This window comes from Diadema antillarum, unplaced genomic scaffold, assembly GCF_040938485.1.
Source record: "Diadema antillarum isolate AM-2024a unplaced genomic scaffold, OU_Dant_1.0 scf00000224, whole genome shotgun sequence".
Taxonomy (NCBI): Eukaryota; Metazoa; Echinodermata; class Echinoidea; order Diadematoida; family Diadematidae; genus Diadema; species Diadema antillarum.
The window spans coordinates 1-115,609 of record NW_027271113.1 but is presented as its reverse complement, the minus strand read 5'-3'; the positions used below and the strand labels follow the sequence as shown (position 1 = coordinate 115,609).

The following is a 115,609-nucleotide window of genomic DNA, read 5'->3' as shown; positions in this document are numbered from 1 at the left end:
ATGATTAACACTTTAAAGGGATCGTATAGTTTTGGTTGAGATCTAATTTCAGGTTTCTAACATTTTTGGTGAGATAATGAGAAACCTCTCTTGTAATATGAAAGAGCATGTAATTCCCTGAGGAATTCAACGTTTATTTCATGAAAATAAAATTGGTTTTGAAATGGCTGAGATATCCAAAACAGAGCGATTCTAATAAAGTGTGGGACCTACCTTTTATTACGATTGCTTTGTTTTACTTTGTTTTTGGATGTTTTAGTCATTCCAAATCCGATTTTCATCAAATAAATTTTGAATTCCCCTTAAAATGGTATGCTCTGTACTTTTTCATAAGTGTTGGTATCTCGCAAAAAGTTAAAAGCCCAAATCTCATCTCCACCAATACTGTACCATCCCTTTAACATTGGTTGCTTCTATCCCTAACTCACATTTTAGAATTATTTTGAAGCACTAAAGCTGTGTTGTTGTTGTTGTTTTGTTGTTTCATCTGCAAATGGTAAATTCTGCCTTTAACGAGCCTTCGGAATAACAAACTGTATTCCATTTTCTGATTCACGCAATTTGGGAGTGACGCCACATAAGCCAATTATTGTTCGGATTAACGAAACCTATTTCACCAACCACCAAGAAATGATAGTAAAAGTAAAATATGCATATACTCTCACAATAGGATAGCGAGAAATGCAACTTTAAAAAGTAGAAGGAAAGAAAGCAACAAATAAAATTGCATGATTTCTAAACTACACGGACTCACAGAAGAACAGCTAGTGGCTGAACTGAGTGGCTTGTGGTGAAATGAAATAAATTCAAACTCAAAGTATATCTTTGGTTCGTGAATTTCGTAGGTACTGGTCAAATTAATTGGAAATCACTTAAAATACACAGGTATTATCTTGCTCATCCGTGGCAATCACTCAGAATTAAACAGCTCAACCATACACGACGCCAACGTGTGTGTGTGGGGGGTTCAACTAATCAAGGTTATCATATTTGTATGATTTTTTAATGTGTATGTGTGTGTGTGTGTGTGTGTGTGGGTGTGTGTGTGTGTGCGTGTGTGTGCATGTGTGTATTTGCTTACATTTGAAATCGAAAAAGATCCCGTTCAAACCCCTTGACGCGTGCCTGAACCCCCCCCCCCCCCCAAAAAAAAAAAAAAAAAAAAAATACGAGCCTGAATAATTATTTTTCATGGGCTACTTCCAAAATACAAACAGTCTAATATCGTCAGGAGGCAAGTCATTGTCGTCAGTATTTCGACATCAATTAGTAACTAAGTTTACGATGATTGATGATTATAGCTATGACGATGGTGATAAAAATTGTGAAAGTATGAAAAATAATGTTATAGGCAACCGTATTAGTAGTAGTAGTATAAAAAAAGTAGTAGTGCTAATGGAGCTACTGTAAATTAGCTCCATGGCAGTAGAAGTAGCAATAGTAGTTATAGTAGCAATACAAAATGTACTAGAAGTGATAGTGCAATGATAATAAAACATAACATACTAAAACATAATAAAACATAATGGTGATTAGTAGTATAAAAAAATAATATCAGTAGATAACCGCAGTGGTGGAAGTGGGAGTATAATAGAGGTATTACCAGTAGTTGGTAGAAGTGATAGCGGAATTATTGCTGGTATCTTTATGATAACGATATAAGCATACAACATAATGTAGTTTAAAAACAATAATATTAGTAGGCAACCGCAGTAGAAGTAGTACAATGCAGTAGTAAAAGAATAGAGGGTAATAGCATGGTGCTACTATATGCATTAGTTCCAAAGAAGCGACAGCGGAATGATTTCGGGTATGATTATGATCCTTATAATATAAGGAAGAATCGATCACGATTCTTATCACCATATTATGCACTATATTATAGTGCATAATATGGTGATAAGAATCGTGATCGTAATAGGAGTTGATAAAATAGAAGTGGTAGTACGAGAATGCTAGCAGAATGATCATCATCAAAGTTATAATTATGATTATGATTATGATTATGATTATGAAAGTACTTAACGATGGTGATGAAAATAGTGGTAGTACAGGGAGTAGATATAGTGGTGGTAGAGTAGTAGACCCTCGTATGACCTAAACTTTATTACATGTATAGGGAGCCTACTAGAAGTGAGAGCAGGTTGATTATGATTAAAGTTATTATAATAATAAGTACAATTCTCATCATCGTAGCTTATTGCCACAAAATCTCATGTGAAAGAGTCCAAGGTAATTCAATGCATATTGATTTCAGTTGCTCCTAGGAAAGGAAACCTGATCGTGGATTTCGAGCCATTAATATGGCGATGTATGTAGGAACAGGGACATTTTCAATTATTCATTATCGAGTTCTCAGAAATTTTGAATAATCATGATTTTGAATCTTATCATTATTTCTTTCCTTTTTGCAAACGGTATATCAAATAAAGGCTCACACCATTCAATATTTTATGAAGATAAACATATACATCTCCAAGACAAAAAAAGCTTTCCCGATTTACTCAGGTGAGTGGAAATACATGCAATATCCATTGCATGTAAAGTACACAATTTGATAATTCAAATTACTTTGTAAGTACTTTGTAGCTTTGCTTCGAGGCTTCGATTGTCTTCCTGATAAATGGTGCTTGCCAGCACATCCATCTGACAACAAGCCTGGTATTTGGCAGTTTAAATAGAAAAAAAAAAGTTTGTTAACACACTCAATGCAAACTAATGGAATGGATTCTTCCCAAGAGTTAAAATGCCCTTGTGACCATCTGAATATGCACGTCCATTCTTTGTTTGAACATGATTGATAAATTCCATAATTGTTATACCGGCCAATCAGCTTACGCGTTACTTATGTCACGTGCAAAACAAGTAAAATGTCTATAACCAAATGAGAGATCGAAAAAAGAAGGTCATTATTTTGTACCAATGTGCACATGAGGTCACTCCGAATTTGCTTAATTTAGTATTCTGAGGGGAAGTTTGTCAGCTTTGGGAAGGGGTCTGGAGTCTTTCTGTTTGTCTGTCTGTTCTGTCTGTCTCTCCCTGTCCCACCCCCTTCTCTCTCTCTCTCTCTCGTCTAATGCACAAACGTACACACACACACACACACACACACACACATACTCTCTCTCTCTCTATCAATCAATGTAATTTTTTTTCTATTTTCCTATAAAGACCATTCATCATTCTATCCGTCCATTCGTATACGTGCCCTTGAATTTATAACTCTTGTTCACGTCAAAACTCTACATTGTTGTCCGAAAACGTAGGTTTAAAAGAAAATAGGGCTCCAATATTGACTTTGTCGTAAATAAACATTCTGTATTAAGAAGAAACAACTTCATAACGCAACGTTCGTCTTAAATACATTTTATTAGAAACTACCAACAAACACTTTTTTATTGCACTCGAGTCATAACCGTTGTTATATATATTTACAATCAAATAGAGTAAAAAATTGTATAGACACCATATACACAAATTGTTTGGTATTGATTAGTGATGGAATAAATCCACATTCTTTTTAGTCCATGTTGTACTTATATGGCATGTTATGATAACAAAAGTTACACTTGATATAAAAAGCAAAAAATCACTACAAAGACAAAACAAAATAAAATAAACCATGGGTTTCAACGCTTACATCTGTCCTTATTACATTAGAAGTACCCAAGAGAGTTTCGTTAGAGGACCACTCTTTTGCAGATCTATTCTTGCATGTATGTAGGTTATCATTATTCGGCGCAGCTTAAAGAATGCATATTTCAAAAACTGGTATATTAGTAACAATATTAATAGTAGTAGATTAAATCAAGATAGTATTTATTAGAGTAATGGCATCTTGATAGAAGAAATTAGTGTTAACTGTAACATCAAGCTAACGTCACCATGGAATCTTTTTTTTTTCTTTTTTTTTTGGTTAGTCTGCAGTCCTTGATATTTTCTTAACTTGAAGAAGTCGCGATCTTTATAGTTCGGTCTGAAATGATTGTCTTTGATTCTGAAAATTACCGATTTATGATTGGCAAGACTCATTTCCATTCATAACCTTTATTTTCAACATTTGCAGACATTTACATTGCTTATATTGTTTCCTGTCATTTGAAAATCCTGCGCGTTAAATAAAGTCAGTTACGTTACATAAGATGAAAAAATAAAAAAATGTATAGGCCTATTTCGTTTCTCTTTTTTTTTTAAAGTTTGCAATAGCTGTGCAAAATGTAAAGATCTTGCAATGTAATTCGCAAATTCTTCGAAGACTTAAGACGAATATGACAAAGGAGGGAAAATGATTATAACACTACAAAAAAAGTCGAGAATGTCAAACATGTAAACGCACCCAATTTGTTTTTTTTTTCATTGTTATCACTACAACTTACAAAATGATGACGAGATATTAGGAGCCAGATAAACATGAAACACGCGGGTGTTTTTTCCCTATCACATCCATGCTTGTTTGCATGCAGTAAAAAGGGCAGGAACGATGCATGTACACAGGAACTGTTATTCAAGTACTCTACACGAAAGAAGACAAGACGTTTATATCCACTGTGCAACAGTAATGAGGGCATTCCCACTTGTCTATCACTATGTATAATCAAAGTAGAGTGACCACTTTTGCTTTCGAGGCAAGTTCACTCCTAAGAAAATGAATGTATGACACGATGGATTTCTTTAAGCAAGTGGTCAGGATATTTACCGTTAAGCCTATCCAAAAGAAAACACATATTCATCAAGTAAAATTCATCAAAAACAGAGGTATCAGTGTGGAGATCGATATTCATATTTCAGCTTCCTTATTGGACACAAATGGTTCGTAGAAATCCTTTCCGTTATAGACAAACTTATCTACATTAGATTTGGCGTCTGCGCATCAACTCGAGAGCACCATCTATGGCAGTATCGTTGTGGAAGACTGAGTCATATCTACTTTCGAATAGTAATTACGATTGTTTTCCCATTTTCAAAAAGAAGGACGACGATTCGACTATTCGTGCAATTATTTTTGCAATCGGCCCTTCAGTTTGGTTTCGTAACTCAGAAGCAGTTGGCACGGTGGTTCTCTTTCTTTATCTACCAAGAGACATAACAAACTTTTAGATTGTAACCATGGTTACGGAGGAGAGAATTGTGGAATACACGAATTAATCACGAGACATACGAATACAGGTAAAGGGCTCAGTGGTCAGAAGCGTGCAATGACCATTATAGGTTATATGCGATCATACCTGCTTTAGTATTAAATTCGTCATGCAGGAAATATACATATATATATATATATATATATATATATGCTTAGTACTTCATAAAACGAAAATTAATTCGTTCTTACTGTGAGACCACCCCGACTTGTTGATAAAACTGGGTGATGTTTGTTTTGGTGATTTTCGAAATCCAGCCAAAACAATACCATCTTTTACATTCACATCACTTCTTCATGTCACGACAGCGCTATCTGAGGATCTAAAGTTGATGTTCATGTTCATTCCCTCTGCCTTTTGCCGTTCTCTTACAAGAGACAACATGCATGCCAATGGTTTGATAAAGAGGAACTTTTCATGATTCGCTCTCAATTTGCCACGACACTTCGTTTGAAAGAACGCCACAGCAAGCGTGATACAGACATTGCCACGTATTATAGCACGTGTAATAGCATGTGAATGAATGGGGCAACATTGCGTCAAAGCTCTTCCAGTATCATTCTTGCTGATTCATCCCCCGCATCATTTTGGTGGAACCGTCCGGCATCTTTGCTTGCTGGAATCGTATTTGTCAGAGCCCGAAGTGTCGGACCGTGCCATCTTCCTCCTCTGCTCGGGGGTGATCTTCTTTCGCTTGAAGAATCCAATCTAACGGACAAGAGAGATGCGAGGTGGCAAAGAGAGAAGACACCACACAGAAAATGGCGGGTTACTCGAGGAGACAAGGATGTGCCATGCATTTAAATCAACCCATCAAGTCTCAGGGTAATTTTTGTTGCACAATTCACAATTATCTCATTTTCATATCATTGTCTGCTCTAAATTATAGTTGAGATAGAAATATTTTGAACTGGGCCCTGTTTGCATAAAAGTTGCCATCAAACATAAGTCAGAAAATCAAACATACGTCTGTGAATGCTCAATTTTGATTGGCTGATACCTGACTTATGTTTGATTTTCTGACTTATGTTTGATTGCATCTTTCTTATGCAACAGAGCCCTGGTGAAATTGTCGGAATGTCTACTAAATCAGACAGAAATTCACACAAAGTCACCAATATGAGACTGAAGCAAAAAAAAGTTTGAATGAACAAAGCAGGCTCAAAGGAGTGTTTTGCATTTTTACTCTAACTTATAAAACAAACAATGAATAGTAATAATCATCATCATACAAAAATATAGAGTACCAAACCTTATTTTTGTGTTTGTAAGACTTGATAGGTTAATCATGTCTGCGACAAAATCGTGCCTGTCACAAGTGACCCACGTTACTGGTGCACATTGCGGGGAATGATAATTCTACATCACATCTACTACCATCCTTCTACACCAATACAGTAACTACCTATCTAATCGCTGCATTCCAGGTCGGCACTAGGTAGTGAGAACATGCACACACACACATACACGAACACTTTACAATGGAGGGAGGGTCGTTGTACAGAATCAAAATTTTGAGTCATCAGGTCGACAACAACAACAATAAATACAGCAACAAATCGTGTGCAATACATTGAGAAGACAATGCAGATGGATGACTTTCATCGACTCACTCATGACCCTAAAATCACAGACCACATGTTCTCTCTTCGTCAATTTGACGAAGCGTCTACTCCATTCACCCATTCTAAAACCTATGTAGAGTTGGCAGGAAAAAATAAACTAAACAATGTCTGCTGGTCATTTCAATGAAAATGATAGAATGAGCGACAACGCTTTCTCGCATGATTTCATTTCTGTACCCGAGGACGCGGTCTCTTTCTCACCTTCCACAAAATCAGAATCAACATAATGACTATGAACAGGCCGACGCATGCCGCGACGATGTAGATCCAGAACGGAATCGTGATCGAGATCTCCACGTCGTCGGTTGCCAAGAAAACGTTCGTCGTCACCTGCGCAACACAATCACACAATGTGTCAAGAGAGATTCTCAGAAAGCCTTGGTGATGTTCTCTATCGCATCAACTTTGATCAACTTTTTATTCATACACCGATGATGATTACAGAATCACATAAGATATAAGGTGAAGTGATATTCATACTGTACCATGCACAATACGACTTTTGGCGGGCTCTAGGTTCAATTCATGAGAGACAAAGTGGCTATGGCATTCTTTCGGCTATTTAGCTCTTACAAATGATCAATAGAATAAGAGTTGATTGGGAACCTGCATGACGGAGGCAATTATTGTCTGTCTTGGAAGTCTAGGAGATTTGTATCATAATATTCATTTTTCTTTATTTTTCTCTGTTCGACACACTCAAATTAAACAAAGATGATTAAGCCAATAAAATTTACTGAGAGTGGAAGAAAAATGAAACATGGAGTCTGGGAATCTAAGAATTTAGTTTTCATCGGCTCCTATCCAATTTTTCCTGATGTTGCAGAGCGTTTCATTAGAATTCATATACAGGCCATTATAAATCCTCGGCAGTTTTTTTTTTCTATCGTGATACCAAAATTTCGTTATAGCCCAACAAATAATACATATGAAGATACAGTAGCCGATAATTGTGGTACCTGAATTTTGCTTCGTTGCACTCGAAATTTCGTTATAACTGTGTTCGCTATAACAAGAGTGCACTGTATTCGGATTTTCGCATGACCCGTTTGTTGCACATGACCCGTTTGTTGCACGAGGCCGATTGATTTGTATCGTCATTGAAAGCACTGTTCATACGCCTAATGTATAGTTGTCAGGCCTTACCGATCCCTCTGCCGAAGGTGTCTGGCGGTATGGAATGTCATAGTAAGACCCCTTGGTCGTGGCAGAGGCATGAGAAGAAATCGTCACGTCGGAGTAGTTCCCCTGTGAATGTTTGGTGCGAAAATGGTGAGAAAGACATTAGTGAAATTATAGGGAATTAAGAAGATTGTATTATTTTCTATTAACCTGAGGTTTTTTAAAATTTACTTACAGGGGATATGATTAATTCTATGAACACCTTAACATTATGAGAACAAATTGCGTGCGTGCCTGCCTGCTAATCATTAGTTACTTCTATTATGGCTGACTTATTCATTTTCCCGAAGGATTGAGGTGATGTTCAGGATCTCTGTGATTAAACCTCATTCACCGTAATTTATTTCATGATGAAGAGAAAAAAGCGATAAATGCCAACAAAATTTTCTGGTATTTATTTCTGACGTTCAGGTAGATAGGGTGAACGTCAGACGCGAATTGCTTAAAAGGTTAAAATGAACGAACGAACGTACGAATGAATTAATGAATAAATGAATGTATGTATGAAAGAATGAATGAATGACTGAATAAATGAATGAATGAATAAATGTATGAATAAATGCAGTGTATGAGGTCAGAGTGCATAGAGGGTAAAGGATGAGTTTGAGATCGGAAATTCAAAACGGACCTCGTGAAGTGTGTTGATTAATAACCTCGATCTGATGCTGATCACGAGGTCGGCTTTCGCTGAGCTCGCCGCCAGCAGACTGTCCAGGCGACAAGTGATGGTGACGCAGTTTTGCAGGGAGCAGCATTCTAGTCGGCGCGGAGGTAAGAATCCATCTTGGTTCAGCGGAGGTACGGTGAGGACACCACCTGTTGTATTGGGACAGTGGGAGCGGTCCCGCTCCTGGTACGTCTCCTCAAAAACCACTCTTGATTCCAGCTAGAGGAAGTGGAAGAGAATGCGAGAGACAATGATAAATACACTTGAAGAGTTCGCGCCTTGTTTTGCGATAACATTCAATCTAATTCCATTCAATTCAGTTCCATTCCATTCAATTACGTTCAGTTCAATTCAGTTACGTTCAGTTAAATTCAATTACGTTCAGTTAAATTCACTTCACTTCAATTCAATTCCATTCAATTCAATTCAATTCAAATCAAATCAATTCAATTTAATTCAATTCAATTGTTTTCATTCCCTTTTCCCAACACAATAAAAAAATAATAAATCAGGAATTGTATGGGCATATATCCATTCGACTGTGCAGAAGAGTATAGGCACTTTTACGTACCTCATTCGGGGGTAAACTTCATTCTCGGTTCATTGCATTTGGTTAGTTCAATATCTATTTTGTGTGTTTTATTTCTTTTATTGGACCACTGAAAAGCAGGCCATAGGGAAAAGAAACATTTACCTATAGGGACAAAACTGCTGTAGCTGCCAGCGAACCAAAAGATTTCGTGCAGGAGAGTACCTGATCGTATGAACTGGGCCGAGACTTCTCCTTATTTTGTAAATTTGTGATCCTCCCTCCCTCAGAAAAAAAGAAAATAATTCAGGCTTTCCTTGCCACAACTCTCTGTAAGCAGCAATTATCTTACGATGTCTGCAAACGATGGACCTCGACTTCTTCACTATTTACTACTTTGAAAAAAAGTACTTGGAAAAACTAATCATTGTACGAACTTCGCGAGGGACCAAAAAACAACAACAACAACTGCTGATATTTTCATGTCAACAATACTCTCAATTAACTCGCAATGACTACCCAAGTTCCCTATTGCATTCCTTGAACTACGCCCTCACCGGTAAATCGACCGGGTAGACGAACGCATTCACTGTGCACGCCTTGCCGTTGTTCATGGAAGCTCTGGTAAGAAGTAATAGGACATTATCATCGTGCGTGAACAGCGGCCAGTCGATGTTTACTACCGTCGGTCCAACATGGGAAGGACCTTTGTTGATAAGCTGTATTGGAAAGGGCAAATGTCCAGAAAAGAATAAGCATAATATAATATGTTACTCTGACAATGAAAGAAATCATTCTTCATTCTCGTCATCCTTTTCGTCGTATTCCTCCTCCTCCTCCTCCTCCTTTTCATTTTCAATAATTTCATTTCATTTATTGTGTCTGCAAGGATAACATGAACAAATCACTTAAACAAAAGCATACACATTAGTTCATCATCTACCATGGCTAAGATTTAGTTGTTAATTTTATTTCATTCATTGTTTCTGCATGGATAAAATTAACAAATCACTTAAAAAACATAAACATTAGTTCATCATCTATCATATCTAACTTTTCAAGCTACTCCCTTCCATCCTCCTCTTTCTCCTCATCTTCCTCTTTCTTCGTCATCATCTTTTACTCTTCAGTCTCCCCCCTCCTTCAGTTTCTTTCATATCAGTTCATCATAATTAATCCTATCCATATATAGGATATACTGCAATTAGTTATCACAAGACACCAGAAGAAAGAAATATGCAGACGAATACAACAACCCTATAACACTGAAAACGCCTCTTTAATCTTGAGATGCGAAATACTTTTGAAATACTAAATACGATTGAAACAGATGATGCGCTAGGAGGGAGTGACTCAATATCGATCGCCGTTGCCTACCTGTAGAGTGCACCCCCAATCCATACTCCAGACCAGTATATAACGCTACCTTAATAAACAAGTACACATTTGATCGAGTCACTAATGTTCAGTGTTCCTACCGAATAATAATGCCTAATTTCTGGCCCGATGTCGTCCTCTGATTCGATCTCCCTGTCACGTGGATATTCCTCGGGGTCAAAAATTACTCTCTCAGGAGTTGACAGGCTGGCGGGAAAATAGATAGATAAAAATAGCTCAAAAATAAACATACGTGTAGATCTCACACAACCATCATCTGCCTCGGTTTACAGTGGTTTATCAGTATAAGCGCATGTATTATAATGTCACTTGACCAGAAATGTCAATAACGTAGTTATGGCATCACAATGTGTGTACTCTCACATCCATTTCAATACTATCAGTTCCTAGTCGTTCACTTCTCCACTTCTCAAAACGAGCAAAGCTATCAGGCAATCGGAAGAAAATGTTCTGGAAATCGCAGGAAATCTAGATAGGAACAAACAAACAGATCACTTGACAGTAAAAAACAAAAGAAATACGATCAATACAGACTCTTCCAATGTGTAGTCATATCAGAAATAATATACCGATTGTCGAATTCTTTGAGCGCTTTGGTTACAAGAACTATGGAAATTATTGAGTAACTATCGTTACCAACACATTTTGACCCTATCTGGAACGTAACATAGTGACAATAATGGTTCGGACGTGTCCTTGTGTAAGGTCAAAGCAATTATAAAAGACGTACACTCTGAATATGTTCTTAGTCCGACGCATTGGAGTGCATGATATCATGCCACACTTTTGTAGGCATGATGAGGGAATAAAATGGTTTTTGAGGGGTGACATACCCAACGAGGTTGATGGAGGCCATGACTTCGACAGGGATGCTGATCTCGACCCGATTGTCCTTTCGTTTGTGTTGGAGCTCCGCCTCAATACTGTAAAAGAAAAGAAACAAAGGAAGGAGATTTAAGAACGTGGCAGTAAGTTACATTGTAAAAGAGAGACTGGAGGGTGTGTGTGTGTGGGGGGGGGGGGTGAGGAACTTATACTCAAAGTCAAACCTTAACACATGAACAGATTTTGGCATTCAGTGTTCACTTTCTTTAGATGTGGCTAACTGGTAAACTATCATGTATCCAACAGTTCAAAAAGTTCAGAACGCACTTATCTATTTCATGATATACTTTTGCCTTTTTTTATATCTCTATGACCTTGGGAGCCTTGTGAAGTACAGAAGAGCTCAGGAAAAAATGGTTAATTCTTTTCTACGATTGAACTTTCTATTCTCATTATATTCATGATAATTTTCGTTACTTTTGTTCCAAAGATTCCCTTCTGCAAATAGAATAAGACAAAGAGATATTAAGATGGATGACTGACAACAGCGGAAACATAAAATAACAAGAGTCATTAAAGGCAAATCAGACAACAAAGTACTTTCATATAACAGTCTGCCTCTTTGCAGAAATGTTGAAGGTGACCGTATATAAACAAGTTTTGATACGAATAAATGCAAAGATATAGGAATGCAAAGATTTATTTGACAGGGATAATTCGATAGCTATAAAGTTTTTATTAAAGCTGTGAATTTTAGAGTTGAAGGTTATAGCCAGTAGCTTTAAATATTCAAAGTTAAATAAATCGAAAGCATCGTCTCACAGTGACTTTAAAGGTACGTATATGGCAATGAGCTTTCGAGATTATACTTCCCATACACAAAATATTGTTTGAAGTCTTGAAGGAATTAAAGTGTCTTTGATTAGTTTGATTATGTATTTATCTGGCAAAGGTGCTAGTATATTCTTGCATGTATTCAAGATTTAGAGTCGATCAGTTCGAGTTATTTATTTCATGTGATATATCTCTCTTTTTTTATTTCATGTAACCTTGGGTGTCTTATATACAACGGATGAGTTAAAGGAAAATTGATTGGAGCTAATGCACAATTAAGCTTTCAACTTTTCAAATTATCTTCATCATGATTGTGAATCGAAATGTGAGCTTTTCACCTTTTGATTACGTATACAGATTCCCTTTCGAGATTAACATTATACGAGAAGGTATCAAAATGAATGATCAAGAACAGTGGCGCAGAAAATAATGAAAGTCACAAAAGAATATCAAGCATCAAAGGTATACGTAGATATATGTTTCCTTCTTGTTGAAGGTGACCGTATACAAACAAGGTTGAGACAAATAAATGCAAAGATAAAATACAAAGATTCATAATAAAAGTTTGCCTCTTTGCGGAAATGTTGAAGGTGACCGTATACAAACAAGGTTAGATACGAATAAATGCAAAATATAGAAATACACAGATTCATTTGACAGGGTAGCAACAAAGTATTAAAAGCTGTCTCTTTTAGAGTTGAAGGTTGTTACTAGTAGCGTTACGAGACTGCCATTTATTATGAATAACCACTCCCATGGATAATAAACATTATGTGTGTAGACAATGCGAAAGTAAGAGAAATTATAGATTTAGGAGATATCCAAATAATATCAGATTTACCTGCTGACTTCCAGGGTAAAAGTAATTGCGTCAGCCTGCCCAGACAAGTTAACGTTCTCAAACTCAACGCGGAGCTTAATCTGGGGAATAGGAGATTTAAAAGCAGAAGAAGAAGAAGGTGAAGAAGAAACGATCAATTCTAAAGATGCAAATGATGATAATCACTCGTAATCCAGGCAATAGGTAAACTGCAAAGCAACACAATAGGACATTAGGACAATTGATGACGACACAATTGACAAGAACAATAATGAGAAGGTGAATGGTTCTGAGTGATCTTTCACAGCTCACTAAATGCATTACGGCCTTACATCACACTCGCGCGCACACACACATCTTACGGTCAAATTAGTCAACAAAATTGCAGATAATTCAAGCTTCAGCTTAAGTTGACGGTCTCCTGCATTTTGTTTGTATTAATTTGATTGAAATAACTAACCTATACAATGTTTCATTATTGGTACAAACTGTTTATTACGTTGTATGTACTTTGTTAAAAATGCAGAAATTAAAGCAAATCAAATCAAATCAAATCAAATCAGATGCTTTACAAGTTACATTGTATATAAAAAAGAATTACAAGTTCTACCTTTCCTCCGGAGGGAAGAGGATTCCCGACATTACAAGTGACGACGGACAGTTGTACGTCATTGGTGCAGGTGGAGGGAAAATCCTGTGAAGGTGAGCAGAAACCATGGATACAAGGGACAATCTTTTTTTTAACACCATATTTGCAGGATGTGAACATACATTACACGTTTGATAAAAGGAACATTGATCTTCAATTTGCCAACCTAGTATATTAGGAAAATACTTAGTCAGCAATAATAACTCGCTGAAAAGATTCATATGATAGGAATGTCAACTGGATAAAAGTTCATTTTTGTCACAATCAATTGCAAATTACCTGTTTGATTAGGCTTTCGCCTACTGGATCAGTAATCAATAATAGCTTGTTATGAACTAGGTAACTATGACCTTTCCGATTCTCTACCGTTTCCTCCTGTAATAACTTGCCATATCATAATCATCCATTAAACGCAGAAACCCATGCTGACATAATGACGATGTTATTTAATACCAAGGATTCAGTTATTGAAACACTTGGATGACTTCGCTGACAAATTCCTTTGGTACAGAAGTTAACAATTGCTACCGACACCCCGACGAAGACGAGATTACTGACCTATTACCTTCATTCAAACCAATTCAGTTGGTCTACTTTCACTATGGGAACTTTCTCTTTACTCATCTTCAGACGTAGATCATTGTACTGATGTAGCCAAAAACTTCGCTCCTCCATAGGCACTGGTCATAATAAGAGTTTGGCCAACTTACATGGTGTGCAACAGGGCGAACATTTCTTTGCTAAATTCTTGCCTAACAAACTACTATAGTGCCACCCAATGGAGCAAAGTTGACTAGACTCTATGTAAAGATGACACTGACATTAGGCACTGAGAAATGATTTTCATGACATTATGCCTATGTGCACTGAATTCTCAGGGAACAGTCCCACGTGCGAAACTCACCTGGTGGAGTTGTTCGGCTTTCTTGAACAGGAACTCTGGAGGCGACTGTATTCGGAGACGAGACTGGTAAGCATCCTCCCCACGGTTTGTTATCACCGCTACCATAACAACGTTCTTTCTGTCACCAACGTACAACACTTCCACGTTCCTAGAATAGATATTGTTAGATGTACATAACCGAAATATTGTATGTATGCTACACCACTCATTGGCAACATAATCTCGATTTAATTAATTTTGCATAGTGAAAAAAGCAACTTCAACACTGTTCAACCTGTGATAAAATCAAATTTTGATAAACACAGAAAGTAAGATGATCAACCTTTGTGGGATTTAAAGTTTCGATTTTTGGTAAAAGCACACATATGTCGTTTAAAGACTAGATTCCGTCGCCTCACACTTCCATCATTAAGTTGTGATTTCTATTAAAAGTGAATATAAAAAGAAGGAAATACATAGTAGGTTTCAAATGTACTGATTCCGCAATAATTACCCTTAGAAGGTGATGATATTAGTACAAAGATTTGTTCTCATGCTTAATTCCCTCAGAAGCACAATAAGCCCTACTGACCAAGTGGAAAATCAAACAATGAAACACTTACTTTGTCACGGCAAGATTAAGGTCCGGCACACAGATCTCGTTTTCGCAGTTCCGTAGTATAGGGACCTGTAGTCATTAGTAGAAAGCAATTGGCATAGGTGAGTTCACAGTTGTATATTCAGGCAACGGGAGGGAGGGGGGGGGGGGGAGGGAATCAACAACAATAGTGACAATGACGAAATAGTTTGTTCCGCTTCCCTAACTGATGCCTTTTGCTCGTAAAATGAGATTTAACATAGGTGGAAGTAACCTGTTTGATTCATACTGCTTAGAACACCTGTATGTTTTTGCAATCAGGTTGAATTTACATTTTTTTTTACCCGACAGAGACAACGAAATTGGAGTTGAGGGTTAAGACTTTCATTTCAAGCAAAGCTAAACAAAACAAAACAAAGGTAAAACCAAAATGGCAAGCCGGAAGAATACTTATGCAACCAACAGATAATAATCAGTTGGATTAAATCTTCTTCGCATGCAGTTTGTTCTTCAATCAATATTATTATTTGAATTTGCTTTAAACCAAACAGAGATAAACGAATCAACCCGAAGGGCTAGTGGACATTCCTTTGGTTTACCATCAAGCAACGAACATACCGTAAGAGCCGCTGAGGCAGGGACTCTGTCGTTGAGAATCGGTTCGATCGTTGAAGATCGAGTCCGAGTGCTGTTCAGTCGCTCGTCGGAGAGTCGTATGTCTGCGCGGAAGGATACGGGCGTCACTTTGTCCACGATCGATGGCTGTAACAGAAATGGGAGAGGTATTTTAGATTCAGTTTGTTTTGTTTCCTCATTTGTACTAAAAGAAAATCATTATGACAAAGTCGGCAATCTGTTCACATTGTTTTCATTATCATAATTCATTAACAAGAGTACTCAAAAGAAATAGATAAGGGCCTATGAGTATAATTTACGTAGGCCTACATAAATTTCATCGTATGTTAAGGTAAACATAAGGAGAAGACTATTTGCGATAAGTAATTTTGCTTGATTGCCTTGACTAGTATACCGGCACTGAAGTCGAAGCCAGTGAAACACGCCCAAACTAGAGTCACGTCGCTTCTTTTTTTTTAATGATCGTTACTTTTTCTTTCATTAATGGGGTCTCTTGGTTGCCACTCAATGTATTGCGTTCAATATTCGATTCACGTGACTCTCAAATATTTCTACTTCTATTTCTGCGGTGCTTCTCATCAAAGCATGTTCAGCAACTGGATTAAAGGATCTGTGGTGTGGTGCTTCTGACCATGGATGCAATTTATGTTTTGTGCTCTTTCGGGTGTGTATGTGTATTATAATTATTATTTTCAGTTTGTGTCATGTCATGATGTCAAAATGTCGAAGAAAAGCAATCGAAATTCTTGAAGTTTTATGTGCAAATACTCATAGAGCAATAACTCCTATCCATAGAACAATAACTCCTAATAAAACAATAGCAAATCACTGCAAATATTTGAACGCACGTCACTCAAAAGAAAAGTTTTGAGGCAATGACGTCATGAAATTACCACGAACTTCACTATTTCGTGAAGACATGCTTTTATTCAGAATTTACACATTGTTAAATGTATTACATTGTATGTACTCTGATGAAAAAGATCAACCTGCTCAATGAGGTGTAAAGCTTCATTCTCAAACCAAGATAATTATCTTTACCGTCATGTAAGCAACGTGTGTGAGGCAGAGTTCTGTATCCTCGTCGAGGAAGACTTGGTTCCTGATCGTGTCCACGTTGACTTGGTCGATGAGCTCGAAGTAGCATCTCTGCGTGACAGCGAGGGCAGCGTCGGCAACCAAGTCGTAGTCGAGGACTGAAATGAAGAAGGATTCCAGGATTAATCGAAGATGGTAAGTGCAAGAGCAGAAGCCGATATTTCCATATAGGAGATATGTGATGATTGCAAATACAATGTAATTCAATAAGGCTCTTCTCAGATCATACTATGTTTTCAGTTCTCTGGCGTTTTCAGAAAACCCAATGTTCGCAAAACATGACGATGTTCAACATTATGTCATGTATACGATAGAATCACAAAAGCGGTGTAATGTACATCCATCACAGGTGCTGCCAAAGAAGCTAAGAGTTTTATGTAGTTTTAATTGAACAACCTTGCTAAGACAGTACGTAGACGCTGAATACAGAATGATTATCATACCAGTTAAAGCAAAGAGATAATTCTACTCGGCGAAATGTCACCATAGCAAGAATACGTATTTATTGGAGGAGATGCGTATTGTCTATATACGGGGAAAAGACATTCACTTGCTCAATCGCTGATGTAACTTGAGAACACACACCAAACAACAATGACAATAAAAGGGGCGGATCCATGATTGTGTACTCACCTATACTGGCAGGCGTATATCGCCCACTGTATGACAAACACAGCGTCACGTTAAAACTGCAAAGATGATTAAAATGAATGAAAAGGATTATGATAATAAATGGTGACGAAAGTATGAAAGTTTGTTTGTTTGTTTGTTTTTTGCGCCCCTCTATTCTAATAGCCACAATTGTATTAATGCAATAATGCATTCATTTCGGCATGGTTGCTGAATGTCACACACAATGACAAAAACGCAAAAGCCAGGCTCGTCCCAATTTTCGCTGTACTATATCACGTGATTGCATCAAAGGGGAAAATTTTCAAAACACATGAAAACATAGTTCGTTATTCTAAGGGGTTTGTTAATCCGAAAATACAGTAACATTCATTATTATCCCAGTCTTTAATGTTTCGTTACTCTGAAAATGAAGAAAGGTTCGTTATTCCGAGCGTTCGTTAATCCGAAAACGAAATGAGGTTTGTAAGTACGCACCTTTTTAGTACTTTCTGATCAACGAACCTTATTACACATTCGGACTGAACGAACCTTTGGAATAACGAACATCACCCGTAAATCCATCGAGTGCCGACAGATTAGTTAAGCACTAACTGCCATTTAGGGAGGATTGAGAGGAGTTATAAATTTGTAGCTATTCTGAGGATTCCATGTAACGCGCCCTCTGAATGAGGACTAGATATCACAGTGGGGCAATGTATAGATAGAAATAATACAGGAAAATTCCCAAATCGAAAGAGGATGATATTTCCATGACCTGTTATCGAGATGTCTTTATGCTACCATTATTTTTCCATATCTTTTATAGGAGGTGGGTCAAGAGTTTCGCTCATGTCCTCAAAAAAAACCCCCAACACTTTATTCACGGGCGGTAAGTAAAATGATCCATACCCGAAGACCGGCAAGCCGCTGCCGCTCAGTCGGTAGCTGGGTTCGGTCAGCGTGATGCCGGTAATGTCTGCTGAAAGCCCGGCGTGGATATCAATAACAGGACGCGAGCTGTACACAATAAAAGGAGTGGATTCTTCGATAAGAATATTATGCAGATGACCACAATAATATCAATATTGAAAGTAGTGGTGATGCTAACGTTGCTAGCGATGATGATGATGATTATAACGATGATTGTTTTAGTAATGATAGTAATACTTATAATAATGGCAATGTTTATAATAAAAACACTAATAAATGATAATAATAATAATAATTATGATTGTGTTGATAACAATAATTACGATGATAACAATGCAAAACTTATGTTATTAATTATCAATGAAGGGGTGATTATCATTACATACTAGTGACTAACATGACCGTGAATTAACAAATACAAGTGGCTTTAAAATTAATGCTCAAAGACTTTGCGCTTGACAACGTATTCAAGTTGTTATCTAAATAGACTCCTATAGATCCGTAACACCCTTAAGAATGGTTAGTTTCAATCCAATATCACAAGCATTCGGCCACATTGTATTTTCGAACTGCATCCTCCTGTGAACGCATGAACAGGAAGTGTTCATGCTTTATAGAGTTGTAGCTAGACGTGCGTGATGTTGTAACAAATCCAGTTATCATGCCAGCAGAAATGATATGTGCACATCGTGGTGTCATACCGGCGACACGACATTTGCTCGTCTCCAAGGACTTAGATTTAGGGTTCGTGTTGTGATTCGGCTTTAAACTTAGCTTGAGGTGATGATCATGATTAGGTTTAGGGTTATGTTTGTTGCTAGAATTCATCTTTAGTTTTAATGTGAAGATATTTTATGGGAGCAATAGTCGCAGGAGCATTAATGTCATGGAAGCATTATACCACGTCTGTCCCTTTTAGGTGTTTGTACTTTTTCCTCTCTTTATTATTTTTAATAGCTGCTTCCCCCTCATATTATTTATGTTCTATTTGCTAGACAATGTGAAGGATGCTACCAGCGACAATGCGTTGTTTACTAAATTGTTGACTGTCGCACAGCCTTGGTAATTATACGTGGAATGGAGGGCTGAGTGTAGTACCCGCAATATATGAAATGTGACACGACTGGCCAGACCTTGTGTCTATGCATGCACAGTCTTCCTCTTTTGACAGTTGAACCACAGCACTGATTTCCACGTGGGTCCTACTTTCTTTCTTCTTCTTTTTTTGTCTAACATTTGAACAGCATTATTATCTAGCAATGTCTCCCCAGGACAATGCCTTGGCTGCGATATAGCGATATATGATCTAAAAATTAAAACAAGAACATATTCGACGAATAGAACGATTTCACTCTGTATTCATATCCCATCATTTGTTTTTAGATACTATTTCCTCCTATGGATATAGGGACTATAACGAATGACCAATAGATACTCCACAGGCCAATGAAATCCAAATTTACATGCGTTTCTGCATGCTGCTATGTCTGGCAAGCCTCAGAAACTCTCTGGTTAGCAGAAACATTTTCTTTTTCTTTTTTCAGGTTGTTCATTTACTTTTTGTGTGTCATCTATTACCTTTTTATTATCATTTCTATTGTCATTATTCTATTTTTTTTTGCATTTATCTTGGGTGATCTTATAGCTAATTTCCGGGGGGGGGGGGGCTGCTTACTGACATACGTACACGAAACTTGATGTATGTAGAAATGTAGGTACATGAAATGTCACGTATTGTTATACATGTATATGATATAACTGATAATCATGTAGTGGTTTGAAAATTTCCCCCTTCAATCATCTCTAAGATGAGTAAGATGGTACAGTAAGGATAAGGGGAAGGGGCAAGGGGAGGGGTGACGTCATACAAAATAAAATCTTACTGGAATAACGCGACTGCCGAGGCCTTGTACATTCCGACAACGAGATCTGAAAAGAAATGAATGCCGAAAAGGCGACAAGATAAATAAGTAATATCAATTACATCAAACAATCTGCCATTCGTCAAATGAAACACATTAATTGCTTTTGAAATTGAATAATATACACAACAAGAAGGCACCTCTTCAGACACAATTCATGCGCTACCATGTCAACACAATGAATAAAATGATCAATGAATTACGCGGTTGTATGTGAAGATACCTGGATATCCGTTCCCATCCATGTCCAGCCCTCCGGACATGGAGAACCCGAATGTTGGCCAGTTGTGTCCGAGAGACGCTGGATCTAGGACCTGGAGAAAGAAACAAAAAAAAAGTTTGGAGGATATAATATAGCACATGGATCAGATGATTTGACACGCGACATGCTCTTCACGTTTTAGCGTCTGTTTTTTGGTTGTTTTGTGCTCGTTTTCTCTTTGATTGATATCATTTCTATATCGGCAGAAGAGAATTCCAAGGAGAGTCATTATGGTAATTAACAGGTGCTTGAATTGGTAATGGATTGGTAACTGATCCAGGGAAGCTCGTCTTCCATGGGGTCCAGTTGGATGTGAGGCTTGATCACTTCACCGGGTTAAACATCCTGCTCTTTGCGACGAATGAATGAAGCGGGATCTTTTACGTGCATGAGTTGTGACTCTCTCTCTCACACGGGACCTTCATTATCATATGTCCTATCCGAGGAACAGAGTGTTTACTGTTTTGCCTCTATTGCCAGAGGGGACGGTATGATTACACACAACATTGCTCAGTCCAAACTCGGGTTTGAACCCGGGTCCTTACGATCGTGAGGCAGACGCGCTACCGACTGAGCCAACTCACCGCCCATTGATGCAACATTCAATGCGTTTGTGCTATTGGCTTACCGCCGATAGCGATGTTAATAGTCTATTGGCTATAATCACCATTTTCGTGCCACAATGATTGTCGACACAAAAAAATTTTCTCCACTTTCATGGAATTAATAGCTTTGTGTTAGCGTTTGTTATCACCTATTCATGTATTTTTCTTATTGCTTTATGTTTGTTTCTCACGAAAAGATGACTCTTAATCGATGATTTTTTGTTGCATTTCCTTTCGAAGAAAGGTACAAAGGTATGTTTATCAGGAGCCGTCATATTGGCAAATTAAAAATGTTACTGTCAACAACAAACTCATTCTTCGTCCATTTGGAATGCCTCCTCTTTATGGCTGATAAAAACGAGTTCACCATAAATTCAAGGCTCAGTACTTACTATTACACAAACACACTCAAAACACGCACACACACACACCCTCACACACACACACGCACACACATTATACACAAGACTTCACATGGAGGGCCATAGATTAACACGGAAGAGGTCATGGTGAGATGCGAGTCATCATTGTTTATCACGTCGACATATCCTTGACGAAACCTTCATATACCATGATAACGTGTTTTTGATTTTGGACGTGGTAATGTTATCATCTGACGTGTGTATCTATACAATCTGACAGCCCCACCCCCATGATACGCAATGTCAAGGGTAGTTAACGCGTGATAATCGCACTGCAAAGTTTTAATGTTACTTTACCTCTTAAAAAGGTATAGCTAGTTTTTCTGAGCGATGATTCAGCCAGTATCCTGAACTATCATTAACTCTTCCTCAATCTCCATCCCCCACCTGCCAATCGAGTTTGGGATAAGCATGGGACTCCATACCCAAACAACACATTGAAAAGTGGAAGAGATACAGTCAAACCTGTCTATAGCGACCACCCAAGGGATACGAAAGCAGTGGCCATTGCAGACAGGTTGCCGCAAAAGACAGAGGATTAACATAGCATTTCTCTTGGAGTGAAGTGTGTTTAGTGGTCTTATACGACAGGTTGTCGCTATAGACGGTGGTCGCTATAGACAGGTTTGACTGATGCCGTGCTATTCTAAACGTGTCTGGACCCCCGCGGATCGGTTCCCGTGGCCTCACTCCGGACCCCGTTCAGGTATTTAATACCGGAATCACATCAGCCCTAACACAGCATTCGCGCACCCCGCATCTCATTATTCTCAACCACGGCTTTTAACATGTTGTATTAATATTGTTATACCTGAGATGGTGATTCAGGTAACCCCTGTCCACCGGAGCTGTGGTAGATGTAAACGCGGCCCATTCCCGTCTCCCCGTCGTGTGGTGCCCCTATGGCAAGATCTGGAAGCGAGAATTAGCCCAATGCAGAATTGCACCATAATTGATGATATAAAGTGGCAGTCAGTACTCTTTAATGATTGTTGAGAATTGTGATACTGCAATACACGTATAGAAATTATTCAGTTATGACTCAATGTGATCAAATAGTAATTCAATTTTCAATTTAATGAAAACTCGATTTCACTTTTCAACAAAATACATTTGACAAGGCATGGAAATGAAATGACAATACCGTGAAGTCGATTCGAAAATATATATCATTCTCATGAAATAAATATGGTTGCTATTGCAATGAAACATAAGTTTAAGACATATTCAACGAAATATTTATATAAAATAAGTATTTTGACCTGATCTTGAATTAATTTACATTTTCAGTGGCACCAAAATGGTAACATTGTAAACATGAGAAACACAATGTACATAATTATTATACAGTAATAAGTCCGAAAATATTCTATTCTATTAGAAATTACATAAGTCATGGTTTGCTATATGTGAGAAGCATTTTGGGAGACAGACAGAACTAGACAGAAATGATTGGCATAATAGTGTATATCCGAAATCCCTTCCAGCATGAGTTATCTCTAACACAATACAGACTGAACAATAATATCAAATATTTTCCATCCCTCCTCTCCCTGACGTTATTTTAATATCCATTAAAAATTAAAGGCATTGTTTGTAACTTTGTCGTTATTTTACTAGAGAAACTATTTGGTAGAGAAACTTTCGTAATTCCTTGTTTTTTTATTACATATCAAAACGAATGGGTAAATCTAACTATATATAGAGAGTGGAGCATTTACCTATATTTTCACACACACACAAACACACACACACACACACAGAGAAAGGAAAATATGCAGCACTTCCACCTAATGACACTGTTGTGATTTTCAAAAGTTTTCTCCTTTATATATTGTCTTAGTTGATGTATTCATTTCTTAATAGTTTACCGTTGAACCCATCTTGGTTGACATCCCCCAGGGCAGCCAAAGAGAAACCAAACCTCGCTCCTGGTCGCTGACCAATTAGCACCAGAGGGGGCAGGAACCTCATTGCCTAAAAATGAAGAATAATTAGAAAACAAAGTGGTTGTACAGGCAGAAACTCTACAGTTGAAAGGCAGTGCGATGATTACGCAGACATTAAACAGGGATATTTAGCAATGTCACTGATAACTACATTACTATAATTCAATCAACTCTTCAATTCATAACATTACTGAATATCAACAAGGAGAAAACATTTATACCTCAGATAGAGTTCATATACAGGATTTAATGTTTACCAATATCACTATGACGACAATCGCATTGTACGAAATTCATGATAACACGTTCAGAGTCATTCTGCTTTTGCACACACGATTAAAGGATTTCGGATGACGATCTCATCATTTCTCACCTCGGCGTCGGTCTGATAGACGGAGACTCGTCCGACGTCGTAGTGCAGACTGTTATCATGCTGGTCGCTGTACATGGGAGACGCGACCACGAGGTCATCGAATCTAGAGGAGATGATAATCGATAATAATTATGATTCGAAATTGCGTCGAGGAACACAGGTACTCTCAGGTACTCTCAATAGAAAGGGATCATCTTGAAATAGGTGCATGTACCTTGGTCAATAAGGCTTTGTCTTGTGTGGGGGGATGTTACTGATTAGAATCCTTAAAGAAAAAAACCGCCCCCCCCCCCCAAAAAAAAAGCAGTAGCTATAGTAGTAGTAGTAGTAGTAGTAGTAGTAGTAGTAGTGGTAATAGTAGTAGTAGCAGTAATGATAATAGTAGTAGCCATGGCTCGACACTAACTTTTTTTGTTTGGTGGCCCGATGGGGCCACCAAAATCCTAAATTTCACATTTTTGGTGGCCCGAGAAAAAAATTTGGTGTCCCAAACAAACAATAAAAAATGTTAAAAGTCTTTTTTTTTTTTAAATGAGTCAAATATTTAAGTTTCATGATAGTAAGAATTAGAAGTTAGACATATCTACTCATAAATAAACTTCAACAAACTTGCAACACTCACTCTCAGGCACTCATTCAGTCCTTTTCATCCATCCTTTAAACAAATTTAACTGCTAATTTCCGGCGCACAAAGTTACGAATTTATTGACATACTATTAAAAAAAATTTGGTGGCCCGACTTTCATTTTTGGTGGCCCTGGGCCACCGGGCCACCGTTAGTGTCGAGCCCTGGTAATATAATAGATGTAGTAGTAGAGGCAGAAGTAGCAGTAGTAGATTTGTAGTTAAAAAGTTGTATAGTGGTAGTAGTAGTATCATTTTACTACTACGGTGTATTACAGTCGTAGTGGTAGTGGTGGTAATAGTAGTATAGTAGAATAAGAAGTAGTAGTAGTAGTAGCAGGGATGCCAAGTTCAAAAAAAATTTATGAATGAGATTTTCATGACTCGGCATCTCAGCATGTGTGCGCGAGCGAGGGTGTGGGAGGGGTTTTTCCTCCCTGTGGCCTCCCACGGTAGGGAGCTTTTTCAATTTTTAGCTCTTAATGGTGCAATCAGGTGCATACCTAAGTGACTATTTTTTACTTATTTTGAAAGACAAAAGGGAAATATACCTTTATTTGCAACTATCACTTTAATTTTTTGAGCTATGCTCATTATTATAGGCCCAAGTTGCAGACTTCGCCCGATGCGTGAGAAAAATGGGTGCCATGCGTGAGATCGTGAGATGGCCCCTAAATGCTTGAGTCTCACGCAGAATGCGTGAGACTTGGTAGCTCTGTAGTAGTAGTAGAAGTGTTAGTTGCAGTTGAGCCAGCTGTAGTAGTAGTAGTAAAGAATTTTCGTAAAGTGAATTTGTTGACTCGCTTACCCGTCCCCGTTGAAATCTGATGACGCCAGCGTGTGTCCGAAATATTCGCCCATCTGGCTGCCTTCGAACACCGCCAACTCGTTGAGGGCAGCGTCCATGATGGTTACCTGCCAGAAACCGAGGAGAAACAAGGTTAAAGCAAAAAAAAAAAAACAACAACAACAACACAACACAAAAAAGAGACAAATATACAATAAAGAAGGAGGAGGAGGGGGAGAGTTAGAAGGGGAGCCAAAAAAAAAAATCGCACACACGCGCGAGCGCGATAATCAAACAATGGACATCTCAATTAGTCATAATTCTTCATCCATAACTCTTTGTTAACAACTTATTTTTCAGTGTCGTCACGTACTTGGTATCATAATTTGCCATGAGTAGCAATAATACATGGAGGATGTGAGCAAGGGACGTGTTGATAGACAAGTATATACGCAATGCCACTACACATGCACGCGTACACACGAATACATTCTTTTTATGAGTTCAGGAAATACTTTATGATCGCATTGTCCTATGAAACAGACAGACAAACAGACAGATATGATGTTAATGATGATGAAACAGCATTTACAGAGCGCCATTTATTTGTAGAAATATTTAAAGGCGCCCGGCTCCCTCAATGTGTCACACATCATTCCAAAAAGTTGCTTCAATTCAGATTTGAAGGTATTGAGGCCGTAGAGATAATATAGATAGATAAACTGAATAGTAGAAAGATAAAGAAAATGAGCGAAAGGAGGGGGGGGGGGGGGCAATCGAAGTTGAAGATTGTTGGCAGTGCAATAAACCACCAGCTGACCCCATCTTACATCCGGCGTTATATCCCGATTTAGCCGCACTCACCGTGCCCCTGTTGTAAGCTCCCCGTGGGGTCCCGATGATATATTCCTTGTAGCCGTCCGCATCGAAATCGCCGAATGACACCGAATAACCTGTACACAGAGACAGCGCGAACAAATCAGACCTGCTGGCTATATTATCTTTCATATTAAAGAAACTGTTGAACAACCTTTTAAAATCGAAATAAAAATCGTAGTCACATTTAGCTATTGTAGTTGTCATGTGAGTACCTCTGAAATTGCGGAAAACAAATCTGGCTATAAAAGCGGAACTGAAAACGAAATCTCTGTACTGCTCATTCTTTTTCTTGTTTTTTTTTAACCATACATTTGGAGAGAGTGACCATGCGAATGCCATGTAAATGGGAACCTCTTATTCACTCCGTCTTCAAGTTGATTTGTGTTTATCTATTTGTAATCTATTGATTTCTAATCTATTGTCAGGGTATGGCCCATTCAACATTATGCAGGGGTCTTTCACGGAGCCCAGAATCATATTTGCAAACACATTTCCATCTAACAACAAAACGTTTATACACAAAAAATACATAAGGAATTCAAATAAAATTCTATGGTGAAATCAGAAATAGTTCTATATCACACGGGAGCGCAAACGAGTATGAGGATAAAACAAAATATCAGGATCAATCGCGATAATCTGGAAAAAGTTATGCCAACAGAGTACTCAAAGCGATACAGAACAGAAACGAAACATAGAATAATGCAAATATTGCACATTTTGTCAAATAGCACATTTTTAAACAAATTGGGAAACGGCTGATAAAGATTATGTAGATTAAAATGAGGCAATGACATGCTCGTTTTATCTAACTTGCCTAGATATCATTGAGGCTCCATGGAAACACATACACATACACACACACACACACATGACACACACGCATGCATCAGGTTTTATATTGACAGCGTGGTGCCAAGTTGGCAACATTTTACGACTCTCTTCCCCTCCTAAAAAAACAAAACAAAACCAAAAACAATCAGCGGAAACGACAAAATCATACATTAAACGATTAAGTGAAACAAAAATAACCAAAACAAAAATCATGCAAGAAGATAGGTCTGGATTTAGTGCCATTACGATTTAATTATGACACCTGATCTCTGTACAGCTGGCCTTTGATTGCTAATAAAAATACTCTATACCGAGGTACCTGGACGACCAGGTTCAGGTATACAAGAAGGTCAGTACTTAGTCGGCGCAATTTACTCTTGACCCTGGTAAAGCAAGTACTTAATTTTTGTTTTTCTTGCTCGACACGACGCTCGTGACTGCTTTACTTTTTTGTAGCTTTTCTTGAATCTCTATGCTTGCCCTGTGAGAGATTTTAAAACATACGTTTATACTCTCTACCTGTATACTTGCAATGCACAAGACAGCACAGTTTTCTCAAGTATAAGCCAACTTCATAGTCATTTTTAAAGTTGAGATATCTAAAATTGCTAAAATGCACAAAAAAAACTAATAAGAGAAAATGGGATATTTTTTATCATAACGTAAATTCTATTCCTTGCTTTGATACAAGTGAGGTATCACCCGAAAGGTTTTATTTTGCTCTTTCTGATAATTTCAAAATGTTTGAAAATGGCTCGCTTTACTCTTCTCTTCTCTTCTCTTCATGTATATCTCTATCTATCTATCTATCTATCTATCTATCTGTCTGTCTATCTATCTATCTATCTATCTATCTATCTATCTACCTACCTATCTGTCTGTCTGTCTATCTATCTATATAATAGCAAAGATAGACTCAATATTCATATGCTCGTACGCTCACGCTTGGTACTGGTTCGTATTCAAGAAAGTATTAGCCTTGAATCTAATGGATTTCCTGACACGACGTCAGAAGCGTCGTTATCTTTACATCTTTATTACCCTTCCTTCCGTCAAAAGCAATTAACATTATCCTAAATTATACCATGAAACTCCTTACAAGGTTGACAGATAACGGATGTTGATTTGGCAGACTGTTTTGCAATCAGCATCAGTTTTTAACCTTGATTTTATCTAATTTTTCTGTTGTTGTGGTTTGAGCTATAGTTATCAAGACTGGAAAGGAATGTGACAAACATTTCAAAAATCTTGCCAGTAAAAGGCGTTTCATATCATTCAAGTTGTCCATTCATTTGATAACATCTTGAAGAAAACTTAGAAAAGGAAGATCTAACCGATAATCGCACATCTTGATAAGCCTGTATCCTTTCACACTCAGGTCAGTGAGCCAAAGGCTGATTTTAAATTCCTCATTTCAGTGGAAATCTTTACGAAATGGTAAGTACGTTTAAAAACAAGCAAACAACCCCCCCCCCCAAAAAAAGAAAGAAAGAGAGAAACAATTAAACATACGAACGGAGAAACAAAACCATGCAATACCCAAATCGCCCTTCGAATGCACCACCTGTGACATCCATGACCCTCTTATGGGCAGAGAACACACAGTAGCTAAAAGCGGTACCGCCTCCCCGTGTTGTAAGCAGTTTTGGCGAGTATTACCCGAGCTCATCTCAATTTGACATTATAAGCAATGAAGTTCAATGATTGAGCGATTTTGGTAAAGATGAGGGCTGCTCTTTACGTTCAAGAAGAAGAGATGTAACGAGTATAAAGCTCTTCTATCACGGCCATGTCGCACAAACAGAGATATAAATCTATTAATAGCAAGATTGTTCGCTATCTGATATGGCCTTGTCATTGATATGATCATGAGTCATATTATTTCTAAAAATGATATTTGAGGTTAAAAAAAAGAGAGAAGATGAAGAGAGGAAATTGTTAGGTATGCAGACAAAGGAGGCGCCAATACCGGTAACTATATCTTCAAAATTTAAAATCGGACCGTAAGGTTGTCTTTAAAATGTAATTACCTCCACCACGAAGGTCATTTTTAACGGCGTTTGTTTGTCTGTTGGTTTGTTTATTTGTTTCTTTGTCTGTCTGTCTTTCTGTTTATAAAATTTGGATGAAAATCTTTACAGAAAGTTGATGATGACACAGGGTATTGACAATTAGATAACTGATAGTGATCAAGATCGGGCCGTCAGGCTGCGGTTCTTTTTTTTTAATAAAGAATAAAATTCTTTACCTTTTGGAAACTCTATTCCTCATTTCCAATTGTTCTACAACAACTTCCAGCACTTTCTCGAATCAAAGATGAAGGCATATTCCTCTATCAAACATCTCTCTTTTCCCGGCAAGTTGACCTTTATATACATGGGGATTAGAGAAAATGCAGCAACAGAACTCATCAGCGAAAGTTTGGGGGAAATTTGACAATCCGTTCAAAACTTATGATTTTTTAAAGTATCTGCGCAGTCACTGCTGGGTGAGAAGACTACTACAGTGCATGATGCCACATGCGTAGAACGATTAAGGAAAGTATAAAGAACATTTCACAAAATTTCATTGTTTTTTTGAAAAAAAAAAATACAAATTTCTTCGACTTGTCATTATTAAACGTATGTTAAGCATGTTAAGAGTATTGTTATTTTCCCTGCCTCCTGAAAGAGGCAAGTCAAGTGCTCATTTATTATGCGAGAAAAGCTTTTTTTTTTTAATTTTCGTTATATCGTTCTATTCACCTGACATCACAACCTGTAGTACAGTCTTCTCATCCAGGAGTGACTGAGCAGATATTTCAAAAATAAATAACTTTTGAATGGATTGTCTGATTTTCTCCAACCTTTCACTGATTTGTTCTATTAAAATTGCTGCATTCACTCAATCCACATGTATATTGAGGTGAACTTGTTCTTCAACTTCATTCATAAAACATTACAGTTCCAGTAACATATTGAAGTCATAACACTGATGACAGTGTAAATTAGATAAACCAATGGAATACGCGCGCGCACACACACATACACACACATAATAATATTATGTGTGTATATATATATGTATATATACATGATATATTAAGTGTGAGTCGTGTGTCTTCAGCTAATGATGAACCCCTGGGTCGTCGCATCTTTTTGGAGTGTGTATGTAAACGTCTACGTAAGCAACGTCTACCGCCTCTTTACTCTCGTTTATATATGATATATTAATATATATATATATATATATATATATATATATATATATTCTCAAATATATACATATATATATATATATATTTATATAATGTGTGTGTTTGTGTGTGTCTCTCTCTCTCTCTGTTTTTCTCTATACATACATCTAACTGTATAATATAAGTATATCTGATGGATATAAAGATAGACATAAAGATATATAGATATAGATTGATAGATAGATAGATAGATAGATAGATAGAGAGATAGATAGATAGATAAATAAATAGATAGATAGACAGATAGATGTAGAGAGAAAATCAAGCATCCCCGAAAATTCTGGCGTGTGATATATTTACGAGATAATATTGTAAGTACCTTTGTAATCGCTGTTTTCGAGATTGTTCGGTGGCCACGACGAAAGGGCGTCAAATTCGTCGAAGAAACTGAGGATGTGCACTTGGCCTGTGAGACAGAAACACAAACAAACGAACAAACAAACATCATGAAAGGTTGGAAAGAACTCATCTATCCTGTCATCTTGCTCTGGTAGCATTTTCCCAAATCTTGAACGATAAGCAGGAGCTGTATGATTTATCATTATTATTATCATCATTATTATCATTCGAGTGAGAGAGAGAGAGAGAGACTGGCGTCCTTTTATGTTTTCAGGAGGTATGGTGACTAAATTTTTAAGTTCAAGAGCAAATTGCGAAAAATAAAGAAAGAACATAACAGTCAATGTAAATTGTGTATAATGTGTATCATTAATGACAGAGCGTGATCAATGTCACTGTTCTTGTCCGTTGTGAATAAATCTGCATCTATACTTAAGTGCCAGTTTTGTTTCCTTTTTTTTTTCAAACTCCTTGAGTTTAACTGATATTCAGAATGCAAGCTATCCTGTATTTTCATCGTCAAAACGTCATGGGCAAAACGTATCGATGCCTCGATATGTGAACCCTATGCATTTGGTTCATGATTGATTGCGAAGACAAGCATGTGCGATCTTGCAGACCAGCTCAACCACGCACAAAAAGAAACAAAAGACACAAAGTAGAAACAAACTGGGACAAAAAAAACTGACACGTATGTTAAAATTGATGAAAATGCTTAGCAAGTCACTGCCAGTTTCATCTCCACTGGGCCCAGCTCACAGCCAATATGGATAACATCTTTACTTAATACCTTCTTCACGGCCCTTTTGAAAACAAAATGTAAAACGATAATTGTCAAAAGCAAGAAGATGAGAAGAAGAAGACGAAGACGAAGAAGGATGAGGTGAGAAAAAAAAAACCCAGAAGAATAAAAAATGGAAACGGAGATGGTGTGGTGAAAATAATGTTGGCGACTGCATGACAAAGAATGTAAAAAAATAGAATAAGAATATTTAAAAAAAAAAATGATACATTGAAGAGAGAATACGACGGTAGAGAATAGGTCATTAGGACTCTATTCTTTAGCATAAGAATTATTATTGTTTCACAGCAGGAAGTTTACCCATAGTTGAGGGGGAAAAATGTATGACCAAAAAGATTGCTGCTTTATCTCAGGAAGCATTTTCTTTACTACTTTAGATATCTTAATTTAGAATATATATCTAAAACGAAGGGGGAAAAAGACATATTCAAGTATGTCAGGAAATATTACGAAGAATAATGTGTTTCCAGAATGAGCTTTGTTTTTCTTTCTTTCTTGTCTAGGGTGATGCAAAGTCGATACGGGTCTATTTTCTTAAGCGTTGATCTTCCTGTTTATGTAGCAACGTCTTCCGGAACCTCTTGACACCTCACCTGCAATGACTGAGTTTTAAGCGGGACAGGCGCTGTTGCTCTCTAATGGGTATCTTGCTGCGACATCTGTCCCCAGCGTAAACCATCGACGAGATCAACTTTATTATTACGTTGAAGATGGCACTTAAGATTCCAGTTTCAGTTGAGTATAATCAAGTCTTTTTTTTAATAGTTCCCCTCATTCTCTTATCACATCGCTATTGAACTTGCAGCTCTAACTGTTAAGCGGAGATAAGGATTATTTTTTTCTTCTCACTTTCAATGAATATACGAGATATTTAAATCTTCCACCAGGGCCTGGCTAAAGGGGCCTGATAAACTTTACAGTCGAATCGCTCAGGAGATTCTTACCTTGTGCATGGAAGCTCCCCACAGCACCTAAGAGTATTTCGTCTTTCGTTGCGGCGGCGCTAAGACCCAGTTGACACGCCCATGTCCGCCTTGCTGCTGCTCAACAGAGAAAAAAGAAATGAATAAAGTGAAACAACCAAAAGAGATGGGCTTACATATCATCAGTGCTAAAGCTCTATATATCAACAATGCCATGTATGATTTTTCCCTGTTTTTTTTTTTGTGTGTGTGTATTGATTTCTGACTGGATTCGCCAAAAATTTACCATGTTAACGAAACACACAATTAGAGAAAGTCATTCCAGAGTAAAATTTTGTTCCTCGCAATTGTAATTGTCATTATGCTGAGCTGCTGTTCGCTATTCATGCAGGTGAATATTATCGATATCACAGTAGTGTGGCTCATCTTCACACGTTCTGGTTCGTTTCGACGAAAAATTCAGTGCTTCAGGTCGCGATATATAAAACATCATTGACCAAATCAATATGACCGTGTGTATGCGTGCGTATAATTTCACCCAACTAGTACCGTCAAAACTGTAACCCCGACATTGTATACTATTTTGTATCTACAAATGCGGCAGCGGTTTTCTCAATTTATATCGTGTCATACAATGGGTTCTTAACAGTTTGGTACGAGATATTATCACTAACGCTGTAATAGGCATGCTTACGCCATGTATCGCAAAGATATGCAGAAGTCACGATGCCATTGTCCTATAATAATGCAAAATACTATAATAGCTGAGACACCATTATACGAATCATATCACCCCTGCTCAAGATTTAGTTATGTTTAGTATGTTTATGGTGAAGGAAGAAATCATCTGCCAATGGCGTGCGACCTTCAATTACATAGAGCAATATACATTAGAGTGTACATCTATCGTATCTCTGTCTATCGGTTACTCTGATCTTCTCTCTTTATCTAGATATGTATATAACGCAATCAACGTGTTAGTGAATTGATAATACTTCCGCACAAAGCGATAAATATGTAAACAAAGGGGAACATGTGACCAACTCCTTTGATCTTTACAAGAAACACAGTATTGATCTCATTGTTTTGACATCAGTATTGATTGTCCTAATTGCAGCTTTTCTAATTATTCTAATTATCAAAATGCGACTGAAGATCTCCAAACTAAAATAAGAGTATATATATATATATTATATAGATAGATATAGATACAAGAGAGGGAAAGAGAGAGATATTAAAAGAGAGATAGATATTCAGTAATACATGCAGTTAATATTGACTGATACAGAAATGCATGGGTCTAGAGAAGGCAAGAAAAGAAAAAGAGATGCTGCAACATGAGTGAGTGACTTCCTTTGAACTTGCAACCACTCACGATCAACGACAGGTATTTTGTCGGAGGCAGGCTGACAGGTGGTTTAAACCGTACAAGAACTTGTCGCGTTGGAAAAGGATCAACGCTGATCTACAGAGAGTTCTGAAGACTGCGGTCGCAAAAGGTCAATAACCTGGCGAGGTGTGTTGCCGGAACGCGACCCCCGAACACAGTGACGAATCCCCTTTTGTGTCCCACTTGGGGGCCCCCGTGGCGTCGTTTTGATTACGCAATGACTATGCGTGAAAGGACACGCGCTCAGTATACAGTATGTTACTGGAAGTACCAAAGTCAAGTGCGAGACTCATGGATGTTACCAAGGAGGTCCTACTTATCAAATGGAGGTTTACTCTACAAAAGTTTGAGTCACTAATGTTCTCAACGAATAGGGGAACATCGTCCATTACACAAAATTTAGCCATGCCTTTGTTTTCAGTTGTGAAGTTGTAAACATTTTGCCTGTAAGGTTGAGTTTGCTCATTCATTAATCTGGCAGTCCAGTTCTTTTCAGTGCATTGTGTACTTCGCTGCCTCCGATCACAATGATAACAATGATAACGATACGAATGATAATAATAGTAACAATAACTCTTTACAACCCCCCCCCCCCCCCCATTGCGTTCATCATGCAAGATATGAAATACACATAACATACGAAAGATATCAGTTCCTTGTTGAATTCCTTTAAAACGACGTAGTTTCAAAGAGTTTTCTCGCACGCCGGAGTGAATTAGGAATTTGTCAACCAGGAAATATGTCAGGAAATGAAATTGCATTGCAATTGACCAAAACTTTATTAAATCTATTCATTTTTTTTTGTTCGAAGTTGATGAGGTAGGTGCAGACATACAAGATTCATCCTTAAAGGCATAATTTACCATTTGCAGATGAAACAAAAACCCAGCATTAGTGCTTTAAAGTAGTTCTTAAATGTGAGTTAGGGATAGAAGCAACCACTGTAAAAATCTGAATCCGTATAATCGATGTTAGGTATTGCTAAATACACAAAATGTGAACAATAGTTATAATAAGAATGCTTCCAGACTAAACCGTCTACAGTTATGGTTTATTGAGAAAAATATTGAGATCTCCTTGTATCTTAGGATTTATTGCGAACAATTCATATGGTAGGATGTTTTGTGATACAACAGACCTACGCAATGCATCAATTGTGATATCACTACTCCCAAAGGTAAACTGGACCTTTGAGTACATCTTGAATCTCCCTTTCTGTTTCTATAGACTGTTTTATCAGTTAATCTGGAAATCAATCTTGTGAACTGTTTGCTTTGTATCGATGGCATGTAAGATATCGAGGCTGACCATACTGAACGACACGCACAATATGGGCTGTGATATTAATTCCTGGATAAAGGCGACAACGATGATGACCCATGTGAGGCGAATGACCCTAGAAGCTTTGGATGCCCTTTCGTCCGGACGGATGACCAAAATGTCAACCACGTGATCCTTCATCGCAAATCTCAAACGCATTCCTTTATACAAAATATGTTCAAAGGCACGGATTTATGAGGCGCCTATTGATGCCGTAGCGGTTTTGAGTAGAGCATGGACTCAAATCGACTACACCGTACTTATGAAGACAGCCCGAGCACCAGTGACACAGCGTATTAGATTAGCCAGTACACAGGTGTTGTCTTCTGGATGGACACTGCTGCTATTTCGACCAAACTGGATCGGAATGATAAATCGAAATGGATCAGTATTTAGTCTCGATGGAGAGAAAGCTATTACCGCGGTGAAGAGAATTCAAAGTGTCAGCTGTTTGAATGAGCTTAGTCAACTCATTGATTACTTCTGCGTCGACCAATCTTGCCAAGATTTCGTCATTATCCGTGATGAATACGCTTGTTGTAGGCTTTTTGGAACTGAATTCATTGCCCCTGAACAGAGTTTCCCAGCCTCCTGTTAGTTTACTGTTCCTTTCATTAACGACTTGTAATTCAGCGTGTATAGGGCCTAATCAAAGATGTAATGACAAACATGTTTCATAATTATATTGCATTACCATTACATTGCGTGACCTTTGTAGATTTGTGGTTCTTTATTTTTGTCTGAATTTACCTGGATTTTTGCAGGGTGTATACTCTCGAACGAGGCTAAAATTTCGTCTCGCGATGATGCAGCCCGCCAACTGGTTTTATTTGAGGATCTGATGACGGATCAGACTGCATATACCAAGTATACAATGGTCGGCATACCTTTCGGAAGAAAAGGAAAAATAGGAGAGAAAATTGTTAAAAATACACAAACGGAACACAACACCACGTCAAAGACTGTATTTTCTATTGTTTAGCGACATAATATTCAAGAACCGAAGTAAATGATTATCAATAAATAATGCTAGGACGGCTAACAGAAGCTGAAAAAAAAAATGATTATGAACTAGCTAAAAATCTATTAAAAAAAAAAGTCACGGTGTAAAGATGTCTAATAAAAAATAAGTTACTAAAAGTGATTATGATAATAAAATAATAAAAAATAATGATAATAATAATAATAATAATAATAATAATAATAAGGTCTTATTTACCCAGGGTAACCTCTTCATTGTTGCCACTGCTCTACCAGAGAGCCCTGCCATTATCATTACCCTAGCATTGCCAGGTACCCATTTATACACCTGGGTCGAGAGGGACATGGACGTAAGCACTGAGCGGGATTCGAACTCGGGTCCTCCGATCGGGAGTCGGGAGTCTTATCCACTATGCCACATTGCGGGTTATTATGAGTGATAACGGATAGTTATTGAATTTGCTTGTCAGGTAAGTTTAGTTTTCTTCAGACAATGAGCAACATCTTTGAGCAAAGCATGCTGCTCTAGGAGGAACGCACTAAGCGGGATTCGAACCTAGATAACACTGTATTGCATCTTCATTGTTTTATTCACTACACCAAGTGCTCTCAAAGTTACGCCATCGATTGTTTGTTCTTTCATTCTTTCTTTCTTTCTTTTTTTCTCTCTATTTCCTTTTTTTTGGCAAACCATAGATTGGAACCAATACATACACACTAAAAAATAGGAGTGCAAATAATATTATGGACCCCTAGGGGTGCAGACGCTTGTTCCGATACAAGTCACCCTAAAGGTACAAATCTGCACCCCATACAGGGATACACAGTCTGCACCCCTATTTGGGGTGCAGACATGCACCCTATGGGATACTTATTTGTACCTTTGAAGGTACTCATTTCTATCATCATGAGTACTTTTGTGCAACCTTAGGGGTACTCATATGCACCTTTAAGGGTACTAATTTGAATCATTTAAGGGTACTTAAATGAACCCCTAGGGGTATTTCCTTGTCACCTCAGAGGTGCAAATAACTACCCCACAGGGTGCATGTCTGCACCCCCCAAAGGTGCAGAATGTGTACCCCTATGGGGTGCAGATGTGTACCTTTAGGGTGGCTTGTATAGGGACAAGTGTCTGTACCCCCAGAGGTCCTCATTTGCGCTTTTCAAACGACATAATGCTCGCTATAATGCATCTGCTAAGGGTGGAAACCATTTTGAATGGCATAATCATACCAAATAATCGACTTTCCATCTATGTGTCAAGAAAAATAAATTTAAACCTCCCTCCTCTAACGACGTAAACATGATTGTCCAAGGTGATCAACGCAGAGTTTCATAACCATGCATTATTTTTGCCAACATGACCACAGTATCGCAGAATGACAAATAGGGATCTACTTGCTAAGTTCTGAACAGAGTGTAATGGTGTATATTATGTTTGTGTGTGTTTGTGTGTGGGCGTGTGTGTAATGATGGTGTTTAAATGTGTATCTGCGTGTGCAGGTAGACAAGGACCATCGCTTTTTCGCATACCACCACAGGTGCGTCAGGGCCGCCGCTCTGAACCGTGGCGCCGAACATCTGGCCAGATTTGTTGGTAATTTGCTCACCGTTCTCAAGATCGTTGCCTGTGCAGGAAGAAAGAATGAATGAATGAAAGACACGCACCTCGGGCGAAATGGGATCGTGGTTTACGCTTTGGAAGGAGTGATGTCAACAGTAACAATGGAAATAAAGGAATTGAAATGAAATTCAGTATCACGGGCGGCATTGTCAGGTACTCTAACATACCTAGATCATATAGGTGAAATACCGGGAAAGACTCATTGTTCAGGGAGTAGACCTACAGGCTCGGCAGAGAGGAGATATAATGGATCAAGGGTGGATTATTAGACAGCGAATGTCAAGGAGTTGGCAAAGTCATTTACATGTTATTCTTACCGAGTGGGTCGAGCGGTAGTTGGTAACATTCGCCAGCGCTGAAGGGCACCGTAGATAAAGGACACTTGTATAGGGCTCCTCCCGCCTCGACGCCAGGTTGGTCAGTCTGCGCTTTCGGCGCTCCAACTAGCAACCTGCCGTAATTCCACATCAAGGAAGAGACAAACGGAGAGAAAATGAGAAGGTACAAAGAAAACAAAAAGAAGTAAAGGAAATGGAGAGAGAGAGAGAGAGAGAGAGAGAGAGAGAAAGAAAGAGACGAAGATATATTTCATTGCTGGGGTGATATACCGCCATTTAGAAAACATTATCCAGCCGTTTTCCCTCCATTGGGGAAATAGCATAGCCTGAATATCGTGCAAAATATCACAACGATAAGGTTTAATGAAACACTTCATTACGAATCACGTCTTTTTGCCACTGCTTTTAGGGAAGAACACTCCAGGCGAAAACTTGCATGTAATATATTACTATCATGCATATCCATCAATCATTCATATACACGGTCTATTAACGTCAATCGTACGTCATCTCTGCCATTGTACTAAACTCACTGATTACGAACTTGTCTGAATACCTTGTTTGTTTCTCTTTTTTTAGGGGGGGGGGAGTATCGAAAATCATGAAAATTATACACTTCTTCATAACATTTTGCTACCTTGATATTTTCTCAATGCGATCAACAAATAGGATACCATTCTCAAGGATGATAACAATAATAATAATAATGATAATAATAATAATAATATTAATAATACTAATAATAATAAAACTCCAGAAATAAAAAATCGCTTAAATGAGCAAAATGATTTGCCACGATGCCCAACGACGTGTGAAGGATGGCAAGAAAATAACGGGGATAATTTGCATTATACACCATACTGAACGAAGACTGAATAGGTAATTGTTAAAGTTGATGTGTGTGTAAAGAAGCTGCGATTGTAATGCTACGCTTTTGCTTTGCCATATTCACTAACTGGAATTATTTTCAAGAAGTCACAAACTTTCAGCGGCTACCAAATGCGCTATCTTTTGGTTTGTTGATGATCCATCGCACATTGTAAGTTCAAACGGTTTATAATGTTGGGTAGTCCAACGATTGACTATGACGTCATGTTCCCTAACATTGCAACTTGTCATGTTCAAGATCCTAACAACCTAACAACCAAAAACCCTTTACGATAAGCCCTGCCCACCCCATCCCATATCATAGCTCTTAGGCCCAGCCTACTACCCGTATCAAAACAATGTATGCGTATAAGGTCTCTGAAGATGCGCCCATCCGCGGTGACAAAGCGCGAACGCGTATTATTTGGAAATGTGAACCTCTGACACTTGTTGTACCGTCTCAAGAAACGTGACAATCTGTGCGCTAATCGCTCGCTTCCCCTCCGGCTTCTATTTCACCAATAGAGGAAATGACGGAGTCCTAGCGTCGGCAACATGATTCCCCGGGCCGACGTGCCTGGCGCAAAGGGAAACACCTTACCGCCAGGCCGCAGGGTATTTTGTGTGGCTTAACTGTTAGCGGGAATACAACCATACGTTAGAAGCGTCTTATTGTTGTTGTTTTCTTTACTTTTTGTATTTGATGTTGTTGTTTCAGTTGCTATTATTTCTTTTTTTAAGGGGGAGGGGTGCAGTCCGTAGTTTTCTTCTATATCCTCATGTCTTATCCCCTTCTGGCGCGTATGCTAGTATGGCTTTTCCCAACATAATTCGGAGCTACTTTAGTGCACCTTGGAATTCATTCGTACCTCCACTGCTAAAAATGATGAATTATTCATCACCTTACATTGTCGGTTATATACAGTGGGTTTTGAATGAAAGGCAAGTACCCAGATATAAGTAACCCGCGGCAGACGGGCGTATGCAGTGGTGAACAACTTGAGTACAGATGGGATTAGCGGTCTCGGTTCTCTCGTTTCAGCGCGGAGAAGATGATAGGCCTACAACACCACCGCGGCGACGGATTCGGGCTCTCATCGAGTTCGTGACGTCAGCATTACTCACGCCTCTACAGCTCCTGCATGAGTGGCGGCAACCTGTTCATGGGGGTAGCACTTTAAAGAGCCGAGCCGAGCGCCTCCTTCGTATTGCATGCAAGAACAGGATGAAGAGAAATGGGTATAGAGAAGAAATGACCGCGACAACTTGATATGTTTGCTCATCAAATGCAATCATTACAGACGGTATTCTATTCAACCGTGAACGCGTAATATTCACTGTAAGAAAGACGCCCCCTCCCCCCCCCCCCCCCCCCCCACACACACACACAAAGAGAAGTATGCAAATCTGGGTATGTGTCATAGGTATTATACACTGAAACTGCGAAAACACATTTACAAATTTCCTAGATGTAAAGTCAAAACGAACTGGATTTTCAAATCCAAACATTGACTCTTCGAAACCGGACGCCAACAAGCGGCAACGACATCTATACATCGAACTGTAATGTGTGTGTATCGAAAGGGTGTTTATCATTTCTGCTCAGTTTTAATATGTAAACGGTACTCGGTATCACAAAGTCAATACAATGTTAGACGGGTCGATTTCCTGCAGACCTGAAAATGTGTCTAGGGTCGTCAATATAATGATTTTTTTATTATTTCCTGCAGGGTTGATCCTGCATGGACCTATAGTTACAAAAGCACAGTTCATGTTTGAGAGAGAAGTCCCTTTCCAACGTCATTTTTTCCAATCATTTGGCACATGAAAGGTTACTTGAAAACTTCACAAAGACTTTTTAAAAAACATTCATGATCAGTTTTGATGCCTTAAATCATGGGGAAAGTCACGTGTTCGCATGTCAAATTTCCGGATAATGTGATTATTTCTTCGAAATGGTTGCCATGGAGCTTTTGGTCCAATCTTTTTTTCTTTTTTGTTGGTCCTCAAAATTGAGAGTGAGCCAATGGCCTTCAATACACCCTGAATATCAAAGCTATTTTTCTGAGAAGTGACATATTACCCCAAGCTGAATTTCCAATCGCTTTAATCTCAGTTTCATTTTAACCTTCGGAGTTATCATTCGTCAGTGAGCTTAAACTGTAAATCTTGTGATCTCTTTCATTCTCTCATAATTAAATGTCTATGCATACATGCACGTCGAAGTTTGAAGTTTATCTTCCACTGAATATCAGTTAGTAAAGTCTAACCCTAAATAAGATACCAGTATCAATTGTATTTGAATTGATTTTAATTTCATGTCATGGTAAACTTAGATTTATGTATAATCTGAACTTTGGTTGAGACGTCCAATACTCCAACTTCTACACACTTCTTATTTCACTGCCTTCTTTTACTGCTGCTACTACTACTATCACTACTATACTACGCTTCTTCTTCTTCTTCTACTACTACCATATAATACTGCTACTACTATTACTACTACTACTACTACTACTACTACTACTACTCTACTACTACTACTACTACTACTACTGCCACTACCACTATACTACTCCAACATAGACCCTTTATATACGATTAGCATCTTTTTCTCGCAATGTAGTTAGCGTCAACTGCAATGAAACCTAATAATAGACATGATGACAACAAAACATAGAGATCGGATATAATTTCCTCGTTCTCTTTTTTTTTCATAGTTTGTTTGTTCATCTGTTGTTGTTTTTCTCGCCCAAAGTATAGCTCGATGACGAATAAGGCGCTGTACTTCTTTCACAGAAAGTTCGGTGAAACACGACAAAAATGTCAATATTACATCAAGGAGTCATCCCGGAGTGATACAAGTCGTTATTATGACGCATCTTGTATTTGAATCCCACATTTCCGAAGAAGCTACATACGTACATACGCTCTCGTGTCGGGTTGTAGACAGATTGAGGGGAGAATGACATTTGGAAAAGGCGTTTCACTAGATGAGCAGATCTACGCGTCATTAATTGCTCCCTCTTCCTTGAGGTCAGTCAAGAAGCAAAGTGAAATCAGATGTCTTTAGTGAATAATGTAAGTGTTTGTGACAGTGCATGAGAGCGATGTGGTATAGTGGATACGACTCCTGACTAACAATCGGAGGTCCCGAGTTCGAATCCGGTCAAATGCTTACGTTCTTGGACCGTTTTTACCCAACACGTCCCTCTCAACCCAGGTGTTGGTATAAATGGGTACCTGGCAATATGGTAACAATAATGACAGGGCCCTCTTGTAGAACACTTACAACACTGGATAAAGAAGACCTTACTGATATTCATACTATTATTGCTATATATTATTATTATCATTACTATTATTATCATTATTATCATTATTATTATCATCATTATCAATACCATTATCATCATCATTATTATTAACTTGGCAGTTCGGGAGGAAGGTGTAGAAGACCTTAGCAATAAGCAGATTTAATTTTGATTTCGACATGTATAAAAAATAAACCAAGTAATGTATTAGTCTTACAAAGGCAATGGATTGTGTGAGCGTAATCATTTTTCCCCTTTTTCATTTCGTTTCATATCAACTGGCATTACATGCTTCTCAAAAAAATTACATAAGAATATATATACAAAACCACAAAACACAAATTAAGTGACACATTCACTTGAATCTACAAAACTATCCCGATTTGATCAATTCACAAAAAGCATTGATGACTATATACCTTACAAAGTAAGGGAAATATGATGGGGTCTACACAAGTAATTGCATTGCATTACTTTGATAGACATTTACTCGCATGTTGCAAAAGCTGCTTCTGTTTCTGATTTCCAGAACTGCATATTTTGAGTACCACCTTTAAGAGTTTGCGTTTTTCTACATAAGAATATTACAATTGCCGTCTGTGTGTTTTCTCTGTATTGATGTTGAACTCAAGACGATATGCATAATTCCACGCAGACCCTGTAATATGCCGTTTCCACAGTCACGCAATTTCAGAGAACAGTAACTTGTATCAATCATAATTATGGCATCATATAATCAGACGTGGCACACATATTCTGTGACCTAAAGAAACTGAAAAAAATCACAAGCTTTTTTTATAATGATGGTCATAAGTCAAAACAAAACAAGAAATCACTCCAAGCAATGGAGTGAACTACCTGCATCGTGATATCTCATTTCATGATAACGTTTGTCTGATCCCGTAATGGGATCTATTTAAGGGCTTAGCAAGAAAACAAGTAATAAACTGGGGCGGAAAACACACACTAACTAACTAAGAGATGAATTAGCGAACGCAGAAATGATAGCCACAAGTATAATGATTAAGATGATAATAAGCGTTCAAATATATTATGGTACATTATAAAGCATGTACTACAACATTGCATACTCTCTTTTTGTTTTCATTCCAATTGCGCAAGTTTTCTACGTATAAGGGACATAATAAAGTGTGTATTATAAAGCACAGGTGAAAGTCATCTATCTTCTTAGATTGGACGGTCAAACCAACACATAATTAAAAAAAAACGAACAACAATCAGCTAATATCGGGAGCAAACAAGAATGTTGTGTAAAATCAGAAGTAAAAACTAAAATACCATACTTCACAATAACATTTGTAAATCATATCAGGTAATGATGGAATGGTTATATTATACCCCTTTCCAATTGCCTGTATATAGATTTGGTTTTTGTCAAAAATTCAGCACTCTGCATGACTGTCACTCTGTCACGGTATCTTTTCTAAAACCATAACAAGTTATTTTAATCTGACACGAATTACGTATCTTTTATTTCTAATCTCTCTCTCTCTCTCTCTCTCTCTCTCTCTCTCTCTCTCTCTATATATATATATATATATATATATATATATATATATATATATATAAATATATATATATATATATATATATATATATATATATATATATATACATAGATAGATATATATATATTACAATTTGAACGTCAGTTACAAGTTTTGGTACTAATGTGATTGTAATCAACTTACAAAATTTAAAAGTGTGATTGTAAGCGATACCCCTATTTCCATTAAATGTCAGTTTCTTTCTATTCCGAATTCTATTAAAGTCTTTATTATGCTCCAAGTATTATTGTTAGTTCATCTGACTGGGGTTTCACTTTAAGAATATTGCGCCTTGTACATTTGTATAGGCAACTAGCGTAGTCGCAAACCTAAAGCCAAAATCAGGGAGATTAGTGGGTATAGGTCCTTGCCTACTAGTACAAAACTCAATCATCAGATCTTGCATGTATGAACCCAACATCTGCTTTATGAATTCAATTCCTACGTCCAAAGGAGTTCCATGCCTCATAAACCATAACTTTCCGAGCTATAGCATATTCCTTAATATGATGCGTGCGTTAACCTTCTAATGGAATGCCCAAGCATCACTTTTTTTCTCTCTCTCTCCTTCTTGATTTCCAAGGCAGGTGTAGAATCGGCGCAGTGACTCACCACGGGGTAGTTTCTCACTTTAATCGAATCAAAATATCGAGCTCTTCTCTCTTCGCGGTCGCGGTGTAGATGACGGAAATTCATGAATCAGAGATGATCACAATGATAAGTCCTGGAGTGTAAAAAGGCTCATGCGGGGATCGTAACCTACAGGCAATGCACGTGCACACCAAAACACGCACTCGCATCAGGATAATTAGCGCGAGCACTCCACGTAAGAAGCGCAGATGAACACCAACCTCATAACGTCCTTGACGCACGATGATATGACGATATTGATGATGGTTACGATTGCGGAGGTGGTGGTGTTAGTGATGATGGCAATAATGATAATGATAATGATGATGATAATGATAATGATCGTGATGATGCTGGTGGTGATGTTGACGATGATGGTGATGATGGCGATGATGATGATGATGGTGATGATGTGATTGTGATGATGATAGCGATGGTGATGATGGTGACGGTGATGGTGATGGTGATGGTGATGATGATCAGTGATGATGGTGACGGTGATGGTGACGGTGATGGCGATGGTGATGGCGATGGTGATGGTGATGGTGATGGTGATGATGATGGTGATGATGATGGTGGTGGTTATGATGATGGTGATGGTGATGGACTCAGGTGATGAGCTGCTGCTGCTGCTGCTGATGGTGATGATGAAAGTGATGGTGATGATGATAATGATGGTACAAATGCATAATGATGGATAATGGTAATTCTAATACTTCTGTTTCTCCTGATAATCGGAAACTTGATAAGAAGATAGAAAAATACTACAGTCCAGTCATTTGTGACTTCTGCATTGTTTCAAAAGAACAACTGGTCTCCATGACATGCGTTTGTTTGTTTGTTCGTTTGTTTGCTTCATTTGTGTGCTGTTAATTCCGTCCAGGATCGAAAATACTTGCAAGCCAGGACCAATGACGGCTCCAAGGGGTAAGGGAAGAAACAAAGGCAAAGTGAGACCGAAAGGAAAATATGCAAAATTACTGACACTGAGGCCCGAATTCACGAAGGTGGTACAAATGAAACCATGGTTTAAACCATGGACAAAAACCATGGAGCGCCAAGTGTCGCATGGAATATTTCGTTACGAAATCAGTCATTTCGTCCATGAAATTATTATTTTGTAACGAAATAACAACATTTTGTAACTAAATGAACATTTCGTCCAAGAAACTATAATTTCGTTAACGAAACGGTCACTTTGTCGACGGTCACTTTATCGAAATATTCCGTGAGACACTTGGCGCTCCATGGTTTTTGTCCATGGTTTAAACCATGGTTTCATTTGTACCACCTTCATGAATTCGGGCCTGTGTGTCAAATTGATGTTCAGTTATAGAAAGTACTACAGACATCACAACCCGGAAGTTTTGAATTCATTCATTAGCATAGAGTTTAGATAATGACACTGCGGCGATCGATTTGAGAGAGAGAGAGAGTGAGAAAGAGAGAAAAAAGAGACAGGGAGGAGAAAGGGGCGTGGGCGTGGTTCGGGAGATGAGTTCCAGGAGAGGGTGAGAGGGAATCGCTAGTTGAAAATATTAAGAAATAAACATTTATAAGCTGGCCATGACTCAAGATGGAAAAAAACCCTAGAGAGAAATTCGTCCAGGGTTTGCACTTTTCACCCCTCTGTCATGTCTGTATATCAACGCTTCCACGTTACATTTTCCCGACCACTGCTTCCTGAGTAGGCCTATCGCAACGGTTATCTACATTTTACACACGTTGACTGAGCCTTGTACAAAGACATGTACGCCTTTTTCTATGTTTGCTAATAGTAGGCACTGGTATTTGTATTCATTCTCATTTTGTTGTGGTATCACAGTGCGATAATATTTGATTTAATTTGAGTACAATCATTACGAACTGCATATACTATATTTTTCACAATGTTGAATATGGGTTAATCGAATTTCTTGACACCACTCTGGAGGATATTATACAATGTAGGCCCATTCATATATGCATGGGTCAAGATTTTCTTGGCCAGTGTTGGCGGAAATCACATCCCTTCATTAGCAGTGATAAGTCTATTATCAAACACACACGCCTACGCTCGCAGCCACAGATATAGACACACACACACGCGCACACACGCACGCACACACATACACACACACACACACACACACACACACACACACACACACACACACACACACACGAGATAAATAAATCAGAGTATTTTGTAAAATCGAATCCGTTGACAAACTAGTGAAGTATTCGCTGTCATCACTAATAAAGCACACCCACTCAATCCCTCAAAGGCAGTCACACACTAACACATGCACACACAATAGAAACTATAGAGACACATACACTGTACAGACATTCACACACACAATAACTACTATGAAAGGCTTGTCATATCAATGAATTCATTTGTAACAATGTTAAAGTAAACATGTACAATATATTTCAGAGGTTTGTTTTTCTTTTCTTTTCTTTTTTCATTGATACCTAATGCCATACGTCACTTAACCTTTGCTATGTAAATATAACACTATATAGTAGGGCTGTATGTGAAACAATATGAAGTGAAAGTCTTTTTCGCAAATTGAAAATGTTTAGACCAAAACAGTATGACTACCCTTGCCATCGACAAGATGCAATATGACTCGTTAAGAGCGTACCTGGCCAACCATATGTCATGTATGTCGGCAAGCAGGCTGTTCAATACATTTTACTCATAGGAAATCTCACAGAGGGAACTCAGCGTGTGAGACAGCGCGACTGTCACGGCACCTCAACGAGACATTCCTTCCCCAAGATTTTAATAATCGCTACTTCTTCTTGATCTTCGTCTTCTTTTATCTTTTTACCACTTTCCCTGACGACATATAAACGATCCCATTCCCTTGTCCTGTCAGATCGTACGTGTCTGCAATGCGTCATCCCCAATCGACGACCATCGGTGGCCGGAAGGCCGGAATTTTTGGTCATTTCAACAACATCCTGAAGAGCTATCAGTTTGCCCTGTATGTGACAATCCACGACTGACCCCCGAGGAACTAATCATTATGGACTTTAAAGGCTCAAATACCCCGATGCATCTTTTTTTTTTTATTCAACTCTATACCAAATTCAATCAATTTTTCATAATTATAAAGAAGTTATTCAGAGCTCATACGTCCAGTTTTTCTGTAGTGCTTAACTGTATGCATTAGTTGCCTAGCAGACATTGTAATGTCCGTGTTTATGAGGCAGCGCTGCATTGTCAGTTTGCTGAAATTGACATTCATTAACGTCTTTTTACATATTGAAATCAAATGAAGTCTATTAAGGAATGGTTTCAACCAGAAACAGGACACATTTTTTACTTACATACATAACTATCTATAGGTGTCATGTTCTATGCATAATCGTCACAAATGTTATACGATAATGTGTGAAAAGAGGATATTATGTAGCGGACGTATATAGCTAGGTTTCAAAAATTATTATTTTTTATGTAATAGCATACGTATAAAATTATACATTGTATACTTTTGTAAGAAATGTATCAGATATCTTGCTTATATCAGTATCCAAGTTATGCGAACTATTCAATGAATACCACTATGCCGAAGGTTGAAAACGCTCGCGCTATATCCTGGATACACGTTTGAAGGACATTTGGTGTCATTTCGTGCAATATCTTCCACCCATACGGCAATGTATCATTACTCTCTTTTCACGCACACAGACAGAATCCGGCCGGAATGACGGAAGAAAACAAAAGTATCAATTACGGCTTTCGGTTTAAGTTATTTATATGAATATTTCGCAGTTCTATTCAATGAAATATTTTGTTTTTCTTTCGTTGTGACATATCATTATGAGTAATGAAGTTGAAAAAACACGCACGCGTTATCGATGTTGCTCAACTTTTTTATATTTTGCTCAGAATTTGAGAGTTAAACTTATGCTGTAGGTCTTTTTTTTTTCTCTCAGTCTCCTGTTCTTGTTTTACTGTTCAGCAATATTTTATCTCGCCGTAGTTGCTGTTGTTGTTGTTGTTGTTGGTTTTGTATTGTTGTAGTCTAAAAATTAATGCACTTTAACATGAGGAGCATATCAAAATTGATGGATTAACAAGATAAAGAAAGCAAAGACATAACTGTTCATTTCTTTCAAATCATATTTCACTCACTTCTCTCTCTTTCTTTCTCTCTCTCTCTCAGTGTCAATTATAGAGTTGGCAGTTTTATCTGATGGATCCACGTTTCACATATTGGTCACCAATTAACTGAAACTTTTTAACTATTCTTGAATTCTAAAATCTTAGAAGAGCCTGAAGTACAAAGAATGATATGACATCAGTTGTGGTTGGGTCCATGGTTGAACATATCCTGAGAAATTCAATGGTATTAGTGACCTTCTTCTCCAAGACTTCATTGACCCCCTAACAGAACTACAAATGTACATGCGTGTGACACATGACCTCACAGGCTCGGAATGAGAAAAGCAAATCCCCTTGATATTTGAACACCTTACTCTAGCTCTTGACCTGTCTACCAATCCTGGGTTTTTTTTTCTTTCCGCCGTTTCGTTTGATTGGGGAGATAGAGCTAAATGATATCCTTGAACATTCAATTGAATGTGATAACATGTGTAAGTTAGGCTGCGTATAGTTTTCATTCTACTTCCTCTGAAATCGATCGTTACCGCTTGCTCAAATTGGCGTAAACGAATGGAGTCAAGTATCCAAGAGAAGCGAAAGATTTGATAAAACGCGGAGAACAGAAAGGTGGGTTTTTCTATTTCATTTCGTCATATATAGGCCTGTGCTTTCATTGTGACCCAGTAACCTACAGAAATATGATATTGCCCCTATAAACAACAATGAATTATGGAGATTAACTGCCACTCCAACTTGTTTTGCAACGATTTGGCATGATTTCCGGGATCGTTATAGGTTACGTGACGGCTGAAGGGTATTAACTGGGTATAGTCTTTCCTCGTAATGAATCTTCTTCAATCTGAAAATTCTCCGACGTGTGCCCTTACGACGATACACTGATTCAGAACAGACACACAGCCTGCACGAATGACGTTGTTGCAGTCAATGCGGGCATGGGAGACATTGACTGGAGATTTATCTTCGTTTGTCAATCCTCATCAATATTATTCTAAACGCAACATAACCAACTGTTTACACACAAAAAATCCATTCCTATCACGACCTTTTACAAGTGAGATGCATCGTAACCATCATTACCTAAATTGGAAATGGCCCAGAAAGGTTAATGATACGCTTAATCAAATCCCATACCTGCAATTATTGTATACAATATGTTTGCCTCATAATGTACTTTAAAGGAGTGAAAAAAAATGTTTAAGGCATGAGGATGACATCAATACAATAGTGCAGAGCTAAACGACAGTGTTAATGGGAAAATCACTGCGTGTGCACATCCGGTTCCTTATAATAATAACAATCGGAAAAAAAAAACAACAACAGAGGGACACTTACAAACACACAACAAACAAAAAGCAAGCCAAAAACCTAATTCATCTGATGTTCTCAGTTCTGACAAAGCTGCAGTTGGTGATTCCATTGCCATTCTTCATTCTTTTTTTATTCAACTTAGAAAGATGTGAAGTATAGATGTTTGTGTGCATATCAGATGGGAACTTACACAGCTGTGATATCATCACCAATTATATCATAATTATATCACCACCTACTACGGCATCATGACCAACATATCTCCTTTGAGAAACATTAAAAAAACCATGATTTGAATATCGTATTTTCTCCTTTTTCCTGAGTTTAAAGCAGCTCCTACCTATGTGCTAAATTGCTGTCTGCCCATTCGAGTCAACTATAGACGAACTGGTGGAGTGATTTTCACTTACTGCTTTAAGCACGTGTCAAGGTTAAATATTCTACAGCAAGACGACAAGGTCCCTCTGGTGTACGTGTTTTGTTAAAGGGATTGTATAGTTTCAGTTTAGATGGGGCCTCAGGGTTTTTCTATTGTGAGTTTTTGAGATAATGAAAATCCTCTTATGAAATATGAAAGAGCATACTTTGATTATAAGAGGAACTCAAAGTCTGATGTTTTGAAATGGCTGAGATATCCAAAACAAGTGATCCTAATAAAAAGGTAGGACAAGCCTTTATTAGGATTGCTTTCTTTGACTTTGTTTTTGAATATCTCATTCATTTCAAAATCAATTTTCATCAAATAAATTTTGAATTCCTCTTAGAATTCTAGGCTCTTCAACATTTCATAAAGTGGTATGTGGTTATTTCGCAAAAAGTTAAAAACTGAATCCTCACCTCAACCAATACTACACCATTCCTTTAAAGACACCAAACTACGCATATGATCTTTTCTCTTTGGAAACGATAATGATGATTCGACAACTAAGGTTTTATTAGAAGACAAGAAATGAATACACACACAAAAAAAACAGACAAAATTTCATGCCCTCACTATCGTTGACTATCATTATCACCTTGTAGATATGACATTTTCCTTTGCCAGCAAGCATACTGAATGACTAAGCAGATAGGATAACTTTCACGGTCTTTCAACTCTATCAACAACAACAAAAAAGTGAAGAAAAATCATTGGAAATAGATGTGATCAAACTACAGGGACATAGCAACGTGGTTTTCATGACTGACGGCTAGCTTCTCTCAGTAATCTGTTCGACCTAAAAAGAAATGAAAGTCATTGTCATCATGATAAACGTTGTCAAGGCAACATGATCCTGTCACGTCACTCGTTTGGCATCCAAAAGAAATTGACAGCGAACAATTGTTCTGGGTAACACGACTACTTGACACTAAACTACATGTATCATGTTTTTAAAGTTACGCTCCTTTCTCTGTTGCGTTGTTAAATCTATCAAAAAACGATTCCGGCAAACACATGTTGTGATAGTAAGGAGGTAGACTAAAAAGGACTTTTGTTCATTGTTGTGACTGCTTGTGTAAAGATCAGGACCGGGATTCGAATCTCATTCCTAGTGCGTACATCCTTGGACAAGATATAAACTGCTATAAATTGGAGGTTTGCTAGTGTTGTATGCCATCTCTATTGTTACCCTCATTATCATCATTTTCATGATGATGATAATGATTATGATGATGATGATGATGATGATGATGATGATGATGATGATGATGATGATAGTAATAATGATGATAATGATGATGATAATGGTGATAATGGAGATAATAATGACGATAATGATATACCATGATGACGATGATTTATGATAATGATTGCCATCGTCATAAAGAATTGATATCAGTTACATTAATCGCCGTTTTAAGCATTAATAATACCATAGTTACCTGCTATCCTTATTCAATGTGCATGTTTTTGTTAGAAGGAAGAACCGTAAAGAAAGCAAGTCAGGCAAATCGCACAGTTGTGAAAGGGGAGTGGGCGTTGCATAGTATTTTTCTTAATTCTGTTATTTTTTATAGCAGTTGTTCTACAAGTTCTTGAAATTGAACATGTACGTTGCAAACTACTTTTTTTTTCTTCTTCGTTTACGTTCTGCATAAACGGTATCGCAATGGCATGCACCGTTTATTCCCCAAGGACGAAACAAAATACAACAAGATGCACATATTCCTGGGCAGTGAGCGTTACCGACTATTTCCTAAGAGAGCGTACAATGTGTGTCTAATGTGACGCCGAATATAGCGAGCCTGTCGAGTAATCAGAAAACCACTTGCTATGTCGAAGATGTCTCTCCGATGAGCTTTCCATCTGGCGCAGATATTGGAGCTCGAATGATAGCTTCCATAGTGAACCTCTCGGATTAGCTTTCAGGGGGCTTCTTCTCTGTCGTGATGGACGCAGGGGATGGCAGTCGTATGGCGGGCGTAAGCCAACAACAGCATGCACGCGACTTGCCCGCGCCTCTTTCCGTCTTTCTCAAAGCCCAAATGCACTCGACACTGCGACGTTGATTAGTGCTAACGATGACATTATTATGCCAGCGACGATAATTGGAGATTGCGCCGTTATTACGCGCTCTTGCTCGTACGCATCTTCCCCGGTCGCTTTGCTTGCTTTCGCATGCGATGATTTGTACCTTGATTTGCGTTTCGTGATTTCCCCAGAGATGAGCTATGTTGGCAAACTCTGGTTCTTAATGACATTAAGTCATGTCAACCATGCACGCTAACAAAGATGGGTACCGCGTCAGGTTCAACATCGAAAAAAGCATGGTGGTCATAAATCTTTGCTACCCCCTTTCCTTTCAAATAGGAAAAAAAAGTGAAGGTTCTCCCCCTTCAAGATTGTCTACCCTGTCTTTGACTTTGTTCATGATCCAACAAACTGATGTGATTTTTTTTTTATCTTGTTTGAAGTAGAGTAGTGTTTCACAAGAAACCGCCATACTCGCCTGTGACGGCTGCAAAATGGCGGACGGAGATTGGGTTTCCAAAAAGAGGGCAACTACCTTATACTTGCCACCTTACCGAACTGTTATCCCTCTTAGGCTGATTAATTGTTCAAATTGTAATAAGCTAGATCAAAGTTCGCTCGTGTCCAAATGGATACAAATAACCTTTCATGTTTTCCCCTTCTCAGTTGGTTAGACACCTCACTCGTTCTCGAAGCGACAAATGCATGTAAGCTTGCCCGATGTAGCAATTCATCGAATGATCAGTCATGTTAAAACAAAGGATGAACTTGCGTAGACTAAGTGACCAGAATGGTCCACTAATATATCACTTAGGAAAGCATCCATTTCATTATTTTGTATCGAATGTATTAACAATATTTTCTTCTGTTGATATTGCTAAACATCACTTTTACTGTCAGGTGCATGTGCTGATAAACAGTATATTATCCTTGAATAATCATTACATCACAGATGCTTATCTCAGTGGATTAATAAACCAGCATGCCCTGTTGGAACAAAAAGAAAAGTCATTGATGACCTTTTCCCGCTCATGCGCAAAGAGGAACCCAAAAGTAACTTTTATATTTTACCGGTTCCAATCCCAAGCTATCTACTTTAAGATTTTTCACTTTTAGAATCTTTGTTGTTGATGTTGTTTCCATTAGTTACCATGAAGTAAACTTCCTCTATCGGCTCATCTCCCCCCCCCCCCCTATTTTCTTATGATATCTTACCAAACCTCCCGCAACCCGCAGCTCTCACCCCCTCCCCTTGCTCCCCTTGCTCCGGTCAGACGGACTGAAGGAAAAAAATCCGTGGCATTGATTTCTGATCCAAACAGGCAGGACCGACAACACCTACTGCTAAATGCGTATCGTAGCCAGGATAGTGAGTTACTGCGAGGAAATTAGAGGGCAATTATTTCATGGACAAACACTAATGACCTCTCCTGCCCTCTGCAGGAAAAATAAATGATTAAGGTTAATAAAGTAAATATGATATGCTGGCGCGTCCTTGCGGTTCCTAATAGCTCACATTTCCTTCGTTTTGTGCCCTGGGAATCCTGGTTGTCTTTTAAAGGAACGAACGTCTTGCGAATAAAGGAACACTCTCATTGGCTTTCAAAGTGACAATGTTTGTTCGTAGTGCCGAAAAGTTACGATTCAGTCCCTGCTTCATCCAATTGTATCTTTTCACCCTTTTTTATCGGGGGGGGGGGGGGGGGCGATCAGTTAGTTCCGCTGTACGCGTTGCCGACGTTAGACCATACGGGTATACTTTAGGAACTGACTGTATCGGGATAATGGATAAGCGAAAGGTAGGTGAACGAGATAATAGAATGAACACACCTCCGATATGCCAAGTATGACGCATCGATATGGATGACCAATGGTGGTATGTTGCTTTCACTATATACCACTGGGTAGGACATGCACTACTAGACTCTGTAGTGAATGCGATAGAAAACAAAAGTGTTTGCACACATGCCTTGATAGTCCATGTGCTGTTGTCAATATGTGTGCCCCCATCCCCCTTCTGTCTCATTCTTTCTTTCTCTCTACTCCCGCCCTGTTTTCCTAGAGCCTATTAGACATCCCTGGCAAACGTATTAAACATGAATCATCGGCGACGAACTCAGCACATGATCAGTGCGAACAAAGGACCCGGCCAAATGGTCACTGTCGGGTAAAGATTCACTTTATGGAAATATGAGAAGTCGCGTCCAAATAGACCGAAGTGTGTTGGCAAGCAGAAGTGGGAATCGCCGGGTGAGGTGCTTGTATTATCTATCGCGCTGTTCTCCATACAACATATAAAATGTTGTCGTTGAAAACCTGATAGACACCAATATATTTCTAGTAAAAATGAATCAACACTACTCTCACTATTTCTTCAAACGAAAGCATCGATACAATAATTGTGATGACAATGATAATAATAATCGTAATCATAATCATAACTATAGTGGTAAAACAGATATTGATGATAAGAATTATAATTACTACACCAAAAAGAGTGACGGGGAAATGTAATCAAGAATGCTACTTAGCATACCCAAGGTATAAGAGTAGTAATAATAATATCGATTAAAAATACTATTCCTTTCAGTTATGATATTAAAAAAAAAATGGACAACAAACTATATTTACTCAGGGCAATTGTATAATATGTGTGTTTGAGCATCTGTTAGCCTCCTCGTTGCGTGTAATCCACAGAAGGATTGACCGAGCGACATTTTTAATAAGACCAAACGTATGTTTTACATACGTGCCTTTAGAGTAGCAAAACGCAGAATCACCTATAAAAGCACAGTCAAACAACAAAACTTTCATTCGTAACACCATTCCCCTAATAGACGGGTAAAATACAACGACGAAGACCAATGTCAGAAAAATTTCTCCGTCTGATAAATATGGCTTCGCAAATTAGATTTCCACCGCAAAATCTCCACTGATCCTCCCTTCCTCGTCACAGGGGAAGTGATGGTTTGTGTTGGTTAAAAATCGGGTTGTTTTTTACACAATCACTGATATTTACCCGTATCTACGAGCACATGATTAGCTTAGCTTTTTAGGCTCTAAAGAGATCTATAGAATCACTCTAGAATGTTTATGCTAAAATAGGCTTAATTTCACTGTTTCGTTAGGGTTGTTGTAACCCCCCCCCCCCCCCAATGGATTGGGAGGGGGTGGGTGGATATGGGTAGGCCTATATTAAAGGAAATGTTTCTATTTCGAAAATTATAACATGGTTTTGCAATAGTTATGAGTAAAAAAAAAATTAAACACAAACAAACACAAACAGACTGCTGATGATTCTGGTTAATAAGCAAAGATATTTGGATAAGAAGAACATTCTTTTATTTCAGTAATTTTGTGTTAGCTTGAAGGCAACACATGCCCATTTAACCAATGAAAGCCCATCATGCAGTGCCAGGGTTCACTTCCTTGATCTAATCTGCCACTCAACAGACGATGAAATATCATCTCACTGTCTTTTATAGCATTTGGCAATACAAATACACTCTAAACTCTGACAGCTAATGAAACTGATATTTTCTTTCTGTATCTATAGCAATGTATCTGTCATGACAATTTGAGGATATTAATTGGTGTGATAGCAATTTCAGCGGAAAGTGTTAAGAAACTTTCCAATCTGGAAAACAAGAACGCAGGGGCTGTAGCGCCTGTACGAGCGATCGATGCTGTCAGCATTTCAAAACAGCCCCGTCTTTGTACACGCATACCATGTTATCTGCTGACATTTTTTTAAACATCTGCTGCTTCATTTACTTCAAGATTCTTGTGGTCATGCAATCAATATTCACTTATTATCTTCATACGTCATCCGCACATATGCGAGACAACTATTAGATCTCATATAATACATGGTCGAAATGTAAGGGTTTAAAGGGATGGTACCGTTTTGGTTGAGACGGGGTTTCAGGTTTCCAACGTTTTTTGACAATGATTTTTTGAGATAATGGGAAACCTCTTATAAAATACGAAAGAGCATATAATTCTCAGAGGAATTCAAAATTTATCGATTGAAATTGGCCTTGAAATGGCTGAGATATCCAAAACAAAGCGAGCCCAATGAAAGGTGGGACCCATCTTTTATTAGGATGGTTTTGTTTTCCATTGTTTCTGATATCTCAGCCATTTCAAAACCGAATTTCATCTCTTATTAGAATTGTATGCTCTTTACCATCATTTTCATAAAGGTGTTTCTAAGTATCTTGCAAAAAGTTAAAGGCTGAATCCTAATCTCAATCAATATCATATCATCCCTTTAAATACATGCAGTCGGAATGCCGCGCATGGTTCGATACGAGAACACGGTATAAGCATCGTTGGCTTTTACATCAAATCATGTGCCATAGCGTAAAGAGCCGTTGACAAAACGTTTTAAATCCATCTGGAAATTTAGTGACGATATGCAATGCTAGCCATGACATGAAAGAATGATAATAACAACTATTTACATAGGTCACAACTGTATACGATGGGGGTAGAATTCATTCAAAAAGACCCTCTGTTAACGTTTCAAGTGTGTATTTTTTTAATTTATACAAAGGACTATCGATTTCCTCCGATGTGATGTTGGTCCGGTAGAAAAATATCATAAAAAATACACCTGTGGTCCCTGGCTTCAGTCCGGTGGCAAGGGCAGTCGGGATAAGAGTATTTTGATTCATTTCAAGTGCTCGTTCACTGCGTCAACTAGAAACCATAACAAAGACGCGGAAGGCATTAACTGACCCGATTCTCGCGAGGAAATTTCCTATCCAGGTTAAACGCTTGGACGACGAGAAAGATGTTTACGCTTTCTAAAAATAATTGGGTTTCAGAGTCGACGCCCATATTCTGTTCAAAGATTTTTATCAAACGCATTGCAACTGGGAACTTTTTGCATTAATAGATGAGTCTTGTTTAGCGTCGATGCGGATTTCAGAATGTCGCGAGAGAACGAGCTGAAAGTCAGTGTCTGATTGATATTACAGAAGTTTAAAAACGGATGAAATGAAAAGGGAGAGAAATAGATAGGTAGATAAATGAAATGATAGATAGATAGATTGAAAGAAGTATAAAAATAGGAGGGATCGACTAACAAAGAGAGAGAGAGAGAGAGAGAGAGAAAGACGGGAGAGATATGATACTATTATAGTAATATATTACATGAACAATCACAACCAGACATCTCTTTTTCTGCTTTGCTGTCTCGTCACAAATGTGATATGTCGCAAAACACGATTGTTCCTCCACCCCCACCCTACCCACAACTATTTTGGAAAGTTTCCAACAGCTAGACATCCTGCGTCTTATTGGCAAGTGCAATGTACAGGAAGAATGATAACGGCGGATGAACGGGCGCTGATAGGGGCTGATATCATCAAATCTAATCACAGTACCAGTTGTCATAAACGCATTACGTTATTTCAATGGGCTTCATGCATTGTTTCTTATTCAGATTGTTTTACAATCACGATGGTGTTGTGTTAGGAAAACAATTGGGAAAATATTTGTTGGGGGAAACTAATGTTTGTATAGAATTAGATTTGAACATACATTTGAGTTTTCAGTTACGCGCAAGTTAATACAATCACATTGACATATTTTTGTCCTAAATCTGTATTCGCAACATTAAAGCAATAGTCTCATTGACTACAAGAAAACAAAAAACAAAACAAAAAGGTGCGCATTTAATTGTCTCGTACGCGACATTACTTAATGCCCACTCCTTGAGGATTGATGACCGTTATGAAGGAGATACATTACAACGCCACTGAAAAGCAGACCAGTAATAATGAGCAGAATCATGAACAGACCAGACAAAACAACTGAAGGGGTAATTCAAGCACCTCGTAGTGACTCATTAGACACGTGTGTGTAATTTTACAGCCAAATTCGTCTTTGACACACTTCCGCGTTATACATATACAGTTTGCAAATCTTCAATTGGTACTTGAGGTAATGCAATCTCTTCCTCCTTATATCTCCGTCTCCTTCTTCTCCTCCTCAGCCTCTTCGCTTTCTTTCGTCTCTGCTTCAGGCAGTTTGCTGATCCGGACGACCAATTCTGAATGCGACACGGAGCTGTTTCAAGCAAGTAACTTAAATTTTCAACATATGCTTCTCTGTCTGTCTGTATCAAATAAAAACAGATTTACGAAGCGTACCTTATACGGCATCATCCACGGACAACGTGAACTATCATCTTTGGATAAGAGCCAGAAGAGAATTGCTTTCACCGTCTATATCCGACTTCAAGACAACATATTAGACGAAGTGTCGTCTGGATATGTGCAGGACGGGTGGGGGATACCGACAAACTAACAACACGAGAAAATTAAGAAGGGAAGGAGGATGTGAGAAGAACAGAAGACGAAAATCGGAGTGTAAGGGAGAATAGAACCACGATCAAAACCCAGTAGGAGTATAAGGAGGAAAAAGAAGAGGATATCGACAACAGTGACGATCACAAGAACCAAAACAGAAACAAGAACTCGACATTTACACAAGCAGGCGGGCGAAGGGTCTCTATGGCTGTCTGAATGGCTAGACGCCTGTAGGTTTTCCAACTTCCGAGTTTAAGGGTTGCTGTCACATCGTTGTACTTGACATTTATCCCAAGATTGTTTGCTCACTATAACTATGTTGGGGAAAGCACAAGCAAGAGATTGGAACGAACGCCATGACTTTTATTCATTCAATCAACAGTACCATAATGATCAGATAGATAGATCATTGCCCTTATCATATTGTGTATATAGCGTAAAGTTACACGAGATTAAACACGCGTTTTGGTGCCAAATGCGTGAACCAGCACACGCGTGAACTCGCACGGAATAAACCAGGGAGGATTCCACCTCCCTGAATAAACAGAGTGACAATACAATTCGAACCAATTGTCACATGACGCCGTTTCCTGTTGTGATGAGGGGATTATGTTGTTATCAAATGCAATGTTATGTTATGTCATGTTTGCCCCCTTGGACATGTGACCGCACAGACGAGATCATGGGCAAAGAAGTACAGCCACAGCGACAGCCTCACAACCATGCAGAGCAGTGGCAAACGAGTTAATCCCGATGGCATTCAAGGCTAAAGTCAAGGAGAATCCTTAAAGGTCGCCAGCTTTGTATGGTTAATCGCCTGCTTTGTGAGTGTGCACAGTATGTGTGTGTGGGGGGGGGGGGAGGGGGGGGAGGGGGGGGGGGGGGGGGGTAAGGACTACGAACACTTGTCTTGTTTGGCGAAATTGCCCACGTCTACACCAACGACAATGTCGGCAGGGCATAGGTTAATCGCTGACAGAGCGGTGCGGTGTCCGTATGGGACATCCCCACAGTCAATGTCAGTGGCGGAGCAATGTTACACAAATCCGCTTCAGCAACTGCGGCGGCATCACGACGACACACGTGCGGAAGAGAAAGAAAAAAAAAAGCAAACCAGCGGATTCAGCGAATCAAGGGGGAGTTGCTTTATGTTAAACAGTCAGGGAAAAAAAACTAACACGTCAACATACACAATGACACAACGATGTAAAACAATAAAACCACATGTTTCTCAGCTGTTCGACTGTCAACAAGTTCACAGAACTTCGCTGTTCAGATAGTTGACAGCCTATTCATTTTGGTTGCTGTAGCTGTTGGTGGTGATAATGGCTGGCGCACTAAACCTCCATGTACATGTATCTTCAATAAAGTAAAATACGTATCTAAAACTCGACAGTTCCACCAAATACGAAGGAATCGCATGCGACACAAAGGACAAAAGATGATGACAACTAGCCAAAAATGTAGTTTAAAGATTAATTTGCCATGTTTTGAGTTTTTTTCTTCGGTTTTTGTTTTCTCTTTTTTTTTTAATTCAAGCCGCCGGTGCAAGTGCGGTTGTCGGTGCAGGTGTATTGGTGACTCACTAATGTCATGTTATGTTTGTCCTACAGGGGAATAACACAGTAAGACACAAAAGTTTAAGTGTGGAGAAGAAACTTGCAGCAAGCGAAATACACCCTAGAGCATACGTCTACGGACCCTACACCTACAATGTCCGGCTATTAAGAAACGCCTCTGAAAGTCAAACGATTGGTATTGGCATAGTTTTGTTACTCTGCTACCACTACTGCCACAGCGGACTATAGTAGGCCAATACTGCGGTATCACTGCTGATGACAGCAACGATAATGATAGATATGATGATGGTGATAACGACAATGATGATGATGATGATGAACACGATGCTAACATTAATACGATTCTACTTACGGAGGATAGCCTTTTCATTAGAGACACCGTAAGCTACTATGATCTTAAACTGGACACGGGGTACCCCGACGGGGAATTCCAAATCCATACCAAATTTCGGAGACGATATATACGTGTATGTATCGGTGTGCCAGAAGGCATAATATTTCTATAACAAATCACTTGACGAATGCTGTGTAGTTAGAGTCCGAAATATTGTTTGACCTGAGTATTGTGATTACGGATAACTTTGAAAGTTCACTGTCTCAGTGTCTCTTCTATTTTTACTTACCAAGTCGAGGAAGAGGACAAGGAACTGACAAGACCGTGAAAATGCGGTTAATGCCGCCGTTTAGCCGATCGTCAACATTAGTCACTCTTCGAAGACATTAATAGAGTGATGCTATAACGTTACTAAGCTGAGATTAATACGTCACCTAATCGCCCTGCCCCCATCTACTGCTTAGGTTTCACATCCTACACTGCTGTAATATAGAGACTGTGGGCAATTACATTAAAGATCCACAAAAGTGAGATAATGTGAATATATCGGGATTCAATGTGAATTATTACAAACAAACAGACAAATAAGCAGAACAAAAACATGCTATATAACACTCGTGAAGTATAGTAGAATACCTCAGGGAAAATAGAAGAATATGGCATTTCATTAACCCTCTGCTTACTAATATCGGATGTGCCATGTGGATATTACATATTTCTGACTTTCCATAGCTATGTAGAGAGTAAGAACGGAAAAAAAGAAGAGGAATGACGTAAAGGTTTATAAAAAAGGAGATATAAGACTAAATGGAAATGATCAATGTTGAGAGATAAGTGGTCTGAATGGGCTGTATCAGTTTGATTAGTATTTCATCTATTTGGTTGTTTGTTTTTTCTCTGTTTGTTTGTTTGTCTTTGTTTTATTTTTTTCGTTCTGTTTGTTTTGTTTCGTTTGCTTTCTGCAGTTTTCTGGGAGCTGATCAGAAATATGTGTCTTTAAAAGTGTTCAGAGAGACAGAGTATGTCATTATCGAATGACATTTCACGACAATAATACAAAACTAACTGGACTCGTTCCAGTGCCTGGGCAGCCTGTGTATCCAATTGCCGTCTGGGTGCCATATAGGTTACGGCGCCGGAAAAATGGAAAAGTGATATTCTTATTTTTCCTTTTTTTTTTTCTTCTAAACCTGAGAGTACCGGTTCAGTCGATATAGAGGGGAGACCTTAACGGTATTTCCTGATACATTGTACTCTGACTATATGATAAGTAAAAACAAAATACCATTTCGTTTTGGTTTTTTCCTGTTTCATATATAGCTTTTGTTGCAGTCGTTTTCATCTTTTTTGGGGGGGGATGGGGGTGGGGTGCATGTCACAGTATAGGATGTAGAATGTATAACATATTGAATTGCCTTTAGCATTTTTAATATACAGGCCTATATACCGCTCTCTGCCAGCTTCTCTGATTCTCTCTCTCTCTCTCCCTCTCTCTTTCTCTCTCTCTCAATTCTCTATCTATGTTAAAGCATTTTCTCTTCCTTTCTATCTCGCTATCTCTTTATCTAATTACACCTCTACTTACCTATCCATATATCTATCTATCTATCTGTATATCTATCTATCCATCCATCCATCTATCTATCTGTATATGTATGTATGTATATATGTATTATTATATGTATGTATGTATGTATGTGTGTATGTGTGTATCTGTCTATCTATGTCTATCTATCTATCTGTCTATCTATCTATCTATCTACATCTATCTATTTATGTATCTACATGTATCTATCTATGGGTCCCTCCCCCCCCCCCCTCTCTCTCTCTCTGTCTCAGTTTTGACTATCTTCATTTCTTACACGATATACTTGGTATCCTAAGAACCCAACGTTTTAGGCCAATCATTTGAAAAGGATAAATGATTCCAAAATTGGTTGCAGCCTTCATGCCTTTGAAACATGCATTCTTTGGTCTCTCTAACGACATAAATTCTAAATATATACACACTCTGTTTGATTAATATCCATTTATATTTTGTCATTCATCTGTCTTCTTTGAATCTGCTTCTTAATCTCTGTTGTTGAATAAGCGATAGCTCATAACTTCAGCTTAGTAAATAATATCAGGCAAAATATAACATTATACGTACGAAATGAAGTGGCCTATATACTTATAGAAATGATGAGTGACCTTGGCAAGCGAATCTTCGTTCTACCAAATTCTGTGGCGTTTCTCCCCCTGTGTAAAATACTGTACGACTCTAACACATATATAATCCATAAGCGCTGCGTTATATTCCTTCGTTAATTGTGATGAGTTTCACAAACTTTGGTCCAGTCCACCCGAGGCAAATCGAGTGTCACTTTAAAATTTCTGTTAAGTCTTTCAATGCCAGTGACTTTGGATAGTGTGTACAACGCTATTTGGTTTTCTGTGCAAATCAGCACTCAAAGCACGCAAAAGTTTAAGAGACTATAAACATTCAAATAAGGCGCCACTATGTAATGCAGGAAAAGCTGGCTTTATTGGTGTAGTTGTTTTGATTAGTTCTGTTGACAATGAACGCCCGCTAGGAGGTGGAACGACAAAGTATGATGTAATTACCATTTTCTTGCTGTATGGCGGAGAGGGAGGAATAAGTAAATTTCAAGCATAAGTTTTCAGAACTAACGTAAAATATCAATCCCTCCTCTGCGGGGTCCTGCTTTTTGACGGTAGGATCCCTTTACCAGCTTTCCTGCAAAAACTAATTCGAGAGTTGTGGGGCTAAAAGCATGGCATCAACTTCTTATCCAACTTGCATTATGTGGTTCTGTTTCATGCTTGAACGTCAGGTAATTGAATATGCTTTCTTTGTCACTCACTGTCGGTATGCCACGCATTTTATCAAAATATTTATGTACAGGCGCCTAGATTTGGTTGTCCCTTGCGCCCTGAATATATTCAGTATGAAATGTATAGTATAAGATGATATCCAGCTCTCCTCACACCTGTCCCGACTCCACCTCCTTTTCTTCTTCTTCTTCTTCCTCCTCCTACTCCAAACCTCCTCCTCCTCCTCACACCCCCTTTGTAATTTTCCCTCAAATCTGAAGAATGTCTTCTCTGATGTCATGGCATGCCATTTGGTGTATTGTAAGTTGCACAACAGCAACGCAGAGACTGACATTTATACTACATACTGACACGATGCAATCAATGCTGTATCGGGGGAAACTTTGCTAAAAAAAAGCATGTGCACATAAGCTTCATGTGTCTCCAGCTATTCCTGACAGGGTACTCGTTCTATCTTTAACCAATAAGATAGACGCGCGAACAAAAATAGCCCCATAATACCACGAGCAACATGTAGGGCAGGCGAGATTTGTCTCTTCAAAAAGAATGATTCAAGGAGCGTATGCGTCATAAAGGTTTTACGCTTTAAATCATAGAGCTTACCCCCCCCCCCCCTCTATCTCTCTCTCTCTCTCTCTCTCTCCTTGGGCAAACTATTCTTGAAGCCGTTCTAAACGAGAACCATACCATTATTTGCAATACACATTGGTTGCAATGGAGGTGCAAACATCACAAGTCATGTTGATTTGAGAGAGCATGCAATGTGATACTTGACGAAAATCAGTTTTGAAATGGCTGAGAAATCGATATCCAAAACAAAGCGATCCTAAGAAAAGGAGGGACCCTCCTTTATATTAGGGTCGCTTTGTTTTACTTTATTTTTGATATCAGCCATTTCAAAATAGATATTCATCAAATAAACAGTGAATTCCTCCTAGAATTGTATTCTTTTTAACATAAAAAGTGGTTTCTAAGTATCTCGCCAAAAGGTAAACGTCTAATTCTTACCTCCACCAATGCTATACTATCCCTTTAACAGAGATTACACTTAACGTTTTTACATTGTAACAGTCATAGGCTTACATAGATCCGAAATGTGGTTTTCGTTTTAGTGCGTTCGGAATCTCATTTCGGAAGACAATTCCAAGCACTGCGAGATTACGTGAGGTGAGTCCTAGGTCAGCTAGAACATGGTCATTAGTGTGATTTGGAAAAAAAAAGAAAGAAGAAGAAGATAATGAAATGGGTCGAGTGGTGCAAGCTACCTCCGTCCTCCAAGAGTCGACCTATTAGAGAGTAGAAGAGATAAGGCCCTTTGTTGTTGTTGTTGTTATTGTTGTTGTTCTTTTTGTTGCTGTTGATATCGTTTAACATTGACAGACAAAAGCGTGTATTACATGGAGATGATAAAACAACTTTCGACTTTAAAAAGTATTTGAATGAACAAATACTTTGGAGTGGCCGAAGAATAAAGCAGTGTTTTGATAAAAGGCTTATAAAAAAGAGACTTACATGTCTTCACCAAGCTCCCTGTGCATGGCCAGCGAGTATCCGAACTGACTCATCTCCGGCCCGCTCCGGACCGTCGGTAACAGCGTGTCGATGTTGAAGGCATCCGACGAAACGAAGACGTAGCTCAGTGAGAGGAATAGCAGGGAAGTTCTTGCAATAATAATCGGTAGCCCGCATACAGCGTGTGACCACCTTCTAGCCCTAGTCCTCCATGGCAATAAAGGGTCCATTACAACAAATTTCCAGTATTTCAGCTCCATGTTGGACGTATCTCCAGAAAAACAATCGCCGCTCCAAAGCGTCGCGTCACAATCTGTGTTATCCCTTCACTGTAGCCCAGTTTATCGCGTAGTCGAGTATATCATCCCTGTTCGCTTGAAATTAAATCAGAATTTCTCAGTTATGGGTGTATACTACTGTACAAGGATAACTAACAGCACTTTCTGTTGTTGAAAGATGCTAAGCGGTCAAACGCGAAATTTTCCTGCAGTTTGAAAAAAAAAATACTCTCGATGGGAAAAACAGACTAAAGTCTGCGCTTGGAAAAAAAAGAATGGCCCCAATTCCACTTATTGTAGTTGTGCGTGGCCGCAGCGGCAATCGATGACGAAACTACAATTAACAGTAGGACTGGCCCGAACCTTCAACCTTGTGGATGAAAAATTCTACACCGACGATTCTCCGTCTCTTCCTCCCAACAGTTTCGGGCCTAAATGAGGCTCTGTGGAACACGTCAACTACCAGAGCACATCATTGTTGATGAACAGCGTCTGATCCTTCTGCAGAATGTGGCAAATTGCGAAACACCCTAAACTTGGTCGAAGACACGCAAATTGGTGCAGGTACACTCTCCGCGGCCTGCATGTCCCTCACGAAGTCAGCAGTGGGGTTACTGGTGCAAAAGTGACAAGATACTGAAATCGATTCCGTGTTAATCATTCACAAGCCGAAGTCTTCTCTCCTTTGGTATGATTTGAAAGGAAAACCTAAACAGAAGTCACAACATTGCTGGACAATGCGAGACAAGACACTGGCGGGCGATTCCTATGGGGGTTGATGGAGTTTTTAGAATCTCTCTCCTTTACTGAGCCGTTTCCGCTATCACGGCGTCATTAATTGATTGCTGCGCGATGGACGCATCGCAGTATCGCTTGCAAACTTCCCAGCTTACTAATGCTCTCGCACTTATTATCTTCGCCAGGAACCCCCCATTTATCGCCTTTCCTTCTGCCGCGCATGCGTCATAGGATTGGTGGCACGTGCTGTGTGAGAGCGCAGACGGAGCTTGCCTTGTAAGACGGTTATATGAGTTGGACTTGGAAGAATACAGGAGCCTTACCATGTCTACCTTTAAAAGAAGGGAAAATACGCTGTGCTTTTTAACAAAACAAAAAGGAAAACGAAGAGGAATCCATTCTACATATGCCATAGATAATCAAAAAGAAGGCAATGGGGGACTGATCACTTCTGGCGTTAAGCGGCAAGGCTCAGAGACCTAGATAATGAAGGTTAGAAAAAGGCAGATTTGGCCTAATGTGTTTGACATTTACTTGCCATAGGAAATGGACATGTTATCGGCGGTTATCAGAAAATTCGCTTTCCTTTTATCACCTCCCCCCCCCCCTCCAAGTTCTAGTGTTCAATGTCGGTCATTGACGACTTAATCTCCAAGGACGGATTATGTTGTAAGTAGGGAATTCTATCGGCAGAGACATTGGGAACGTTTTCGCCACCCCCTCCCCCTTCAACATTTAACTTCAGGATCATATCATAAACAACACCAACAATAGCAACAATAAAGGAAGCGGGTAACACCAAAGAGGAAAATACCATAGACGTTGGATTTAAACCTGTAGACAAAATAGAGTTTGGAGGATGGAATGATTTTATCCTTCACTGCTTTCCGGATGACCTTAATCGCTGAAATGTCACTGTTCACCTTCAACTATACGAAGGTTCCTCGGGACGTAAACATTTAAAAGATATATACTGGAACAAATTTAGAATTATCAATATTTAAAAGATATGTGCGACGAAAGTTTCGTATTGAGTGCGTGGCTTTACTATCTAATGCTTCCGGTTGATGCCACCTTCATCCTAAGATTAATAGTCATAGTAAATAACAAAACATCCACGGACAAATAAAGCATATAACGACTTTTCACAAATTTCATCGGCATGCGTCCTTCGCCATTATAAGCAGTAGCGAACTCTTGGAGATTGCTTGAAAGGGCTATATAGAAGCTATAAAGTTAAAATTATACATTGTATATAATCGTAAATTCATATATAAAGAGTTATGTTCTGTAACTGACGAGGACGCAACCATCCCATCTGGAAAAATCCTTCCCCGTTATGTGCTCGTGTGTCACGTACTGTCAGCGTTTATTTACAAATATGATATGACACATTGCTATAATATCCATCTATCTGTACAGGAGGAATTGAGATTTCTGTATTTCTACTCGCTCAAGAAACGAGAAGAAAAGGTGTGTTCTTCTCTCAACTTGCAAAGCGCACCCGCGCGATATGAGAGTTTCAGTATAGTATCCATAATTGCTTTATTTGTTTCTGATTGATATTATTGTAACTGGCCCTCTAATCATCAGCTTTCACGTCGTTCGGTTTGGATTGTATCTGCACACTTTCATTCGGAACCGGTTGTAAAATTGAGATCAATCCCTGCAATTGATGCGGTCTGACAGAACACTCCATCAAAAAGGGGGGACACATCTAGTAACGTTTCAAACTCATTAATGTCCATGTCACTTAATTCCCCGCCGTTGCCGGTAACTCAATCTGAATGAAAAGACACGGAGCACCTTCACATACAAAGCTGTCGAAGCAGCTAGACAGCTGGCTGTACCTCAGGCAATGTGCTATCGCTGCCGACTGCTGCTAACCGTGCACGGCGCGGAACGGTCCGCCTCGTCCCCGAACGCTCGAGTTATGCTGAAAGACGCAATTTACGCCGCCAATCGCTTCGACTCTCCTGACTCGAAGCGATTTGGCCACCTGGGGAGAGAGAGAGAAAGAAAGAGCAAAAATACCTAATTAGATTATATACTTGGCAAATGAGTGTCTTGATGACTTCATGAAAAAAAGAAGAGTTCGCCTTGGGCCAATAATTTTGGCACAGAGCTAACTTGCGAACGCAGTTCATCAAATATCTCTTACTCACGCTGATGATAGGAAGCAAGTTGTGAAATCCACGTGCAGCCCTACCATACTAAATTTGACCTTCAATAAAACAGTTACCAAGAGCTATGTGTTCATTTGGGTAAAATCAAACGAACAGAATAGTGCAATTAGATTTAAAATCGGACTCAAAATACGAATGACATGCTTTAATTCTCCGCTTGCACAAATGAAATAATTATGACAAAATCAACAACTTTACACCAAAATGTAGACAAGACTTACAAAGACATATTTCCATGTATAGTGTACGAAATACTGTATATTTATCTTAAGATATACAGGTAGAGGATACCGTTATCAACAAGCAGTTTGCTTGACTAGGATAACAGTGCCTCTGTGGCGATTTGGTATCTTATAATTCTCTCCTTTTTTCAACTGAAGGAACAAAACACACACAAATGAAATACTTGGAGGTATGATCAAGGGTTAACACCTTGAAAACACAAACGCACCTTAAACACACATCGGTAGACTAAGATGTGATGATAATAGTCACCTCACATCTCCCTAATTCGCCTGCAAACAATCATGAATAATATTTGGTCAATGATTCTCAATAAGTCTTTTTTTTTCATGTCAAAAAGGTGATAAAGATTATTTTGTGATCGCATGTAGAAATTCATCAGGTAATGATATTATCATCTCCACAAAGTTGAGAATGACAGTGGTGGTTGATATCACTGATTATTGAAAAGATGGTAAACATTCGGATTCCAAACTTTTCTTATCTCAGTCTGATTTCATTGAACTCTTCACACGAAACTCATAACATTTTGTTTATCTGATTTTTTTTCTATCAGTTAAAGCCAGCACAAACGTCGATGTGGAATTGCTCTTTGAGTAGTCATATTCAACTCAATTCGATTTAATTCAATTCATTGTCATGTTCTTCAACAGACCATTACCTAATTACAATAAAATTACAAAGAATAGTATAATAAGTAAACGATTGAGTGAATGAATTATGATAGATTAACGAGTGACTGAATGAATGATTAAGGGGATTCTTTTTAAAGCTGCAGAATACGAAATGGCGTTACAGAGACGTCGAAGCTTCTTTTATCATCTGGATTCAGGCCATTCATAGCATATTTTGCAAACATGTCGGCTATTGCTATTGGGAAAACATGAAATTCCTTTGGATTTGCAAATTGCCTCTGTGGTACGTGCGATTGAGGATGTTCAAATTGATAATCTGACCCGTACCAACAGGAAGTATGTGGATTAGTTTTTAATTATTTTATATACCCAGTGCTTGCCAAATCCAACAATCATCGTCGAGGTTATTTATGTAGGCTCTCATTGGCTCCCCTGCTTTGTTACCCTCACGCATAAACGTCAAAATATTTACTTATCAAGGTTGAGCATCCACGCAGGTGTGACAGGTGTGATTCCCTTCAGGTGTGTGAGTGAGCGTGCGCCTGTGTGTGGTTTGTGTGTGTGTGTGTGTGGGGGGGGGGGGATTAATCCCTGACGGCATATACCTTACGAATATAAAGGACTTCTCCAAGCCCCTTCACTTTTTTTTTTTTCGTACAAAGATACTGGAATAAATCTTTTAAAAAAATGAATTATTTAGAAAAAAAAAACGTACCAGCCAGTCAAAAAATATAATTAGGTATTGTTGATAAGAGTGAATCTACATTTGTATGTACAAACTACTCATCATTTATAGATTTGACACACTTTCGTAACAATTTCGGGGAACTATTTCTATCGTCATGGGTTTGAAAAAACTTTTTAAACTTTCGCATGTTAAAAAAAAAAAGACAGTAGTCTTTATAAAGACCTCTAAGCAGAGTTTGTAATTATTCATCCCCTCTTGGAAATTTCAGGAATGGAGTGAAATTATAAGTTCACTTATATGAGACACGATAGACACTGAATCTTCGTGTATTTAATGATTATAATTTTCCGTTTGTAACCCGTCATGCCCATGAGTCTATGGCCAATAAGGTGGAAGACCTAACTACAGTATGCTATACAGGTGGTGATATGGAATGTGTAGGACGCCCTCTATTGTGTGTTTGTACGCGTGGGCTACGCTTCCTAATCAGCCATTCCACTTACCTTATTCAAATGAACTGGGTTCTGACTGACAGTTCCCACACAAACACGCGATGCTGATTAATAAGATACTTCTCATTCCTTTTCATTTATTTTTTTTTTCAATTTCTGATATCGTTAAATATGATTTGGAACAAAGGGAAAAGTTAACTGTTGGATACTGATCACAATCAATAAGAGACAACGTGCCATTGCGCTGTAATGATCCATCACTGTATTAATCAGGGACTCTAGTTGGGATTGCGTCTAGTAATCAGATCGTTTTTATGATGTTTTTAATGATTTTAGTAGAATATGTCGCTTTTCAAAGAGTTTAATCACTCCTTAATGTTCCACTATACTAGGCAAAACAGCTTGTGTACATCAGTCAAGCTTGGTTAGTTAATAACTTGTCTGCACCTGAACCATGTCAGTCACGGAACATAGATTACAGACATGACGTCATGCACAGACAAACAAACACTTTAATACGCAGACACACACACACACACACAAACAAACAAACGAATGCACACGCACGCATACATACGCACTCACACGTTATGCACAAGACTCGTAATCATAATGATAAATTACGAGGTATGTAAATGGGATTTGAATTTTGCACGCAGAGCAGGGCCCAAAGAAGAATTACAGTGTTTTTTTTCTTATTGTATGTCACCCTGTATCACAAAACCACCAAAAAGTCGCCAGACATGGATTTTTCACTCGATTTCTTTTTAGAGAGTAAGTAGAACACATCTGTGCACGTTTGAGGAAAATCAGACAATGCATTCAAAAGTTATGAATTTTTAAAGTTCTTGTGCAGTCACTGCTGGATGAGAAGGCTAATACGGTTGATGATGTCACATGCGTAGAACGATATGTGGGAAATATAACGAGAATTCCACAAAATCTAATTTCTTGAAAAAAGTACAACCCTCAGCTCAATTGTAAATGACGTACTATGTTAAGGATACTATTATTCCCCCCCTGCCTTCTGAAAGAGACAACTCATGTCGTCTATTATTGAGCGAGAAAAGTGAAAATATGTTGAATTTTTCATATTTTCTTTATATATCGTCCTACACAAAAATACCCATGACACCACAAGCTCTGCACAGTAGTCTATATCCAGCGATCGCGGAACTGTAACTTCAAAAATTCATAACTTTAGAACGGATTGTCCAATTTTACCCAATAATTTCACTAATGTTGCTGCATTCTCTGTCCTAATGTAATGAAGGTGAACTTCTCTTTTAAGGGCCGATTCTACAAGAGCAGACTCTACACTTTAAATGACATAACGTTAAATCGAAACAAAATAATTGGACTTTCCCTATTAAAGGCATACTTTACCATTTGCAGAAGAAACAAAAACCCAGCATTAGTGCTTTAAATTACTTCTAAAATGTGAGTTCGGGATAGAAACAACCACTGTAAAAATTTGAATCCGTATATCGATGTTAAGTATTGTTAGTTACACAAAATGTGAACAAAAGTTATAACAAAAATGTTTCAGGACTAAACCGTCTACAGTTTCGGTTTAGTGAGAAAAATACTGATATCTCCTTATATTTTAGGCTTTTTAGCAAAAATTTTATACGGTAGGATGTTTTGTGATACAACAGACCTACACATAAGCATCAAATGTGATATCTTGGTTTTTCTTTTAAATCACATCTCTCTTAAAAAGTAAACTGGACCTTTAAGGGCGGATTCTAAAAGAGCAGACTCTAAACTTTGAAATGACATAACGATAAACAGAAACAAATGGACTTTCCCAATTATTAATGGAAAGAAAGTATACGCCATCTGGATCCGTGTGTGCTGAAAAAAAGTGTCTACTCAAGTGTGCAATTTTACCATGCTGTGCTCTCTGCAATGAACGGAATAAAGAAGAGACATAACTCCACGGCAACTGCTATGGGGGGATAATTTAGACCAAAACTGAAAGTTTGCACATCACTAGGTACATTCTATTCATTTATAACCGATAATAACTTCCAACGCAAGAGCATCATCCTTTCAAAAGTTGAAAGTGACAAGTGTTCTTTAGAAATAAAAAAAAAAGACAGCAAAAAGTCAATTTCCCAGTCGTTTTATGATTCCAAACTTTCAAAAAAAAAAATATTTAAATGGATTATTGTTCTCTCAGAAAAAAAAACAAACAAACAAAGAAGAATTGCCCAGGTTTTCCCTTTTCACCCGTTTTGAGTCCTCACGGTAAATCAGGTCGTGCGACTTTTGTTGGTTTTGTGAAGCATGGCCACTATAACATTATGGATAAACACAGAATGGCTTATCCACGGGGTACCGTTTAATTTCGTGGACAACATTGAGCCTGCCATTACACCAGACATCACTCAGTGTGGTGATATGTACAGGACGGGATGAGGCAACAACGTGTCTAACGGCAAACTAATGAGATTAAAAAGATTAAGATTAAGAAAACAAGATGATTGATAGATAAATAGTGTCAAGAATAACATTTTATTCAATAGATGTACAGTTATTTCGAAATAATATTTAGAGAAAGTTTGGTCTCAGGTTCTGTCTTCGTGTCAGTGCTACTGCTGTGGTCAGTGCCAATAAGCACGCAGATGTGTAAAACCAATCAGAAAGGATGGTTCCAAACAGGGCGATTTCCGAGAGGGGGACAGGGGGAGTTGTATTCATGTACGTCCCACGTTGGCATGTCTAGGGCCATATTCCTTCTCCTTCCCCCCCCCCCCCATCTCTCCCTCTATAATTATATCTTGATCTCGCTCTTTTCCTGTCTTTCATCCAATTCAGACGAGTTGTTTTCACCTATTACCATTGATGATTTCCCTCACGACGCGAACTGTCAGGCGTGACATTGAACTGCTCGTAATGCGCGTTACGGTCTGCCGGGGAAGTGGCGCGGGGGCGCTCCGGAAGAGCGGCTCGGCGTGAGACGAGAGAGTTTTCTAGAAACGTCGTCTCTAGCCAAACCAGTCAACCCGATATAACCAATGCTACAATGTACTTCAGAAGAACGGAACGCGGTTTTAACCTGTGCCAAATCGGTACTGTGGTAACGTTCACACTTGTCCTACTTCCTTGAGAGGATGTCCGCTTTGTATAACGTTAGCCTTTCTTCGACGGAAATGCATGTCTTGTTGAGTTCCTTTTTGCTTCCAGACCTTGACAGCGATCACCCAGAATATCAAACAAATTAGCACTTCAAATTGTCAGAGCAAAGAAACTACAAAAAAAACATAGAAAAATAAACACGCAAACACAGAAAGAGACAAACCACTACATTTCCTCAAAACCACTTTGACAGCAGGGCATCTTAGCATTGTATCATAAATTCGTGGGGTTTTTTGTGTTTTTTTTTAAGGGGGGATAACTTGTCTTGTTTGATGCGTTACTTGGCAATCCTTTTTATCTTATACCAAAAGTCACTTCACTTCCATGAATATCTGTCTCGTTTTATTTCATTTCTCTTGTTCTGTTGCTTGTTATTGTTGCGGAAAAAAGAATACATGGGGCTTATTGAGAAACAGTTTGCTATACAGGCAATATTGTGAATACATCAAGCAATGTTATAGACTAATCAGTTGACATTACCATCATTCAAACTTATGCTAATACAGTGTCTCCACAAGAGAGCTCATAATAAATGTCTGCCTATTAGAGTTGCTCCGTTTTGGATATATCAGTCATTTCAAAACCAATTTTTATCAAATAAACGTTGAATTCCTCTTGGAATTACCATGCTCTTTCGTATTTCATCAGAGGTTTCTCATTATCTCAACAAAAATGTCTCAACCAAAACTATACAATCCCTTTAATATCTTTACAGAGGAAGAGGAGCAGATTAATCAGACTATCATGTGGAATCTAAGAAGAGAAACCTGGAACAGCTGCTGACATTTAGATTGACGGAATTAAGCATCATTCATACCACGACATCACAAGGGATGATATTTCCTTAAAGGGGACCTTCAGATGATTTTTTTAAGACTTTAAAATCTGAACATCTATAAAGTTGTTATAAGCGCTGGGTACGGATTTTCAGAATTCATTCATCGTGATTGGGATGAGGAATAAGAACGTTTTGAAAAATTCATAACAAATCGCAATGAACGAGGATGATGACGCATCATCTTTACATAAGAATGCGTAATTGGGTGCTCAAGCATACCGATTGTCAAGGAAGTGGAGCAAAAGAAGGCAACATGCATAAATTCTACACGGGTATAAACTTGTTAATCAAGTGGCATCGTAATGGAATGACATATCTATTGTTACATTACAATGATTGGACTAAGAATGTGAGCTTCCTATCATCTACCTTGTTCTAAGTGTATTATGTTTTGGAGTTTTCAGAGTATTGGTTCATCTGCTTAAGACCACAATGAATTCCACAAATATACTTGTCACTCTAGATTTATGTACTATATGATGTGAAATTATATAAATCGTCTGGAATGTCCTTTAAAGGTCCGGAAGTGGTGGGCTTTACTCTCTCATAATCGTTAAAGTTTGACTTAGTGACTGCAATAGAGCAATAACCATCACAATCCATGCACGACTGTTTTGCAAGTTGGCATTAATCATGGACAGAATGTGTTAATAAAACATGCTCAATTTCAGCTTAATTTGATAATCTCTTCATTGTTATTGCTCGGGTGGTGTACATCCTGTGTTTTGTCCCTTTCATTGCACATCTAGCACGACATGGTAAAGATTAGGCGCTTGATTAGACCCTGTACTTCAGAGCCTCTTTTCTCAGTTCACACTTTTCCAGAGTGTGAGCTTTCTTTCTAATATTTAGATAGGTTAGGGGAGTCCATTTGAATTGAGTTATGCATCATTTTAAAGCTGAGAGTCTGCTCTTTCAGAGTCTGCCCTTAACTAAAAATCCATGTCTGGCAACTTTTTGTTGGTTTTGTTATGCAGGGTCACACACACACACACACACACACACACACACTATATATATATATATATATATATATATATATATATATATATATATATATATATATATATATATGTATGTATATATATCCTACACTGTCACCTCATCCAATAGCAGAACCCCCTGCAGTGCGTCGATATACATTGTGTACTACGTCTGTGGCCTTCTTAACTTCGTCTGACTTCCATCCTCCCTCCCTTTTGGCATTAAATGTATCCTTTCCCATCACCTTTGCATTGCGCAATTAAAAAAAAAACCTAAAATACATACAATATTATGATAGTGCCATTGCTGCTTATACACGGAGGAATTGCCCAAAATATCATAGAAATGATATCGCCGTTCTCATGTAAATGTGAAACTCACTTTATGGTGTAGAGTATATGTTATGGACGAGAAATGCTAAAAGTTAACCATTGTGGTAGCTATGTTCGTCGATCGCTTTGTATTGTTATGGTTCATCCGTACTTTTTTTTTTTTTGGGGGGGGGACATAAACATATACAGACACCCCTCCCTCCTCACCCCCCCCCCCAAAAAAAATATATATAAACACCACCAACAACAACAGTAAAAACCATGCAGACCTACGTCAGTTTGTGAAAATGCAGCGGAAACACGCCTTCGCTTTTCCATGAACTGACGCTGTGGGTTTTCGAAGGGATTTACAAACCAATGCTATGAACAGTAGAACAAAGTTCTATTCTCTTGTAAGGGAGTATTACACGAGGAATGTGAACGTAATCATAGTTTTTGCCAAAGCCAAAACTTCATACGCAATTAGCTCAAAATTAACTTTTGCGGAGGTCAGCTGCGTCACTTCTTGGAAATAGCATGCAATACAATGCGTTATTATAACGTGCCAATATAACTTTGCTAAAATCCAATCGCAGACTGACCTACTGCATTCAAAGCAACGAGGTATCAGATATTCAATCCTGTTACCATAGCACACCTTAATACATGGAGTAGAATTCAACCCGTTCATGGTAAACAAAGTTTTCGCTGAAAACAGACATGTCACAACGTTTAGACGAGTTAGCGTTAAGATTACTTAATGCGAAAATGAAAGAAAAAAGTTTGTTTTTCCGAAGGTTCGTTAATCCGAAGTTTCGAATTTCTGAAGGTTGGTTAGTACGCACCTTCTTTTCGTTGTCGGATTAATGAATCTTCAGAATAGCGAACCTTGTTTTATTTTTAGATTAACGAACCTTTGAAATAGCAAACCTTATTTGCATAAAATTGCATAAAAATAGATAATAGGTTACATATATATTGTTATATTCATTACATAGTTTAGATGGTAGAATAATTTTTTTCTTAATTGGTTGTCAGTAGTTTTTTCTTTCTTTTTTTCATGGTCTGAAACGTCGCGTTTCTCAGTTGACATACAAATATCTGTATGATAGCATGGTAGGACCTCATAAGATCTCGAAGCTTGCTAGTATAGTTTAACCTCTTGCATATGCAATACCGGTTACGTGACAGCTCGTTATTCCGAAGTTTCGTTATTCCGACGGCTCTTTATTCCTAAGATTCGTTTTTCCGAAGGTTCATTGTTCCAAATTTCATTTTGGGATTAACCAATCTTCGGAATAACGAACCTTCGGATTAACGCCACAAATTTTCGGATTAACGAACCCTTTTTTATTTTCGGATTAACGAACCTCTAGGTAAAGGGAATTTGCGTGTTTCGGATTAACGACCCTTCGGAATAACGAACTTTCGAAATAGCGAACCTTCGGAATAACGAACAGCACCCGCAATACCATAACACTCAAATTGGTTCGAAAATTAAGCAAAATATACTCTAAATATCATGCTATTAATCGATACCCTTTGTCTTCCTTCACTGTAATGTGATCATTGTTACGTTCCTTGGACCCCAAAATAATTTGATTCAGAGTATGCACAATACTTTTCATCGTATTTGTATATTTCATTTGAAAGCAAAATATTTAAGTGAAGATTTGTTTGTAGGTCAATGACATCATTTCAACAGGGGTACATACTGTCATGTTTCAGTCATCAATATGTTTGTGTTTGTGTTATATGTGTGTGTTTTTATACTGATATTTCGATACTTCTCTTCATATTTTAAGTCAGAATGCACATACCAGTACGTTTGTTTAATTCTTATTTCTGTATGTTCATGAACATCAACGTTAACAGAGAGTCAGAGTAGCGTTTCTGCTCTGACCCTGGCAAAGAAACACGACTCCATCCGATACCAAAAGGGGACTATAGAGGGGAAGCACGCCGACACACTCGTCACTGACAGGGGAGTGATGACAGAGTGTTGTCAGTCAAAAAAAATCCTTACAAATTCCTAATGAAAATTGCCGTGAATTCGAGTATATACAGCCAAACAATTCCCCCACTTCTTCCTTCTTGTTTTCCCGTCACGTCACGGTCGCACGCTTCCCACGGTTTTGAGGTAGTTTCGGTAGTTTTGCGGTGACGTCCCATGCTGCACGCAACATTCTGCACATAGCATTACTAACAATATAACAAATTCATCTGCACATCGCCCGCGTGACGTGCCTGGCCCGACAGCTTTTTATGAACTTCTCCGTCAACAGCCTTTATAATGCTTTGTTTTGTTTGTTTGTTTGCTTATTTGATTCGATACCATGTCTTTCCGGTTTGAGGAGATCGAGTCATCTGGCCCATTAACGATATCAGATTGTTTGCTTCTGGTTGCTAGGCTGACTTCCGTTCATCTTCCCCCATACTTCACATATATGTCACTCTAAATGAACATCAATCTTCAACTCTCCCGACGGTCTCTGTGATTCAAACATTAGAAGACTTCTTATGGGATGATACCACGATTGAAGTCTCAAGGTCGTTGCGCAATCGACAGAATTGTTCTGCTGACACAAAATAATGTTTTGTTTGTATTCTGGCTATTTGTATTTTCTTTCTCACACTTTCGTTTATTGATTTATGGGATTACGAAACATAAGTCATACTAAAAGGTCCTGAATCTTTCAAGACTTTACCTAGGAGAAGAGGCATATATGTTATCTTTCGCGGATGCAGAGTATCGAGCGTATGTGCCGGACATATTCACGATGAACTTCTAGATGCTATGCAGAAGAAGTTAGACAGTGAGTAATTTCAACGCTCCCTCTGTTGTCGGTTCGTCGCATGTGGTGCATTTGATATTGCCATTTTAACCGAATACGTTATTTTAAGTAATGCCTTTTTTGAATAGGCAGAACACACATGTGACAGAAACCAGCGCCTATCAAACATCAAGCATAGTTCCTTTTTTGGGCAGCATTTTGGATAGCAGAGTTTATTTGCACTTCTTGTGTTTGCTTTGCTTTATTTTGCACTGAACTTCGTACAGTTTTCCCACACGCACACACACACACACGCACACACACACACACACACAATGTGGTCAGGAATTCAGAAGAAAAAAAACATAGATCACTATAAATCAAGACATGGTCAGTGTAAAGGGTGTCATTATCCCTATCATCAACCAAAAGCAAAGGAGACCGTTGAGGAGTATGAGAATAAATCACTATGAAGTCTATTATACTGTAGCTGGATAGGCCGACGTATACATGTTGGGAAATAAAGTCAGTATACATCTATATATAAACATAAACATAAACATATTCAAAAACACAATAATAATAATAATAATGATAGTAACAATAATGATAATAACAATAATAATGATATATATATATATATATATATATATATATATATATATATATATATATAGGCCTATATACATATTCGTATCATTCATATCATTCATATTTATTTCATTTATTATATGTAATTATTTGGGACCATGCATCACAAAACCAACAAAAAGTCGCCAGACATGGATTTTTAGTTAAGAGCAGATTCTGAAAGAGCAGACTTTTAGCATTCAATGATATATAACTCATTTCAGATTGACTCTCCTAACCTATCTAAACATTGGAAAGAAAGCACACATTCTGGAAATATATGAACTAAGAAAAGAGGCTCTGAAGTACAGGGTAGGTCTATTCAAGCGGTTAATCGCTGTGGGGATGAATGGGACAAAAAAAAAAAGGAAGCAAGATGTACACCACCGGAGCAACAACAATGAAAGGATAATCGGATTAAGCTGAAAATAAGCATGCTTTGTCAACACATTCTGTCCATGATTGATAAGTAAAATTCAATCTTCCGCTACATCCGCTATGTGTATTTCTTTGAAAAAAACACACCTCAGATTGCGTTTTATTAAAGTGAAAGAAGGCTTCATAAGGTTATCCAATGACTTAAAAAATGGTGTTTTATATATATATTGTATTTTATATCGCAAGTTTTTTTTTTTAAATTCTGATACACTGTGTTAAAATGAAGTCTCCGAGACTTCTCTGCAACCTTGTGGTGACCAATGGTGACCAATGGTGACCTACCGGCGTCTATGTGGAGACGTCATGGATACGTCCTTGTAACTACGAAGACGTCGCGGAGAAGCCCTGCCACTTCCAATTTGTCACCTTGTTTGCATGTGTCTCGGACGTCGCCTTGTAGTCGTCATCTTAGTGAGATCGCAAGCCATTTTGGGTCTTTCGAGCCACACGACTCGCCGCAACTGATCAGTCTCGGCAGTTGCGGCGACGCCGTTTCCTCCACTAAGATAGGGTGCGTTAAAGCGCTCTAAAGGGAACCGAAGCGTACCGTTCTGAACTGTGCAAGATTTGGAGCGTTCGAGCGCTCTGTTGAGAAATGATTTTTTAAGGGAGTTATGCATTTTGTAGCAATGGGGTCATTCACCTGGCGCGCTTAGGCTACTTACAGATGTCCCGAACAAAGAGAATGAACTCTTTGCATCATGAAGTATAATGTGCATGTATACGCGCATTCTTCACAAGCGAACATTTTAGTCTGAGAGCTGGCTGCTGGTCAATTTACCCCATCAAGCCCATAAGGTTTGACCCCTGAGAGTTGCTGGGGCCACCCTCCTCATTAAAAAAATGCCCGTCAGCCTGGTCCCTGAGGGCGGGTTCGGCCCCCAGGGACCCCCCGAAAAGGCCCTCCGGCGGGTGTAATTTACCCCATGGAGCCCATGGACCAAACTTGGCCTATATGAATGTCCTATGGGTGTACATAATCAAAATATAAAACTGACAAAATATCTGGTCGGGAAAGGGGTTGCCAGACCGCTTGTTTGCAGGCATAAAACCTTGTTTTTGGTCAAGGAGTCTGCGCCAAGACTACACTGTCCCATAGGCCCTGTACTGTAGCGTCTCCCAACAGGCTGACGGACAGTGCCAGTTAGTGCATGTAGTAGTCTTGGCGCAGACTCCTTTACGCCCAACAAGGGTTTGTGCCTGCAAACTACCCGTTATACCCTGGGACCCAGGGTAGTTTGCATGCACAAATTGACCACACACACACCCACACCCACACACACACCCACACACACACCCACACACACACACACACACACACATTCACACATGACTATATGTATACTAAGAATACCGTAACACAAAACATGACCAGTGGTTTCTCCATACAGCCATGATACCTTGCACGTACATACCTATAATTATTATGTTCATAACTTTTGAATGTTTTACATCGATACTATCAGTGAACCTTCAAGCAGGAACACTGAAGAGATTTTGAAATTTGTGTGAAATTGTATTCTGTTTTACTGGCCACACAACCTGCTTACCCTTTATTATGTATCCACCATATAAGACAAATATATATATATACATATATATATTTGGAAAATGCTGAAATAAACCCTTTGTTGTGAGTAGACTTCAGTTTCTCAAATCATGCATTATACTGTATGATAGACTAAAATGTGAAATTATGTTTTATATTATATGAAATAAATTCATGCCAAATACTGGTCAGTTCAGGAATCATAAGACTGCAACTGAAACATGTGCAATGCCTAGGCCTACATTATACGTAATTTATGTAAGCTTTAGTCTTCCATAGAGTGTGATGCATGGTTTGATGTGTAATTGCCATGGTTTTGAATGACAACTAAATCATAAATATGAACTAGGACCTGCATTGTAACTGTATATGGTATGTGACACCCTGGAAGTATCATCTTTTTTTTGGGGGGGGGGGAGGGGGGTAGACAAAGTATCTCAATGAGGAGTTGACAAAAATTCTAATATAAAAGAGAACACAACATGTAAATGCTCTCAACGTGCATGCTATTGTTAAAGAAAAGAAATTAAGCTAACATTTCATTTAGCTGGTAATTTTATGTTTCACGTTGTGTGTATATGTCCCGGGTTAACGGCAATCATATACTATGATGCGCTCTTTGCAGTGTGTGACACCGTAGGTTGAGTTTTGTTTGTGTGGGGCTGGGGAACTGAAGATGAAGTACAGTGTATCTCCAGAAATAAGGAGTTGACAAAACTGCTGATATAAAGAGACCACAAGACCAAGTTAATACTTTCAGCCTATATGCTATATAAAAAGAGCGCTATCATGTTTCAACTTGGTGTGTACTGGTCACGGTCATTGGCAGTGTTTGCAGTATGTGACACCATTTGTGTGGGGCTGGGAACTATTATAAATAAAGTATATCTCCAGAAATAAGAAGATGACCAAAAAAAAAAAAAAAAAGCGCTGAAGAGATGAAGAGAACACAAGATCAAAGTAAATGCTCTTGGCCTGTTTATTTCCATTACAGAAAGTTAGCATTCTATTGTGAAGCTTGTTATTTGAGGTTCCAAGGAAGAAATACATGTATATAGAACACCGTAATTACATGTTCATTAGTATTATAGATATGCAGATATTTGTCCAAAACTATGAGGTGACATGCACTACTGAGAATGAAAATTGATCAATATCATTTCCAAAACCATTAAGCTCCTTCCTTATGTTATGCAGTTTATTCTGATTTGGAATTTATTAGAGTCAAATAAAGGAAATGTTGGCATGGATGCTGTAATCCTTGCCTATTTTATACATCAAAGGGTGGTTTTTATCAGCCAAAAACACAAAAAGTTATTAGTTTGAGGTTTTCAAAGGAATCTTATATTAGGATTGAGACTTGTTATTTGTATCTAAAAGAGGATATCAAGCAGGAGAAAAAGAAGTAATCCAAGCTACATCCCACTTGTTGACATAAACTTTATTAGAGTTATGTTTAATGCACGGTTGATGAAAATGTTTACTTAAATGTGTTATACAACTGGCCTTTAGCGCTGTTGTGGTTGGTCTTAAACTGAAGTTTACTCACAACAAAGGTTTTTCAGCATTTTCTGAAAAGCTCTATTTGAGTCTCATAAGGTGAATACATCATACAGAAAGAGTAGGCTGTGTGGCCAATAAAACCTAATACAACTTCACACAAATTTCAAATTTCTTCAGTGTTCCTTAAAGGTGTATTGATAGTATCCATGTAAAACATTCAAAAGGTATGAACATCTTATAGGTTTGACATTTATTATGTGCAAGGTATTATGGCTGCATTAATGAGAAACCTATTAATTGTAACATGTTTAGTGTTATGGTATATACAGTTGTACATAGAGTCATGTGTAAACATAATTGTGTGTGTATGTGTGTGTGTGTGCGTGTGTGTGTGGTCAATTTATGCATGCAAACTACCCTGGGTCCCAGGGTATAATGGGTAGTTTGCAGGCAATAACCCTTGTTGCGCGTAAAGGAGTCTGCGCCAAGACTACTACATGCACTAACTGGCACTGTCTGTCGGCCTGTTGGGAGACGCTACAGTACAGGGCCTATGGGACAGTGTAGTCTTGGCGCAGACTCCTTGACCAAAAACAAGGTTTTATGCCTGCAAACAAGCGGTCTGGCAACCCCTTTCCCGACCAGATATTTTGTCAGTTTTTATATTTTGATTATGTACACCCATAGGACATTCATATAGGCCAAGTTTGGTCCATGGGCTCCATGGGGTAAATTACACCCGCCGGAGGGCCTTTTCGGGGGGTCCCTGGGGGCCGAACCCGCCCTCAGGGACCAGGCTGACGGGCATTTTTTTAATGAGGAGGGTGGCCCCAGCAACTCTGAGGGGTCAAACCTTTTGGGCTTGATGGGGTAAATTGACCAGCAGCCAGCTCTCAGACTATTTGGTACGCTTTTGGTACCCTTTGGAGCACATCGGGAAGTGGTCCACTTTCACCTCGGTTCAGTACGGTACGGTACAGTTCCCCTTCGGAGAGCGCTCGAACACACCCAAAGACCCGAGAGTTCGCCATTGCAAGTCGCAAGTCGAGTCACTGTTGGATACTTGTCGAGTTAGTCCATGTGTCGAGTCAGTCCAACGTGTGTCAGTTTTGCTTAGTGCTGCTATCTGGCATAGCACAGGTGGATAACTTGAGGTTCTAGGGCTCTTCTGGCATTGGTATAACACATGGTGAGCCTTAACGATGCCAGTATCTGGAGCTTGTCAACTCAGCCTTCATCGGAACTCATCGGAACGCTGATTGTTTTTACATTTGCATGAGGAATTAATTAATGAGCCTCCTATGGTCTACTCTGTGAATAGGGTAAGTATCATTCCATCGTCACAAATGCACCATTTTCTCTCCTCCTAAATTCTCCTCTCTTTTTTGCCTTTACTCATTCCTCTCTCTTTTCGTACGTCTGCTCGCTCTTTTCCTCTACACATTGTGAAAACACATTGGAGTTCCTGCTTCCTCAATTTTTCCTAAGCACCAATACAGTACAATACAAATAAAAATCGGGATATTTTTTCTTTACAACAGAGATATAGAGGAGACCAAATATAAGAGGGTCCGTTTTAACCCGATTAGTTTTTGACCGTTGCTTGACCTGTGGATGTGAGGATAAACTTGAGGAATCTGGTGGGCTTGGGAATCTCGTCGTACTTAAAGTGCACCATGTGGTGGAAGACGATCTTAAAACGAGGGTGCCTGAAGCTGTAGATGAGGGGGGGGGGGGGGATTAACGCAGGAGTTGCCTAGGAAGAGTACACCTGTATATACGTTGCCAACGCTCCTAACGGGAATGGTGAGAATGATAGAATAAGGGCGGATACACACAAAGAAGGCGTACAACATGCAAAACAGGTTCACGATGATCCGAATCTCGTGCTTGATAGCTTTCTTTTCCTTGGTGCCCAGGGTCGAGTTCTGTCTTTTCTCTTCAATGATTCCATGGCCGAAGGGTCGAAATTCGTACATCACCGTTAGATGGATGTTGTTGCGCTTGACGTGGACATAGATTAGCGAATAGCAGACGATAATGACAATGAAGGCCGTAGGGAATGTGGCGGCAACGATGTATTCGTTGATGAAGTACAGAGGATGTGCGTCGTCCCAGAGGCACATCTTGTAGTAGTGGGAGTATCCGAGGCGACCAACGCCGAGTGACGGAGGCAAGGCGAACGCCATGATCGCGTAGAGCCAAGCGAAGAAGATCACCACGCCCAGCTTGATCGGTGTGAACAACTGGCGGTATTGTGTCCGTGACTTCTTAATCAAATAGGCGCGATTATAAGCAATGAGCGCCAGGTTGACGATTGTGGCGCCCAAACATACCGTATGGTGATCCCACCCGATAGCGTGCAGATGTTCGACGACAGCGGCCAGCCCGTTCGGCTGAGAATAGAGACTGCCTTGAAGGGAAGAAAGAGGCAGGCATGTAAGGAAGTCGACGCTAGCGGCGTTGCAGACAAGGGCGTTGGTAGCCGTCTGAAGTTTGCGGGAGAGGGCGACGGCGATATTGCGATGATGAGAATAGCGACGAAGACCCGTTGTCCGTAGTCGTTGAATTCCCACTCCGTCACGTTTGTTGCGGAGGAGGACAAGTTTGAAATGTCGTGGTCTACTTGGGCTGCAGCCATGACCGGTGATCGAGTGAGCCAATTCAATATGATCCAGGACTTTCCTGCAGGAACGAAGGTACACATAAGGGATGTTGTTATGCCTCCATGCCATTAAATGATGTTATGTTTTTAATGTCCGCACGGTTAGCCTCATGTTTAAACTGAATTACATCTCTTGCATGTCAGGCCCAAATTATGAGGTGCGAATATTCCACCGCATGGGAGAGGATAAAGTGTTTTCTTCAATTTTGTATCGTCTGCTTGTTTATTTGTTGTTTGCTACATTTTAGGGTAGGGATAATGTCCTTATCGGATCATGGGACAGGGTCTGTTTTCTTCACAACATGCAGGCATACAAAATATTATATCAAGTGCATTTCTCAAAAGTTACAGAGAGACAGTGGAGGGTAGAAAATTCCAAATGCGTTTCACATTGACTATAGTTATACTTTGTTCAACTTAATGTTGCTTTATGTCATAGCTGAGAGAGAACGTGGAGCAGCGAAGCAAAGTCATAAAAGACACGATGGAATTGAGTAAAGGGAAGACCATGAAGACGTAATCCCTAAAAAAATCCTAACTCCAAATGAGATTGAAGATAAGAAGATAAGCAGACTTTTTTTCCTTATATGCGGATTAAGTTCCCTGTAAACGAATTGAAAATTGACAACACTAACTGAACTGGCCTTTAGTGTAGACTGCATGGTATAGTAACAATTTTAGACGGAAGTCCTGAGCAATGTTTCTATCATTTTGGCGACTCCATCATAAAGTTTTTTTTGTTTCAGTCACAGTCCATGACTCTGACCGTACATAAAAAAAGGAAAAAGAAAACAAAACAAAACGTTCCCAGATATGGATACATTGGTAAAGGGCAAATTCTGAAAGAGGAGACCATAAGCTTTTATGCGACATGTAGATTTATGCAAATAGATTTTTTTCTAACACACATAAACAAATGAAGCGATGTACACACACTTGAAAAGTATAAATGTACCTAGAAAATGCGGTTTCAAGTTTCAGTCTTAATTATTCAAGTGCTATACATCTCACCCAGCGATGTCTGTGCATTAAAGGGAACCAACAAGGGGACAAACTTCCAGAGTAACCACAATATAAACCACAAGTTTGCTCACTCAAAAGTACAATCTATTCATGACTGATACTAAACTTCAATGCAACAACGATATCCTGTCAAATATTATTAGAATTGAAAGTAAAACGTTTTTAAATAGGTTCTCAAACCCTGAATCCGTCAGACCGAAGAAAGGGTTCTAGGAAAACTGCAGAAAAACGACAACTTTCCTCAATAATTCCAAACTTTAGCAATAGGCCCTATATAGAAAAAGTGCACTTTCATATAAAAAATAATCAGAAACTATTTCACATTTCTATTACAGAAAAGGGATTTTATATTACAGAAAAGGGATTTTATGTTGCAAAGAAAGAAAAAAAAATGAAAGAACGACTATATTGACACCAAGAACAGAAAGTTCACGATTCATGATTCATATTTATCAAGTATAAAATGTGGAATACCCCAGATTCAATACTTGGTTCCTTACTTCTTTTAATACATATGTATTCCTTCCTATACACATTTCATATATTTCCAGTGAACACTGCGATCCTGATCAACAATGTCGTTATGCTTCATAGAATCGCGTTTCATTTTGAGATAAAATTGATATTTCTTTTATAGGAGTGACTATCGCTTATCATTGTAAGCTGCTATGGAATCATCTAGGTAACTAGGTAACAAACACATACAGAAATAGGAATATTGCATGCAATTAAAGATCTGTTGTGTCAGAAATAATTCTCAATGCTTTGTTTCACTCTACTATTGACCTGTATATCATATTGCAGTCTCATATGGCGGAATGTAATAAATTCAAACCGAACAATATTTTCACGTACAAAACAAAAAGGTTGTTTGAATACATACAAAATTTTCAATCCTTTAAAAGACATGCAGATCCTTTATTTCAGCAGCAAAAAAAAAAGTTGAATTAGACATTTTTTTTTAAATCTTCAATATCTCTTGCTACATACACTGCATCATGCTTTCAACATTTCTTTTTCTCTCCGTTTTTTTTTTATATATTTTTTACACCAGAGATAGTCATGCATATCCCCGTTCGTTATTCCGTAAATGAAATGAGCTTCGTTATACCGGAAGTTTATTAGTCCAAACATGAATTTATTCTGAAGGTTCGATAGTCCGTAAAATTAAGTAAGGTTCATTATTCCAAAGATTCGTTCATCCGAAAATAAACTAAGGTTTATTCGAAAGGAAAATAAATCCTCGGAATAATTCACAGATTTTTTTTTTGTCCTTTACTTTATTATCACACGTATTAAGGAGTCCATACAGTTTTCATCCTCATAGGAAAAGAATAGAATATAATTGAAATAACACATAGCTTACCGTAACTTTAAATTGATCTGAAAACTTAAGATGGACTTCAATTCTTTGTGAAACATCTGAAAACTTAAGATGGACTTAAATTCTTTGTGAAACATTACCCGAAGCAAAGTGGAGAAATAGTGAAATAAATGGTTTGCATCCGTCGGGACTCGCCACACACTTGTCATCGGCGATGCGTGGAGGGGCTCTGCGCCACTGGACACGGGCGGATTAGAAACGAGCGAGTGGGTGTGAAGTGATATATACTGAAGTGAGAACAGGATGACTCTCGTCCCCTCGGGGTGAACCAACGATGAGCTTAAAGTATTCTACCAAAATATGATTGACACAATACCTGCTGGCATCTGGAAAGAATGCATAGATACAATCCGAGGAACAATTATCACAACGTGTTTCGCTCGTTGTGTGGGGATAATATTTGGCATTATCACTGGTATTTTCTGAAAACCAACCTCAATATACATGTAGGAAAAAAAAATTGTACTGAGTCTACCATATTTACTGCAGACTGAATTTTCTTCTTCAGTCATCGGAGTCCCCCCCCCCCCCCCGTTAGCTTTTTAAGTACGTCTGAAGTTGAAAGAAAAGCTGTTATTGTCATTGATAAAGTTGTCCGCTACTCTTAACCGTCTCGTCTGAGACTTCACATGGGACTGAGCGACAAAGTCATGCTAATCCGGCTTAACGCTTACAAATTTGATTCTTTCAGATTTCACTTAATGAGAAAACATATCAAGCTCACCCCACCCCGGAAATTTAGTGATTCCAATGATCTTCCGTGTGGGTGAATGGTCGACTCGGGAAGCAATCATTTATGGTCGCCTTTTCCAACTTTTTTCCTTCCTCTGTCCCCCCCCCCCTTTACCTCATTTCATAAATCTTAACAAAACCAACAACAACATTCATGTCACTAGGTTCATAAGACGTTGCTGTTTATCAACTTTAGGAGGCGCCCTCGCAGATACTTGCTCATGGCAAGTAGATATCACCTCCTCGCTTACGCCTGCACAATATTGATATTGCGATTTGCAGGGCAGCTGTGTGAACCAAACAGCCAAAATATTTGTGTCAAGAAAGAATCTCCAAGAAAGATGATTCAGACAATAATATCGCTTGTCTTGCGCAGTAGACCCGGAATGAAATAACAACTTAATGTCTTTAGTTGTGTATTTATCCGAGGTGTCATTATGGTGGAAGAGAGGACAATTTCAAACATAATTCTTCTGTGGGTTACTTTTTTTTCTTTCTTTTTGAATTATAGTATCCCCCGATCTCCCCTGGATATCCAACTTCAGTTTGCTTTCAGTAGGTTAAGGATATATTTTGTGGGGCGAAATCTCAAATAAATGCCACTTCCTATCACATCAAATAGCTCAAACACGTCATCTATTGCATATACAGTAGGATCGGAGATATCATACTTGCTTCCTCGAGCTGGGTTAAATCGCTCGTCCGTCAGACTTTATTATCAACAAAAAATGCGCTAAACGACCTCAATCTGTTTTGAGACAAAATAACGACAAAATCTATTTGTGACGATTATTTTGTTTTCTTTTTGCCAACTGTCCATGTGTCAAAACTGGGCAGTGCAGAATGCGGAAGTGCAGACACCAAAGTGGGCGTATGATGACTGCCCAAGTGACCTTTCTCAACATAGTGAACCCGGTCAGTGACCCGTTCGGCACAATTATTATTAAGGTATATCACACGAATTGCCTAATAACGGCAGCCCTTGTTCTCCACGGATCTCCATCTCGACGGGTCATCAGGGGTTGCTGGGTGTAGGGTGGGGGATGGGGGATCAGCTCTACTTATATTACTAAGTATCCCCAGGCGCTGTAAATATTGAATGGTTTGATTTCAAGAGTCATACAGATAGGCCTAACCCAGTGTTCTGATTCCGACCATGGTTATGAATATCATGCTGGTGCTAATGATCTATAGTAGCTCTAACTTTACTCAAGAGACGCTTATGATGGATACTCCAGCAGAAATATAATATCGTAAGCATGAAAAATTATATGTCTCTGCCGATATCCTGATTCTGGTGTGTCTGTATAATAAAGTCTTGTGTACAGAACACATGATGGAATAAGAACATTTATTCGTATCATGATTCTCGTTAACGTGTGAGTGTATGTGTGTGTGTGCTTATGTGTACTCTTCTGTGTATTTTCACACTTTCATTCCATTGATCACACACATATAGTTTCTACGTAACCATGGTAACTATGCTCTGCAACGTGACTAGACCTCATCCCTTTGTTTCCCTACTTACATTCACATTAATACATATTTTGAGATCCCTTTGTCTGTTTGTCAAAATTAAAGATCTGCCTTATTCATCCATTCTTTCTGCTCATCAAACTGCTATGGTAGAGCCATAAATTTCATAGATCTGATACTTATGTGATATCTCTTTTTTCATTATTGAATTATTCAATAAAATCGAAAAATTACGAAAGACTTTTTGCAGCATATAGTAAAAGATAAAGACCTAATATCATTACATGATTTTTTTTTCCTATAATTATCAACATCATTTTCGACATTATCGATATCATGAAGCGTATGCTCACACTAATGCCTATAATTAATTTGAGAGAAATGTCGACGCTTTCATATTCCACATATTATTCCATATATTTCATTTATTTCCACAACTTGCACAACTGGTTAAAAAAAAGAATGAACAATACAGGACAACATGTCAATCATATGCAATACAGAGTGTGGAGGAAGAAGCAAAGGCCATTGACCTGTCAAGGCTTCTCCCTAGTAAACAGCAACAATTATGACACAATACAAAAAAGAACAAAACAAGTCAAAACAAGACAAAACGAAACTACTGAACATATATTAGCATAAAGGGGATTATTACAGCAAGGCATTACTGCACGTATATGATTTTACAACATATCCTTTACATTTTCTCTTGAATGCAGATATAGAGACACACTGCTGAATATTATTTGGGAGACTGTTCAACATCTTATAATAGGGCCAATATATATTATTGTGGATCGTGAGAACTCATACTTGAAATTGGGCAATCTAGGTCTATAATTTTCCCCCGTTTTGTATGATATCTACTTTAATACTTCATTATTCTTTACAAAATCAAAATCATAAAAACATATTAAAATATAAAAACTTATTAATATCAAATATTTTCAGAAAATTAAATTTTTCAAACAGATGACTGGAATGCGAATATGGTTTCGAGTTCGTTATGATTCTCATTGCACGCTTCTGAAGAACTAGAATTCGATTCAAATGGCATATTGCACTGTTCCATCAAATGATATTGTAGTACGTAAATAAGGTGCGGCAAGATCAAGGTTTGATAAAGTCTAACGAGTATGTTGAACGGTAAAATATGTTTTAGCCTATTCATAACACCAATTGTTTTCCTTATTTTCACACATACCATATCAATATGTTTCTTCCACATTAATTTTTCATCAATTACTACACCCAAGAAATTCACTGACTTAACAAATGAAATCTTACAATTATCAATACATATATCTACTTCATTTACAATATATTTGTTTCTGGGCTTAAAAAGCATACAACATGTTTTATCCAGGTTTAATTTAAGTCTATTTGCTTGAAACCAATCATTAACTGAACAAAGTTCATGATTAAAAATTGAACAAAGAACATTCATATCATTACCCGACAAAAATAAACTAGTGTCATCTGCAAAAGCAATAGTGTGAAGTAACTTACTTAAAACATGCAAATCATTAACATATATAAGGAATAATAAAGGCCCTAAAACATATCCCTGAGGAACACCGATATTTACACAACGATATGTAGACGATATACCATTTATGGACACATATTGCACTCTATCACATAAATAACTCCGAAACAAATTCAATGCAGTACCTCTGATACCATATATTTTCATCTTTTTGATAAGAAAACTATGATCCATACAATCAAAAGCTTTAGACAAATTTAGAAATAATCCAGTCAAAAACTTCTTATTTTCAGAAGACTGTGCTATTATATTACCTAATTTTTAATTCCATTAAAGCCATGTATGAAGAATACCCTTTTCTGAAACCAAATTGTTTCGAATATAGAATATCTTTTTCAAGTAAAAATTTCATCAGCTGATTATATATCAACCTTTCAGATATCTTCGAGAAAACAGATAAAAGAGAAATAGGTCTATAATTTCTTAAAAGATCTTTATCACCTCCTTTGTGGACAGGAATAAGTTTTGCTATCTTTAAACACTTTGGAAACTCACCATCCTTTAAAGATGTATTAAACATATTGCACAAGGGATTTACAAATAAGATAATACTCCTCTTTATAACATAACTGTCATTAAGAATCATCATAGCACTGTGTTTGACAAAATTTAGAGAGTCCTGTTTACTTAGAAAGAAATACGTAATAAGTCACATATTTTGGCCATATAGGGATTGAAATAGGCGAAGTTCCATGCAGTGTCACACACAGTATCCCTCCAACCATAGAGCTACGTGTTTTGTTGCTGGGTAACCATCTGGTAATACAATCAGACTCTGTTGGCAACACAATCCTTAAAGGGATAATTTAGGTTTGGTTGAGATGGGGCAGCAGGTTTCCAACCTTTTTTGGTGAGATAACTTTTTACAAAATATGAAAGAGCATATAATTCTAAGAGGAATTCAAAGTTTATTTGATGAAAATTGGTTTTGAAATGGCTGAGATACCCAGATACAAAGAGGTCCTATGATAAAAGATTAAACCCATCATTATCATAAGACCACTTTGTTTTACTATTTCAGCCATTTCAAACCGATTTTCTTCAAATAAGTTTGAATACCTCTTCATGCTTCATGCTCTCTAATATTTCATATGTGGTTTCTAATCATCTTGCAAAAAATCAGATCTGAATCCCCCATCTCAGCCAAAACTATACTCTCCCTTTGAGAAGTTTTGATTTTCCATACGGGGAAGTCAGTAGGCGAAATGGTGTACTCAGAATATCCTGTTTTGAAATTTAAAGGAAAAATCAGAAGGGTAGGTGTTATATTATTCAGTAACCATAGTACTGGTCTCGCACAGAAACAACGAGAGGCATCAAACAGTCTTGATACACGAATAAACACTCACTTTTACCCACACTTATCTATATATATATATATATATATATATATATATATATATATGTAATTGAAACAAGGAAGGGAAAAGTTTTCACTATATATATATGTATATATATATATATATATATATATTGTCAATCAAGAGACCAACAGCTTTATTTTACATAGATTTTGACATGTACAGTTCTGAAATCACGGGCTAAAGACAATTCTCTGGGAATATCACATGATTTAAAGGTCAAAGGTTATTACTAATCATGCGCGAACTTGCATCAGGCAACCTTCAAAAAATAAGATTAATAATATCTATAGAAATAGGTTTCAAATTCGGAGCCCGAAGGGTGGTACGTGATTTCATAGACTCCAAATATAACTCGAGCAAAGCATGGTCCACTTTCCCTTTCGAAGAATTTCTATGCGCAGAAAAAAAAAGGAAAGCGATCCATGTATAAAAACTACTATTTGTATGCACACAAAGCTACTACTTATTTCGTCTTAAACTGTCTGCTTTTAGTTTCTGCTCAATGGTTAGGTTATATCCATTTAAGATTTAAACCCCGCTTTCCAAAAATGGCATTTGCGGTCAAACGTTTATTGTCGACCACACATCCTCCCATTACCGTCACGATTGTTAATTGGCGAAGAAATTCAATCTGCTTAGCTCGGTTTACGGAAATCAGTAGTGTGGTTTCCAACATGCAGACAACGACTAGACATTATTATAATTTTCATTTTTATTGGCAGCTCTTTGCAGTTCCTCCTGGAAGGATGGACGCTGTCACTGTAATGGCAGTAAAAAAAAAACAGCAACAGAATCGGAGTTGCTCTAAATTATCTATTTGCTCTTTATGACCATGTTTCAATCACATTTCTCTTTGATACTTTTCCCTACTATTTCCTATGTCAATTTAAAACTTTGATAAAGCGTCGCTTCAAAGTTTAGCAATTGAACTTTACATTAGGGAGCATCGAAATTACACCGTATGAACTTTAATGCGACAGTATCATTGAAGTGTAATTATCTAGATTTATGTTTTTATCGAAGAATTAATCATTCTGCGCATTTAACAACAAAACGTGAACCGATATGTATTCTAATTCAAACAATCAAATGAAGTAATAAATTAACGAAGATCCCTGTTCCAACAACATGGTTCAGATGGCCGTTCTTCCCGAACATATTTGACGTGGCCTAGTCACAGGCAACAGAGGAGCTGCTGGAAGTAGTATGGGGGGGGGGGGGTACCTGCCGAGCCTGAGTGTGAGAACTGAGAAAAGGATGGTTTCAAATATTTAGCGTTGTGATACTAGAGTGGGATCGTATGGGCTTGCACACAGATAACATTGAAATATTCAACTTCATATCTGCCTATTGAAGAGGGACACCGCAAATTAATTGTGATCAATGATGTCATTGTAATCAACAAAATAGGAGAGATTTGAACCATCCTAATGAATATTATCATATAAAAGAATTATTGAGCACGGACTGATATGAATCTCCCTGTCATGCCGTTTAAAGAAAGAGTCTGAATGACACCGGATTGACAGGTTTAATTGATTTTATTTTATTGACTCTTTCGACCCCTTTCATCTGCCTTTCGGGGTATGAGAATACAATCGAAGGCAATAACAACTGAACACATAACCTAACATTTTAATTAGAATTTGAGTATAATCTACAGTAAATAGGAGTGCATTAACAAATAAGTAGAGAATACAACATATGTAGGATACACAAGAAAATAGATACTGTACCTATGGAAACTCAAAATATAAAGAATATATTTACATGTCAAACCTGACGGAAGTTTGAAAGACAGGGATTTACATAGAATCTAAACTGCGCATTAGAAAAAAACAACAACAAAGAGATGGAGAGGGAAAAAAAGACAAGGAAGAAAAGACTTAATGACCTATGATGCTTTTTAGATCTAGGATGAACGGAAGAGAGTAACAAAGACCTTCGGTCATATTTACCTACTAAGGGCAGTTGGGGTTCAGCGGACAAATTCGCGGTCTCTCAATGTTGAGTTCCGCGTTTCGAATCCCCTGGTAGCAAAGCGCGTAAAACCGTAATACTTTGCCTCAGATGCATTATCAAATACATATTCATAAACTACATTCAATCATTCACAGAATGCTAGGTGATCAATTCAAAGTTTATTTCATTTTCCGACATAACATATGTTTCACTTCTTTTGATAACAGAGAACAAGGTAAATAGAACATAGTGAAATGAAAAGACTGTACAATAATTGAGGACCTTTAGTAATCATACATTGTATAGTAAAAAAGAAACAGAAGTGGTCGAAATGAAGTACATGTATACCGTGTGAAAAATGGAGGGACCCACTAAAAACATTAGCAAAATATTCTCAAGATATTCAACTGTTTAGTGATGCTTCCGTTTGCTTTTAAGGAAAGAACGACATTGCTTTGTACTGGAGAGGCTGAAATGTCGTATGTTTTCATACGATATAGTTAATAGTGGTAATAATAATAATGAATACTATTTCTTTCACTCAACGTAACATTACAAACGGTAATGACAATGATATTTATAGTGACATGATCGACAGTAATAAAGGGATGATGTAGAAGAACATAAGAAGAGAAGAATGTCATTCCCATGCATCAAGTCTTGAAGAAGGATACCAACATAATGACAACAACAAGAACAAAATTACATTTAATACATAGCGGATATCTTCAACCCCTGTTCTTGAATTCATTCATTTTCATTCATTCATTTATTTTTCATTTCCAACAAAAACATATAAATATATTACAAAAATTGAATACAGTGCATAAATTTCATCATACAAAGTAAAGGATAAATTTACAGAAAACTTGTAGGTATAGGAAAATGTTGGAAATGGGGAGGAATGCTAAAAAGCTGAGCTTGTAGGCTGCATTCCCCCCACACGTAATACAAGAAATTATATGATCGATAGACTGATAAGCATTGAAAATGGATGAAACAAAGAAACTAAGACAAAAAGACCTATAACCTAACTTATCCGAAACAAAAACCCTGAACAAATCCCTACACTACACTAAGTCGCTGTCATGCCGGAAAAGAGAGGAGAGAAACAAAATAGTATGTGTGTGTGTGTGTGTGTGTGTGTGTGTGTGAGTGTGTGTGTGTGTGTATGAATAAAGTCGTTGGATCTGCATTTGATTGTTTGGACCTTTTTTCCCCGTCAAATTCTAGATGTTGTGATCTCGAAACTGATCTGATCTAACCTGAAGTGAACTGATGATTGACGGAACGGAGCTGCATCTCAGTTCATTGCATTGTTTTAGAGACGACAAGCAGCATAACTGCGACCAGAGGTCTTCTTGGGAAGAGTGCGTAGAGGGCGCTCTGACGGATTTCTTTTTCTGCAAGATTTATCCTTTGGGTGTCCTTCCTCGCTCGTAAACAATAATAGAACCAAAATTCGTCGCGTTCATGTTATGGACAGATTGTTTTGACAAGATTTTAACAACGATAACAATCTATCCAAAATGTCAAATATACAAGCTGACGTATAGACGCCAGACAGACATGACGACTTTCGTAATTGTTGATGTTGTTATGTCATTGTCATTACTTTCTACATTGTTGTATTATATTTTCATGACTTGTATCTTTTTCTTCAAATTGCTCAACATAATGAGTTCACAAATGTATACCTTTTCGTTTGATGGAAATAGACTGAATTGATTTGAATTGAATTGAATACTAGCGCTAACAGTTTGCAATGATTAAAGGTATTGTTTACCTTTGGGGGAGTGATTAAAAAAATGTTCATGTTATCACATTTGATGCATATGTGAAGGTCAGTTGTGACACAAAAAATCCTACCTTATAACAATTTCGCAATGAAGCTGAAAATATAAGGAGATATCGTTACTTTTCTCACTATAATTCATAACTGCAGACGGTTTAGTCTGGAAACAATTTTATTATAACTATTGTAGGGGGCCGAGTGGGCGGATGAGAGAGAAAAGGAGATGGCGAGATGGTGAAGACGGTGTGTGTGTATATGTGTCTATGATGGGGATGGTTATAAGGCACGTGGGTTCGGGTGGGAGGTCGTGCAAAGAACAAACACAAAGACATAAAAAAACATAAAGACAAACACTCGACAGGAGTCCTGTGAACAGCAAGCAGAGAGGTCTCTTTTATTGACTCATAATAAAGTCACAACACAGTTACAGTTCCTAAAATGCACTTTAGAAGAACCTTTGAAACACTATGTGCAAATCATCAAGTCCGCACATGTTTAACACCAAAAACAACTCATTCATAATAACACACATATACCAAGTGAGTTATTGTCCCTTAAGCCATGTAAATCCACAGTGGGGTATCAATAATAGTCTTATAACTAATGAAAGCATCCTGCCATCAACAGCTGAGTGTGACCTAGAAACTCATTGTGTTATTTCACTAGACACAACTGTTCAAAAACATGATGCATTAAGCAGACTTTAAATGGCTGGATACAAATGTTGTAGAGCCATTTGATAAAATGTAGATGTATGACCACCATCCTATACCTATGAATATGGGTCTTATCCATGTATTACTGTGTAATAATTAATACCTGTTTTGATTTAGGATCCTACAGAAATCTAACCCATCTTATGCTATTTCATCCGAATGATAAAACAACAAGTCAGACAGCAGTTCTCTCTTCACTAAATTAAATTACTAAACAATTTACCAAAACCTGGAATGCATCCATTATTGACACTTTCATCATGACCTCGCTAAAACCACATTTGCTCTTAAATAAAAGTCACCCGATATCATACGGACAAATCCTTTCTTCTACCTACCATTCCTAAGATTTAAAGGTTACTTCATCCCAATCAATCAGTAGTTACTCAAAACAATTTCAATCACACACCTGATTCATATACTACATTAAATCAGGGAGGCAGTAAGGTAAGATGGAGGTATAATAATGCTAAAGAAATTATATTACACCAAACTACTGCTGATCTTACAACTTTAGATCACAGGGTACCGGTACACCAACTATGAAAAAATAAATGCCAATCAACATAATGTCTGGGAATGGGAAACCTACCATGATACTTACGGCAGTGCAATATTGTTAAATCCTCTACTATGCGTATCAAAACTGTTGCAATCGATATCCAGGTAGTTTCTTAAATCTCTAGGCAGACAACACACTTACAATATACCCTAGTCCCTCCTATCCTCTTGCTCTATTAGGGGAAGCAAAGGAACGATATTCCCTCTTGAACAACCTCAGTTGTGGTACCATATCAACCATAACACTGTACCTACACTGTACACCTGACTCTAGTCTCTATTTCTAATTGCTCTTCAACCAACGTCGTATTACATTGTTGCATTAACTAAACAACGATAATCAACAAAAACCATCCACTCTTCATATCACACTAGGCTTCCTTTCTTTCACACATAACACACCGACTACGCTGTATCCAACACGTCCCGAACTGACCGGGCACTCAAACCCACTTAGGCCTAAATGCTTTGTATACTGCAGTACATCATACGTACAAGCCTACGCGCAGTGACTCATTACGCCTACACACAACACGTATCCGTAAGCAGACCCAACATAAGCTAACACGTACATAGACTACGTGTATAAGTCAGTGTTGTGTAGAACGTCAATTGCAATCATCCAGGGACAAATATAATGGATTCATGTAAATTCTGACAAACACTCTCTCTCCACATAATATGCCTGTTTGGCCCCTAAAACTCTTCATAACAATTACCAATAATGATAATACAGCACCATTACATCTAAGCACTGAAATTCTTGCGTAATTTGTGGCGTTCTCATTTTCATCAACTCACCTTTTAACAGAGTGGTGCCTGCCACATGGGGGTGCCCCTCTGTTGCTAATGTCTCTACATCATTAGTACATCCCCATACTAATGTTCACATTTTGCATATTTAACAACGCTAATTAGCAATCATGATAATGATTTTTTTTTTACATTGGTTGTTTGTATCCCAAACTTGAATATTTTAGAACCATTTTGAAGCACCAAAGCTGGGTTTTTGTTTCATCTGCAAATAGTAAATACTGTCTTTAATCGTTACTGCGGTATGTAGGCCTAACGATCTTTCCTACAGTCAATAGAGAGCTTTAGAGTTTAGAGGATTTTTATTATTAGAGGAAAAATAATGAATTTTCTGTGCATGCGCAAAATCGCTTGTCAAAATCGATCTATTAAGATATGTATATCTCGTGTCGTCTAAGTTTTTTTTCTGGGTTATTTTTGCCTCCGCTCAATTTACGACGCAGAGAGCTATTGACTTGATGCACTGATCACAATTATGGGGGCGCCATTTTACTTTTTACAGTGTTTTATAAGTTACGTCCTCGCGCTATGCCCCACTCAAGCCCCAGTCACATAATGCTCTGCGTCCGGCGTTACGTCCAAAAAAAGTCATTTTTTCCGCGGACCCCCGCGGATCCTTTGCCGTCACCAGAAATTTGTGCAAAACATGCGGGCAAAAAATGCGGGCGATACGGACAGATACGACCAGATGCGAATTCTTGCGTCCACTTGCGGATATTCTTACGAATTGGCACATACTAGTTCTGAACACTTGCGGAGAGTAACGGATATTTTCGGATAGTTACGGATAGTTACGGATTGTTATTAATAATTATGGACAATTTGGTTTTCTCTTACGATTCCTGCTAAGTCAGTATATTATGACAGCAAGGTTATCACATTTTGGACTGTCTTACATTGTACACTGGGGAAAACTGCAATTGAATTACGTACAAGTTGTGAAAAAAATCGTAATCCTTTAATTTGCTTTACAATAATAAAAGACATATGAAATTTTGAACTTGAAGTTTGAATTTTGTTTGTGCAACTCAAATATGAATAAACGTCATAAATGTAAAGAATATATGTGACCGTGCATCACAAAACGAACAAAAAGTCGCACACACTGATTTTGTGTGAGGACTGAAAATAGGTGAAATGGGTCAACCGAGCCGATCTTGACTTGGCTACCCTGGGTAAATAAGGCCTTATCATTATTATTGTTGTTATTATTATTATTATTATTATTATTATTATTATTATTATTATTGTTATTATCAATTTCAGTTTAATCTGATAATTCCCACATTGTTGTTACTCTGGTGATTTCCATCATGTTTTTTGTCCCATTCATCGCACAACCAGCACGGCTTGATAAAGATTAAGCGCTTGAATAGACACTGTACTTCAGAGCCTCTTTTCTCAGTTAACACTTTTTCTGAGTGTGTGCATTCTTTCCACTATTTAGATGGTTAGGAGAGTCCATTTGATTTGAGTAATATATAATTTTAAAGCTTAAAGTCTGCTCTTTCAGAATATGCTCTTAACTAAAATTTCATGTGTGGCGACTTTTTGTGTGTTTTGTGGTGCAGGGTCACATATAACATCACTATACCACAAATAAAATACAATACAGATCGAAAAGTTAAACATTAGAGTAAGAAAATATTACTTGCAGTCAAGGAATAGACAAACTGTGGTTACACTGCCGTTGTTCAGCGATATTCATGACTTACTGGGTTATGTTAAGGAGATATTTATGATAAAGCAATGCTTATTAAATTTACAGAAAAAAAAGACATCAAAACTTTCAAACACCCCTCCCACACCCAAGTACAATATCAAGTCATCTCTTGAAGCAATGTATTTTCTGTTTGAATTTCTTGTATGCATGTCATTTTGTAATGCGCAGTAGAGTATATTATTATAGTAGCTGCGCAATATAAATGTCCTTTATTATTATTATTATTATTATTACTATTATTATCATTATTATTATTATTATTATTATTATTATTATTATTATTATCATTATAAAAAAAAAGTAATACACATTCGATGGAGCGTATAGTGCATGGGTAAGACTATAGAGAAATAATTCGTTCTCATTCTATATAGTTGCCCCTGTCCCACACCTTCCCCGGCCAGAAAAGTGAATAAAATGCTATCACCCCATCCCCTACCCAAAATATTGCTTTTTTCGAAAAATATACTTTCGAAGAGTACAAGAAAAAAAGTTCAGCACCAAGAGTCAACCGATGTCAACGGAAAATGTCGAAGGACGCAATTGTCCGCAACATCCGTAGCTGTCCGTAAATATCCGTAAGCGGACGAAACTGTTGTGATACGTTAACTTGCGGTTAATTTCGGATACTTACGGTGGACGTAAGCGAACGCAAACGGACGGAAGGTACATTTTTTTGCGGATGGTCTGCGTCCAAGCCACGGGTAGTTACGTTCAGTTACGGATAGTTACGTTTGGTTACGATTACTTGCGTAAGTTTGCGTCCGTGGCGTCCCTCTGCGAAATTTTGAACATTTCAAAATTTCGCAGGTTCGGCGACGTCATTTTGCGTTTCTTTACGGATGAGTTACGGACAGTTACGTCTACATACGTCCCTGCGGATGCCTGCGTCCACGCTGCGTCCCCCTGCGTCCACTCATTCGTATCTATCCGCGGCGGACGTAATCCATCGTAAAGCACTGTGTGACTGGGGCATTACACAGCGCCTTACGATGGGTTACGTCCGCCGCGGATAGATACGGATAAGTGGACGCAGGGGGACGCAGCGTGGACGCAGGCATCCGCAGGGTCGTATGTCGACGTAACTGTCCGTAACTAATCCGTAAAGAAACGCAAAATGACGGGACCAAGCCTGCGAAATTTTGAAATGTTCAAAATTTCGCAGAGGGACTCCACGGATGCAGACTTACGCAAGTAACCGTAACTAAACGTGACTATGCGTAATTGAACGTAACGATCCGTATCTTAGACGCAGACCATCCGCAAATAAGTTTACCCCCCGTCCATTTGCGTTTATTCCCGTCCACCGTAAGTATCCGAAATTAACCGCAATTTAACGTATGACAACACTCATAGTAAACTACACCACCCGTGTTGAACCGATGCATGGTCGAGTTATGAAATTTCTTCCACAAATGGTCATTTTACGAGGCACCCATATACAGATGACATTGTTGATCCTTGGTGCTGAACTTGTTTTTCTTGCACTGTCTGAATGTATGTTATTCGAAAAAGGTTAGTATTTGGGTAGGGAATGGGGTTACAACATTTCATTTACTTTACTGGCCGGGGACGAGGTGGGGCAGCGATAAACTATATAAAATGAGAACGACTGCACTTCTATAAAGTCTTAACCACTTTACACTCCATGGAATGTGTATTACATCTTTATTTTGTATTTTGGAAATGGAGGCGTGCTGTATTCGACGTCCAGATGTTTTTTTTTTATTTATATATCTGGAAACTTATCAAGCATTACGGTATTTTCATTATATCAGTCTCCTTAACATAACCCAGTAAGTCATGACTATCGATGCACAATTACAGGTAAATCAAAGTGTGTTTTTTTTTCTATTCCATGACTGTAATTTAATTTTTCTTACTCTATTGTTTAACTTATCGATCTATATTACATTTTATTTGTGGTATAATTATGCTATGTATACTGGACATTGATGACGTATATTCATATTTGAGTTGCACAAAATCAGTTCAAACTTAGAGTTCAAAATTTCATCTTTCTTCTACTGCTGTAAAAAATTAAAGGAATGCGAAAAGTCTTCACAAGTTGTGCGTGACATAATTTCAGCTTTTCCCTAGTGTACAATATAAGACAGCCCGATATGTTTAAGTTCAAGTCCAAGTTCAAATTCATTTGTTTTTTCCACAATATACAACCATAAATCTCACTTTCTTGAGTGACAGAAACAATACATACAATTGTACAGAGAAAACAACAATAATAGAAAAAAAATAACAGTAGCGATACATTGCAATAGTTGATGAGGTGACGAAAGTGAAATAGTTGTCAATAGTAATGCACTGTGTGAAAAAACAAAACAAAACTGAGGGACGCACTAAAAAGACAAAGCTTGTAGAGTGTGGGCCTCTCTTGTATTAAAAGCCCGATGCAAAAATTGAATTGAAAACAACAACAAATCGGCACAAAAAGTTTGTCACAAAAAAGTTTGGCAGCCCACTAAGAGATAACCTTGTCGTCATGATACACTATTGAGCAGGGATCGTCAGAGAAAACCACATTGTCCGTAATTATTCATAACAGTCTGTAACTATCCGTAACTCTCCACAAGTATTCAGAAGTATTCGGAAGTTTACGCAAGTCGAAAAAAACAAATAAGGTGTCAATTCGTAAGATTATCCGCAAGTGGACGCAGGTGTTCGCATCTGATCGTATCTGTTCGTATCACCTGCATTTTTCCCGTATTTTTTTATACAAAATTCCTGTGACGGCAAGGGATCCGCGAGAGACCGCAGGAAAAAATGACTTTTTAGGACGTAACTCCGGACGCAGAGCATTATGTGACTGGGGCCTACTTTGCAACACGACACAGGGAGAGAGGAGGGCGGCCAACGCAATCGTCATCTTAAACATCCGCGTCGCAAATCTAAAGCCCCCTATTATCAACTCACTATTCTACGACGGTATGCGACGATTTTGTTCGGTTTCGTACCGTATTAGGTCACAGAGAACTGAGGTACTATCGTACTAGACAATATTGTAGGCCGCTATAGACTGGCCGTTACGTCTTACCGAGGTTTCTACTGCCGGACCCGGCTTTTATGCTCCTTCCCGAACTTCACGTGTTCTGTCAGATAATAGAAGAATTCAGAATGCCATGAGAATCCTGGCAAAACGCGCACTATACGAGGGAGAACGTAATCTACGTTTACATCATGTTCCCGGTGACCACGGCAGCCCCGTTTTCCCGAAACGTAGAGCGTCGTGGATATGAAAGGTGTTCTCCCTTTTCCCCTCTCCATATTTCGGTCTTTTTGTTCCAGTCCTCACTCCAGTGAACAGTTTAACTGTCAAGCGCCGTACTCATGGCGTCCGGTCAGGCTAGACTACAAATTTCTCGTCGTGTTCTACTACTGACAGCCACCAAGTTTTGTTGCGTCCTTTTATTTTGGTGCGTTTGCCCCGTTTTATTTCAGCGTACCAGAACTTTCATTAGCACCGTGACTGCCGTGGCGTTTGTTTGTTTTTGTTTTTTTGACAGTTTGATAGATATGACACGGCAATCACGGCTTGCGATATGACAATTGTTTGCCCATCCCGTCACCCGCGTTGTCTCACGTCCATCCCGTTTTGTCCACGGTGGCCTGAAACGTGACTGCCGTCGCCGCCGCGAACATGATGTAAACGTAGTATAATCAAACTTGAAAAGACCGCTAGGTGCTGCAGGAAATACTGGAAGTCATGTTGCAGCCTCTTACGTACTGCCACGGTTTAATACGTTCACACCATTTACCATGGCCTGGTATAGGGTTTCTCATCAGCGCCGTGGCTGCCACGACACATTTTTAATACTATATGACACGCGGCATCCACGGCAATGAAGTTTGCCCGTCCGCTCCTCCCGCGTTGGCCCACGTCCACCCTGATTTTTTTTCCACGGTGGCAGCCCCGTTGATACCCGAAACGTATAGTGCGTCGTGGGGAGATAGAACAGTCTCCTGTTTTTCCTCTTCGTATTCTAGTCTTGTTCGTTTCAGTCCTTTGCTTTGGTGAACCTGTAGCTATCATGCAGATGCCGTTCTTACGGGTTCTGGTCAGACTGGACTAGGCAATATTTTACCTCGCTTCCAAGTACGGACCGCCTCCAAGTTTCGTTAGAGCATAATTATTACGTGCTGTCACATTTTGTTGCGTTCACCCCATTTTGTTTTGTGTTGGTTTTTGGCCTACAAGGTTTCTCATTAGCACTGGGACTGGAAAAAAAAAATAGTGACAGTATAAAAATCTGACACGACATCCACGGCAATCACGGCCTGTCACGCCTGCACATCCCATCCCGCGCGCGGTTTCTCATGTCCATCCCGTTTTGACAACTATGCCATGGCCTGGGACTGCCGTGGCCGCCGGGAACATGGTGTAAACGCAGCTGCACAACAGAAAGTTATGTCATTGATTTACAAGATGTAATCATTCATGATGATTTACATACTTTTTTTTTTCTTGCACGCTTTCTGTTTCATTCTAATTGACCTTAAAGGTATAGGACAGAAAAATTAATACTGAATCACCTGTAGGATACACAGCTGATTGAGGAAAATTGATTGCAAATGCACACTTCTCTAAATGATAATACTTCCTAAAGATGATTTTCATGATGTATTACTACATGATTTTGAGTTGGTCGTTTATTATAAACAAAACAAAAAGTGGTGTCATCTAGTTTCTGTCGCCAGCGAAATGCATTTTGTGGTCTACATAATCACAGACAATGGAACATTATGAGCCAGGAAGCTCTGCTATCATTCAATTCACATCTGGCCCAAATATGGATGGTTTGCTCTTGCCGGGGGCTTTGCCTGTAAATAGTTCTATGAGTGCCCTCCGGAATGACGGCAGGCGTATGCTGTAAATGATTGGATTGATACAAGAGTTGCAGAATGCAAGCAGGACAAAAGCTTGGTAGAGGGCACTCTGTAGAAAAGAAGCGTCGAAAAGACCAAAAGTAAGCAATAGGAAGCCGAAGATATCTGGGCACATACATACTATGTATGCTAAGAGAATGGTGAGGAAAAGCCAGCTTATTTTCTGCCTGACCCGCATGAGGTTTTGAGCAGGAGTTGAACTTTTAGACAGGAGGTCACTCAAACGTGCCGAGTCCTTGCGCAGCGCCCTCGCGACTAAAAGGTGGGTAACGACCATGATGGTTACGGGAACAATAAGCAATGCCAAACACTCCACCATGCCTAAGATCCCCTGCAGCTAAAGTTGCAGGAGCTGAAGCTCACAGCGACACGTGCTCTGGTTCACAACACTCGTGACCGTAATGTGGCTGGCCCTCACCGCCGAAAACACCCATACGGCGACTATCCACCCTTTCGCCCTTCGATGGTTCATCCAACTTTTCAGCCGAAAGGGATGGACCACCGCGATGTATCGCTCTACGGCTATGAGTGTCAACGTGGCGACGGAAGCCCCAACACACATCCACAAGAGGACCGCCGACTCCAGTATCTTGCATGCAGCGTGTCCTAAAAATGTGTCCGGAACTACTCGCGGGATTGGGACGGGCACCATAAAGACTGACGTCAGGAAGTCTGCAGCAGCCAGTCCGCCGACGAGAGTATCCGTTAGCATTGCTGCCTTTCTTCTCTGGATGAGAACCGCCATGACGAGAAAGTTGCCGACTATTCCCAATAGAGAGAAAATGCACCGTATGATCGCCCGCGAGGACCACACCACCGGTTCCCAGACCCATTCTCCATCAGAACAACTTCCATCTCCAGACAACACTCCATCAGCGTTGTCGCCGTTGTAGAGTTCTAACGTTGTTGTGCTTGCGTTGCCTACAAAGTTCACTACGGTGCTTATCATGATATCTGTTTCAGAAAGTGTTTGAAATGTAGCACTTGTAGCCGGCATACTGAAGGCACGATTAAGATTGACGGAGAACCACTTATTCTTGCGTCAACCTGTCCAGACAAACAAAAAGCGACTTTGTGTAGCATATGAATTCGTCCCAGTACACAGTTCAGTATCAAATTACCTTAAGCGCATAAAATTCAATTACTTTATGTTGCACTATATAATTTCATTTCATTTCATTGACCGCGATTGCAATAATTCTATGATTCAACAAGCACTTGAAGCAATCGACAGACAAATCAGGAAAAAAAAAACCCTGCAATCTTCCAAGTAGAAGTTGAACAGCCGTGTAAAATGATGAGAATTATCACAACAGTAAAAGAAAAATCAATATATGTATGTATGTATGTATGTACGTATGTTGATGTAAAAGAGGACAAACTTACACAGGCAATATATCCAATTAATTGATATCAATAGCAAATGAAAACCACAATTGTGTGAACATATGACAACGACAGTGGCAATCGTTTCGAAATAGGCCTGCGCTAGTGTGAACTGAGGAAGAATTGTTTGAGGAAGGAGTGTAAAAAAAAGAAAATCGAGCTCTCATTCAACCTGCCCTGGAAAACTCACTAGAAACATACTACAAATGATCACAATATGGGACAGACGGATAGTTCGATAAATCTTGGGAACTGAAATAATAGCTTACCAATTGAATTCAGAAGTCAAATTGCAGCTGCACATCCAGTTCGACTAAAGCTCCTGGCGTGGACGAGCGCAGGCCTACTTCGAAACTATTGCCACTGTCGTTAAAAATACCACTCTGCCAATAATGTTTTAATAATATCATTATCGTAGTAACCCGTGATTGACTCTTAACGTTTATGGCACACGGGTGATATTAGAGAGGTATTTTAACCCAACTGTGGCTGATGAAGCTAGCATGCTCAGTCGAAGAGCCAAGCAGGGATGTGGGAATAGATCCTTGTCAACAGACCAATTATCGACGACATATTACTCGCAGGCATACATTATGATTAATCTCCATCGCATCTTAACCTGTCACTCTCTAGTGATGTCTAATGCCAGGGTTTCCGCTTTATGCAATCTGTAACCCGTCCCCCTTTATCGTTCATTTTCCCCAACCAACCACACGATGCCTAATATCACAGGGGAAAAAAAAAAAGATTATTGTCCGACAGAAATTGATGGATTACCACCAATAACAGTGACGTGGGTCATTATAAGCAGCGGGTTTTATAGGTTGAGAGTTTATACCACGTTATTGTCATGACGTGCTCAATGGACTAAAGATATTGCAAGCACCGCACTAGCTGCCTGCCACTTGCGTTCGAATTCGACATGATTTTATCAATGCAAACTGATAAATCAAACATAGACTGTTCTTTAGAAAACTTTGGTGTAGAAGATGATACGACTTTCCACAGGATATTTATTATCATCTTGTCTATTCCAGGCTAGAGTATGATAACCTGCATAGGAAATTGTGAATTATGGAATGTTCTGTATATTCACAAATATATACGAAATGTACAATTCGCCAGATCATCTTTAATATGTATAGAAAGATGATCTATATATATGTTTGTATATAATTTATATATATATATATATATATATATATATATATATATGTATTTATCATCTGATCTATTATGGTTACATGATCTACATATATATATATATACATATATCATATACTAGGTGTTTCAAAAAACATTTTCCACTTTTGATTCTTAATAATTCAAAAACTATACATCAGATAACACTGTCATTGATATGAGTGATAGCTGAATAGTGTACAATGTGGTTGAAGGTGGTTTAAATATGAAAGCATGAACAACTTTCATGAAATCCATGATTAATTTCACAGTTAGGTTCCAGATTTTGCTCTATTTTCAACCCTCTGTACAAAATTTCACTTTGCACAGGGGTCAATGGGTGTGTATGGGAGTGTGTGGTTAACACCCTGACAATGGTCTTGAACAATGGTCAGGGTTTGAATGCTTAGGGTTTGAATGCTTCATTATTTATTCATGAGAAATGCCACTATCACAACTAGTCTTTATTCAGCCTCTGGCAGTATCTGTGTAAAGTCAAACACCCGTCGATACTGTCGTTGAGTCGCGACAGTGCTTTCCCTACTTCTGAAAAACAAAATTACAATGAATACCTTCTGTTCTATCGTAAACGTGGTGACAGGAAGTAAAGAAAATCAATTAGAGTATATATACACTTGTGTATATGGAGCCTTAAATAAATCTACTGTGAAACAAATCGCCCCAATGATAAATGCTGCTGAACTCTTTACCAAAAATGAAAAATTTGTCAGACTATTTAATTAGTAGACAGTTGTATTAAAATGAGGAACTTTAGATCATTTATGCTTATTTTTATCCCAAATTTAGTGATATGTGAAGCAAAATTTGAAAATGATTGTCAGCTGGAATGAAATGTGGTGTTTGCAAGCACTTTACCGTGCATGAATTCAGAATAGCAGTGTCCAGGGCAATCCACATGAATTATTGATTAAGCATTCATGTGCCAGGGAGCCCGAGACTGACGCCTAGTCAACAGGTGGTTCAGGCATGTCCATTGTTCAGGGCCATTGTCAGCACACACTCACATACACATCATTGGTTCCTGTGCGAAGTTCAATTTTTGTACAGAGGGTTAAAATTTGACCAAAATCTGAAACCGTACTTCAAAATCAATCTTAAATTTAATGAAACTTATTTATGCTTTCACATGCAAATCACCTTCAACCAAATTGTACACTATCCAGCTATTACTCATATCAATGACAGTTTTATCGAATGAATAGTTTTTGAACTATTAATGATCAAAAGTGGGAAATGTTGTTTGAAACACCTAGTACTTATATATAACTCAGTCATGCATGCATCATGAACTCTGAGTTGTGCATCAAATGAAAGAAGAGAGGTATCTTTTCATTCATGCATATCTCATAAAGCAAATATTATATGATGATGATCGCAAAGAATTGCATTGAAACTCGGTTTCGTTTTTTTCTGGGACACGCTGTATATATACATATATATATATATATATATATATATATATATACACATACATACTAGGGATGGATTGACAAAAACATATATGCAAGTTTTTAATATTAACGTTAATATGAAATAAGGAAAATGACTTGAAGAAGACAGTTAAAGGAGACCTCCAGATGACTTTTAGACCTTTGTATTGGTATTTGTCGAAATCTTATCATATAAAACGTTTAAATTTTGAAGTTTTGAAGATCTACTCTTAAAGTTTGACTACCTCATTAAAAGAGGGCACTGTAATATTTCCATATAAAATCAACACGAAGCACTGACGTAAGCATAAACGCTTTGATGACATGATTGTCAGCTGTATCTAATTTCATTCATTACCTTCGATCTTAGTGTCCTGTCACTCTACACTGGCGCTTTTTAAGACCTCGTAGGAACAGCAGGATATCAATGTCAGCGTCGTGCACGTTTTCAATATTGCTCCAGCCTGCCTCAAACTCGTTTGACGTGTCTTCGCTGGAGTGATAATTCGCAGAAAGAAACCATATCTGTGCATCGCTCCCATTGGATAATTCAGTCACTGAATGACTCGAAGTATATTCACTTCGACCAATGAAATTGCTCGAATCGGCCGTCAGTGCAAAACATGTATGAACTTCTCCGGACATCGCTCTGCTGACTGGTTTTGATTGATCCTGGCAAACTCTGCGTTAAATATATTTGATTTATGACATTTAGGTTTCTGTTTGATGGTGAAAGCTAGAAATAATGAATCTCTAATAACGTGATAGGCAGCCTCAATGAGTTGATATCTAAGCCATTTTCATCATAATCCTAATGCTAATGAAAAAAAAAGATCCGCACGCTGGCGAGATGGATTTCCACTTTCTAGGTCTGTGTTCACGACTTTCAGTGCTAACAAAAACAAAGCAAAACAAGTTAAAACAAACAAACACACAAAATCAGACCCTATATTTTCTGGAAAAAAAAAGTGGAAGGTCTCTGGCCTCCCCCGGTTGTACCGGCTCAACCCTGATTATTTATGCACAGAGGCACACTAACACAGCACCACATTTGCACAAAGCAATGTTATAATGTTACATCGTTTAATCATCACTGTCTGTTCCGTAGTGTGATTTATGGGGCAGCGACGGACATATTAACCATCTGCTGTGCATATATTATATACCACAGGTGCGAGAGAAAAAATATATCCCGGGGACAGAGGAGGCAGCGGAATCATGCTCAATAAACAGCAGACGACCGGCAACCTTAACTAACCTGCATTACTAGCATGTTAAACTAAACTCGTCACATTGGCCCCGAAATGATTACTTTTAATTCTTAGAATTTAACGAACACTGCCCTTATTTTAATTCTTTTAGTGTAATCCTCCCCTCCCCCCACGTTCAATCGCCTGCACTTTGATATGTAAGAAATTCAACAATGACGTAAAACATTTATAAATTCACCGCTTCCTATGAATATGTCTCCACACTCATGATCCGCAATCGCCGGGTAATATTGATACCTTTGCTGAACATCAATATTGACTCTTCCATTGAAATAATAGCAATTATCATTACACATTAGCTTGAAAGAGTTCCTGTGACCGATCAGGGCCCCGTTTTATCAAAAGATATAATCGATTGTAAATTTCCTTTCCATACCACACAGGCTGCCATAGACTATTATGATAGAAATCAACAATATAAAAAATTATAACTCTACATAAAACAGGGCCCATGCAGTTTTTGTATGATATCTTATACTATAATATAGCAGCATGTTTCTTTGTCTTTTCATGTTTGTGTGTTTTAATTGATGACATTTATTCGAGTGTTGTTAGTTATTTGGAAAAAAAAAAATCGTACATCCGAAAATAAACTACCTTCATTATTCCGTAGGTTCGTTAACCCAAATAACACTAATTCCCTGTACCTAGAGGTCAGTGAGGCCGAACATAAAATAGAGTTAGTTAATTCGACCATTTTTGTAGGTTCGTTATTCCAAAGGTTCATAATCAAAAAATGAAGAAAGTCTCATTATTCCTGAGGTTCAGCAATCTGAAAACGAAATTAAGTTCGTTCCTCCAAAGGGTCGTTGATTCGTAAAAAAAATAGGTTCCTAAACCGTATGATTTGGCTCAGTAGAAAGTGAATCTGCCTCAAGATCCTATAAGGGCCTCTGGCCCTGGGCTCTGTTTCCGGGTTTCGAGTCTAACTTAGCAATGTTTTGTGTAATCATACCGTTCCTTTTTAAGAGGGAAAGTAACTCTGTCCCTCTGATAAGACTAGGCAAACAAGATCCTCGAGTTCGACAACAAGCAAAAGAGGCCTGCGAGTTCGACAGGAAGTGAAAACGAATTACGAATTCGACGTTACATCACTGGGCTCTAACTCTGTCTTGTGGGACTTTGGACCTTGTTTGCGTAGTGTCAAACTCGTGGGCTATATAACTCGTGAGCTATATGACTCGTTGGCTGTATTATTTGTAGGTGTCGAACTCGTGTTGTGCACCCGTAAATATCATCAACACATACTATTTTGTTATGGGATGGGCGTGGATAATTATCATCAAGGAGTTATCATTACTGTGTTTATTGATATAATTTTTACTGTATTGTATCATTGTTATCACGTATCACTTATTATCATTATGATTATAAACGTGAAACTGTAGGTATTGCATGAAACAGGCACCATTGCATTCCGTAACGAGTAGCTATCCTGTATCCTACTGACTCAAAAGCAATGGTATTTATATGTGACCCTGTATCACAAAACCAGTAAAAAGTCGCTAGAAACGGATTTCTAGTGAACGACAGATTCTGCATGAAAAAAAAACAACAATCACACTTGACTAAATTCAAATGAACTTTCCTAACCTATGCTACGAGAAAGAAAGCAGCACTCTGGAAAAGTGTGTATTGAGAACAGAGGCCCCGTAGTGTAAGGTCTATAGATTAATTGTGACTGTGTACCTCAAAACGAACATAAAGTCGCACACACTGATTTTGTGTGAGGACTGGAAATAAGTGAGATGGATCAACCTAGCCGAACTTGACTTTTTCATATTTTCTGAAAGAGCGGGTCTTCTTTTACATTATGCTAAAATTTGGTATCATAAAACGGGCAGGAAAGTGTGTTTTTTAGCAGTTTATCTCAGACATTTTTGGTAGAATAGTGTGATTAGGCGTGTCTTTAGAATCCCTTTTTCATTTCTGAAAGACCTTGTCCACACTCTACACTTTCAACTCTAATAACTTTTGAAAGGATAGTGCTACTGCTTTGAAAGTTGGCATTAATTATGGACAGAATGTGTTAATGAGGCATGCTTAATTCCAATTTAATCTGATAATCCCTTCATTGTTGTTACTCTGGTGGTTTACTTCCTGTTTTTTGTCCCATTCATCGCACAGCAAGCACGGTTTGGTAAAGATTAAGCGCTTGAATAGACACTGCACTTCAGAGCCTCTTTTCTCAGTTCACACTTTTCCTGAGTTTGTGCTTTCTTTCCAATATTTAGATAGGTTAGGAGAGTCCATTTGATTTGAGTTATACATCATTTTAAAGCTTAAAGTCTGCTCTTTCAGAATATGGTCTTAACTAAAAATTCATGTCTGGCGACTTTTTGTTTGTTTTGAGGTGCAGGGTCACAATTTATAAACACATTCCATCCATTACGAACACCAACTTTCAAAGCAGTAGCATCATCCTTTCAACAGTTATGGCAGTTGAAAGTGAAGAGTGTGTGAAGGATTTTTAAGAAATGAAAATGGGTTTAAAGACATACCTAATCACACTATTATAAAAACAAAAATCTAGAAAAACTAAAGCTATAATTTCCTATTCGTTTTGTGGTCCCAAACGTTACAACAGTGTACAAGAAGAATGGCTTTTTCACACAATAATATTATGAAAAACTCAAGATTGACTAGATTGACCCGTTTCACCAATGTTGAGTCTTCATGCCCAAACAGGGTGTGTTATCGTTTGTTAGTTCTGTGAAGCACGGGTGCATTACCCAGTATCTGTATCGCTATACATGTTTTCTCACATCTTTATGCAGGTATTGTCGTGTCGTATTAGCTTTCAGAAGATCCGGTTATTCAATGAGTTGTCGCCTCTGTTACAGTCTCCAAAGAGTCTATGCTATCAATTCACAACCACTGAACTAAATATAACATTACATGTTATTTTGTCGCTCTTGTCATGTTACATGCTGTTCCAGTGCTTAAAAATGAAAATAAGAAAATTAAAAAAGATAATAAACTCGTGACATTGAAAATCACCCATTTTATTTATGAAGGTCGATGTTACCATAGAACATGACTGTGTGTGATATGCCTGTATCCTGTCCGTGGCAGCTGCTTCAAGAGTTCCCTCGTATAATTTTGGTTGTTGCTCTTTTTTTTCTTTTTTTTTTCTTTTGGGGGGGGGGGGGGGGTTCGAACTTACGAGATGGTTGCATAGCCAATTTTCGGCAGCACTAACTGGTCCTCTGTGGGATCCAAGCAGCGCGGCAAGAAGATATAAAATTAGCGTCACGTTAGAGGTTCCTTGTTCATACTTGCAACTTTCCATCGATGCTAGTTGGGCATCACCGATTCCAGTCCGTCACTCCTTATAGAACATTCCTTGTTATTAAGGGTTCTAGTAACCGACTGTGTCGCGATGGCCTTAGAATGGGCGGTCGCATGTTTTTTGATCACATCTTGGAACATTGCCTCTGCACAAACCGAGTAAGACTCTTGATCTCTACTCCTCCTTACTTTGATTTTCATTTGAACATCATAGACATTTGAAAATTTTGAATATAAATGTATTTAATTCAAATTATTACAATGTTGCGATTTTTATTTTTTGTTTCTTTCAAAAATGAAATACCTCGTCACGTATCTTTGAATTTCCACATCAATATATATATAAAGTGGTAATACTAAAATTGGCCCAAAAATTTTGTATTCCTTTAATAAGAACTGATGTTTCAAAACGTTCATTTTTCTATAAGGGCCCAGTTATATGAAACAATTTGAGAGATAGAATAATTTGTAGCGCTTCACTTGATATTTCTAAGAGCATCTATGAATGGTAGTGTTTAACACCAAAAGGAAGTGTTATGGTATAATGTATTTCTGTATGATATGTGCATGTATGGTTGTATGTATGTCCGTGACTGCGTGTGTGTGTATGTCTGAGAGTGTGTGTTCTTGGCTGCCTGAATGACTCTGTATTTCTTCATGATTTAGTAACTTATTTATTCCCTCTATATACAATTCTTATTTTGTGCATATACAGCTTTTATGATATTTGATTGATGGGAATCATTATGTATTACATGTTTGTGGGGTTGACTTCGATTAACTTTGCTTTTGTTATCTCCATCCACTTTCTTGTATTCATATAGCCCTTTTGTAAATTTTACACACATTTACAACTGTACATAGGAATTGTCATGTAAACAATATATCGTATTTTTGTTTCTGTTCTTGATCACAATTGTATTGTCATTTGGATTTTGGAAATTTGAATAAATTGAAATAGAATTGAATTGAATGATAGGTTTCTCTCCCATCACGAATTTGTTTATGAAATGAGAAGCATTGATATTGCTTGGGTATCTACTCCTCGTCAGACTTTAGAATTCTTACATGTTATAAAATTCTACATGTTATTAGATAAACAAACACGCAATAAAAACATATAAACGGCAAAATTTCGGTCACTTGAGGAACATAGTTGATATTAAAAAATAAAACAGCTTCGAAATTTTGGATATCGTAAAGACGAATTACACATTTGAAGGATGACCAAATAAAATCGATTAAACGCCAAAAGAAGGATCATTCGACAACTTCTGTAATTTCATTTCTGTTCCTAAGGGTGCAATGAAACATGAATTTATTCTTGCTACCGTCCATTGTTCCTCATAAAGGCATAAGTGCCCGACGTACGAAAATGTCGAGATAAACTGTCCCGTTCCTGTGGAGTTTGGCGAGAGGTGCATGGAGAGACGGTAAGTCAATAAATATGTCAATATTTTTACTCTTTCTTGAAAAATGTGGAAATATGATTTTTTTTTTTGATGGAGCCAATATTATTTTTTCTAATATCTATGATTTTCTCTATCTACATCAGTCAATTCTAAAGGGATACAGTTGACATGAAGTCATTAGATTTGTAGAATGAAATATTTGTATAAAGGGGAAGAGTATTTTTTATTGTGATTTATATGGGAAGGGTATCTATGATGTACGCCACAATACAAAAAGGTTTTATTAAACCCGTTGTGCACTTTCAAAATGTAGGCATTAAGGAAAATAGTGTAATTAAGATCAACTACATTTATAATTTTTTCCAGAGAACTGGAAAGAACCCACAACGTGCAGTGTATAAATTTCAGCAAATTGATTTGTCTACTTGTGATATACAGTTGAAGATTTTTGGTACGATATCAAATTTTCAAAACATTAAATCTGCGACAATGTATTGGTATTTTGTTACAGATTTACAAGAATTGTATACTTTTGAAATAAAACATGGTGAAAGGAAGTTTGATTTGACTGATAAAAGGAATTAGAATGAGTTTTATCTGACCAAGAAGCACGGCATTACTTAGTAAACACAGGGAAATTCAGTTAAGTTATTACACGGGGTGATATACCTTTGTTTT

The 115,609-nt window shown here is 38.3% G+C and overlaps 1 protein-coding gene and 2 pseudogenes across 1 annotated transcript; all 3 read right to left on the bottom strand.

Annotated features, from left to right (window-relative positions):
- Window positions 1-5,416: 5,416 nt before the first annotated feature.
- Window positions 5,417-65,142, bottom strand: LOC139724621 (integrin alpha-8-like; annotated as a pseudogene).
- An 18,716-nt stretch (window positions 65,143-83,858) lies between these two features.
- Window positions 83,859-84,914, bottom strand: LOC139724620 (beta-2 adrenergic receptor-like; annotated as a pseudogene).
- Window positions 84,915-104,819: 19,905 nt separating this feature from the next.
- On the bottom strand, window positions 104,820-105,887 carry LOC139724614 (galanin receptor type 2-like). The gene is made up of 2 exons (XM_071635751.1): window positions 105,302-105,887; window positions 104,820-105,193 (listed from the first exon to the last, which is right to left on the bottom strand). The coding sequence occupies exons 1-2, from the start codon at window positions 105,885-105,887 to the stop codon at window positions 104,820-104,822; spliced, it is 960 nt and encodes a 319-aa protein (XP_071491852.1).
- Between the last annotated feature and the right edge of the window lie 9,722 nt (window positions 105,888-115,609).

Excerpts from the sequence above, each read along its gene's own strand:
- LOC139724614 (XM_071635751.1), bottom strand. The coding sequence starts at position 105,887 with ATGATAAGCACCGTAGTGAACTTTGTAGGCAACGCAAGCACAACAACG. Across the intron at positions 105,194-105,301 it reads GAACCAGAGCACGTGTCGCT|TCGCGAGGGCGCTGCGCAAG; the intron begins GTGAGCTTCAGC and ends CCCACCTTTTAG.